The 144,179-nt window shown below is 37.3% G+C and overlaps 3 protein-coding genes across 4 annotated transcripts; 2 read left to right on the top strand and 1 right to left on the bottom strand.

Moving 5' to 3' along the window:
- The first annotated feature begins 38,293 nt into the window (after positions 1-38,293).
- Positions 38,294-70,759, top strand: FARSB (phenylalanyl-tRNA synthetase subunit beta). The gene is made up of 17 exons (XM_083364438.1): positions 38,294-38,389; positions 39,155-39,210; positions 39,531-39,685; positions 41,052-41,124; positions 41,453-41,568; positions 41,923-42,073; positions 43,787-43,895; positions 45,382-45,452; positions 45,959-46,020; positions 46,107-46,158; positions 47,177-47,238; positions 53,820-54,027; positions 54,429-54,509; positions 55,900-55,992; positions 57,131-57,248; positions 59,699-59,851; positions 70,249-70,759. The coding sequence occupies exons 1-17, from the start codon at positions 38,332-38,334 to the stop codon at positions 70,398-70,400; spliced, it is 1,770 nt and encodes a 589-aa protein (XP_083220564.1). The 5' UTR covers positions 38,294-38,331; the 3' UTR covers positions 70,401-70,759.
- A 315-nt stretch (positions 70,760-71,074) lies between these two features.
- Positions 71,075-114,945, bottom strand: SGPP2 (sphingosine-1-phosphate phosphatase 2). Of its 2 annotated transcripts, XM_083364439.1 has the most exons (5): positions 114,576-114,945; positions 96,419-96,577; positions 80,113-80,292; positions 78,706-78,795; positions 71,075-73,328 (listed from the first exon to the last, which is right to left on the bottom strand). In XM_083364439.1, exons 1-5 carry the CDS (start codon positions 114,792-114,794, stop codon positions 72,786-72,788), a joined length of 1,191 nt encoding a protein of 396 aa, XP_083220565.1. In that variant the 5' UTR covers positions 114,795-114,945; the 3' UTR covers positions 71,075-72,785. The 2 variants fall into 2 exon arrangements, with proteins under 2 accessions (XP_083220565.1, XP_083220566.1); XM_083364440.1 differs by lacking the exon at positions 96,419-96,577.
- Positions 114,946-137,817: 22,872 nt separating this feature from the next.
- On the top strand, positions 137,818-139,644 carry RNF228 (ring finger protein 228). The gene has a single exon (XM_083363253.1). The coding sequence runs from the start codon at positions 138,508-138,510 to the stop codon at positions 139,450-139,452; it is 945 nt and encodes a 314-aa protein (XP_083219379.1). The 5' UTR covers positions 137,818-138,507; the 3' UTR covers positions 139,453-139,644.
- Positions 139,645-144,179: the final 4,535 nt, after the last annotated feature.

The following is a 144,179-nucleotide window of genomic DNA, read 5'->3' on the forward strand; positions in this document are numbered from 1 at the left end:
AGCACAATTTATAGAATTATTGTTGCCACCGTTATTAGCCTCGCCGACGTTGCACTGTCTTGATCCGGGTCACCTGATAATCTAAAGGCGCCAGCAGCTATTTATTATGCAGATCCATATTGGCTACTGGCTTTAGTAATTTAAACTTACGAGGCTAAACAGAGATTAAAAATACAGATACTGGGCTTCCTGAGGACGAAATCATGAATGAAGTCGGGAGAACTCAGCGTCTGTGTTTGGCCGATTTGAAGGAAGGATATAAAATACACAGTAGTGTTAAAACGGGAAACATTTCTCTCCCGCCTTTGGCTGCTTGTTGCATTTGATGCTTTACTTTATAAAAAAAATTGATTTAAAATTTATACAGTATAGCAAATGAAAGATTTAAAATGGAACTTTCTAAGGCAGTTTGTATGACTGGAAGTTCACCTGTGCTCTTGATCTTGCCTCCTTTAGGGCATGAAGGAAGATGTGGTTAGTTGGATCTAGGAGGTTTTCAGTGCTTCTTTGTGACAAGGGTGATGCTTGCAATCTTGAAGCAGACTGTGTTGTGTCCAATCTAACCATATTTGATAACTATTGTACAGCTTTCCCTTTCTGAAGATTGTAGGCATTTAAGTACTTGGTGCTAAGGAAAACGAATTATTTGGAACCATTTCAGGTACTGGTGACTATTAGATTATGCCTGTGTTTCCATCCTCATGCTGCTTCCCCAAAGATTTCCAACTCAATTTAAAATGCTGCTGTTAATTTATAATGCCCCAAGTCCATCTTCTTGTAACTCATCTGGCCCAATAGCTTATTCTTGGGAGGAGAAGCTTTTAACCATATTACAGTTTTGTGAAGTAAGGGCAAGTGAGGCCAGGGGTACTATTTTTCAGCTGCTGAGAAATATTTTCCATTGGAATTAATATTTGCTACATTCCTTTTGAGGTTCCATAAGCTGCTTATACAGAACTTTTCCAAAGAATATCTGAAATAATTTCTTGCCACCTTTAATTTTTCTTTCAGTTACGGTACTTATATTGTTATTTTATTTGAGTTTGTTAAGTTTTATTTATGTTATGATTTTATTATTATGGTTGGTCACACAGATGTTTAGGTCATGGTTGTCCCAAAGGTGCTTTTTCAGGAGGCAACTTAACTTTCTTTCTTTGAAGATGCTTCGCTTCTCATCCAAGAAGCTTTTTCAGCTCTGACAGGATGATGGCAAATGGAAGGATTTGTAGGTGTTTGCTGGCATTAAAGTTATCATCACAGGATGTAAACATTTTCAAGTAAAGCTAACTTATACAATTGACTGATGGTGATTTTCTCAATTCACCTTCCTGAAGGCATGGAATCTCCATTTGTAAACTTCCCAGCTAGTAAAGTCAGTGGGGGTAGCCACATCTACTTAATGACCACATGATTCATTTAACAACTGCAGTAATTTGCTTAACAACTATGGAGAAAAAAAGTTTAAAATGGTGCAAAACTCACTTAACTGCCTTCCTTAAGAATGGAAATTTGGGGTCAATTGTAATTGTAAGTTGAGGACTACCTGTATGTGGAAATGCAACTGCTTTCTTTATCTATTTTGATAGAGTCTTTAGTAAGATTTTAAGAATCATCAGAACTGAAACACTTAAGGAAAAGCCTGAAACTCAGGGAAGTTGCAGTTGTAAGATTTTCTGTTGTACAAGTTAATGGATTACTTTCCTTTCTATTTCTATGATTGTTAAGAGCATTCTGTTCTAATTTTTATTGAATTATTTTTTCTCTTTATGGAGTGGGAGAAAGAAAATATTGCAGAAGCAGCAGTAGCCAAAGAAGTAGTAATGTGTGACAGCAATCAGAGTAAAATCAGCAGACAGGGTAAAGTCAACTGATAGGGAAAAAATGAATAGACAGGGTAAAGTCAACAGGTTAAGTAAGACTTAAGTGAGACCATTCTGACAATATTATTAATCATCATTACCAATAGTTTGTATGCATATAAAGCAGCTACTAGAGAATTCAGCAAAGGTTTCCCCAGTGACCTGCCCAGCAGAGATGCCATTGCAATCCTGGCATTAAGAGGAGAAAGTCAAAATATAGACCAAATTGGTAAGGAAAGAAAGTTTGCATGTTTTGAAGAGCAACTTCCATAACCCTGGATTACTAGCTATATCAGAGGGGTCTAATGGAGGTCATGGTTGCCTATCATTTGAAACAGGAGTCAGTAGCAAGTAGCCCAGCAAAACTGCAAATTCCATCAATTCTCATCATTGACCATGTAGGGCTGATGGGAATGCTGTTTTTAATAACAATGGTGGAATCACACATTGCATTTCCATAAGAGGTTGGACTAGGACAGGGGCTCAACCTGGATCAGGAATTCTGGGAGTTGAAGTCGATGAGTCATAAATGAGCCAAGGTTGCCTACCCCTGGACTAGGATTATGGAAACCTTCACTCAGCCAGATTTTTTTGATTCGTATTGTCTGATGTAGCACCTTGGTCCTGGGGAAATGTTGTTTTGTTTCACTGTGTACTGTACTGTATATTGTAAAGTCTACTACTACTACTACTACTACAGTTTTTAGAACTGAGGAACAACCATTATTTCTTTGTCTCAGAAGGTTCTGAGAATGATTCTTTAATAAACTGCAGGTAATCCTAGCATAATAACTACAAATGAGACTGGCAACTCAATTGCTAAGTGACATTCATTGAGACACGGCTTCACTTTTTGATTCTACTGCCAGCTTCTCCATTGACTGCATGTCAAACTGGCTGTGAGACATATAAATATTGATCACATGACTGCAGGATGCTGTGACAATTGTAAGTGTGAGGACCAGTTGTAAATGTGAGGAGCACATTTTTAGAACCATTGTAACTTCAAATAGTTGTTAAACAAGGGCTATGTGGGGAATTTTGGAAGCTGTAGATCCAATACAACTGCAACAAAAGGGAAACAGACTATGATAGGTTGATGGTCCAACCTAAAAAAAATATTGTAAAATCCAGTTTAGGAATGCAAGTCAAAATAAACAAGAAAATTGCAAAAGAACACGTATCCACTCTAGACACATTCATATCATCAGGACTAGATGGATTACACACCAAGGTTCTGAAGGAACTGGCAGATATGATCTCAGAGCCACTTAACTGTGTCTTTCAAAGATCTGGGAGCACCAGGGAACTACCAGTTGATTGGAAAAGGACTGATGTTCAAAAAAGGAGTGAAAAGGGAAAAATGGATCCGGGAAGCTATAGACCTATCAGCCTCACATCAATAACTGGGAAAAATCTGGAAAAGATAAGCAACAAATCTATGAACACCTAGAGTCAAGCAAGCCAGCATGGTTTGTCCAAAAATAGATCATGCCAGACAATTCTTACTGCATTCTTTGACAGAGTGACTAAATTAATGGACCAGTGAAATGCTGTGGATATAATTTCCTTGGACTTCAGTAAGGCATTTGATAAAGTAGACCACAACCTACTACTTGATAAAATAGAAAAATGTTGATTACACAGTACCACCACCACATGAATTCATAATTTTTAAAGAACAACTGTCATCTCTGTCCCACAGCGGCTTCTCCTCTGACCCGCTATTGATTCACCAACAGTCCCATCCACTTTAATGGGATGGCAGTGACATAACAAGGTGATGGACGTGGTGGGCAGCAGGTGAGTAGATGCCCGCTAACAGGTGCTGCCATGGTGGATTTGAAATGACAGGTGCTCTTTAAATGTAAGGACTCATTCTTGCTGGTAATTAGAATATTTAATATTATTTGCTAACAAAATGAAGGTTTCCTGTTTAGAATAATAAGCTGTCAGGTTAGTAAGACAGCGATATCAGAACCAATTTTAGGTTAATAGGTTAATCATGCATAGTTGGAGAACTACTCAAATTCTTTAATTAAAACACTTAGAGCCTGGTACAGATGCAGCTCTCTTCAGTCAAAAAGTTTATAGTGTACATAGATTTGCAAAACAATGGGATAAAAGAATATTCCTGAACTTTATGATTTATCTCATGGTTACTGTGAAATTGTGTGAATGCATCAATGTAGTGCATGTTATCTCAGCTGGATTCATTGAATGAGTTTACCAAAAATGTAAATATTGCAGAATATACAGTCTCATGCTACATAACTACACTCCATTTCATGCTGAATAAACTAAATTATTAATGTATCTTAAATAGAAAACTATCTTTAGATAGATTTTTACTCCAAAAGCATTTTATGAAAATAAATTTGATAAAAATAAAAAAAAATCCGATTTAAATTTTAAAAATCCATTTTTTTTAATTTTGAAAAAAATCATCGATTATAATCCACCCTGAGGGGAGGATTGCATCTCTCAAACCAGACAGCATGAAACAAAATACTATTTAAAAAGGTTCTGTTTTGAGTTATAATTAAGTTTATGATTTAAAACCATTTATTGGGTAATATTGCAGGTACAGATTCAAATGACAGAACAGATTGCTAAGGCATTCTGCCAAGGCACTTGTTTCAACAAAGTAAAGCTGCCAGATAAATTGCAAAAATATATAAATACATATTTATACAAGAGAAATGTTTGGCGGTACCATTTCTATTTCATCAAGGTCTTTATTTCTTTTTCTATTTTATGGGAGTTGCCCAAGTGTACATATGGGTGGTTGGCTTTGCATGGAGTCTGCACTGATCCTGTGTTCTTTTATTTTAGTCAAAGCTTTGAACCAAATGGTTAAGCTTAGATGAAGAAAGGAAATATTTAATGTGCTCTAAATTGGACATTGATCTCAAAGTTGCCATAACAAACAGACCTAGCAAGTTGGAACAAAGCAAGCACATTTGAACTTTACTAGAAACCTTACTCCCTTTTGTATCTCGGAGAGTTATTTAAACTGAAATACTATCTCCTGCACTTTAACATCTTAATTGTTGGGTCAAGGTCCACATCACTGATAGTTTTAAACATTTCCCTTCTTTAAAAAAAATACTTGGGGACAGTGAGCAGGAACAATTGGATTGGCAGTTTAATTTAAGAAGAGGAGCCATCCTCTCTTTCTCTGGACCCAATATTTCTGAGACTGGGTTAATTCTAATGTGGCTTACTTGTTTCTGGCAAGGGGAAATAGAGCTATTGGGGCTACAAGATAGATGGTGCCTCCCTTTTTATCACAAGTATTCAGTTAAAAGGCAAGTAGTTTCATTTGAGGGAGAAGACTTAACACCGGTGTGTCTAAGACTTGCATATATTAATCACTCTCAGGGACAAATGTTAGCAGTGGTAGCTCAGAGTCATCTCTTGGGGATGGCTTGGTACCAGCAGGTTATACCAATGCTACAAATACCAGGTTTAAATAGCAAAATCCTAATAACCATCAGATGGCAACAAAGAGTTAGGATTTTCTGTACTCTTTTTCTGCTTTCCAGTGTTCACCCGAGTCACTTACTGCTCCTGCCTGCCACTGCTCCTATCCATTATGTTGCCCTCGGCCAGGGGTCTTCAAACTTGGCCCTTTTATGACTTGTGGACTTCAACTCCCAGAATTCCTCTGTTGAGGAATTCTGGGAGTTGAAGTCCACAAGTCATAAAAGGGCCAAGTTTGAAGACCCCTGCCCTAGGCAAATGCCTAGGTTTCTTTAAGGTTGCATCTTGGTTATCCAGTTTGCTTTTGTAAAATGTAATGCCTTCCTTTGCAACATTCTTTATGCCTCAAGAAGTTAGATGAAAACAGCCATGATTGTTCATGGTTACTAAAAAATTATGCAAACCCGTTGTTTTTTTTAGGATCCTTGCCTGAACTTAGGCAAACCCCTATCTCTAAGGCTAATCTATATACTTAGAGCTATTCATTATTTTTTGCTTCCAATATATCTTTTCTCCTGGAAAATATCCCAGAGAGGATAAAAAAGTGTACCACAAAGGAAAATATGTCACCTTTGTGTAAACTTTCAAATCTAGATTGCAGCTTTCTTAAGGCTACCCAAATTCAGAAAAAACACTTTTAAAGGAAAATATGCCCCAGGAATTATATTCAGATAACATATTAAGCTAGTCTGTTGCTGCTCTTGAGTAATTAACCTGTTTTACAGACTTCAGCCAGCAAAACTTAAAAAGAAACCCAGTAGCATCAGAAGCACTGACACTAGAATTCAGAAGAGTTACTGTTATCTAATTGTAATCAAAGTCACCGTAAACTAGCTTTACAGTGTTAACTGAAGCCCAGAGTAGAGTCACGGTTCTGAGCAAATAAAATACATTTCCAGATAAGCTGTGAACTTCTTGAAATCAGCATACTCAGTAATGCACAACAAACCTTATAAAGCCTACTTCCTGCAGGCCTGCTTAGCAACCATAATTTATTCAACTTTTCCCATTTTTTTAGGTTCTTGTGATATGCTGAACAACCGTTAACTAGCCATGTTAGCTAGGTCTGCATACTGTATGTGCAATGAGGGTTCAAACTATCCAAACTCATTTTAACCTTTCATACCATGCACATCCAATTAGTAGGTTCTTGTGTTTATCAGGAGTATTCACAAGGAGAGGTTAAAAAGAGGCAAGAAGGCAGATGCAACCACAGGATGAAATCCCCTAATTATATGTCATACAAAAATGGGGCATGATCTTGATCACACTACTGCAACAATCATTTTGACTCTGTGAAGAGTCTTGTGAAGACCACTGTTGCTTATCTTTAGGGTGTGTGTCAGCCCTCTTATGAGGAAAGTAGAGAAGCTGCATCAGGATCTGTCCAATGGGTAAGAGGCTTAACTCATATTGATAAACAGCTAATGGCAGAACATAGGAAACGGTTTTTTGCCAATGGGTATCCACCAGATATGTTAGGATCAAGGCATTGGAAGAGCTCCGGTATCAACACTGTCTGGAAAATAATATTGCAAAAGCAGTCATAGAATGTAAGAGGGTTCAGCTGATAAGCCCTTCGGTGGGGTAGTACTGATGCATGAGAAAGCCTGATGTTCTGGTTATATTTATATGGCAAACATACCCCAAAATAGATCAGAATAATTCACAGCCTTTAGAACAATTTACATGCACTTTTTTGTTTTATTTTTGTTGATGAGATCTGAAAGGACATTGTGACTCCCCCTGGATTGTACATATTATTTCTTCAGAGCAGCTTTTTTGCTTCCTTTGTTTCCACAAAGTTCAGTGTTTTTAAGCTTGGCAACTTTGAGAGGTGTGGACTTCAACTTGCAGAATTCCTTAGCTAGCATGGGGAATGATGTCTGTCTGCACCCCATAAAGTTGCCAAATTTTTTTAAAAAAAGAAAACCACTGTTTTAATTCCTCACCCTGCCATTTTTCAACTCAAAAAATACAAAAATAATTTTTTAGTGAAATGGATAAAACACAAACCCCAGACAGAATTCCCTGGCTGGAGCAGAACCTGTTTTTGCAGGTGTGGTTTTAAATCCTGAATATAAAAAATAAGTCAGGAGTAAGCAAGGGGGAAAAATATGAAAGAAAAATTTTATGATATGATTTATAAACATAATTTCCTTCATTCTCTAGATTTTTAGAGGTAGATTGCAGATGTTGGATAACACTTAGACAAAAGTAATTTTCCACAGCTCGCATTTGTCACATAAATGGCTAATTTTAGGAAGTGATGGGGAAGGATTGTTTCAGAAAGAAAAATCTGTATGTTTATTGTTATTACTAACATCTCCTTCATATTTTCCCATGTCAATTTACAATAAAGTGTCAGAATAATAATTACAACTTCAAAATAATCAATGTGAAAATGAATTGGATATGTGCACCTGCATATCAAATGTAAAAGTCAAAACAAAATAGTTTACTTAAATAGACTAAAAAATAGTCTCATTCCTCAACTTCTAGTACCCTCGTTTACTGAAATATTTTATAATCAACTTGTGTAGTAGTTGCATCCCAAACCTGTTTGGACCTGCCATTATTGCTATATTAACTCAAAAAATGAGAATCAACAAATAGGCAAAATTATTTTTTAAAAAAATCTTCAATAAGTTGAGCCAAATTTGTTAAAGTTTATTAAGTATGATATTTTATGTATGTCTTATTGTGCTGTTTGGGACCAGAATAAATTTTTAACTAAGTATTTATGAATGGATTATTTGATTTATATTCCATTGCTCCTTTATTTGCTCAGAGCTTTTTCCCCACATCAATAGTGCTGTGAGGCAGGCTCGAAGAGAATGAGTACACACACAAAGTCAGTCCCTGAGCTTTTCTGGCAGAAAGTGAAGTTGAACCTGTCCTGCAAGGTGCTGATCCAATATCTTAATTGCTATACTTTACTGGCTCCCTCTGTCTTTCTCTTTTAAGATAATATATGCTATCTACTTTCATTTATATTATCAAAGAGCCCAAAGAAGTTCAAAGCAATAGCTTTCCAAGGCAGTAACTTCTGTAGATTCAGACTGTTCGTTAATAATAATAATAATAATAATAATAATAATAATAATAATAATATCGGCACACATCAAAATGAAATTTTGTTGCATACAGCACTCAGAGGGCCACCACCTCCAATATACACTCCTTGTTCGTGGCCAGCTGAAATTTCAGAATATCAACTTTAATCTCTAGGCCAGGGGTAGGCAACCTTGGCTCTTTTATGACTCGAGGACTTCAACTCCCAGGAATTGAAGTCCACGAGTCATAAAAGAGCCAAAGTTGCCTACCCCTGCTCTAGGGAGTGAACGATGACAAACAGGACAGATGGAATGTGGATTAGACCTCAAAATTTGCTTGTATTCCTGCACAACAACCTCACCTCCTTTTCTTTTTCCCATCCTGTCTCTTCCACCTTTTCCTTAAAGGGGCCTCACTCCTTTTTACTCCTGGAGCACGCTACTGCCACCTCCAATTCCTCCAAAAGCCTCTCTCCCTTCCTCTGGGCCTGCCGACAGCCTCATCCAGTTCCTTCACTCCATAAGCCCTAGGGCCTCTCGTCCTCTGCCTCCTTTGGAAACAGCCCTGATTTGCAATAGAATCCGTCGCTGTGTCAGCAGTCAGATCTTGCTGCCTGCAGAACAATTTCAAACCACTATCATATCATGCTAAACCTTAAAGTATAACGTAGTTGATTTCTGGTTTACAAAAAGGCATGAACCCTTGTATTATAAAACCGGATAATATGACTTACTGAACAGTTCACAAACAGTGTTGCTATTATGCGTGAGCTCTGCTTAATCGCACCAAGATCATTGTAGCAGAATATCTTAAGACTCAGCATAGAAGAAAACTGCAAAAGTAGTTCCATAAAAGGAATACAGAATTAAAACAACAGTGGTTTTACTCTTCTAGGTAGATGAAGTTAGATGATAGATAGATAGATAGATAGATAGATAGATAGATAGATAGATAGATAGAATAATTGATTCATAGTTTTATGACTACATCATATCAAAGCAAAGTAAAATGCAAGGTCTATTTCCAAGATAAAAGAGATGAGGAAAATATAATCCTAAAATGAAAATGTGCTAAATACAGTACAAACAGCCAACATTCAGATAAATACATGACCTTTAGACAATACCCTTCTCTGATCAACAGATACGTTATCAGTGCTGGTGGCTTTTTAAATCAACTCTTTCACTCTTTTCCTGGCTCAAATATATGTATTGATCCATTACTTTGGAGTAAAATATTCAGATTACTCAGAATACTACCAATGACTGTGTATTCTGTTTATTACTGAGAAAAGTCTCCACATAAGTGTGCATAGGGTTGAAAACTTCTCAAATTTATTTATAACCTAAGCATTATTACTCAAATGTAAATCAGTCTTAAGTACTATAGCCATTAAATGTAATGGAAGAGTGCTAGATAACTTTCTCTTGGATTTACACCAGCACAATGTAGGCTACAACTTATCCTTGGCACAAGATAATACAATTTTTAACTAGCAAAAATGAAGAAATATCACTCTGTGCTAACTTGGTAATTATTTTAATAGTTCACTTCACTGCATAAGCCAGCAAACTGATTGTAAAAAGTGAGTTTAGCTGTTCACTTTTGTTTAAAGGTTAGCTTGAGGTTTACTTTGCAGAGCCAACTCCCATGTAATGGAAGTCCTCATCTTTTTGCCAACAGTTTCCACCTGTTTGACAAACTAAGCTGCCATGTCTACCACTGTGTATTTACTGCTAGGTCTCCTAGCAAAGGGATTTTGTATATACCTTTCCTCCCTCAGGAATAAATGGTAACTATTCACTTATGGTGACACATGGTTTCCTCCACTATGCACCACTAAGGCAGAGGTGCATAGCAGGACCAAGTTGTGTTCTAGGGATCACATTCTAAAAAATAACATGTGGAGCATGTGGAGGCATAGTAAAAAAATTAAATTTTATTTCACATACATTTTTATTAACATTACATATACTTAATATTTACTCTCCATTCATATTTTTCCTACCTTTCCCTTCCATCATACTTAAAATTACAATTTTAATAGCTTGAGGATGCCCTATGGCAAGGGACAAAGTTTTAAGTTGGAAAATACATCTGCACAATAAAAATCTTGACATTGCAAACACAGAAAGACAGGCCTTTGAACACACAGCTGTGCCCATTGTCTTGGACTTTTGAGGAAAGGGTACATGTAAGATTGTACCTCTGTAATGAAGTATTATAGCTTTGGGTTATATAATGGCTTGATGCACTATACAAATATAACTTCTGTGATTTACAGTTTATGATTTTGACATGTTATAATGAATCAAACTATGGTTCATTCAAGAAGCCACTGCTTTAAAGGAATACCTGAATCATACAAGACAGATATTAACTTTATACTCAGCTTCTCAGCGTCTCATTTTGTGATAACTGAGTCTGTTATTCTCTACACGTTGCCAATTTTTAATTTGGAGGATTGTCTTCATCACGTAGAGTACTTTATTCAGTCAAAAGAAACGGTTGGTTACACATCACATAACAAATCAAAACCAGTACATTATACTCCAACACAGGAAGTTTTTAAGAGGGGACTGGACAACCACATATGTGAAATGATATAGGCTGGACCTAGAAGACATCCAAGTTCCCTTTCAACTTTATTATTCTGCATATTCTGTATGTGTGAGTGCTGTATGTGATCCAGTCTTTTTTTAAAAAAAGAATAATCTACACAAAAATATATATTATTATTTCAAAGCCTGTTTGCTGGTTTAGGATAAAATAAAAATTGATTGATGATTCCAAAGTCAACAATATGAAAAATATGAAACATTTAATCAGAATGCCTCAGGTTTTGGATAATGCCAGGGTTCTGTTGGGCTTTGTACACTGTAGATACATAACTGCTGATATATTTAAGTCTTAAAAGTCAGGAAGGAGAGAGGGAGGACGAAAGGAAAACATTCAAAACACAACAATAATAAAAATAGAAAAACCAATAATGTAATTAAGAAGCAGAATTATTTATTAAAAAGACTTATAATTTTTTCCTCATCTGCAGATAACAAATTTAAACTAATCAAAATTCACATACAGAAAAATGAAAAGATATCAATTAAAACAGTTGCACATTTCTCAAATTACTTTCTGATGGCCTACATTCCCCTAATAAACATTTGTTAGAGAAAAAAGAGAAAACTTTACAATTAACATTGAATTTGGGCTAGGTTCAATGGTTCTTTTAAATCAGAGTAACACTGTAAACAGATGATGAATACCAAGCAATTCAATTTACTGATATTATTTAAAAATATTATTATTGTGAGCTACTATATATATTTTCATTTGCAATCTGTAATTTTACATGCTTTTGAAATGAGAACCATTAATATTAATAGTCTGAATGTCAAATTCAGTGAAATTCAATACAGTGTAGTACAATTTGCACTTAATTAAAATATAAATGGAACTATTATTATTCATTATAAATAAAGTGAAACTTTAACCTCCATAAAAATCAAAATGTAACAATTACAATATTATTTCAGAAACTATAGCAATATTTTAAAAACAAAGTGAATTAGAATAAGAAAATAATGAGGCCAATTATCTCAGTTCTGTTTTTATCCTTAAAATGCATTGTTAGCACAAGTGCTGTGTAAAGAAAGATCACAGCTTTTGTGATTTTTTAATTTAGTGACAGGAAGAATCAGGGAGGAATTCAGTGTAAGTATAAAAATTGTGCATTATGCATCCTTATCTCGTAGTACTAGAACCCATGGTAATCTAATGAAGTGAGATAATGTGATTTAGAACAGCTAAAAATAAACTTATCTTTGCACCATATATATTTAAATTACAAAATGTAGTTATATAAGAAATTGTGAGGACAGATTTTGGCCAATGTGAGATAAGGCCATCAGTATATCCGATATGTATAATTTCCTAATGGCTATACACAGTGGTGGGATTCAAATACGTGAACAACCAGTTCTCTGTGTGGATGCTGCTTCCGGAAGTCCATTCTGGGCCTGGGCAACAAAAATTAGCTACCGGTGAAGTGTAGCCGGTTAACATACACAAGACGACGCCAGGCAGTGAATTCAGCTCTTTATTTGTAGAGAAGAACCAGCAACAGAATGGGCTGCCTGTGCCCTTTATATACTCTGGCTGCTGAGCTGACAGCCAATCAATTTAACCAGGCTTTCCCGCCGAAAGCTGAGCCATGCCTTGCGGCAGTTATGTACAGCCTCTTCTAGCTGCCATCTGTTAAGCTATTGCTTAATACAATACACACTCCAATACACAGCAACCGGTTCTGCCAAACTGGTGCAAACTGGCTGAATCCCACCACTGGCTATACATTTTTATCAAGTATTAGAGATAGTATACTTTCAATACCAGTTTCTGCAAAATGCAAACGTACAATGCCATTGCAATTACGCCCTAGTTGTGGAGTTTTATATAATCCAGATGACCAGTAAGAGAACAGGACAGTATCTTTTCACTTGGCTCCATACATCATATTAATATAACGTATAATGTGTTGAATTTAAGAAGTGTGTGTTGGAAAACTCTGGTGTTTATGATTTATAAATCATGCTTTATGGCTTAAATGCGTTATATGAACCCAGTCAATATGACTTATTCAATACAAGTTAAAACAATCCATGGTTCATCATAATATAAAAACAGCTTAAATGTTAACAATTACATTTGTTCCCTTTCTTTTTATTTATACACAATATTAGAAATTACTGATATGTTTATGCAGCTATTTTGTGTTAAATTGCCAATTTTGACCATATTGCTTTACACTCTTGAATATATTCATACTGGACAGGTTTCTGAGAAACAAATGGAAAATTTTTCTGAGTGAATCTGTGATGGACCAGCTGCATGATGGTTTTCTTCTTCTTTCTTCTTTAACTATGGTAAGGATCTTATTTTTAAACCTGTTAATGGATTTTCGGTGGATAAAAATATCAAGGATATAATCTGAGAGCCACTTTCTCTTCCAAAAAACCTTGGGTCAGTCACAGAATCTACTTCTGAAAACCCTTGCCAAGAAAACTGCAGGGACTAGTTCAGGCAGTCAGCAGCAGCCAGTACTAACACAAAGGCATGTGTGTGTGTGTGTGTGTGTGTGTGTGTGTGTGTGTTTGTGTGCGTGCGTGCGCACACACAATCTGAGAATTACTGTCTGCAAGTTAATTTATCAGTGAGATATTACTTACACACATGCACACCTTCTTTTCCTAAAATAAAACTCAGACTCTTTTCCAGAAGATTAGTAACAGCTGTTATGCTGTATATGCAAGCATCAGCTGTCTTGATTCTTTCCTCAAACTGTCACCCCAGTGAATCTTTTAATGTTATGGATTTATAACATTCAGGACATAATTTTCATTCTGTTCAGTCTTGTGAATCAATGTCAAAAATTCTGCCCTCTGAATAATGCATGGACAATTGCATCACAACATATCAGAGCACATTATGTATAGGAAATGATTGTTACTTGGGCAGAAATAGGTTGTGTTTCTTGCCATAAGTTTTAAATATTCTAATGGCATTTTAACCTTTATTATCAGTTTGTCCAGAATTAACACATCAGCAGTGTTCACTTATCTGTGGCTGCCTCCTATCATCTGCTATCAGTCACTCTTTTCAGACATAGAAAATTAAGACGTCATGGAGAAGCAAAAGCAAACAAATAAATAACATAGGTTCAGTACATGATATTGAGAACTTCTAATATGTACTAAGGACTGTGGCAATCTTCTGTTTAAAAGGTTATAAAAATCATTAGTCAAAGTCCACACAAATTGGGTAGCAGTAAAAAAAAAGTGTCCAGGTAAAATCTTAGCCTTTGTTCAGTGGGTGAAAGTTCACTTGATAACATGGTGCAAGACAGGCAAAGTGATTCTATTAGGTATGTATATATGTATGTTTAAATTAAGACCTCATGAGCTGTTTTTTTTTATTAAAGAGTTTTACAGAAACAAGATTTTACAATATATCCCCAAATCCCCCACAGCCCAAACCACCCCACTTCCCCACTTCCCAGAGCTAAATACAGGATTATAGTTACAATAATCATATTCTAAATAAAAATTATCTATAATATACAATTAACCAAATTCATAATGTGCTTTAACTCCCCTTTAACATAGATACATACAAAGTACTAACACTAAGATAACAATATCCCTCTAAAATCTACTCATAAGCTAAATGGAACTTTTTAGTCCCATATTTATTCTGAATATAATCTATCCATCTCCTCCAAACTGAAATATCTTTCCTGTGAATGATCTTTCAAATAAGCAGAAATCTTAAGACATTTCTGCAAGATTCGAAACTTTAAACACCCATTGTGTTCCCATTCTTCCGGGAACAGATGGATTAACAGCAATTTACTATAAAATGTTGCTGTTGAAATGATTGAACCCTTAAAGATTTTGTTTAATGAAATTCAGACTGGATGTGCAGTTCCTCCATCATGGAGGACAGCTTTTGTATCATTGATTCCAAAAGAGGATCAAGACCTTACTCAACCTAAAAATTATAGACCTATATCGCTTTTGAATACAGATTATAAGATTTTAGCTAAAGTATTGGCTAATAGATTAATGCAAGTTTTGAAACAAATGATTCATAGTGATCAATCAGGATTTATATCCGGGAGGTATATGAAATATAATGTAAGACAAATTGTAAACTTGCTTGAATATTTGGATAAGAACAACCAAGTCCCCGCAGCATTGATGTTTTTGGATGCAGAGAAAGCCTTTGACCAATTGAATTGGCAATTTTTATTGAGAGTTGTTAAGGAGATGAATTTTGGAGAAGGTTTTTTACATACTATTAAAGCTATATACCAACAACAAACTGCACAAATTATAATTAATGGGGGGCTAACAGAGACCTTTAAAATTGAAAAAGGTACAAGACAGGGATGCCCCCTATCACCATTATTGTTTGTTTTAACATTAGAGATTTTATTAATTAAAATTCGAGAGTCCTCTATGATAAAGGGAATTAAAATAAAACAGAATGATTATAGATTGAGAGCTTTTGCTGATGACTTGGTTGTGACAGTATCTCAACCGTTACAGTCGGTTATAGATTTGATGGAAATTATAACTCAGTATGGTAAGGTTTCTGGGTTCAAGGTGAATATGACTAAGATACTATCTAAGAATTTATCTATGAGTGAAAGGAACATGTTATCTAAATTAACAGGTTTTGAAATAGTAAAAAAGGTTAAATATTTAGGAGTGTATATTGCAGCTTCAAATGTAAACTTATATAAGAATAATTATGAAACACTGGTTGAAGGTACAAAGGGATTTAAATTATCCTTATTGGGAAGAATTGCAGTTGTTAAAATGAATGTTCTACCAAAGTTTCTCTTTTTGTTTCAAATGATACCTATATTGAAAAAGGATGCCAACCTTGATCAATGGCAGAAGGGTATTAATAAATTTATTTGGGCGGGGAAAAAACCAAGAGTTAAATTTAAGATTTTACAAGATGCTAGGGAAAGAGGGGGACTTAAGGCGCCGAATTTGAAATTGTATTATGATGCGGTTGCCTTGACGTGGGTTAGTGATTGGCTTAATTTAACTAATAAGAGAATACTTCATCTTGAGGGTTGGGATTTGGTATATGGATGGCATGCATATTTGCTTTATGACAAGAAGGTGGATAGGGCTTTTAAATCTCATACTGTATTCTTAGAAGTGCCTTGTTGCGTGTCTGGAAAAAGTATTATTATAAGTTAAATTATAAAATACCGATTTGGGGAATTCCTGGACACGCGATAGAGGGCGTATCTATGGGAGTGAGTTTGGATATGGTTTCCTATAAGGAATTACTTAGATTGGAAGGGAATGATTGGCAACTTAAATCATTAGAGGAGTTAAGACAAGAAAAAATAAGTTACCGGTACTCTTGGTTTCAATATACCCAATTGAAAGCTAGGTGGAAGTTAGATCAAAAGGTTGGCATCACAATTACAGATCAAAATTTAGTAAAACAAATTAGAGACTTAAATTGTGCACATATAAAGAGGATATATAATGTTTTAATTGAATTGGACTCGGAAACGGAATTAGTTAAAGATTGTATGATAAAGTGGGCACAAAATATTCAGGAACCAATTTTGCTGGATACTTTGGAGATAATTTGGGTCAGAAATGTTAAATTTACTCAGGTTCAAAACTTAAGAGAATTTTTTAATAAAATGTTTTATAGATGGCATTTGGATCCCAAGAAGTTGTCTAATATGTATCCTAACTTGCAGTCTAAATGTTGGAGATGTGGTAGTTTAGAAGCCACCTATTTTCATATGTGGTGGACTTGTAGAAATATAAAAGCTTTTTGGATTAAAATTTGGTGGAACATTCAAAAGATTTTTAAGAGGAAGATAAAGTTTTCTCCGCAATTGTTTTTATTGGGTATTGTTGTAGATTGTGATGTTAAAGAAACTAATTTGATGTTGAATATGATAACAGCAGCACAGTTACTGGTGGGACAATATTGGAAGAAGGATAGTTTGCCTACTCATGAGCTGTTTTTAAAGCAAGCACTCCTAAGTCAGAATATGATTTTAATTCTATATTAGAATACTGCTTGTACACTGAATTGTGAGGACCTTAGTATGTCCATCTAAGATATTCTTAGGAAAATCATGTTGGCAAGTAATTTCCCATCAGCATTTATCTCAGAGTTGAAGAACTTGTGATCGTTTAGATTTTGTTGGACTCCAGCTCTTATCAGGCCTACTCAGTATAGACAGCCATCAAGAATGATGGAGGCCCAGAGATGTTCTACACAATGTAGAAGATGCTGTTCATCTTTAAGATCTGTACCACATAAAGCAATGAGTTTGCCTGTAGCATGTTTTTTTTATTTGACATATTTTACATTAATTAATATGCTGAAACTTTGTGAAACAGCTTCCAATGCAAATAATAGAATACATTAAAGAATATTAGCAAAACTTAATAAAACCTTTATTATACAAGTGGGAGGGGAAAAAAACCCTAATATTCATACTGAGTAAGCAGGTACATTTTCAACATGCATGTAAAATATTAAATTGTGAACATTTTCCAAATTTCAGGAACATTCCATAGTGTGAGCACTTCAGTAAACAAGACCCATTTGTAAGCAGCTATAGCATATAGTATCTGAATAAAATAACTCTCTGCTTAGTTCTTTGTACATGAAGTGGGAATTTCCCAATTATTTGGTTGTAAGCTGCCTAGAGTCACCTCTAAGTCAGATGGGGATCATTTAAATTTAATAAATAAATAAATATTTTAATGACTAGCCAAGTCTTTATTGGTGAAGGAGGTCTTTGTTGTTGTTGATAGTTGCGAAGTGGTGTCTGACCCATTGTGACCCCATGGACAACGTTCCTCCAGGCCCTCCTGTCCTCTACCATCTTCTGGAGTCTATTTAAGCTCACACCTACTACTTCAATGACTCCATCCAGTCACCACATTCTGTGTCGTCCCCTTCTTCTATTGCCCTCAATCTTTCCCAGCATTAGGCTCTTCTCCAGTGAGTCCTTCTCCAGTGAGTCCTCCAGTGAGTCCTTAGGTGGCCAAAGTATTTGAGTTTCAACTTCAGGATCTGGCCTTCTAAAGAGCAGTCAGGGTTGATCTCCTCTCGGACTGACCAGTTTGAATGCCTTGCAGTCCAAGGGACTTGCAGGAGTCTTCTCCAGCACCATAGTTCAAAGGCCTCAATTCTTTGGCGTAAACCCTTTCTAAAGGTCCAACTTTCACAGCCATACACTGCAACTGGGAAAACCATAGCCTTGACTATACACACTTTTGTTGGCAGGGTTATGTCTCTGCTTTTTAGTATGCTGTCTAGATTTGACACAGCTTTCCTCCCCAGGAGCAAGCGTCTTTTAATTTCTTGGCTGCAGTCCCCATCTGCGGTGATCTTGGAGCCCAGGAAAATAAAATCTGTCACTACCTCCATTTCTTCCCCATCTATTTGCCAGGAATTGAGTGGGCCGGATCCCATGATCTTGGTTTTCTTAATGTTGAGTTTCAAACTCACTTTTGCACTCTCCTTCTTCACCTGCATCAAGAGTCTCTTTAATTCCTCTTCACTTTCTGCCATTAGAGAGGTATCATCTGCATACCTTAGGTTGTTGATATTTCTCCCGGCAATCTTAATTCCAACTTTTGATTCATCTAGCCCTGCCTTTCTCATGATGTGCTCTGCATATAAGTTAAATAGGCAGGGCAACAGTATACAGCCTTGACAGATTCCTTTCCCAATTTTGAACCAATCAGTGGTTCCATGTCTAGTTCTCACTGTTGCTTCTTGACCCGCATATAGGTTTCTTTAGAGACAAATAAGTTGGTCTGGTACTTCCATCTCTTTAAGAACTTGCCACAATTTGTTGTGATCCACACAATCAAAGGCTTTAGCATACTCAATGAAGCAGATGTTTTTCTGGAACTCCCTAGCTTTCTCCATGATCCAGCGTATTTTGGCAATTTGATCTCTAGTTCCTCTGCCTCTTCGAATCCTGCCTGTAGGCAAACTGTTCCATTTATTATTTGTTGTCACTGTCAGAAAGTTTCTCCTTAGTTGGATCTCTCTTTGACAAGCTTGCACCCATTGATTCTTATTCTACCCTCAGGAGCTTTGGAGAATATATCAACCTCCACATCTCTATGGCATCCCCTCATATATTGGAAGACAGCTGTCATGTCACCCCTAATTTTTCTCTTCATTAAGCTAGGCATACATAGTTTCCTTGACCATTCCCTTCATAATTTATGCATTCCCCTTATCATCTTAGTTGCTCTTCTTTGCATTCTTTTTAGGGTCATAGCATCTTTTTGCATTAAGTGTGGCCTCACTAGTGCAGTATAAAGTGGTACTATCACTTCCCGTGATCTTGATGCTATCCTCTGTTAATGCAGTCTAGGACTGCATTGGCTTTTTTGGCAGCTGCAGCACACTGCTGGCATATACTTAAGTGGTGGTCCATTAGGACACTTAGATTTTAAGACCAGGATCAGTTGACTAAAACTACAAAGAAGAATATTCCACATTACAGAATGATGTGCCATGGAATTCACAATGTGGCAAATTCTATTGTCAGAGATCTTCACAGGTTTGATAGTTTTTGTCAGAGATTCTCAGTGCAGGCATTGATGACCTCTTCTAATTTTATAATTCTGTGATTTTTCATTTCTATGAATCATGTCTTTGAATTGCATTCTGTAGTGAATACTGCCCTTTCCCCATCCCCCTAATATAGTAACTTTAAAAGACTTCATGAAATTCCTTTTCTTTTTTATTCTCCACCCATTTTATATTACTAGAAGCATTATTTTTTATTGAATCCAATTAAGGGCAAAGGCAATCAGATAATTAAATTTAAAACTTGGCCTTCAATCTGCAGTTGAAGGATAGCTATCCTATATCAAGAATCTTAGGACATTATTCTTTTCTTGAGCAGTGATCAAAAGCAAAGTGGAAAGATTTCTGAGTAAGCTTAGCTGTCTTTAGTAAACTTCTGGTGTTTGAGAGATAAGATAGAAATCAGAAATACATTTTTCCTAGGGAGTTCCTAACGATAAAAAATAAACCAACAGGAGAGATAAAGGATTTTTTGTCTTTTTTTCCCCAGAAGTGGTTGCAGTGTTGCAATGGGTTTGTGCAACTTCATTCTGTTTAAGATGGCTGGAATTTTATAATACTGCCACCCAGGAATAAGCTTTTTTAAACAAATTTCTTCTCAAACCTGAATTTTAGCATTGCAGTGTACAGTAGCAATTTATCCAAATATTCTATACAAAAAGTTTTTGAGTATATGTTTTTTATTGTTAGAAAAAAGGAGGCATAACTTGTGGCAAATACATTGTTTAATTTTATGTAAGATGGCTGTAATCCAATACAGACGTATGTCAGAAGAAGCCCTATCAAATCTAGGGTGACTCATGTCTATGGAGAGAAGCAAATTTTCAATTTCTAGGTAGATTTGCAGAGTGATAAGTACTGTACTATATGCAGTTCTTGACTTTGTGTTAATAAACTTTGTGTTTATACATCTACAGGTAATTCATTTTTGGCTCCAATAAATGGAATATGAAACTTTTCCTGGAATTGTGATGAAAAACATTCGCTATCCTTAGGGTAAAAAATGAAATAAATGAAAACCTGATCTACCCATTTCCATCCACACACTATTTAGACATCTTGCTTGATTGGACTATCATTTAGAGCTCCAGAAAGAGAAGAGTACCAGAGAAGCAGAGATGATAGGACTGAAAGTAATGCTGTGTGTTGGTGTTCTGCGAGACACATTGAAATAACCTTGTCCCTATTTCTGATTCTGAAATGTTGACAGGCATAGCATGCTGTGAGAAACTATTCATATTAATTTTTCCATGAACCATCACTGTTCAACAGCTACCTCTCATTTGTCAACTTTTTCCCTTCTTGCTTACGTTGAAGGTGTTTAACATTTCAGGCTTGTAAATATTTATCCAAAATAAGATTTATCTAGTACAATGAGTTTTACTCTTAGGGGAGCACAGGGTTACAATTTTAGGCTTGTTTCTCATATTCCAAAACTGGATACTTGTCTTTATTAATTTACCTTAGGTCAGGGGTGAGCAGTGGCTTCCAGGACACTTAGATCATGCCAACTAAATTTGGTTTTCAGTGGCTAATTTTCAGTGGCACTATTTGGAGAGCCTCCTAATAAACAAGTAGCATCAATTTCAGTCATTTTTCTCCATCCTCCTTCTGCCAATAGTCCAAAATCATGCCACTGAAATATGACTATCCTGCAGCTGAGTTCTGGTAGCATGAGTCAGGCCATTTTACAGAAAGGGGGAAGTCAGAAGCTTTAAAAGATAGAAATGGGAGTGTTTTTCCTTCCAGAGGCTTTCTGCTCCAATTCCCATTTTTAAAAAAATATCTAAAAACATCTTCTAAACAATTGGCCCAGTCCCTTCTTGTAACATTACAAACGTCTGATGATGCCACTTGCAGAGATCAAGAGAATTCTGGCAAACAAAAAGAAAATTTAATGGAAAGGTGACATCTAGTGGATTAAAACAAACAGCAGGTGTGCTTTTTATCCAATGTAATTATAGAACAATAATGTTTTCACCGGGACGCAGTGGCTCAGTGGGTTAGGACGCTGAGCTTGTCGATCAGATGGTCAGCAGTTTGGCGGGTGGAATCCCGAGTGCCGTGTAACAGAGTGAGCGCCTGTTACTTGTCCCAGCTTCTGCCAACCTAGCAGTTCGAAAGCACGTAAAAAATGCAAGTAGAAAAATAGGGACCACTACAGTGGGAAGGTAACAGCGTTCTGTGTGCCTCTGGCGTCTAGTCATTCCGGCCACATGACCACGGAGACGTCCTCGGACAAGCGCTGGCTCTTCGGCTTTGAACGGAGATGAGCACCGGCCCCTAGAGTCGGAAACGACTAGCACGCATGTGCGGGGGAACCTTTACCTTTACCTTTACTAATGTTTTCAACATTGTTAAACATAGCAAAGTTCACCTGGTCCATGGAATAAGGAAGCTGTAGCTCAGTTGTAGAGTACAGATGGTCCCTGATTCAATCTCTACTGCCTCCAGATATGACTGGGGAAAAAATGTTCCTGCTTGAAACTCTGCAGATCTTTGGACAACAACCAGAGTTACAATATTCATTTAGTCATAGTTTGCTCAGGAGTCATAGTGGCACAGTGGTTAGAATGCAGTATTGCAGGCTAATTCTGCCCTAAGCCTTGAGTTTGATTCTGACTGAGGACCCAAATTGTTGGGGGCAATATGCTGGCATTAAGCCATTCAGAGAGTGCTGTAAAGCACTACAGAGCAGTATGTAAATCTAAGTACTATTGCTATTGCTATTATTCAATAAAGAATTAGCTGAGTCCATACAAAATGTTATGCCATATGCCACAATTTAGAAATGAGAATGGTTTGGATCATATACCATGCTAAGCCACAAAGAAGGAAACCTATTTTAGGATATGTAAATCAATGTACTGGAATGTAGTAAGGAGGTAGATTCCCAGGAGTAAGGAGGTACATTCCAGAGGAGTGACAGATGAGTTCAGACATTATCTGTAAGAGAAAGAGGATAAAGACAGCTCCCCCCTCCCCAAATAGTTCACAGAGTATATTGTAGATAGAGATGGTACAGTCTGCCAAGATTTTGTCTACAGGTGTCAAAATCAGCTTGGAAGAATCACGACGTCATTCTTGGTTTTGGGCCTGATTGGCTCGTATTGACCATACTAAGTTATATCAAGTATAGGACAGCTTCTTATGTACCAGATAAAGAGACCTACATTTTCTTCAGCTAATCAAACATTGGTTATACCCCCTTCAATTGTTGATGCTCTATTTCCACATAAATATATTTATTATTAATATCTGCTGCAGCCAATGTTTATGGATTAAAAATAAGAAATGTCTTCTGAGTATATAGTTAAGTGAAATAAGCAAAATTTCATCCAAGACAACTTTGTAGTGATTCATGGACCTATCCATCTGGATTTGTCCATGGAATTGGTTTGCAATTACCTTCTTCTGTGACACTTTTTCAACTTGCTAGTTTAAGTCCCACTTTACCATGAAACCCGCTGGGTGACTTTGGGCTCTCTCTCAGCCTAATTCACCTCCCAGGGTGGTTATTATAGGGAAAGGAGGATGAGGAGATGATTTGGATATTTCACTGCCTTGAATTATTTGCAAAAAATAATAAAAGCAAGGTATAAATAAATAGTTGAATCAGAGCACTTTTAGCCCTGATTTTTATATATGTATATGATTTTAAAATATATATGCATTGATTTATTGGATTATTGTATGCTGTCCAGAGTCACCTTTGGTAAAATAGAAAGCTATATAAATTTAATAAATAAACAAACACACAAAACATGGGGCAGAAATTCTTCAAAGAACAGATGAAAATACAGTAAAGGTTAAAGGCAAATTGCAGATATTAAGCTACTTTATGCTATCCTACCTAGGTTTGACTAAATACGGAAATGATTTATTTTCAGCCATACTATCACTTTCTTTTCTAGTAAAAATAAAATTAGAAACATTTCTGTCTGAAATGATAGGTTTATACTTTAGTAAATTTATTAATTGGCATCTATGATGCGCAACTTCTCTGTCCCAATTGAATCTCATGGATACTTTAGAAGAAAGTTTGGCTACTGGGGATTTCATTATTTATTGACATTATTTAAGAGCCATGGTGGGACAGTAGTTAGAATGCAGTACTGCAGACTGCCCAAAGCCAGGAGTCTGATCCTGACCGGCTCAAGGTTGACTCAGCCTTCCATCCTTCCCAGTTGGTAAAATGAGGACCTAGATTGTTGGAGGCAATATGCTGATACTGTAAACCATTCAGAGACTGCTGTAAAGAACTATGGAGCAGTATAAAAGTCTAAGTGCTATTACTATTGTTATTTTTACTTCCTTGATTTATATCCCACTTTTTATTTAGAAAATCAAGATTTAACTACCCTGATTCAACTACCCTGACATCAACTATGAGATGAACTCTGCACCAAGTGGAATATCAGACAGGTTCCTGATGAATCTAGCAGACAACTGTCATCTGAAAGATAGGGGGGAGAACCAAAGGGTCAGCTATATTGGACATAGTTGTTACTAATAGGGGCAAGATAATAGAAAGGGTTGAAAATAGGCGAACTTTGGAAGAGAGTGACCATATCATACTGGAATTCAATATAATGAATTCCTGAGTAATTGAACAAAGTCAAACTAATGTCTTAGCGTTTAAAAGAGTCAACTTCAGCTAAGAGACATCTTAAGAAGGATTCCATGGTTGGAAATCTTAAAGGGGAAAACAAATCAAGATGCTTGGGAGACTCAGAAACACAATAACACAATACCACTAAGAATGAAAAACAAGAGACCCCAGATGAAACAAGCATGATTGCATAAAGAATTGTCTAATAAACTGAGAGATAAAAAGGACAAGTATAAAAAACAGAAAGAGGGGCACATTACTAAAACAGAATACCAGCAAATAGCTCAAATCCAGCAGGATGAAATCAGGAAAGCTAATGCTTAGAATGCTTAGTCTTGCAACAAAAGCCAAAATTAATTAAAATATGTTTTTTTCAATATGTGAAAAACAAGAAAAATATCAAAGAAATGATTGGTCCACTAATGGAAGAAGATAGCAAAGAGGAGACAGGTACAGGGAGAACTGCTTTATTAATTAATTAATTCTGGCTTTACGCAAAAGTCTAACCTATCAGAAATGGTACTGTAGAAGACAGAATAGGAATACAAATCAAAATAGGCAAGAAAATGATAAGAGAACACCTAACCACTCTAGACAAGTTCAGATCACTAGGACCAGATAGATTACTTCCCAGGATTTGAAGGAGCTGGCAGACATGATCTCAGAACTACTGAACAAAATCTTTCAAAGCTCCTGGAGCCCTGGGGATACCAGATGAATGGAAAAGAAGTGATGCGGCTCAAATCTTCAAGAAGGGAAAAATGGACCTAGGAAACTACAGATCAATCAGCTTGATATCAATACCTGTGGAAATCCTGCAAAAGATAATGTAGCAATGGATTTGCAAACACCTAGAAATTAGCAAAGCTATTAATAGAAATCAATATGGGTTTATTACAAACAGATCACACCAGACAAACCTTATAAACTTCTTTGATAAAATGATTACATTAGTGGATCAGGGAATTACTGTGTATATAATTGACTTAGATTTCAGGAAGGCATTTAAAAAACAGACAATAGCCTACTTCTTGGCAAGAAAAAACAATATGGGATAGACATCACCACCACAAGATGGATTTGCAAGTGGTTGACCAACTGTATCCAATGTATAAAGGTAAAGGTAAAGGTTCCCTAGGGGACTAGGGGGGCCTTCGCCCAGGTTCGCCTGGTCCGCCAGTTGCGGCCCTATCTAGACCGGGATGCCCTATGTACGGTCATTCATGCGCTTGTGACCTCTCGCCTGGACTACTGCAACGCTCTCTACATGGGGCTGCCCTTGAGAACCACTCGGAGGCTCCAACTGGTACAGAATGCAGCCGTGAGAGTTGTGTTGGGAGTCTCCCGATACTCCCATGTTACACCTCTGCTCCGTGAGCTGCATTGGTTACCAGTTGTCTTCCGGATGAGATTCAAGGTACTGGTAATGATGTTTAAGGCCCTACATGGCATGGGTCCGGAGTACCTTAGGGAGCACCTGCTGCCGGCATCAACTTCCCTCCGCCCTGTGCGCTCCCACAGAGAGGGCCTCCTCAGTGTGCCACCGATCAGAGAATGTCGATTGGTGGCCCCCAGGGGGAGGTCCTTCTCTGTGGGCGCCCCGGAGCTATGGAATCGGTTGCTGGTTGAGCTCCGGATGGCGCCCGACCTTCGCTCCTTCCGACGCGATCTGAAGACACATTTATTTGAACAAGCCGGCTTGGCCTGATGGGGGATGGGTTGGGTTTTTATTGTCATTTTTAATATATGTATTTACTGTTTTTAGCTTGGGCATATGTTTAATTCTTTTTAACTTTTGTATTTTTGTATTTTTATATGTCTGCCCTGTTCACCGCCCTGAGTCCTTCGGGAGAAGGGCGGTATATAAATAAAATTATTATTATTATTATTATTATTATTATTATTATTATTATTATTATTATTATTATTATTATTATTATTATTATTATTCCCCCGCACATGCATGCTAGTCGTTATGGATTCTAGGGGCCGGTGCTCATCTCCGTTTCAAAGCTGAAGAGCCAGCGCTTGTCCGAGGACGTCTCCGTGGTCATGTGGCCGGCATGACTAGATGCCAAAGGCGCATGGAATGTATAGTCCTCATCTAAATGGAGGAAAGTATTGTAGACGGGTACTTTTTAGGACCAGTACTCTTTATCAGCTTCATAAAAGATTTAGATGATGGGATAGAAGGGAAACTCATCAAATTTGCAAATGACACCAAGTTGGGGGGAATAGCCAACACTTTGAAAGATAAACTCAATATTCAGAAGGATTTTGACAGACTTCATTGGGCTCTCTCTAACAAGATGCAGTTCAGTGATGAGAAAAATAAGGTCCTGTACTTAAATATGAGCCAGCAGTATGCTGCAGATGCCAAAAAAAGCCAATGCAGTCCTAGGCTACATCAACAGAGGGATAGTATGAAGATCGCATCAAGTGTTAGTACCACTTTATAGTTCACTGGTAAAACCACACTTGGAATACTGTATACACAAAAAGCTGTTGAAAAGCTGTATACACAAAAGCTGTTGAAATTCTAGAAAGAGTGCAGAGAATAGCAACAAAGATGATAAGGGGTCTGAAGGCTAAACCATACAATGAATGGCTGTGGGAATTAGCTTTGTCTAATATAACAAAGAGAAGGAGTGGAGTGATATGATAGACATCTTCCAATACTTAAGGGGCTGTCTCAGAGAAGAGGGGGTGGACCTATTCTTCAAAGCACTGAGGGCAGGACAAGAAGTAATGGATGGGAGATCATTTAAGACAGATCCAACCTAGAACTGAAGTGAAATTTCCTGGCAGTGAGATCAATTAATAAGTAGAATGGCTTACCTCCAAAGGTTGTGGGTGCTCAATCACTGGAGGTTTTCATGAAGAGACTGGACAACATTTGTCCAGAATGGCATAGGGTTTCCTGCTTGAGCAGGGGGTTGGACTAGAAGAAGTGCCTTCCAACCCTGTTATTGTATGTTCTATGTGCATATTATTCCCTCTTATTTTTCCCACAACAAACACCTGTGAGTTAAATTGGGCTGAGTGTGTGTCACTGGAACAAAGTCATCTGTAAGTTTTTATAGTGGTGGGTAACTAGCACCTGTCTCCCCTTGCATTCAAGGTACCATATTTCTATAGTAGTTGGGCTCTCTCCCCTCTTTAGATCACTGGCTGAAATTGGTGGGAATTGGAATACAACAAAATGTCATTTTTGCTTTATTTTCTTAGAACTGGCATGAATAATGGTATAAATATTAAGAATTCTTTTCTTTTCTAATATTTAACCACATCTATAATATTAGATCCATTTCATTTTTGTTAACTATCTTAGTGAATTGGAGTGGTCAGTAGGCTTCAGATAACCTGCATTCGTCTCAAGAAAACAACCTGCTTTTAATATGACAATTTTATGTTCAGTATTTAAGATCCTTTGAAAAATACACAATGTCCATAACAATGTCCATCACCTCATTTTCCAAATGACAACTCACTCCCTCTGTTTCCATAGTAACAAAGTACAATGTTGACCTTTCTTTATTAAATTTGATAATGCCATATCATGAACAGCTGCTACTTACATTCATACTAAGTATAATGAGATAATACTTCATTGAGAGATTTAATCAAGCCTTATTCCTTTCTTGGTTTATATTATATTGCAGCATGCTGCTTTATTTTCATAGTGAAAACAAGACTACAATTACAAACATCCAACATCTTTTATCTGGGACTGAACTGAATACTGTGTCTTTTAATTAGTTCATGCACTGGCTGCTAGTATAAACATCATTTCACATGGAAATAATATAAATTTTTTTTTCCAACTTTCATTTAGCAAATTTTTCCATCAGAAGTAGTAAAAAACACACAAAAACTGTTCTAAGCACACACTTGTTTCAAAATAGTTTATTGCTTCTAGTCTTCCATTCACCAAATATATAAATTTTAATTATTATATTAACTAGTTGTAATATACTGTCTAGAACAAAGATAGAAATATTGCCACTAACAAATCATAGAAATTTTGAAATTTCATGTACTGTATGTTTAATAGTTACAATGATCCCTCATTGATTATACTGATCATTCCTATGAATACAGTTTTGGAAGCATTATTCTCACTGTGAACGAGTTGTGGGATCTCTCGATCCACACTGACACCAAGCAGCACAAGTTCTACTGGAACAGAACAAAAATCATTGGCCATGCCACCACACACCATGCAAGTGAATTCAACAAAGCCTGGCATTCAACCAACGGATCCATAAGGAGCTGTATCAATTGAGCAACCATCCAACAACGGCACCGACAACCTCTTCACTTGGTGACCTTCACACATAATGACCAGCCAGCCACATGACCAGTCATATGGTACGACCAGGCGGTCACATTACCTGCCGACCACATGATCACCTGAGATCAATAAAAGAGGTGAAGAACTGAAACAAGACTCTTCAACCAAAGTTCTGCTGAGAATATCACCTAGCCTAGCGAGGTCACATTCAGAAGCTAAATAGCAAGCTTGAAGAACAAACCTCCACCAACATGACCTTCATTTAAAACACAGACAATTGCCTTAAGTAGAGTCATGTCACTGGACTACAGGTAGTCCTCAAGTTACATTCATTCATTTAGCAGCTGCCCAAAGATATGACTGCATTGCTTGGCGATGAGAATCTTGATCTCAATTGCTATCATAACCAGAGGACTTTGAATATATATCTCTATTACTACCAAGGTAGCAGCAGTTCTTCAGGGATTCATACAGAATTCTTTCTGAGTTCGTCTAGAGATGACAGGGACTATATTTGTGATGTGATGTTTTGCAAAGTATGTGCTCTATCATTGACTTACATTCTTTCCCCTATTTGCCCTTAACAGTTATTGACTGTCTGCTGTAATAACATCACATTCAGTACATGCAGTCTATAATCCATACTTGGCTAGAAAAATTGATGTAGGAACAGGAGGAAGAAAAAAAATGACTGCCAAACCATCTACATGGAGAGGAAAACTGCCAAGAATTAAACTAGGGTAAAGTTGAAAGTGAAATTAAAGAATATTTAGTTCAGCCATAACGGAACTCAATGTCAATAGCAATTGCTCAAATCTGTAAACCACCAGGACGTCAATGAATGCATTATATATATATATATATATATATATATATATATATATATATATATATATATATATATATATATATATATATATATATATATATATATAAAATTCACATTTATTTTTCAATATGCAGTTTTTGCTTCTTAAAAATTACATGTGGCTGTATTCATTTTTATAAAGATATTAAAGGATAAAGGTAAAGCTAAATCATAATAAAATAGCAGCCATTTGGATACGACATTTTCACATCATTTATAATTCTGGTTTGTTTAAATGGATGAAATCATGACTTCTCCCTCAAGTCCTGATATTCTACCTCATCAGGAGAGTGTGCTGGAAAGAATGTTTGGACTGGATCCCAAGAGTATATAGTTCCAATGGGTCACCCAAAATGTGAAGGACATCCCAGCTGCCCATTTAAAATAAACAGGGACCAGTGATACAGAAAGATACAAGACACAGATATTCACTTTATAAAATATTTTCATTTTAAATGACATGCACTTATATCCATAATATCATGAACAGTTCTAATTCTCAATATTATATGTTCTTCAAACATAATGTTCTCCATCATCAGACAACAATCGTGCTATAAAATTTAATTGGATACCAAACTAAGTCAAAATATTGTTTGTTAATTATTTGTTGTATGTATCCATACTGTAACCTGTAAATGATGGTTTCTCATTTGAATGAATTCCATCAGATGTGATTATTCAGTAAATAATGTTTTAGAAAACCATTGCTATATGACAGTTGTTTGCTGTGAGATAGGCAGCAAATAAGTTAAGTAAATAAAAACATCTGTATTAACCTATTAGCCTGGGTTCATGATGGAAACTTCAGTTAATTTGTTTTACAAAATTATTCATTTAAAATATATTTATATATTCTAAAGCATTTAAAAGATGCAGATAGAGAAAGAGAAACCTATTGAGAAAATCAGGCAGAATTTTGCAGTAATCAGGAAACTGTAGTATGTTGTCCCTTTACCCACTTTTTTTAAAATAGAAAATTGCATTAGGCAATGCAATACATTTGGAAATCAAAAGCAATGCCCATGAGATGTGAGAAGTCTACAAAGCCATTATTGGCCAATAGAACATTTAGAAATAATAATCACAAACATTCTTCCCAAAATAGGAAGTTACTACATTTGTGACTTCTAAACTATGTACCAACAGCAAAGGGTGTATAAAGTCCAACATCTATGTAAGGTTGCAAACCAGAGCACTCTTACCCACGAATAAATCTGGCTATATTCAGTGGGACTGTATAAGCCCAGCCATAGTCATATATAAACTTGCTTCGCCTGATCCCAAAAGATGAAAAAATGACAACAAATTCTAGCTTAAACTTGTGTGCGTACCCTATAATGCAGAAGAGGACAAGACGTAGATCAGGATCCCAAGATAAATGTGGGGATGATCAGCAATATATATTTGTTTTCACAATATATAGTTAAAACATCTTATAGAATAGAGATAGATAGATAAAATAGAATTTCTACCTAATGGTAAGCAGTAGATGACAAGGCATTCTTTCACCCCTAGTTAGACTTTTCCTATGATGAGAAATGATAAGGGGAAACATAGTTACAATTCTCCTAAAGCTATGTATGAAAGTTATGGACCCTCGAGAAGCAAGGACAGTTTGCAAAGCTAGAATTGTATGGAGAAGAATAGCAAACGGTATTGGCATAAACACAGTTTAATTTACTTTGTTTTGCTTTCTGCTTGATCACAAGCTCTGTTAAATTAAAAAAAATCTAGCAACTATGTTTAAATTATCTTCCAAAAGGCAAGAAATACATCATATACTTGAATGAGATACAACCTGCCTTGATTGATGATTCAGTACAGTGGTTTGGCACAATGGCTTGGCTTGATAAAACTGCCTTCCTTTCACCTCTTGAAAAGGATGTCATGTTCCTTAACATGAAAATTATCTCGAAGTATGAAAGACATATTAAGTATGAGCTAACTATGACAATTGAGGCAATTCAGAAAATTCCTGTCATAACTGCAATTGTGAAGCTAATACGTTCAAAACTTTTAAGCCTCAAGCAAATCCATAATCATCTCTAATTTTCATGTGTTCTTTTTAATGAGCTATTACACAAAATTATTATGTAAATTCATGATTCAGAGTTCAACTGAAGACATTTCTTAAAAGGATTAATTAAACCTAAACTAATAACCAAACTGATAACAAGCTTGGGCACATCAGATGTTTTTTAGATTTTGTTTCAATCCTGCCTTTATTACTCTATAAATAACTCAAGGTGATGAACGTATCTAATTCTCCTTTCTCCTCCTATTTTCCCCACAACAACAACCCCATGAGGTGAAGTGAGCTGAGATAGGATGACTGGCCCAAAGTAATGTATCCAGTTTTTCATGCCTAAGGTGGGACTAGAACTCCCAGTCTTCTGGTTTCTAATCTACAGAGCCTTAACTACTAGACCAAACTGATTTCTGAGAAAGATGATTGGCAGTAGAGCTTCTCTGTGGGCTAGAGGAAGCAGAAAGAGGTCAAATGAATAAGTAATAAACTTTCTGTATCTGACATCCCAGAAGCCTTCTGAACCTTGTTATCTTCCACGTGGGTTGAATTAATGAGTATAGCAGAAAGAGTCCACTTCCCTGGCAACTGATAATAGGGACTATAGGCTACATCATCAGGAGGGCATCAAGCTGGCTTGTTCAGCTAAGCAGCAGCAATCAATTTTCTATTTTTTGGGCTCAAGTATTTTTCCCCACATCCTGCAAACTATTATAAAATAATTTCTAAAGTGATTCATATGCTAGAACTCATCCCAGCCTAAATAAAATCCAATATAGGACACCTGTATCTTTGTGGTTAGGTTTGCTTTTCTGTCTGTTGCACACCCTAATATCAAAAAGAGAGTCATAAGTCACTGAATAAATTAAGTTGTGGTGGGGGGGGAACCATATAATCTTTGGATGGAAGGAGTTCTTCAGGGTGCAATCAATTATGTCAGTTACATGAAATTATGTTTTGTAGATTGTAAATGTGGTCATGAATTTGGGGACTGCATGAGACAGAGAAGTTGCATATATCTAACCCTCATAGAGAACATGAAAAAACTAATCTATGCTGCAGCACACAGTTCAAAAAACTTTGAAAATAAAGCTGAAAGATCTCCATACGTATAGAGATTGCTTATTTAAATCCTGCCATTCTTTATGGAAATGGATGTTTCTTGGAAAATTTAAATTTGTAAAATGTTTAAAAATTATTAATGTTAATTCCAATCCACCCCCACCTCACACCCTGAGCTATGTAAAAAAATGCCTGCTTATTGGTTGCTACCAACTTTGGATGTGCTACTCTTATTTATACATAGGATAGCCTTTATACCAAAAAAACCAGGGGATGAATCATTTTTGCTCCAATATACAAGAAAGGTAGTAGAGATGATCCATCAAATGATAGGCTTCTTAACTTATTCCATACTATAAAAATAAAAGTATGCTACACACCTAGGCCTTAAGATACAGTATAAGGAAGAGATCATCCAAGAGTAAAGAATTATCCAGGAGGAAAGAGTTATTGAAGAGCAAAGAGCAACTTTTAGACACACAAGAATAATTTAATACTAGCTTTTCAAAATCTTCAAATGTTTTTCAAAGGAGAATTAATCCTCTCTCTTTATTCACTGCCTCAATCATTTGGCATTTATAAAGACATAAAGCATATTAACTGCTTTCAACTGTATATTTTCAGGGCAGATATACTCAAATTCCTGCAGTGTATTTCTTGTGCCACATGGCACAGAGGTTTTATCTGGATTTGAGGCACAAGCTAATTTTCTCTTCTTTCAGCTGGAATTCTGATTAGATTTACGATTTTGATGTAGCTTTTGGCTAATAAGGATTGCTATTTTATATACAATGTTGCCAAAGTTGTTACTCTAGCCTTCAGATATCAACAAATGATGATCTCTATAGCATAAAAGTGAGGATCATCATTAGTATTCTTGTTCTTAATTATATATAACTTAATTTTTAGATATATAGGTTTATGGATACTCTGATGTTTTGTTTTTAAAGAGTCATTCTAAGTGTATGGGATTTAGGCTGTAATAACTTTGAGTTTGATTAGATTTTCCCCCATCCCTTTTTAGAAAGACATATACTGTATTTTGGGATAGCTTCTGTAGTAAATTACTGACAAAATTTTATATTTTGCAGATTTTTAAAAAAATCCTTCCAAAAGAAATCAGATAAGTGCAGGTGTAATTGAGACTTTTATTGTTGTTTTTGTCCTCAAGTCAGTGTTTTACACCAGCAACTGCCTGGACAAATCCCTGAAGTTTACTTGGCAAGGTTTTTCAGAAGTCATTTGCTGTTACCTTTTCTCAGGTCTAAGAGAGAATGACTGGCCCAAAGTCACCCAGCTAATTTTGTGGCTAAGGTAGGACTAGAACTCATCATCTCCCAGTTTCTAGCCTGACCCCATAACCATTGTTTCACACTGGCTTCCAATAAAAACGATTGCAGTTGTCTACACACAGATTATGATTCTGTGCATGTACCAATCAGTTAACTGTTTTGTAATAATCAAACCCATGGTAAAATTACTAGTGCATCATATATGTTGGCCCAAAAAATTGGCCTTCAACATACTGTATGTAACAGCAGTTAAAATGAAATGGATATTCATCAGAATTCTTATGCATTAACTATCAACTGGTTGCAATTTCTGGAAGCCAGACTGCAGGCTGTGATCATTTGTCTAAGCAAACCTAATACCTAAATACTGTAGCTCAAATATTAAAACTATATTCTGACAGATAAGTTATCAATAAGTAGGCTATCCTCCACTCAAAATCATTTCATCAAAGCAAGTTAGCCCCTTCGGATACAATTTACATAAGTGTTTGTGTGTACTGGATTTTTCTTTTTTTACACCAACTAGATTATACTGGGCACATTTCTCAGTTGCTGTGGCTTTAGCTTCTTATATTTTACTGAATAGTGTAACACATTGTTCTCCAATCTGGTTGTTTTAGCTGGGAATTTTAAGAATCAAAGTCCAACAACACTGGAGAGCATTGGTTTGGGGAAACATGGTGCAAAATGTCCCAAAATCTCTCTTCACTAATTCTTCATAACACTTCATTCTTTATTTTGCTGTATTAGCTGCATTAAACTTAGAAATTCCATTCATTCATGCCATTTAGTAAACCCTTGCTTTATTAGATCTGAAGAACAATAACAGGAGACCTTATTCCATCACCTGTATTACTGGGCTTTGAGTTAAAGTTCCTTAAAGTTCCATTCTAATTTATGTGTGACACTATGCCCTTGATCTGTACAGATGATTAATATGGGAACAACTGCTTATGGTTGCCTGTTTGTTTTGAATGGTGACCTGTAGCACAAAAACAAAGCCAAATGAACTACAAGCCAGACATTCAAGCAACAGTGGTCTGGTGAATTCAGACATAAGGCTTTGAGCTGGTATTAATCCTGAAGAAACAAAGATATTGCTTAAGCATTATGCAAGATATTCTTATGATCCCTATTAATGCTCATAATAAAAAAGAGAAAAGAGATTCTTCCTGAATTTTCATTTATTTGAAGCCTTTGTTCATTTACACAATGTACTAAGACATAAAGCGATTTGTTTGCTTTTGTTTAAGAAAGATCCATCATTTGTGGCCCCTGAAATCAATTCCATTTGATAGAATTGATGGGGTCTATCTGAAGACCTACTATCTAGACCAGTGTTCCTTAAAGTGGTCCTGGAGGTCTCTAAAGATCCTCTCAGAGGTCCATGAAACCAAAATTATTTGCCAGATATTTAAGATTGATTTATTCATTTCTGTAAAACATTTGTATAACTTCTCTTCTTATAACAAACTCTGGGTGGCTCCCAATCAAAAATTAAATCAACATAAAAACCATATTAAAACTATAAAACTAAACATATTGGACACAAAAACCTGGTGCCAAATCAAGCTTCCTATATGCAGTCACTTCATCCTATCCTATCGCTTGCAGGGGGGGGGAGCTAATTCTTCAGTGTTTTACAGAGGGCCAGAAGGCTACAGACCTTGCAGAACCTCAAGGGGAAAAGTGTTCCATAAGTTAGGGGCTGCCATGGAAAAGGAACATTTCTTAGATCCCATAAGATGGCAATGTTTAAGAGAAGGGACTAGGAGTATGACCATCTTATTATAACCTAGTAGGATGGGTAGATATTCATAGAGAAAGGCAGTCCCCACAGGTAACCTGTGTCATTTAGAGCTTTAATGGTGATGACCAGCACCTTGAATTTGCACTTGGAAAGAAACTAGAAGCCAGTGAAGCTTGCATAATGGAAGTATTACATGGGCAAACCTAAGAGTAACCATCACTGTACACGCTGCCCTTTACTGGCACCCATCACTACACATATTTGTAGAAATTTAAAACAATGTCATTTTCTCAGTCTTATTTGTGTTAAAAATGTAGAGTTTTCCATGAAACATTTTAGTTATGTCAATATGTAATGAGCTTAATACTATATTGTTATTGTTACAGGATTCAATAAATATTATCCAAGCCCTACAAATCTTGTTTCCAAGGTATATTCAAGACTTCTTCAACCAGTCTAGAACCATATAGCTGTCCTGACAGAATCTGTTACTGGTCTCCAATTTTCATGGAGAAGACTCACACATACTGTTTCTCTGCTACTGTGCTGTCCAGTGGGCTATAAAAGTATGAATGAAATTTATTAGCATTTTTTAATATTCACAACCAAGTTATTTACAAACACTTGAAATGTATGATTTCAATATGATTTCTGCATATATTTATTTATTATTATCTTTGGGAATCATTTATGTGTTTTATTATGCATATTTTTAAATTTTAGAATTATTTTTTTAAATTTTACTCATGTGCTATTGATTATGTACCATTAAGTCAGTGTCAACTCTTAGCGAGCAGATAGATATATTTTCTCCAGGATAATATTAATATTATACTTTGAACATGTTAATGAACTGAATTATCTGAGATGTTTAATTGCCTCAGGTAATAAATCTAATAAATAAACTCCCAAGGCAGATTCTTTCATTGTTGAACAGCCACTGTTAAGAAATTTTTCCTATGCCCAACTAAATTTTACTTTGTAATTTTATCCAATTGTTACTTGTCCTGTTTTTCAAAAAAGTATCCATTTTGGTATGACAATTTTCACATCTATCCTGTCTTCCTTGTTGCATAAAGACCACAATTGTGTTTTGTAAATCAGAACTTAAAGTTTACAGTACACATGCTCTAACTAAATACTACCAGGGCTTTTTTTTGTCATAGAATGCTCAGAATGGGGTTCCGGCACCTTTTTTTGGATGGAACCTTGTAGGGTAGGCAAGGCAGGCTGTATGACATGTGTGAGTTCCGGCACCTTTTTCTTTTACTGAATACTACAATCACCATTAAATAGGGATGCGGTGGCTCAGTGGGTTAGGACGCTGAGCTTGTCAATCAGAAGGTCAGCAGTTTGGCGGGTCAAATCCCGAGTGCCGCGTAACAGAGTGAGCGCCTGTTACTCATCCCAGATTCTGCCAACCTAGCAGTTCGAAAGCACGTAAAAATGCAAGTAGAAAAATAGGGACCACTACGGTGGGAAGGTAACAGCGTTCCGTGCGCCTTTGGCGTCTAGTCATGCCGGCCACATGACCACGGAGACGTCCTCGGACAAGCGCTGGCTCTTCGGCTTTGAAACGGAGATGAGCACCGGCCCCTAGAATCCATAACGACTAGCACGCATGTGCGGGGGAACCTTTACCTTTACCTTTTACAATCACCATTAGAAAGCAAACAAATCCCCTAACCCCGCCCCCCAAATTCTGTAAATTTTGTCTCTGTTCATATTGAAGGGCGGGATATAAATGGAATAAAAATAAAATAAAAATAAAAATATTGCCTTTCGTTTAAACAATATCTTATGTTAAATCATAAACATTTAATACTATTTAGATATGTAGTTAGATTTACTGTGAAATTCCTGAATGACTGAAAAAGGAGTGCTAAAGATTTACAGCCAAGTCTTGTAAGTACTTTCAAGACTGTGGTGCCTGAATGTATCCAAATATGACTTATTCAACAAACCATGCCCAATAATATCATGTTTATGTAATGTGCAAATCCAAGCAGCTATTACATGTGAATCAATAAGTGTCCCTAGATGCAGCAATTTTTAAGAAACACATACACAAGGGCTAGGACCGTATATCATACCGAAAACCTGTGTTGTTTTTTTAAAAACTGAAAGCTTTAAGATGTATGAACTTCAATTCTCAAAATTCTGCTGATTCGGAATTCTATAGTTGAAGTCCACACATTTTCAAGTTGCCAGTTTGTATAAATTATCGGGAACGATTTTACTTTACGATGAAAGCAAACAGGAGTATAAATTAACATAATCTCATTCATAAATCCATTTGAAACTGCAAAAAACCCCTTCATTCTATTTAAATTGATTTACACATCGTACCTGCCTATCTCAAAGCGAGTATTCAATTTAATGCCAACATGATAAGAGTTAAATTGTACTAACTTACTGCAAGGAGTAACTTACACGTTGTTTCTTGTTACCAAGTTGACACACGATGCTAGGGCGAAACCCATTCTACACTATTTACTGTTCGTAAATCTATAGACCAAAATATGACCCTTTTTCCGTCTGATAAAGTGGAACGGTTAGCTGTCCACGACAAGCCTTATCAACGTAAAACAAACTTTATACAAGTTTCTCTCTGCCAGGTTTTCACCACTTTAAGAGCACAGTGTTTTGACGGACTTTATACTACCTTAATTCTTCTGGAGGAAGGAGATGAACGAAGAGGTAGCCGAAAAAAGCAGCCTTGGATCGGGCAGAAATGTAGACAGCAGTCCTTAATATGAGAGAGTTCAAGTCCTGGGGCCTTCCTTAGTGATAGTGACCTTAGCGCATGCGCCGCGAAGGAAAGTAATTGGCCGGAACTGCTAGTGAGCCATGCCGTCTGTCGGCGTGAAGCGAGATCTGCTTTTTCAAGCCTTGGGAAGAAGTTACGGTAAGGAAAAGATTGGGGGCTTGTAGTGAGCGTGTCTTTTGGTCAGAAGAAGTGGGGAAAGAGGCCGTTGCGATTGATATTTTGCACTAGATATGGGGCAGTTCGGTTATGGGTAAGAAAAGGACACCTTGGTAGATTTAGGCAGGGGTCTTCAAACTTGGCCCTTTTGTGACTTGTGGACTTCAACTCCCAGAATTCCTCAGCCAGCATGGCTGGCTGAGGAATTCTGGGAGTTGAAGTCCACAAGTCACAAAAGGGCCAAGTTTGAAGACCCCCTGATTTAGAGCATAAAGGAGACTTCATAAACTTCTCTGAGCTCAGGGGCGAAAAGGTACCTTATTCTGCCCTGATTTGGTACTTACCAAATATGTTGGACTGCAGCCTCCACTGCTTTCGACCAAGTCCATTGTGGTCTTAGCAGTTGTGTATCCTGCACATTCAGCCGGTACCAAGGTGGAGAGAGATTAAGTGACAAAGTGTAATGGGAGAAGGGGGTTGCTTTTATTTTCCAGCAGGAAGCCAAACATAAACAGCCTTACTTATTGATTAATACAGATTATTGACCCATGATAGCTATGAAAATGGAAGGATATTACATTGGTTGCTTATCAGAATTGCATCATTTCCTATTGCTTTGTGCCACCTCTGAAGTCCTTCTGAGTGACATTTAACCAAATATTAAGATGAAATCAGTTATCTTTTTCTAAAAGATGCATTAATTCCACTTTAATTGATAACCAATCTTAAAAACAATATTTTTTGCAGCTGATGAAGAATTTGATGAACTCTGTTTTGAATTTGGTTTGGAACTTGATGAAATTGTAAGTATTTTTACTGTTATATTTATTGCAGACTCACAGTAGATGTGATACGTGTAGTGTAATGCAAGTGTCACATAAAGCATTTCCCCCTAATTCTTCAGGATTCTGTTTTGTAAAAAAAACACCTTCACAATGAAAACAGAGTGGTTCTAATTATGGTAGTACTTCCTTTTTCAATAATATGTTGAGCATCTAGAAACAAACAAGATGATTACTGGAAGCCAGCATGGGTATGTTAAGACAAGACTCATGCTGCTTGACATTGATGTCTGCTCATAAGTTTTTGTTTGTATGCTTTAGATATGTATATTTTATTTTAGACCTCCGAGAAGGACATAATAAGCAAAGAAAAAGGTGATGGAAAAGCAGAGGGTGCATCAGAAACCATTCTGTATAAAATTGATGTTCCTGCTAATCGGTATGATCTCCTTTGTTTGGAAGGCCTAGTCAGAGGTCTTCAGATTTTTAAAGAAAGGTAATACTCGACAACATTTGAGACTATTATTAAATGCTGTATTAGGCTTATCAGTAAGTAGTCAGACAAAACTGTCAACTCCTGAATAATTTTTATGTGCTTGTGCTTTAGCAACAAATCCTACCTAATAATTCAAACGTTACCCTTTACAGGTAGTCTTCCCTTTGTCAACCACTTTGTTCAGCAACCGTTTGAAGTTGCAGTGGCACTGAACAAGTGGTACTTACAATTGATCCTTGATATTCCACTTGATGCCATGCCCCCTGATCACATGATCATGATTTGGTTGTTTGGAAACTGGCTTGCCCTTACTACAGTTGTAATTTTCCACAGTCACATGAAATCTCTGTGGCTTTCCTGTATTTGTGCAATGCAGTGCAATGCCATCAACCGCCCAGCCTTCCTGTGCTTTTGCCCACCACGCCATCCACTCCACTAGCCTTTCTACGGTCACAATTCAGTGTGCCGTCCACCTCCAGGCTTTCCTCCACTTGCACATGGCCTACAACAGACCTTCCTCCAACTCATATATAGACTGCACTGGTGATCCCAGGGCCTCTTTTTGTGTGTCACACCTTTCTTCTTACCTTGGACTGCTATTACTTCCTGATAAACAACCTGCCCATCTTAAGGTTATGATGGGAACCCACATTTGTGGGATTTTCATTACTAAGCGATGTGGTCGTGTGAAATTGTACTCTACAATCATATTGTTTAATGATGGTAATCTTGGCCCCAATTGCTGTTGTAACTCAAGGTCTATCTGTATCCTTCCAAGGTTGGTAAAATGAGGGCCCAAATTGTTGGGGGACATATGCGTACTCTGTAAACCTTAGGGCTGTAAAGCACTGTGAAGCGGCATACTGTATACAGTAAGTCTAAATGCGAGTAAAAGATAGGTTCAGAAATAACTAGAAATCTAGGTTGCTTGAACTGCTTTAGGTACATGTAATTTATATTTGCCTGTGGTTTAAACATTATGTGAAATTATAATTTAATATTTTTTAGATAGGTAGCTTAAGGAAAAGTAAGAAATTGAAAAAAATTCTGAAAAGATATAATGACAAATTATTTCCCTATTGTTGCTCAGAAAGCTATTTAATAATATTTAAAATATTTAACACACAACCAATCCTTTATGATTAGAAATCTGATAATGGCAAAAAAATTACTAGTGAAAGGCAAAGTATTTCAATTTTTAAATTTTTTTTAGCTCAAAACAGCTTTTCAAATCATGCTGGAAGTATTGGTATGTTTCTGTGTGCTAACTGTGGATGTCAGTTGGATGAGGGAGAAGCATTAAGGTGGAGCCTGCTTTTTTATGCCTCTAAAACTGATCTCTAATGTTAAAATCTCATTATTTTAGAATAAGGGCTCCACGATACAAAAAAATCACACCACCCAATGGTGAAATTCAAAGACTTACCATTAGTGAAGAGGTAAGTAAAGCTGAATCTTCATCTTGATGCATACATTGTAAATAAATGCTTTTCAAATTTAAGTCAATTTTTGTAGAGGTTAGCTAAGAGTCAATAAACATAAAAATGCTGTTATATTGATTAATTGTACTGCTGTTCCTTTTCTTTGAATACAGACATTTAAAAAATACAATTAATATTTATTTTTAAAATATCCAGTATTAGTTATTTTAAATGTTTTGGTTTAAGATGAAAGCTTAATTTTATGAAATAATGGATTGCTTTATGGAGCATATAATATTTTCACTCATATTGTCTTTTGCTAATAATTGTATCCATTTTATGGCAGACTGCCCAAGTCCGTCCTTATGCAGTGGCTGCAGTTCTTCGTAATATAACTTTTGTCAAAGACCGTTATGATAGTTTCATTGACCTACAGGAAAAATTGCATCATAATATATGCAGGTTAGTTGTATTCTGAAATTTATTTTTAGTGAAATATTAAAAATATTGGTAAAATGTTTTATGGCATCTTGAATTAGAATGTGTTTCGCCTGAAAATGCTGAAGAACTCTGTTTTTACGTGGTATTTTAAAAATCAGATATATGTAAAAAGGGAAGAAAACTACTGCATATAATATGCATTTATTCATTTTTCAGATGCAGGTTACAGTGCAATATTCAAAGTTTATTATTTATGAATAATATTTATTGCACAAGAATATAACAACTGTCACTTTATCCGTATTTTATCAGTACCCTGTGTAATGGGTATTTAGTAGGTAGAAGAGATGTTAATTCACTTTGTTTTCTTTTTAGGAAGAGATCGTTAGTTGCAATTGGTACCCATGATCTAGATACAATCTCTGGCCCATTTATATATACAGCTAAACCACCAGCTGAAATTAAATTCAAACCATTGAATCAAGATAAAGAATACAGTGCTCCTGAAATCATGGAAATGTACAGGGTAGGTTACTTTAATACAACAAGATATATTTCCATTTATTTATGATTTGGTACAATTTATTTGGTCACCTATCTCAACATAATGACCTTGGGTGAATACAATATATAAATACACACAAACAGCATCACATGAAAGTATAAACAAGAGCTGAAATGTCTGTAAACTGGAAAAAAATAAACACACATAAACAATACAATGTAACTGAGGTTCCTAATGAACTCATAGATTTGGGAAAATGGTAACCAGCCTTATATACTGTACTGAACTAACATCCAGCTTTTATAACTAGGAATGTTCCAAAACACTTGGCCCATAGTAGAAAACCTTAGATCATGCAGTAGTCCAGTAAACTTTTGAGCATTGCTAATATAGATTTTATCTTTTTGTAAATTCATTTCTGACCTCATAGCACTGCTGCTCCTTGAAGTAGAGTGCTTGTCCTAACTATGATTTGTTTATTTAGATGTCATAGCATAGAACTGTGCTTGCAGGCCCATTTTGTGGCTTAGAGACATTACAGAATTATTTTATCTGAAAGCCTTTGGTATGACAATCTTGCTAAAGCTAAGTAGCTTTTGCTTACATTGATGTTTGGATTGGAGACCATTGATTGGTCTTCTTCATAGAATCATAGAACTGGAGGGGATCTTGGAGATCTTCTAGTCCAACCTCCTGCCTAAGCTTCTTGGATATGTAAATATACTCTATTTACAAAGGAATCTGGCATCGTGCCCGGATGCTCCCTGTTGTGATCGGTGCCCGGATGCTCCCTGTTGTGATCGTTCTGGAACATCTGGGGATGGCTTTTGCTCCAGAAGGAAGAATTCTGCCCAGACAAGTAGATACATCGGCACCATTTGTTTTTGAATAGGGAAATTCTTGGAATCTACAGAATTATTCTCCAGGAATAAACTTTGAATGTCTCTATTTTTCTCTCCTTTGATAAATGTTATTAGACCTCAGTGATTTTTAAGTACATGGAGCTACTCCCAGTTAAACTGGAACAGCAAAGAAAAAAAAAGAAAGACATGGATGTTGAATCAAAATACATGAGTCTGATATGTGCATACCAAAGCTAGCAGTCATTGACCTGAGTAAACAAAGAAATAGAAAAACAGAAGATGGGAGCAAAAATAAGATTATAGGTTTAAAGCAAAAGTAGTACTCAAATAAATAATCCTTCATGTATTTCTCTATACTTTCCCTGCCAAATTTGCTTTAATGGTTCCCTTTTCCCAACAATTTGGGGCATTGGCCTGAAATCTTATGTTCAGTAAGACAAAACCTGCCTTTAATGTTTTTCTCAAAGAATGGATAACATTAGAAATTTATCTTCTGGTGAGATTGTAAAATTATTGCACTGTGTTCACATACTGTTATGAATTTGTCAACATTCATACTCCTTAATAGTTTCTTGTTTTATACAGATTAGCAATAAACTGAAAACTGGTTGAGTTTTTACAAATAGTTTTATTTTTAGTTTCATGTCTGCTCATAGACTTGAATAAGGAATGTGCCATAAGGAATATACTAAGAAATAAGTGAATTGCCGATCACCTTCCTAGTATATAGTGATATTTTCCTATGAAAAAATCATTCATATATAAATCGCTTCTAGGGATTAATGTATGTTATATAGATATTATCAGATGATATTGTGCAATGGTTTCTGACGAAAGATATAAGCATTAATTTAACATTTGTTTGTTTTAGACGGATAGCCATCTTAGACACTATCTACATATTATTGAAAATGAATCACTTTATCCAGTTATCTATGATAGCAATGGTGTTGTTCTCTCAATGCCACCAGTAATTAATGGTAAGATTTTTCTTAGCAGCATTTGTTTTAACCTCAGTATATGAGAGAAATAGGAAATGGCATACTGTTATAGTCTGAAATTTGTTCTGTTTATTTCAGGACATACTCCTCAATATAAAAATTTTTTTCCCTGTTTCTAAGAATTTCTTCATGCTTTTTGAATATATTCTCAAGGTCTGATTGTTTCAACTCTTTAACAGAAATGGAATATAAACTTTTTTAAAATTTTAAATTGGCTGAAGTTCTCATATGTACTAATAAAGGAGAATATTTGTAGTTCAGGATTGACATGAGGGATCCTGGGTGCTCTCTGAGCTTGCTTGTTTCTTGCAGACTTGATGATGTTACCTAGTTTGGATAATGAAACGTCTGCAAGAAGACAAGCAAAATGTACACTTAGGTATAATGTACACTTAGGTATAATCTATTCAGCAGACTAGATGCTACTAGCAGATTGGATCCCTCTTTTGTCTGCATCCTTCCCATGTACTGTATATCTGGAACACATTTGGGAATAGCTCCCAGGATAAGAAAACAGAAAATCTGGTATGGGTACAGATTGAGGCTCCTAGTGAACCCTCGTGGAAGTGCATTTGTACTTCATAGGAAACCAGAATTTCAGAATTCTTGCTTACATAGGAGAAAGCGAAACTGCTACACTGTTCAGATTGCAGTCATTCATTTCTGTTACGAAGCAATACAGTTAATGAATTCTGGACAGCAGTAAGTCGTGTTTTTTTTTCTTGTGACATAGGAACTGGGGATTCTGGTCTGCGAAAACATTTATAGAACTGCTGACACACAGTAATCTTTGTAATTTCAGCTCCTTAAGAAAATACAATGTAGTATAATTTAATCATATTTTGGGGATTACACTAAATATATATCTGCATGTTCTTTACATAAATACTGCAACGTTTCAAAGAAATATAATCTATCCATAGATGCACCAATGTTGTCTTTAGCTGCAGGCAGTATTGCTTCATTTTTCAAAGAATAACTTTTGCCATTTATTGCAGTTCAAATGACATCAGTTTCTTAGGAAAGCCATGATATTTATGCATGCTGTAACGACAGTTAACACCATAATCTTACTATAAAATTATAGCAAATACAGACCCTTCCACTGACTACATTCTACCCTAACAAATAATTTCAGCTGCAGGGCCTGGTCCACAAAATAATTTATGTAATGTCTACACATCTGGATTTCAGAGTCCCTTCTTGAGAAATTACCCCGTGGAAAAATTCTCAAATATCCTGGTACAAAACTATAAACAAGGAAAAACAATAATCTAAGCTCTTGTTCATTTAAAGAAAAATCACTTAGATCTCAGCATGCATATTTATTGTGCTGGTTGTTAGGTTTTCTAGTACTATAGCTCTAAGTCCAATATTCAGTAGAAAGATTTGTAAAACTCAGTCTTTTAAATTCAAGAACATGAAAAAATTGCATCTTCAATTCCAGTGTATTTCTGTTTTTTAGGAGACCATTCAAAAATAACCCTCAACACTAGAAATGTACTCATTGAGTGTACAGCCACAGATCTTACCAAGGTAAATACCCTTGACCAGCAAAGTATTGAGCAAAGTTAATCTTGATCTACAAAATAAAATAAGAATGATGTCCCTTTGAAAGTGACCTTAACTGCTGATCAGTATTTATTTTTAGAAATGTGACTTGCTTCAAAGTGAATATAAGGAGTAAGCTTGACACTTTATAAAAGGATTTCAAAATATTGGATCATAGCAGTCAATTGTTGTGGTTATTTTATGTCTCTAGAAATTAAAGTGGATATGAATGTATATAATGTAATGAACTGATCCGAGTTTGTATCTTTTGTCAGCTTCATAGATGTGCAAACATTTCATTTGTTAATTGGTTTAGTTAGTAATTTAGTTACCTGGTTTTTCATGACATTTTTGGAAAACTGGTAAAGTTTTTAAAGATTTCTTATGAACATATTGTAATTTTATATTTAAAAATCATTAATTTAATACAATTACTTATAGTATTTAATAATTAAATACTTTAAGAAATAGGTATGCTTTCTGTCTTTCAGGCAAAAATTGTACTCGATATCCTGGTTACAATGTTTAGTGAATATTGCAATAAGCCATTCACGTGAGTTAGTCTGACTTTTCCTTTTATAACAGTGTGCATGTGTGTTGTAGCCTGTGCTATAGTTGTGTGTTTTTACTCTCTTTAAGGGCTGAAGCAGTAGAAGTAACTTATCCTAATGGAAAAAGCTACATCTTTCCAGTGAGTATTATAAGATAAGAATTTTTATATAATTAAGAACTGGAACATTTTTAATGGGAGTTAAGACTTTTGGAAAGGAAAGTCAATGTATGTTTTTCCAGGTATTTTGTCTTCTGAAAGTAATTTTGAATATTTGTCTTTATTCTCTCCTTTGAGTTTATTTCAAATTCCAGATATTTTCAATTTGAAAATTTTTGTTGATACCTATTGTTTTGAGATTTTTTCCACCCACTAGAAGTAATTTAATGAAGAGCTAAGTTTCCTATTACATGCCATTTTATAAATGCATCTAGCATATGCTGGTAATATTTATATTTTCCCAGGTTTAAAAGATTTGCTTATGTCTAATCTATGTATGAATTCTGTAAGAGTTTTTTATCTATATGATGTTAAAATAACTAATTATAATCCAAAGCTTAGTTGAGATCTCAGATTTCTTATGTTCTAGTTATATATAAGGAAGCAAACATTTTTCCATCTCAGAGAACCTCTAACAGAGATATTCTTATCTTTTGGAGAAGAAGAATACCTTCCTGCAAAATACAGTGGAAAAACAGAACACTATGGATCTTGTCATATATTGAAAGAAAAATAACACAGTTCGTTGCCAATGCAAAATATATAACTTATACCAACAAAGTAGAGGCTGCACATATTTTCAGTAACAGCATATTTCAGAGCATGAGTAACTCGGGTACCACTCCAATCTCTGCCTGGCAGTGCATACTGGAGAAGCTTTTAAATCCTGGGGTAGTTCATATTCATGTATAACTATTTATTTTATGTGTATCTGATGTTGAGGTGTTAACTGTTTATATGATGGATGGTTATGAAAAGTATTGCTATCATATGTTTAGTCAGGACGATTGGTTACATTGTTTAATGATTCATAACTAATACTAATATTTTAAAATAGTAAAATTCTGATTATCAATACCTAGTTGAAAACTTCAGACTGTTTATTATGGAAGCAAGTATGTGATATTAGAGAAATGGCTTGTGTTAACATCTTTTGTAGGAGCTGTCCTACCGCCGTGAAAAAATAAAACCTGAAATAATTAATAAGAAGATAGGAATTAGGTATGTTCTTTTTCTTCAAAAAATGCAAATAGAATGCTATTTACAGCAACTGTGATAAGATTTTTGTGTGATTGGTTCTCACCAGTGGTAATTTTTATAAGAGCAGGCAAGACTGGTCATAATTCATTAGAAGTATATTATTTAACCAGACTTCTTGATTTGTTCTACAAACTGTAATACTATTAAATCACAACTTAGCATGTTAGCTTGCAAAGTAGTCTCTAGATTTGAGATCCTAGCTTGAATAGAATACTGTGAGCATGCCTAGAATAAAACTGGCTTTGGTTGTGCATGTGGCATACTGATCAAAATGAACTGTTTGTATTTTTCTTACCATGAGCAGAGAATGCTGCTTGTGGCATAGGTACAATTTAGGTTTGTGACCTAATCTATAACTTATCTATTAAAAAAATTTCTATGATGAAGCTGGCTTGCCAAAAGCATGATGGATTGCAGAGGCCCATCTATGAGGCCCATCTGGCAATGATCTCGGTGTATAGAAGATTGCAGCTAGAACTGTAAGGCAGATAAATGGTAAACAGCATGAATAAAATGAAAAAAAGATTGATACATTGTGTATCTGAGAATGTGAGGGGAAAAAAGTTGTAATACAGATTGTCTGATTTTATAGAATTCAGTTGACAGATACATTAATGCAATCAAAAGTATACGTTTAAGCATGAGTAGAATGGTAGTATATCCCAGAAAGCATTAATTGGCATCTAGGAGTATTATGGGTAGTGTATAAACTTGGGAACTGATTGGTTAATGATAGTTGTATTTTTATTCCACTAAATGGTGACAAGGAAAGAACCAGGCTTTTGAGAAAAATTGCACAATATTCTGAAAGGATGTGATCCTAGGAACAAAGTGATTAAATTAGGTGACACGAATGAATATGTGTGACTGAAACAAGAGATCTAAATGAATGTTATTTATTTATTTAGTATTTATTTAGAAAAAATCCATTTTGAATTTAAACATCATTTTACTCATTTGTACACATAGCAAAGGAAAGAATCTAAATTTAAATGCATGATTGGTTTGATTATTTATAATACAATATAGAATTAGTGAGAGATAAAAGGTGTATATAAAATCTAACGTAGGAAAAACTATTTTCTTTTAATGCCAAGAGAAGATCCTGAAGGGGAAAAAATGGTTGAAAAAGAAGAAAAAGTGAAACTTGTGAAAGTAAAAATAGAACAATTACTGAAGAGAAAATATGAAAGAGAAAGTATGAGTTCTCTGTCAAAATAAATTAGAAGATAGGTTAACAAGAAAAGGAATTTGGTAGAATATATAAACGTATAAATGTAAACATAAACGTAAATATAAGAATTGTAGCAGACCACAAGGTGTCACAAATCTTCTGCTAGTAAAAGTTAATAGGCTATTAAGGGTTCTTTAGGATATTTGAGAGTTTAGTTCAAATTGACAAGAATGTCAGGGACCTTAAATTGTGCAGAGATATAAAAATGATAGCACACAAACCAAAATTAAATCTGGTGCCATTCCAATTAGATCATTGTCTAGTTTTTTGCCAAATGAGTCTTTAATCAGATTTTCCTTCTGATTTCAATTTTCCTAGATGTGGTTTTTTGTTTTTCTGGAAGTTCCAAAGTTCAATTTGTAGTTAAAAAAGAATGATCTCAGCTTTCTCCTTCTCTCCTTCCTGGCACACAGCTTCTTGATCTTCTCCCATCCTCTGGAGATCTGCTTGCTGTCTTGTAAAAACACAAAGTCTCTTCCTTTTAACGAGGGAGAGATGTGAGATTTCACTTTTTATGTGATAAAGACCATGCCTCATTCTTAGTCTGTTGGAACCAGTTGCTGCTAGTGAGTGTGGGCAAGACTTTCCAGCCTGTCCATTCATTCGAATGGGATAAAATGAATAGGCCCGAATTATGGAATAGTTTTAAATTTATATAAAGGTTAGTTGTTGGATAGGCTGAATATGATAAAATATGCTGGAAATAAAGCATACATGAAAGTAGTGCTCTAATAGTGATTTCTTGTTGAAATTCTTTGGCAATGTTTTGTTCTGTCTATTTTTTAATCAACTGCTTTCGTTGTATTACGACATGGCTTTTTTGACCTTTTGTTTGCTTTGTTATTTTGGGATATATACCGGTATGTTTGCCTCATTTTTGACAGTAACACAGATTTAAGTACAGAGTTTTTCAGGCACTCTGTTTATCAGATCTAATCCAGTAAACCTATTCTTTATCTTTATCATATATTTATTTGCTGATCTATTGAATATATAGTCAGAGATCAAAAGAACACATAAACAAAAGATAAACAATAAATCATTGCAGCTTAAACATTCAAACCCACCATTTTCTGGCAGCAGTCATAACAGATTGATCTGTTGCTAGAAAGTGTTTAACCTATATTTCAGGTCAATTAAATGAAGCAGAGGGAAATATTAACTCAGTGCCAAATGTGAGACAATTGAAAACTCAGCAAGATTGCAAAACTGTCTCAATGGCTTAATCTAACCGTGGACAGAAAGACTGGGGTACGGGATGTTACTGAGTTCCAAAACCTCTGAGAATTAGATATTAAATTCATTAATGTAAATCCTCCTGTATGTAAAATGGAAAGAAAGTATACTATCAGTGGCTCCTTAACAGTAGTTAAAGCTTCATTCTGTAGTCCAAGTCTAACTTCTCTATGAAGATAAACTGGACCAAGCATTCATCCCCCAAAGTAGTTGTAGTAGTATTTCAAGCAACTAATTCTCATGTGAACCTTATAGAAACATACCTTCATTAATAAAATTCACATTGCATAGATTGAGTAATGGCAAAACATAGTTCTTATAAATTTCAACCAAATTGCTTATAAAAACCAGTATTTCTTTGTAGATGAAAAGTTGTGCACTATATAGCAAAAGCTTTAGCATCTTGAATTGAAATAATTTAATGGCTAATAAATTTCAGTATAGATTGGAGGCCTTTCAGAAAAGCATTTTAATTTCTCATACCTCCTCTCCTTAATGTGCATTCAAAGAGTTATTAAAAGATAGTTCTTCAAGAAAACATTTGGAGAAAATTTAACTGAATGTTATTCTATTCCATACACAGCACTTAGGTTGTTGCAAGGATTGGTGATAGTTTTCCTTTTTTCCTGGCTTTAATCTTACGTACCTTGGTTTATTCTAAGATGTTTGGACCCTTTGGGAATTGAGTAGAATAGAAATAAATAAAGCATTATAAATATTTAATAAATCATAAATCACAGTCAGCCAAAGTGATCTATACATGTAGATGTCAGTTTCTTCCACAAACTCTCTTTAGGGATGGAATGAATAATTGCCTAGAGAATTCTTCTTTGGCAGTTGGAGCATTTTCCTGCCAGAAGATTTAAAATGATACATTGCTCAAAAGTTGATTGATCTGTTTTAAAACTGTCTTGCTCCTTAGCAAGCATCTTCACTTGGATCATTTAGTCAACACATTTATTATAAAGGAATTTGGCAGAGACAATTTATAGTTAATATTTAATAAGCTAATTGGTTGTAAATAACCAGATTGGTCTTTCTTCTTTTTTGTAAATATTAAAATAATTATAAATTGACTTTGTTCATTGAGAATCTTTGCAAGAATTTTTGTCAAATTTTGAATTAAGTCAACTAAATTCCTAAAGGGGTATATCATATGATTAAAAGAATAAACTTTATCAGGAAGGTTTTAAGGACTAAGACAATCAGTTGTTCCACTTGATGTGCTTTTAAAAGAACCCTTTTTGCAGTAATTTTTTTATTTTATTCACTGTTAAAATATAAACTCAAAAAAAAATAATACAAGAACAACGCAAAACTAAACAAGACGTTAAAAAAAAAGAATGAAGGAAAAAATAGGGGGGGACACATACACATAGATTGTCCTGCCTAGTTGAATACCAATAAATCTCAAAACCTTTCTTTTTGAACAAGCTGGCCTGGTCTGATGGGTTGGGGCTGGGTTTTATAATCGGTTTTAACTTTTAATATGTATTAATTTATTACGGGCATTGTAGTTTAATTACTTTTTAATTTTTGTATCCTGTTTTTTTATTATGTGTTGCCCTGTTCACCGCCCTGAGTCCTTCGGGAGAAGGGCGGTATACAAATTAAATTATTAAATTAAATTAAAATTAAATTAAATATATTTCAAGAATAATAGTTTCCTCACTTGCAACCCAATCAATTTGACCTGACATCTGTCTAATATATATATATAAACTTCAAAGCCCTCTGTTAGCAATATATTATTGTATATCACATAAAATCAGTGGCTTCTAATCTACCATAAACCACTACAATTGTTGTCTATGGAGATTCTCAGTATCTAGGTCATAGATAGAGGCAACTGGACTTTCTTGTTTTTCTTTGAAGATGTTTCACTTCTTATCCAAGAAGCTTCTTCAGCTATGATTGGATGGTAGGGAATGGAAAGATTTATACTCCTGCAGACAGTGGTACATTTGTATTCTTTTAGCAAGTCGTTAAAGCTACCTGGAGGTTTATCTGTGTCTTCAGGGTCTCCTGAGTAGTGGAAATGGATGTGGAGCCTTCTTGGAACTGTTGAAAAGATTGTGTTGTGGACTGCAGATAGATGATGTCGGATCCCTCCCCCTCTGTTGAGAAAGAGCTGTTCAATTTTGACATAGACATCCTCTGACCCATCTTTCAAACCAGCTCTTCTCTCTGTCCAAAATGTGGACTTTGCTATCTTCGAAAGAGTGGCCTTTGTCCTTTCCATCTGCATTTAAACATCTTCAAAGAAAAACATGGAAGTCCAACTGGCTCATGAAAAAACATCTTTAGGACACCACAATTGTTATTTCTGGTCCATCTAGGATCAAATATCCTCATTTGATTCTTAATAATAAAGCTTTTCCTTAAAAAAATAATTTTAACCGGGATCTTTCCCAACAATTGGATCTCATTCCTCAAAATCATAAGTCTCTGTTGTAGATATCTCCTCAGCATTTTTTGTTCAAAAAAACCTTTTCCAGTTGGATATAATAAGTTCATTCCATTCCCAAATCTCTCTCTGTCTTCCTAAGAAAGTCCACTTCATCACTCATCAGTTCTGTCAAATCTAAGTCTTTAAAATCTATGGCCCTTTCAACCTTTTCCAACAAGCCTGCAGTTTTCAAGGCAAACGTCTTGTCCTTCAAATCCACCAGCAACACATTAAATTCCAATCTGTCCTTTTGTGAATCTGGTTTAGATGTTATTGCTTGTCTTTGAGTATCATCTTTGGGTTAATTTAGAACCGTTGCTATTTTATCAAACTATCTAAATTTTCAATTTGAACTTGTAAATTGAAAAGAATTCTTTTCTCGACGGCTTCCCAAAGGGAAGATGTGAAAGAGAATACCTTGGAAGATCTACAGGATGAAGAGCTAAAACAAACCTCATATGATGCAGAAATAATAGAATGTAAAGAAATTGGTAAAATTCTGGAAAAAAATTTTAAAATGTGGATTTTAAGATGCAGATAACAGTTAAAGTAGAAATAACCCAAGAGTGTGATCTGGATAACGACTCCTTACAGTCATGCAATCTGTCATTTACAAAAGAGATTGCTAAAGCCTCAAAGAACTCATTCAGATCCATAAAGAATAAGTGAAGAAATATAAATCCTATGAAACATCTGAATAAATGAAAAATCAAGATTGTTAGAAACAAAAGGAAGGAGTACAAAGCACGTTTATTTGACCAAAGTTAAAATAAGACCTGCTTCTATAAAACTCTTGGAATCCTTTATGTACTTTTTGTTAGCAGTAGGACTAAAATATTAATGATTTATTGATTTGTATATGGATAAGGATGGGTTGTTAAAGGAAGAGATACTGAAATGTAACCTTATAGACATGGGGTGTCAAACTGCCAGGACGCATCATCCGGAAGCTACGCCTACTCCATTGCCGGAAATGGTGAAAATGCTCCAATTTGTTGTGCGATATCATGTGACGTCGCGAGTTTGACATGTCTGTTATAGAGAGTGAAAAATCACTAAGTTTGTATTTGTTGGGATGAATAGTGATGATTTCTTTAAATATTTCTTTTCTCTTATTCCCCCCCCCCCGGCCGCCTTTTTTTGTGTGTGTGTCTTGCACTTTCTATTCTCTTTTTTTCTGGGTTGAATTTGTATTATTTTCTGTCTTCTTTTTAAAAAAACAATTATTTTTAAAAACTCAACTTTTAGGACATATTAACATAGTTTGGATTAATAGAAAAACCAAATCATTTATGCATCTGTTGGTGATTTTCTATTAGCTCTATATTTAAGGTATAAATGGTAACTTGATTGGGAAGTGGAGACCACTTTGTATACACTGAAAATGCCAAGATTTGAAGGCAATAGAACAGTATATTTTTAATTAAAACATCTAACAAACATATTCCTTGCTCAGCTTCATCAGGATTTGTATTATACCTCTGATAACATTTATTTCATGTCCAGGCTTGATTTATGAGGGTATCTAGCTATGTTGAATTACAATGGCTTGAAAGTTACTAATGAAAGTACGTAATTTTTTCAAAGCATTCTTTAAAAATCACTTTTTGTGTTTTGTTTTAGTGAGACACCATCAAGCCTTGCAAAGCTGCTTACTAGAATGTGTTTGAAGTCACACGTCATAGGGAATGGGAACAATATAGAGGTTGAAATCCCACCTACACGAGCTGATATTATCCATGCATGTGATATCATAGAAGATGCAGCAATAGCGTATGGCTATAATAACATTCAGATGACTATTCCAAAAACATACACCATAGCTAATCAAGTAAGATTGCACCCTTAAAGTAAACAGTCTGTATTGTCAATTAAAAGGCTAGAGGTATGCCAGAAGAGTTTGTAGAAGAAAACTGTGTCTTAAGAATTAAAACTGTTTCTGTCCTGTCTTGAAGCAAGGGGAGTTTACCATAGAAAGGATACAAAACAGATGCCTAACTGATCTGAGAAATTCAAAAGACCTGCAATGGATGGGCTTCCAGAAAGGCAGGATTTAAACCTGGGGGCCATATATTCAATCTCTAATTGGGAACTGCATTTCCTCTGCAGAAACCAGATGTAACTGTTTGGTGTTATTCTGTTCTTTTCTTTTTGAAAAAGGGTAAACTAACAGTGATTTCCATAAATTTGTGATATTCATTGAGCCAAAAGAATTTTTATTTTCTCTTCCAGTTTCCACTCAATAAACTCACAGAACTTCTGAGGCAAGATTTGGCAGCAGCAGGATTTACTGAAGCTCTCACTTTTGCTCTGGTATGTGTGTAATAGATTCTGTTTCTAGAAAGTAAGATTCCAGTAGAGCGTACTGCATCTTAAAAGAAGATAGACTGCAGGAGCACTCCACAATTGTGAAGCTTTGATTTCTTATTATCTCTAGTATATAGTTCATATATGATGCTACACTAATAGTAAAATGTGATTGTTGTGCTGATTTATTTTGTCTACTCTAATTAGAGGCACAAGAAGGAAATATAATAATGTTCCTATTTTATGAAGAATGTTGTTGATAAAGGAGCAAGCTAGCTTCAGCATGTCCAAAGAATGGGAGTTAAGTTTTCTTGCACTATTTTCAACATCTGAAAATTTCAACTATGGTCACTGTTGAATTGTCACCTTTATAGAAAAAAGAATAGTTTTCAAACCAACTTCAGTATCTTTATTTGTAATGCAAATACTAATATGTATGTCAGCAGGAATCAGTAGATTAAAGCACAGGTCTCCAACCTTTTGGGCACCAAGGACTGGTTCCGTGGAGAGAGGTTTTTCCACAGACCAGAGAGCGCATGGTTTTGTGTGCTGCCTGCATCTGGTGGATGGGGCTTTGCTTGTTTGTGCGGACCAGTTGTTGGCATGCTGTGGACCATGGGCCATGGACAGGGGGTTGGGGACTCCTGGATTAAAGGATTCACAAGCTGAGTATTCAGAATGATGAAAGCCACTTTGCAGCCTCATCTGTTCTGAACAAAGCATGTGACTTTTTTGAAGAAACTTCAAGAAGACTATAGTAATAAACTGCTTGGTTTCAATTAAGTTTCAGCACTGAAACAGCCACAGTTGCCCTGATAGACTTCTCAGTGTTTATTAACATTAACATACTTCCAGATCATTCATCTGCGATAAGAAATGGAAGATAAAGTTTTACAACAACTTTCAGCATGTGGTGTGTATACAACGCATCTCTCTTCAACTTATTAAAGCCTATCATTTTACATGATGGCTGAGTTATTTTATAAGTCTGCATGCATGCATGCACATGCACAACCCTAATGGAGGTTTGAGGTTCCAAATTTTAGTGGCTTTGCTTCTACCTGAACGATGCTGAAAGAGTTTTGTAATTGCCCAGCGGCACTGATAATGTGGGCCCCAATCTTTTCAGCAAGGTTTCAGATTAAGTTTTTTTTAAAAAAATATCTAATGTGCTAAAAAACCCTGTTATTCTTTAAACGATGATAATTAAAATCCTTAAGGGCATAATTTTAGCAATAAAATATTACTAAATTAGGTTTTACCGTAACATGAAAATTAACTCATTGTTCAGGATTGGGCCTTCTTTCTTTTTTTTTTAGTCTCTTCATTCTTCTTCTTGCAGTTAAGTTGTAATTTAACATGATTAAATACATTGATTTCCTCTACCCATATACAGTGTTCCCAAGAAGACATCGCTAGTAAGTTGGGGATTGATATTTCTGCAACAAAAGCTGTACACATAGCCAATCCCAAAACAGCTGAATTTCAGGTGAGGGCTACAAGCGTTTCGGTATTGTTGCAATCCTATCCATAAAATAGCTTGCTGGATTTAAACTCCCAAGGAATCACACCTGTCTGGAAGGGTACATCTGTTACATCTTCCACTGCAGTTTTTTTTTCTTTTGTGAAGTTCCAAAGTTAGAAAATTATCATCAGCAATGTTTATGTCAGCAATTGTAGAATCTCAAAATGGAACTATTTTGAGGAAGGTTCCAGCTTTGGAACCAAAATTCCTCTAAATTTTAGGAACATTCAGCTTTATCAGGCTGGGTATTTCCTGAAGCTGGCATAGCAAAAGCCATCTTGAGGGGGAAAAAACAAAAAAAACCCATTCAAATTATATTAGAGTGTAATACCCATATATAATGTGCCTGGCCAGCAGGCAAGGTTATGACTAAGACGATGCATTCACCTTCACATTCTTCCCAACCTTATTTATTGATTTTCTGAAGTAGAAACTATTAACATGCCTAATTTTGTTCTCAGTACTTTTATAGTTCTGACTTGTCGAGGCAAAAATCTTTCATTAATTTAATTTTATCCATTTTCCAGTTTATTTAATATGTATTAATATGCAAATTAATATTTTTCCATGAGCCAATATTGTCAATACTGAGCTTTGTTGACAGATAATAAAGAATGAGAATTGCTGCTGAATCGGGGAGAAATATGGATTAAGCATTTATGGCCAATTATTATTATTTTTTTATTATTTTAATCCCATTTATATCCCGCCCTTCTCCGAAGACTCAGGGCGGCTTACAATTTAAGCACAAACCAATGTGCTTAGCAATAGCCTTCATTCTATGTATATGCCTGCTTATTTAGGGCTTTCGCCCCCCCCCCAAGCGGCATTATTACAAAGTCAGATTATTGCCCCCAACAATCTGGGTCCTCATTTTACCTACCTCGGAAGGATGGAAGGCTGTATGTAGATATTTGTATGTAGATATTTGTTTATTAGATTTTTTTAGCCTGCTTTTAAGTTAACCAAAATAGGTAAAGCAGCTTACTTACTTAATTTTCTTCCTATTTCCCCAACAACAACCATTTGAAATCCCATTCTATGCTAACAGCTCTTCTTTTCAGGGAAGTATAATTTATCAAGCACCTTATGTGTCCTATAGGTAGCACGGACTACACTACTGCCTGGACTCTTGAAAACTATTACAGCTAATAAAAAGATGCCTTTACCTCTGAAACTCTTTGAAATTTCTGATATTGTAGTGAAAGATTCCACCATGGGTAAGAAAATGTTCATTCATTTAGTGCAAATATCAGGGATATAGGTTAGCTCACCATAACTGTAGCATCCATGGTAGAAGATTATGGTATCCTTACCAGACCAGTTTTTTCTCTTTCAGTGTTCAATATGATTATGTTCAGCATAGGCAGTCTCCCAGCAAGAGGAATGCCTAATTTTGGCATATTTGCCGTGGTCTCATTCTGAACTACTTGTCATCTCTGGAACAACTTCTTATCTTTAACATGTATTTTCCTAAACTGACACATATGCTTAGCATTCAAAGGAATGAGGCTTTTTTCAAAACAATTGAGATAAGCAAAGTGGATAGCCCTGGTGGGTCTTCAACATCCTTGCCAGTTTTGGATATAGAAACTGTATATCTCTAGTTTTTGTTAAAATATATTTCTTTAAACTTTTTATCTTTTTTCCCATTTCAAGAAACTTAGATGATGTAGAACTTTTAGCCTGGATTGTGTTATGCTAAATCATACTTTACTGAATAAATCTCAGCTGTCTGGATTAACACAAACTAACCACATGCCACATAGATTTCTGGGTTAACAAAAGATTAATTTGTGGAAACATGTTAACTGATTGCTTTGAGATCCTTGTTACAATACTGTAGTATGAAAAAACTATTCTTTTTTAATTTATATTCTAAAATCCTCCAAAGCATTGCTTCTGCTTTTGAAAATGATAAAGCTAAGGCATTTGTTAGCCATCACAGTTTTATTAATTAGCATACTTAATAGAATCTGGACCATATTTCCAAATGTTTTCACCAATGTTTACTTTTGGCTAAACTGATTTATTGGCAGTTTTATTTTTATTGTTTAACACTGTAAACATCTGTCAGTTGGATTTAAATATTTTTCATTAATAGATAGTCTAAACAAACTACAATAATATGTGTAATTCAGATCAGTGGCCTTTGCATAGTAACAATGGAATAGAATGTTCAACTTGAATTACAGTACAATATATGAATATATGATAGTGAACCATCTCCTGATGACATCACCATTGAAATGGATATTTTGGAGAACGAGCACCAGGCAACAGAAATACTGAACAGGGAAATGTTTTTGCATGTATTTGTTTCATGAGTTATCCGTGTATAGGGATTGCTGCTAAAGTATTGATAATAATGTATGAAAGATAAATTTTCTAAGATACATTTTATTTTATTTTTTGCTGCCAGGGGGCAGCATATACTAATATTTCTTATTACATTTTCTTGGCTTGTTCCAAAGAGCCCCTACTGATTATCTTCGTTGTAAATTGTATGGAATGGATTTTTCAGACAGCACTTTGAACTCTCTACAATAGATCTGTAATTTTTCCTAACATCTTGGCTTCTGCACTTTAAAGTAGGAAAATCATTTTATGGAATGATGCAATAGGTTTCTTTCTATTTGGCTAAAAACACCTAAGTTTATTCAAGAAAATTTTGCCTTGGTTTGGCAACTATTTTTTATATGCCTGTGGTAAATGAATTTCATACAGCTATTTTATTTCTAATTTCATTTTATTGGCCATATTTTCCACTGCTGCTGCCGCCCAGATCTAAAGCTGGGGAGACTTCCACAGCCCTCTGGATGACCGATCCGGGTGCCGGAAGCCTTTTCCAGGCCGCTGCTGCCTGGATCTGAGGATGGGGACATGCTTCCGCAACCCTCCAAAGGCCCGATTTGGGCATTGGAGGCTTTTTCCAGGTGGCTGCCGCCCAGATCTGGCCTCTGGAGAGCCATGGAAGTGTCCCCTGGCCTCAGATCTGGACGGCAGCAGCTTGGAAAAGGCCTCCAATACCCCAGTCCAGCCTCTGGAATGCCATGGAAGTGTCCCCCAGCCTTAGATCCAGGCAGCAGCGGCCTGGAAAAAGCCTTCAGTGCCTGATCGGGCCTCCAGAGGCACGTGGAAGTGTCCCCCAGCCTTACTTCCTGGTAGCAGCAGCCTGGAAAAGGCCTCCAACGCCCAGATCCAGCCTCTGTAGGCAGGCAAAAGCATCCCCTAGCCTCAGATCTGGGCAGCAGCAGGAACCGCAGCAGAGAGGAGACGTATCTTTTCAAAGTGAGTCTGGTGCGGCATGAAGGGACAGGGAAGCATGAAGTATCTTAGCGGGTCGGGGAGGCCTTGGGGGCCTGTTCCATCACTAGGCCCACCATAGCCTTCCCCACCCTGTGATATCTCATGTTCACTTAAGTCCTGCATGTATTAACGAGCAGGGAGTGATCTTGTTTGAGGTACGAGATTCACTCCGAGTTTTCGAGTTAGAAATGGAATGTGCAGGCTCCATTACACTTGTAATTCGCAGACTACCTGTAAGTCATCCATCAAAGCTATGAATTGCTACCAATGGTTTTGTTAAACACTGATACCTGATAGGATCAGAACAAAAAGTACAATTTGTACAGAGTTGTTAATTTTTTGTTTCTTTTTCCTTCTTTAGATGTAGGTGCAAAAAACCATAGGCATCTTTGTGCTATCTATTATAACAAAAACCCTGGCTTTGAGATCATTCATGGGTTGCTGGATAGAATCATGCAGCTCCTGGAAGTCCCTCCAAGTAAAGAGAATGGATATTATATTAAAGCAGCTGAAGGTAAGCCAACATTTGAAAATACATTTGGATGTCCTTGTACATCTGTGTTAAATAAAATGTCCATATCTTAATGACTTAAAATTCAAATCCATTGTTCTGTGGCTTAAGGTTGTTAATTGTCTTCATAAATACTGTAACTGGTCTCTTTACTCTAAGTATAATTAGAGCATTATTATTATATAATTGTTATAGTGTTATTGTTCACTATAATCCTTTGTTAACAATAGTTTTTTAAATTCTGTTCTGCAAACATGGAACGTAGCATCTAACTTCAACAGCAGTTATTTGGAAATAAAGCACAACAAGCAGGAAGCTTGTATAAGTATTTCCTACATTATTTAGCTCCCTTCATTCTCATAAAACCTTCAGCTTTAGTGGTGTTCTGTAGAAAGAGGGGACATTTAACAAGGTCTTTTGTGCTTTTGCAGTTTTACTGTTTCGATTGAATGACCTTGCTAAAAATATAGCTTTCTTGTATCTTGTTTTAAAAGTGTTGATCCCCTGCTTTTCTTATTTAGATATTTCTAGAAGATAGCTCTCTTCTGCTCTGAACATACGAAGAATGAATGTGAAATGGATCTTAACATTCAGATAGCTATTGGTTTAAAAAAAAGATGCAGTTTTGCTTAAATTAAAGATACGCTGTATCTGTGACCATTCTTTTAAACAAAAGTTATACAAGTTTGGCAGAATGCATGGTTATGCTGTAAATGTGCATAATAATGTATCTGTGAACAATTCTGTAATTCAGGCACTTTTTCTATTGCATCAGATTACAGGCTTTAGTTTAAGAAGCCATGAAACATTGTCCATCTTGAATGGAATTATCTTCTTAAGACCTATACAATTTACTTCATGTAATTAGATAGAGAAACAAAATGACTTATTGTATATGTTCATTCAGACTCCATATATTTTGATTATGGTTTGCCTTTGTTCTCTAATACTTAAATATTAATCATGTTAATCTGAGGTTCATACACTGTTTTGTCTTTAAAGTATAGTAGTTTCTTCAGAACAATAGCAGATGCTTAAAAACATAGGTGAAATGTTGATTTCCTTAAAATTAAATTAAAATTAAAATTTTATAGCCCTGATATCAGGCATAATTCAAGGCAGAACACCGCTTGTTCCAAACATCCAGGGCAGTGAGATAAATTCATTTCTCCAATAAAGCTTTCCTTATAGAAATTCAAGTGCCAATGAGCAATAATATTTTAGTCCTTTGAAATCAATCATTACTAAAGCATGACTTTCTAAACTTGGACCTAATTCTAAGCAGTTAAATATTTGTAAATTCTTTTTTTACCCTGAAGAATCCTTATTCCTTTTCTGCGTTGCGCATAATGTAAATAGGTATATAGAATTTGTTGAAAAATTAGGAAATTGCAAAGATTTGAGGATATTTTTGGCCTTCATTAAGTTTAAAATAGTTTTCTAGTTTGCAGTATAGCTATAAAGAATTTTAAAAGTATATGTGCCATCACCCAAAGTCTGTAGTGCAATAGTTGTGTGTCCAATAGTCTATATGATTCTATTCTTTGACAATTCCATTTATTTTTTCTATGCAAAGACTTGTGATTTTAATACATTTCTTTCATTTACCGCTGTATTTCTGCTTTCAAGATAATAAAATAATTCAACAAAATTTATTTTTATGGGAACAGGAAAGCATTTAACTACTGGTTTATAACGTTTTCTGTGAAATATAGAGCTTTTTCATGCTTCAGTGCCAAAAATATCAGTGTTGTCTGCCCCACAGTTTTCTATAAAATGTTTATTTTAAAAGATATATTTAAATATAGAGATGTTTTGATAATGATCATGAATAGTTTACAGGTGGTAAAAACAATAGAAACTGTCATCATAATGTGCCTTATGCATATTATTTACATACTTTTCTGCCTTCTGCTATTACATGTGATAGCAGTGTTATTTTACCAGTGAATTAACTTTTCAGTTCATAGAGGAATGATCAGAACCTGAGTTCAAAAATAGAGTTACAAATCATGAATCATATGCTCCACATTTCCTTGTTTATTAATCCTACATTTGAAAAATTAAATATTCCAAGCTGATCTGAACTAAATGAGAATTGATTTCAACAGCAAACTGATCACAAGAAGTGAAACAAAAAGGAAAAAAAAAATGTTTCTCCTCCTGCTTAAAGTTGTAAGTTGTATTTGTTATATTATCCTGGGGTTTTTAAAGGAAAAATGTATGATTAAATCGATTTAACAAAAAATAATATTCTTGAATTCCTTTTGGTATATCCAGGAAAGAATTATTATATTTTCTGATTAACTTTGCAGTAAATGCTACAAGTGTTGCCCCATGTAAGTAGTCGTTTTGCCGGTTTCTTTATCTGCAAATAATATTCTTGTAAATTAGTTGAGATGAAAGCACCTGTTTCAAAGTCTTAAGTTTGCTTTCTTTGGGGAGAAATGGCTTAAAAGGCTGTTGCTGCTTCTTTGCTCTTTCTGGCCTCTATTAATCTAAAGTCTGGTGTGTGTATTATCATGAATGAAAAACAGCTCTCAGGGCTGCAAGATACATTTTGCTGTAATGTAATGAGATTTTCAGTGTCATTTGGGACAGCCTGGTCAGAGTGACTGATGGGTTAATGAGTTCTTGATAAAGATATTGAAAACTATACCCAGCAGCAGCCATTCTTGGTGCTACCCGAGTGATTTCTCAGTCTTAAAATAAATCATCAGTTTGATCCACTGATTTAAAATAATGAAGATCCACACCAGGTTTGGTTTTTTTGAATTATTGTATCTTTACACCAGCCCTCCCAAGCTGCTTTTGTGAGATCTGTTAGGACTTATATATACATTAGGGTGTCAATAGTCCTTTAGTTATGACTACATATGATATATTTCCAGGCAATGGTAGATTTTAAATTGGCAGGTCCGTGCTTAATTTTAGATTGCAAATCCTGGGATTGTTGGCATGACCAGTTGCTAAACAATAGCTGCATTCTGCCGTTTTCCTTTTGAAATATTTGGAAAGGAAAAATTATTAAGGTGTGTCAAATGTGGAGCTGTATATATTTTTTTTAAAAAAATAAATCATGCTGCAGTTATAAAAACTCAGGGAAGAAAGAAACCAAAATTTGAAACATTTGTATTTGATTTGTCACACTCTAATCTACAGTAAGTAACGGTTTTTGTGTAACAGATGTGCTGCAGACTGCTTTGGTCAGGCTTTGTACACCCTAAATAAGTTCATATTTTTAAAAAATCAGTTGCAGAATAAAATCTAATATTTTCTAAACCTTAAGGAATAGATTTTTGAACTTTCATTCTTACTTCAGACAAAGTTAACTTGAGTAACAGGAATAATTGCAAGCTGTAATCCAGAATTGAGCTGAAATAAGTTAAGAGTTTAAATGTAATATTGGGAGAGTTACCTTCCCATGGACTCCTATTTTCTCTCCTAATATAACTAGAAATCTGCTTAGAATATGATAGATCCGTTGGATATGCATGCTTTTAATGCTTTAAGTCTGATTACTATAAACATTTCTATGTTAGTCTGATCAGTACCAAAATAGTAAACCACCTAAAATCTTAAATGTGCCATTATAGAGTTATATCTTGGAAGAAAGTTGGGGTAGAAATATATTATTAATTTGTGTAAAGGACAAAATTATTATTATTATTATTATTATTTATTGAACTTATATACCGCCCTTCTCCCATAGGACCCAGGGCGGTTCACAAGGCAATTAAAACAACATTACAATACAAAAAGTTAATAACAATTAAAATAGATTAAATTATCCTTGATTAAAATATAAAACCCCTATAACTCTGATTAAAAAACCCAATTACAATAAGTTAAAAATTAAAAATTCTCAGTCCTGGCCAGAAACCTCAAAGAGCCAGGTCTTGAGGTATAAAGATTTGTTACAAAAGATTAGTGTACTAAGCTTTGTATCAAAAGGCAAAGTATGTTTTTGTATGAAAAGGTTCAAATATGAAAAGGTTCAAGTATGTTTTTTCCTGGATTTATTTAATACCCACTGTTTTATTTAATTCTCTCATTAAAAATAATTCAAAATGTTTAATAAAAAATAGAAACATACTAAACATTCCATTGCACCAAAAATTTTACTGTGGTGTTTTTAGATGTTAACTTGTGTAATTGTGCCACTATAATACCTCCCATTTGAAGGTAAAAGTACAAGTAAAAGTGAGAAAATTAACGATAACTTTAAAAATTGTCCTCCTTTTGTTATTATCAAAACTACAGACAAGCAATCACTGGAAACCTGAAACGGTATCTGTAACTCTTGGCCTTTGTGTCACTGGAAAGCTTAGTATAGCTATTGTTTCATCGTTACTTCATAGAGACCTTTACAGTAGCATAATGTTGAATCTTTTGGCAAAATTCCACAGTTGTCTCAGACCTTTTCCTTATACAGGTTAGATTGAGATGTATTTGATTGTGAGAGCATATTTGCTTGTTCCATCTGTATTTCCAACATTAAATAGCAACAACATTAAATTATCATTATTATGCTTCCAGCTCCTAGAACTCAGATAAAAGACCCTAATGATGGGTTATAATTTACTCAATAGTTAATGGTCCAAATAAAGCTACAGGTTGGTAGTCAGTATTTTTGGTTATTTCAAAACTTTAGTACATTCTGTTGGTGGTTAATTCCATTAACTTTCTTTCAGACAATAAGGGACCTATTTCCATAGCTAATGCTTCTCATTCTATGTGATCTTTAGCCCAAATAAAAATACCAGCCATATTTTTTGATGAACATGTTTTTTAAAGAGATCTTATCATGTCACTTCCTAATTGACCAGATTATAGTTAAATAGCATGAAAACTGCCAACCATGAATAAATTGTCTAGCAGGTGTTTCTGCATTCATAGAACTCAATACAACAGTTAGCCTTAGATTAAGACTACTGGGAGAATTGGCAGACTATAGTACTAAAATACCTTCCTGAAAAAAATACCTTGCTGAAAAATGGAACACAAAATCTGATCTCCAGAAACTCTGACTACAAGAGAGAATTATTTACAGAATTAAGAGATACTTTCTGTTCTTTACCTCCTCCATATGTGGATTGCATAAAGTTTTGATTTACAGAGTGAAATGGACTATTCATCATATAAACTCTCATAAATGAATAAAGTAAATGTGACATATACTATGTTTTTAAAAAGCAACCCTGAATTGGATCCAACTCCCACTTTTTAGAAACAAACACATTATATTATGGTATATAGATAACATAGAGTTGTCTATCGTAAAGGTATTTTATTGTAAAAGATACCGTTTACTAAGTCTTCTGCCATTCATAACCTACGTTGAATAGTTCACATCTTAGGGAGGTGTAGTGCTTCAGATTCAAGGCGGAAGAGGTGCTGCTTCAGAAGGTTTGTAGGTATGCATGCTCTACTTCTTGCCACTTTCATTACAATTTTGCATTTTCCTAGGTCCGTAAGGTGGCAGTATGATCCCTAGGGAGGGGAATATTTGAGTAAAGAAATGCTAACCTGGTGTAGTAAAAAGCTTTGGGGTGGGGTTATTGATTATCTCAAATATTTTTCTGGAATTGGTTGTCTATTACATGAGCTCCTTTGCTCTCTCAAATCACCTTTTTGCTTTAAATCCAAACAATTGCATGCACAGTCTAAGATCAGTAACTGATTCCCTCCCATCCCATTTGTGTTGATGACACTGTTTAAGGCACTTCCGGGGTGAAAGGATTAGCTGGTGACATAACTGTTGCCCAGTGCTTCTTTTGTGTTCCCTTCAGGAACCTGGAACGAATCACGGGAGCTCACCCCGCTAGGCAGCAGCACTCGGGTCTCAAGTTGTGGGCTTGCTGACCGCCAATCCAGTGTCCTAACCACGTGAGCCACTGCACTCTGTAACTGATTTCATAGTAGTAGTTAGAAACTTTGTCCTATAAATCTGTATATTGCCATTTCAAAATTTAGATTTCTGTCTATATATTCTTTTGCGTAAGGCAAGGATACAGCATTGTTTACAATTAGCCATGCTAGCAAGAACTGCTGGGACTCAAGAAGCAGCAGCAGATGGAATCTGAGTTAGTTCTTGCCCTGATTGTCTGACCTAGAATGAAAAAGGCACCATGGGCAGGTTATAGGGTGCCTCATTGGAAGATCAGTCTTTGAGGGAGATGGGTGGTTTAGAAATATGAAATGTAAATACAAATAAACATAAATAGTCTGGAAAACCAGAGTCTGAGTTTAGCTTCTGGTATGCTTCTCTTATATTTTACAGTGTTTGTAACTGTTTGATCCGTTTTACATTTTGCATGAAATTACCACTGGAAAATTCTATCCTGCTGTAATTAGCCAGTTGATGTAAACACTAATGTGTATTAAGCTTTATTTTATTAATAACATACTTCTTTACAAAATACATGAAAGTGAAATGTTTCCTCTTAATGGGAATTCAGACCCCTGATTATGAAGTGGACTAGCTAGGTAATTATACCTTTTCATCTGCATACCTATCCAGAATCCACACCTGTTCCCACTGATTTCAAATATACAGTAAGAAAGTTTTCTTTTTGATCTTCAAAAAAGGGATGAGAGGCCCTTGTTGAATTAGAGGATTAGTTTACATGTATTAAGAACTTTAGTGGCTATTAACTGTTTCTCTTCCAATAGTGTCCTTACACAGATCACTTTACTTGTTTTCATTTGTTTTGTAAATAGTAAACTTCTTCTTTTTTCTTATCCTTTCATATGGGATGAATGTTACAGAAGTTAGGGAATAGTAGAGAATAGATTATATTATTTGAAATGGGAAATCCCATTTTTTTCATGGGAAAGCTGCAGTGGAGAATAGCTTGGAAAGACATTGCAAAGTGGAGAAATACCTGTATTTTGTTATATTTTACTTGCACAATTTTGCTTAATTGCAAAATTTAATAAGCCCTGGGCCTTCGTTATAAATATATAATGAGGATTCAAAAAGATACCTTTTGTGTGGTTGTCCCTACTTCTCCAGTATATGACAGACCCCAACTCTACTACCTTTAGGAAATCTGATGGCTTTGCCTCCAGGCATTAGGACCCAATTGAGTGAGAGTGCCCTTTAGCTTGCTTTCCTATATTGCTTGGTCACATTTTATATTTGTATATTTTATATATTCAATGTATATCGGTTTTTTATGTTTCATTTTAGTTTATTGTTCATTTTTATGCTAAATGCCACCCAGAATGGGCAGCCTTATAAATTTCAACAATAAATAAATAGTATATCTGGCATTTTGAAGTTGTCTTTTCATATATTTGCAAATGTTTGGTATTTATTCCTTGGTTCCATGCTCCAATTTCTACATATTTATAGCTTGAGCAGTTAGATTACATTAACTTTCCATAAGCTCGGAAAAGGATTTGTTTATACTGCGCAGAAAATATATTTAATTTTTTTTGGCCTGATGAAATCAGTTCTGATGTGATTTACGAACGCACCATGTTTCTGATCAATGAGTACTGTAGTAATTTTTTTTCCATTTCATGTTAAGATAATAAACATTAACTCTTGGAATATCCTCTAATAATCATACAGAATAGCACATTCCTTCCTCTTTAATTATTGAAGCCTGACATCTAATTTTTGTTTACTTATTATTTTCAAGCTATGATTTGAATCAGTATAATCTTTAAAGCTGATGCTAACTCTGATCCTATGTCATTTTCTTAATCTTTTCTCTCCAAATATGGAAAGGAGTTTGATAGAGAAAAGAAGCTATGTATAGGGTATTTGACAGTAAAGCACACTGAGAATTCAACAAGCTCTTTGAAGGTCAATTAACCAGAAAATAGGCTAAAGACCAGGTTTTCCATTGGATTAGTCACCAAAAGAGAGATCCCCTGAATAATCAAAGCAGTCTTGGAGTTAGAACACAAAGACAATTATCAGGTCTTAGGGACATAAGTTTAATAACAGAATTCTTTGAACCTCAAAGCATTGCAGAAATCTTTTTCTTACTATGGAACATTGATTCTAGTTTCTTATTTGGATGTTGTAGGGTTTAACAAGTTTTAGGGCTGCCATTTTCAGAAGGCACGTATGTTTATCTAAAGTCTTTGGAGATAGTTTATGCTTTATGTTTCTTAATTATTTTTATAGCACTCATATACTTTCAAATTTAGTCTCCTCTTGGATTCCTTGAGACATTTTAAGTTTAAAAGCTGTAATAAGATCTTAATTTTATGGGCTTTAAAGTAGAGGTTTAATATGTTTTTAATGATTCTGTCATCTTTTACTGCATCATATAATACAATTTTGATCTATTAGATATGCTTGCCAATACATGTAGTTTAGTGATTCCCAGCCATAGGCCCCCAGATTTGACTATTAGGACAGAACCCCCGTGAACCAACAAAATACAGTAGTTACCAGGAAAAGACTTGATATAGTTTGCGAATTTTTTTTTACCATGGAAAATAATGTTTTATATGCACCAATTCACAGCAAGCCTTTTTGCATTATTTTTTTTTTACTATGGAAGGTAACAATTTATGTGCACTAGTTCATGGGGAACTTACTTATAACAGGAACTGACATGTTTGCTGATCCTAATCACAAAATTGGACTTTTATCTAATGTGCATTCACAGAGGATTAAATTCCAATTAATATATTGAAAACATGTATGGCCAGATGTCTGCTACCGCCTAGTTAAGAGGCAGATGCCATTGGGCTGAAGATTTTTTTTTCCACATAAGGCATTTTTATGTTTGCATTTGAAAATAAAATCTTTCAAGATTAATAAAATCTGGTTTCATTAAGGAACATTCCGTGGGAATTTTAGTTCATGTAATTTTAACAGAAATTGTGTGCACATTATTGTTCCTTAAAACAATTCAAGCATATTGACAGCTTTGCTATCATACTGAAATGTGGCAATTATGTTATGCCAATGCATTCTGAGTGGCATGCATTTTTTACTTCTTGTAAATCTCCCAAAAAAGATAAACTGATAATCAAGTAAAATAAGAAAATTGTTACCTGTGAGAAAAAACATTCTGCGTACATATTTGCATATTAATTTTTAGGTCAGTCTGTGTTAGCATGTGTTTTCTGTTGTGAACAGAGGAACACTTTTGCTGAGAAATTAGCCTTCCATGATAGTTTTGTAATTTGTAAATTTTAATTGTTTTTTGTAAAATAGTAGAGACCTAAAAGGATACTGCAATGTAACTTTTTAAATAATCATAGCTAGGGTATAAAAAGAGATTCCTCCAGCCTGCATTGCATAGTACTATATAAGTACTTTTAAAGTAATATTTTTCCAACTCTGTCCATGGGCATGTTTGCAAGCAAACAAGTGATTTAGTCGTGACCATTATATTATATATTGACATTATTTCAGTTTTGTAGTGTTTTTTTCTTGTGGCAGAACCCATAAATCTAAATAAAGTGGTGTTGCTATAATTCAGCTTCTCACATCTTGTTGTTTTCACAGGTACACATTTGCGAGACAACTAAAGACACTATGAGATTATTTCTGATCCACTAAGCCTGAGATAATTTATGGAAATGTTTTCTAATACAGTAGCTGATTCTTTTTTAAAAAAACAATGCTTCTTTGAACTCTTGCATAAATCAGCTATATTTAATATTAATCATTTTACAAATACTCCTTCTAGTGAACTTTTAAGGATTATTTTCTAGTCGTCTCCCCTTTGCCTTGTGCATGACTTTACAATGTAATACAATTGAAAAATCTCAGAATGTGGCAATATAAGCCTAGTAATAATAAGTTTCTTTACAAATCCAATGTGAGATAGAGAGATATAAGCCGACATGTTTTAGAATGAAACATCCCAGGCAGTCCAGTTGTGAGACCCACATATTTTATACTGTAATTCACAGCCCTAGATTATTAATCTGATGAAAAAGTTTTCAGATTAATTTCACAAAATATTTCATTGAAGTGGAATTCTGTGGACATTTTCTCAGTACAGTATTTACATTATTTAGAATTTTATATCAGCATTAAATTGTGAAATTCTATTGAGATAACAGTGAAAAAAATGCAAGCGGGGTTATAATACAGCTATTTCAGTTGTAATTATTTGAATCTGTAGCCTAATTTTACCTAGTAATTAAAAGTTTTAATGTTTTAATTAACTACTTGGACACCTTGTCTTGAAAATGTGGATTTGAATTTTAAACAGGTTTTGTTTCCTGACTTCTAAAAAAAGGCTTGACTTTTCAAATGCTTCTTTTTTTTCTCAATTCTGTTAACACTCTAAAGTGGGAAGCCATTTTTTGTTGATTTGCCACCATTCCAGCTGAAATGATCTTAGGTGCTCTTGAGTGTTTATCTATGATTTCTGTTCTGATACTAACTTCATCATCCCTTTATTTGGTTTCAGACTCTGCTTTCTTTCCTGGTCGTTGTGCTGAGATTTTTGCCAGAGGACAGAGCATTGGAAACTTGGGGGTTCTTCATCCTGATGTTGTCACGAAATTTGAACTCGCCATGCCCTGTTCTGCTTTAGAAATCACAGTTGAGCCTTTCCAGTAAGAAGAAAATCCTCTTTTGGTCCAACTTCATGCTCCATTTTATTTTGTCTTGCTACTGCCTGGTAGTTCTCTGTACTTCAAAGTACATTAATGTACATCAATATACATTAGGCTTTATTAGGATTTAAAAATGTTTCTTTCTGTAATGAAAGGTTTTATTAACCAGTTAAAGGCTCTTTTTAACACTTAAGGACATCACTCTTTTTTAAAAATAAGGTAAATTCAGTCAAGTATCGTATATATGTATTAGCTAAATATTTTTTGTTTCCTCTAGTAGTTTTAGTGATTGAAATGTAGACTGTTAACTTATTGAGCTGCTCCAAATAGAGTGATAATTTATAAAAACAAATGTGAACTAAATTGAGAGGTTAGTTTTTTCCTGATTAAAAGCATACATATTTCTTCTAACCTTTTATGTAAGCTTTCCCCCCATGGTAGCTATACCATAAATTTTTAGTCTATTAAAAAGTGGGTCAAAATAAATATATTTGCCTACTCATTTACCCTTAGTTGTAGTACAGACAATTGCAAGCAGCTATATGTTACAGAGTAAATTATCCACTGACTCTGCTTTTTCTTATACTATCAATGAAGAAAATAGAATAAGGAAGCTGTGTCATTTGTATGTAGTTGCATATGCCTAAAAGATATTTTTGTCATGTAGACAAGTTGGTGTTTTCTTGCATTTTCATATTGAGTATATAAGTCTTTTGATGAAAAAAATGCCCAACTATTGATCCCAGGTGAACCCCCATTTTGGATTAATAGTGGTGATAGTGAGATTACAGGGAATTGAAGCAAAATTTTGGACACTACTGATTTATGTTGAGAATTTCGCTTGTTAAATAAACTCCCAATAGCTTTAATGCATAGACTAGTTGGATGGAGTGATCAAATTAATGAAGGCAAGGCTCTAGGATTTGTATGCCTGCTTTAAATGTTAATCACGAGCCCAGTATCTAGTTCTATATGTTTGCAAGCAAGCTTGTTTAACATTTTAATTCAGATTCTACATGAACTAAAAATGTAACCAGAAAATACTGCATTTGTTAGCGCTTCCTTGCTAAGAACATTTGGCATTTATACTTTGAAATAACCTCTTGCTATATAGTATACCACAGATACAGATATATGACATATGTTTGAATTTTAAAAAATCTAGAAACACAATCTAAATGTAGCAATTGACGATATTTTTTCACATTATATATTTAGCATATTACAGTAAAATGATACAAAAATAGAAATTGTATAATTTATAAATCAGAACATATACATGCAGTCTTGTTGAACAGCATAGACTAGGGTGCTATTCATAAAAACAGTTATGTAAGCAAACTCAAAGCTGTTGGGAAGACAACATATAGTTCAGAAATCTATTTTAAATAGAATTTCCCTACTTAATTAAATAATGCATTGGTTATTACAATAAAACCATGATTTAGCATATCCTTCAAATGTCTGTTAAATTCCAGTTTATATAGTTTACTCATTTATGTAATTATATTACATTAGTGATGTAAGTGAATAGAAGTGAAGTCCAAACAAAAACATTTTTTTATCTAAAATCTGTTAAAATCTATGAAATGGAGCATTTGCTGTATTCTGCTCCAGATATAATGTGAATACAAAAGAATAATTGACCAGTAGCACTACTGAACTATTCCAGTCTCCATATGTTCTTTCTTATAATCAATCACCTTATCCGTCCATGTTCATCTGTAATGTTTAAAAGGTGAATAAGCAGGAAAAAACTTAGAAGCAACTAAGCACCTTTCTCTTGTATTAAATGCAAAATGCTGCTTCCTTTATGCTGTCAATTCTACATTCCAGAGAAACGTCTACAGTATTTTGATATAAGAATATTATGTCTTCATACAATCAATATCTTTCAGACCTCTTCTTATTCAAAATACAAATCAGAGAAAAATGAAAATTCAGACCTGTATTCTTATGATATGTAAGATAAAAGGTTAAGTTGGGGACTGGGAGGGCCATTTAAACCCTAGAGTAATAGTGCAGCATCTCCAAGGAAGATCATAGGCTATATTTATTCCCAATCACATATTTTTACAAACTGTTGAAGACTGATACTAGTTTCCCTCAATGCAAACTTGCAAAACTGGTAACTCTCAGCAATAATATATCAGTATACATAGAATTAATCACCATTTCTGATTATTTTTCCTTTTTGGTCTGTGGCCATCTCTCTCACACTGAATACTAGAATAACTAAATCCTATCTTTAGTCTCCAGTATTAGTAATCCTAAAGAGTTTATGCAAAAGGCATATTCCTTCCTCCCATCACCCCAACCCCCATCTACTGCAAATATTTTTAATCTGCAGTCCATAATCTGGACAATTAAAAAAACAAATGCATAACATTCAATTTAAACCAATATATATATATACTAATGGCACAAACATTGTAGCACTTAAGCCAATAGAAAAATAGGTTATAAATTTATAGGGTACTTCAATTTTTATTTGCTGCATAGCTACAGCATCGCTGTTAGAAACCTTGTGCCAAGAACATAATGATTTACGGACGACAGTTTTGGCAATCTGCCGTGTGATCATTAAAACACCAATCCCCACTATACATTTTGCAAGCACTAGCAGGATGATTTCAGTAGTGATAGAAGAAACACTGTGTGGGACATCTTTGGATGCGGCATTTGAAATGTAGCGATTATTTGCCCAAAATCCAGTAATTGCTCCTGCAGAAGCTCCCAGAATAGTGGTGGTATCTGCTCTAGTTGGACTGTAATAATCTAGTTTGGGATAATTGTAGCACAAAAAGAGGGGCACAATGATGCAGAATGCTGGACAGAAAGGGCTGGTGAGGATCAAGTGATCCACGATATCCCAGGTAGGACAGGCAATAGCAGTCAAAAATAAAGAAATTAGACTGCCGACAATGACGTCCTGGAAAAAAACATAAAGATATTAGAGACACAAATCACCATTTGACTCTGAATGCAATCCCTAGCTTGAATTGAAAAACAGATTTGGAACGTTACAGGTCTAGTACACATAAGAAGAGATACCTTGAGAATAAATGCCAAAGAGAAAAATAACGAAAATGCAAAAGCTTGGTATAATGTATGTCCTTCAACTCCTACTACTTCATTGAAGCAAAATTTAACTGAGGAATCTTCATCACTTTCACAATCTTTTGGGGGGGAGGTCAGGAGAGGATTTCTGCAAGAGCAGCAAATATGTTGCATTTGCAGAATTATGTATGTATTCATATATCACTGCAAACCCACAATTTAGATTTGAACCTTTTTGCTAAAAGGCAATGAAATAATGCTTCTTAAAATAAGATTTCTGATGACTGGAAAGGAAAAGTCAGTTTTCTGTTAGCACCAGCCTTTCCCTTCCATAATCTCTTACTTTAATAATTCAAAGGTGCTTTTTCCAAAGGCAACTAGACTTTCTTGGTTTTTTCATTTGAAGATGTCTCACTTCTCATACAAGAATCTTCTTTAGTTCTGAACTACTTTGGTATAACCATTTCCTGGATGACAGAATCTCCATAGACACTTAGTTTAATAACTTCCTAATTTCTGTGCAAGAATTAATGTTCCTTCCTTAATTTATTTTTATGGGTACCTTTAGGCCAAACAATTGATGTGAGCCCACTCCCTGGTGTCTGATATTTTATTTAATGAAATCTGAATTACTTGTGACTATAGTAAATCAATTATCTTATTTTTATCTATTTTTCATATTTCTGAACTCTCTATTTTCCTCAAAGAGGGTCTCTGGAGGTTGTCCAGAGAGGGACTCTGGATGATCAAAGTCATCTTGGGTGACTACATTTATTAAGAAAAATAAAAGACCAGTTGTTGAATGCTTTACTACTAATATAATCTACACTAAAGAACAGGGGTCTTCAAACTTGGCTCTTTTATGACTTGTGGACTTCAACTCCCAGAATTCCTCAGTCAGGCATGCTGGATGAAGAATACTGGGAGTTGGAGTCCACAAGTCATAAAAGGGCCAAGTTTGAAGATCCGTGCTGAAGAAGTTTAAAACATCAGTATTGCTAGTACATATCTCAAATTAATTCCATTCCACACAAGAGAAACAAAGAATACCATCATAGTTTTTTAAACAAAGGTTTCTCTATCTCTCTCACACACATACACGCATATGCATGGACATTACACAAATTATATTGTACACATACCTTCCCTATTCTATTACCTTTCAGAGATATTGAATTATAGTTCCTATTGCTAGCAGGGATGGTGTAGTCCAAATCTTTGGAAAACATCATTCTGGGGAGGTTAGTACAATATTCTCCACAGAAATTTTATGATTCTATATATTTCTTTATTATTGATTTTAGATACTAAATCCTTAATTTGGAGCTGGGTAGTCCTATATCCTGGAAGAAACTAAAGTGATTCATCATAATATTCCTGCATTAAATGCCAAGGGTTATTTTAAATATTATGGCTCTCCTTATGGTCTTATGAAAGCCTATAGTTCTAGAGGCACTGGTTATTTTGTTTTCATCTTCCACTACTATAATAGGATATACAGTAAGTATACTGCATCCAAATGGTTGTAATTATATACACCAGAATATAGCTAGGTTAAACCTCTCTCTCTCTCTCTCTCTCTCTCTCTCTCTCTCTCTCTCTCTCTCTCTCCGTGTGTGTGTGTGTGTGTGTGTGTATGTATATGTTATTAGTATTGGATTTAATAGATTTCTTCAGAGAATTGCTTTTGGAACTATTCCCATAAGGGATTATGTCAGAAATGGAATCAACATGGGATTTACAAGAAGAGGTTAAAGACAAGAGCTAGCAAGAATCTAATAATCTGATCTTTCTTGGAAAGTGCCATATAACTTAGGTTTAATAAACAAAGGAGGTGTGAAGCATTAGCCTTCAAGCCAAAGGATATAATATTTCTGGGGATTAAAGTTTCATTGGCACCGATATTTATGAATAAAAGTATGCAATATTTATAAGCCATGTGCATAAAGATGGTGTTCAAAAAGAAACAGCCAATGTCAAGCATCAATACATTTTTTCCTGCTATACATCCAGTAGCATCGTCTTATATTACCCTTTTAGATGTTTAGCTTTGGGGAGGACAATGTATTAGATGAAGTCTAAGCATAACAATACTTCCTTATACAGACATATCAATCTTGCAAATAATCTCTTCTATCACTTTCTCCAGGTTTGCCCCAGGTATGTGATTGAAAAAATGGCCTAAAATCTTCAGTATAATATTTTAGGCATTCTACGCCTTCCTCCCTATTTCATTCTGAATTGCTATATGTGTGCGTGCGTGTGTGATGAGATTGTCTTTGAAGGTGTGTTGCCAAAGGATTATCACCCACGCTTACCTTAATTGATCTTAAAAAACTAAGCAAAATTGACCTGGGTTACTAATTGAATAGCTGACCAGGAGGAAATTCCAGATTACAGCTAGACTAGGAAATTGAAAACTATCCTAGAAAAAAGTGATAGAAAGTCTTTTCTGATGCTAGGAAAACCTCACGAACGTGTTTGTTTAAAAATCAGGAGTCAAGCTTGATTTGGGAGAATTTACTCTTACTTATGTTCATAAACTGGTTAAATTTAAATTTAAACCACTTTGGAAATAAATTGGAACAGAGAAAATGAATATAACAATGAAGAAAGGCTGGATTTAGGCATTTATGTAAACACGGATGGCTTCAAAAACAAGGTAGAAAATAGGCCACCCACACAACTCTTTCGTCTTAGTCTTCCTTTCTGAAAACATTTTGAGTCTGAATTTGAATGCATTTTATATCCTGGGATTCTGCTTTGATAGCATATTGCATCTCATAAAAACACGAATACAGTTTCCTCATAACTCTGGCTGACTACATGGAATTCAGGAACAGAAAAAGGTACACCAACACTCATATCCCATTCTCTCACTTTGAAGCTCTCCATTCAACTGAATGCCTGAAGAAAACTATACATGACACGCAGATCAAGAACTATGCTGTCCCTGGCACCAGAGTGTGTTCTTTACCTCCAACTGCTCCCATGTTTCTCATTCTCCCATGTAATGAAATTTCATGAGATTAGTAATTTGAAGCAAGAACTCATAAGATGTTTAGGTGGTGAGAGGGGAATGGGCTATCACATTATTTAATGGCAACCAGGAGTGCAAAAGATTGTTTTTCCTTTGTCAGAAAAAGCCTGGGTCATATTCAGGTGGGAGAAAAGAAACTACTGAACTAATAAGAAAATTCTAGTTGAGACTTTTGGAGATAAAAGTTGTATTTTATTTTAGAAGCATGACCACATTAATAGAGATCTCCATGTTACTATATATATAGGTAATGTAAAGGTTCCCCCGCACATACGTGCTAGTCGTTTCCGACTCTAGGGGCCGGTGCTCATCTCCGTTTCAAAGCTGAAGAGCCAGCGCTTGTCCAAGGACGTCTCCGTGGTCATGTGGCCAGCATGAATAGACGCCAAAGGCGCACGGAACGCTGTTACCTTCCCATCATAGTGGTCCCTATTTTTCTACTTACATTTTTACGTGCTTTCGAACTGCTAGGTTGGCAGAAGCTGGGACGAGTAACAGGCACTCACTCTGTTATGCGGCACTCGGGATTTGACCTGCTAAACTGCCGATCTGATCGACAAGCTCAGCGTCCTAACCCACTGAGCCACCGCGTCCCTTACTATATACTGTATATAGGTAGCTTCAAACTGCAAAATATTTATTCATTTATCTTTAATTTCATTTCTTGAAGTAAGAAAAACTATTCACAGAATTGTACGTTACTGAGACAATTTGCATATAATTTCATTAAGGTCATGATGCTCTTTAAGACAACCAACAAAGATTTCTTTTTTAATCACTATCTTCATGTTTTAAACAAGTATTTTTTTTCCAATCATCACATGCTGAAAAAAATATGCAGAGAATTTTAACTGATTGATTGACTAACTGGGGTAACTAAGTTCTATAATGGGGAAGAGAGAATTCTCTGTTCTAAACTAGATGTCTTGATCTAATAAGGTCAAGATGTTTCCATCAGAATTCACAGTGATGAATAAACAAATGTAGCCATTAGCTGCTACAATTATTTAAGATGCTTATATGAGTAAGCTGAAATTGTCATTAAAATGTCTTAAGTTCTTTTTCCTATCCCGTAAATAACATTAAGTCTAACTCTCAGTAAATGCACTCAATCAGAGCCGCACTATGTAGCAAACAAGATGTTTTAAAATAATGGAGTTTTACTTCATAATTTCTTCCAGTTTGATTAGATCACACTTCAAGAAAAGTAAAGGTTCAAATGGCAGCGTTAGACACTACCTAAAGGTATAAAGATATTATCTCCTCAGCGAGCAAAGCAGAACAAAAAAAATGACATTTCTTGAAACACAAATTGTAACGATGTTATTCTACCTGTGAAATAATCAAAATCAACATTTTCTACCATATAAGTTTTAGAAGAGATAAATTTATTACTTTTCAGAATAAATATTCATTAAAGCAACAGCCACTTTCATTATATATCAGGTCTCCAGAGAAATGTCCATGCAGTGGTTTGCTTCAATTTTGTTCTAGGTGGTATGACTAATAAACAATCCTTGCAAGATTGCTTAGAGGAGCTTTCCCCAGATGTCAAACTGATGGTGGAAGGTGTAGAGCAGGCATGTCAAACTGCCAGTCCACAGGCCGGATGCATCACACCGAAACCGCGCCCACCCCATTGCCGGCAATGAGGGAAAAGTTCCGATACATTGTGCGATGTCACGTGACATCGCGGGTTTGACATGCCTGCTATAGAATAACAAGCTGGGGATTTTGGCTTATTGTTCCTTTGAGACACAGAATAGCAAATTATTTATTCTTGATTTTCAAATCCTAGTTTATGAAGACATCAAGCCAGAATTCCTTGGGCTTGTTTAAGTGGAAAGCCTAGGAGAGGCATGAGAGAAAAATAAATTGCTTCTGGAAATTTAACTACATATATTTTTCAAGAGGGAAAATCTACTATATTTTAGAAATTATTATTTTTATTAATCATTTATTTGCAGGGAAGGAAAAATCAACAACCAACGTAGGCATATCATAAGCAGTAATATAGACAGTAATATTTGCTGCAAACCATAATGACTCCTAAATGATGACATATACATGGCGATGTCATCACAATAACTGCAAAATTATGGACTTGCATCAAAATTCCGTAATTTAAATAATTATGGCATCATAAGCATTTCATGATTTGTCTTCCTTGCCTCTAATCTCCCAACAGTTACCCAAGGTAAAAACTTACCAGCACTGTGTGCATTCCTGTGTAAATTCTGCTGAGGCTTACCAGAGATGAAAATAAGAAGGCTCCCAACAGTCCGAGTTCAAGTGGATACTAAAAATATAAGGGAAAAGAATGTTAATAAAATCTTTATTAATCACTGAACAGAAAACAGTACATCCACAATTTAGTTTGTTGTTGTTGTTAGTTGTGAAGTCGTGTCCAACCCATCGTGACCCCATGGACAACGTTCCTCCAGGCCTTCCTGTACTCTACCATCTTCTGGAGTCCATTTAAGTTCACGCCTACTGCTTCAGTGACTCCATCCAGCCACCTCATTCTCTGTCGTCCCCTTCTTCTCTTGCCTTCAACCTTTCCCAGCATTAGGCTCTTCTCCAGTGAGTCCTTCCTTCTCATCAGGTGGCCAAAGTATTTGGGTTTCAACTTCAGGATCTGGCCTAAAGAGCAGTCAGGATTGATCTCCTTTAGGACTGACAGGTTTGATTGCCATGCAGTCCAAAGGACTTGCAGGAGTCTTCTCCAGCACCATAGTTCAAAGGCCTCAATTCTTTGGCGCTCAGCCTTTCTTATCGTCCAAATTTCACAGCCATACATTGCAACTGGGAAGACCATAGCCTTGACTATACGCACTTTTGTTGGCAGGGTGATGTCTCTGCTTTTTAGTGTGCTGTCTAGATTTACCATGGCTTTCCTCCCCAGGAGCAAGTGTCTTAATTTCTTGGCTGCAGTCCCCATCTGTGATGATCTTGGAGCCCAGGAAAATAAAATCTGTTACTACCTCCATTTCTTCCCCATCTATTTGCCAGGAATTGAGAGGGCCGGATGCCATGATCTTGGTTTTCTTAATGTTAAGTGTGAAATTTAGTTTGAGGATACCATAAATCTAAAGAATTAAGAATCTTCCTTTCCTAAACCTAGGATGAAACAATTCAGACAATGAGAAGGGAACTTATGACTTCCCAAGGGCCTTATTTGGATGAGTTACCTGAAGATAATAGATGGTGAATTTTTTTGTAGATAACATCAAGTGATTCCATTCCAAAAAGCCTCCAACGCATCCCAGGCTAAATGAAGAATTCTAAAGATATATCTCCACAATTGAAAGACTAACCAAGTAGTGCCCATCCCCTGTGATAAAGGGACAAAAGATCCTAATTTTACAGAAATGTGATTGAGGCTGTAAAATAGTCCATATTCCTAGGAATGACTTTTCTCAGCCACAGTGAAAAGTTTGTTATGACTGTCTGATGAAGAACAATACACAAGAAGGAAGAGGCTGAAACAGAAATGGACTGTAATGCCACTGAAATACTTGAGGCTTAATATGGAAGGACTGATATTTGACCAAATAAGGCAATGAAATTTGTTTATGCAACTTGACTAAATTAAATCAGAATTGCTGCTTCCTACCTTATACTGGTTTGCAGTCACAGATACAAAAGTGAAAGAGATGACAGTTGCTGCCATTGCATGTGTGGATGGCATTCCATATTCTGCATTAGTCTTCTTTTCTAGCTTGACAACAGGTGGTGAATGAGGACGAGGCCACTTCAGAAGATCTTTCATGACTTGACCAATATACATAACTACCTGGAGATAGCAAAGAGATTTTCTTGTTTATTTATGTAGTAAACAAATTTACATGGCTGCCCTACTCATACACAGGTGACTTTGAGCGGCTTACAACATTAGAAACCACAACATGAAAAACCAACAATACCACCAGATCAGCCACTTAATCGGTTCTCTCTCCATTTGGGATCTCCAGGCCTGCTGAACAGCTATGTCTTTGGCATTTCTCAAAAAAGCAACGGGGGTGGGAGCAATTGTACCTTCATGGAAATTATGCCCCATAGAGAAGGAGCCACCATTCACAAGACACTTTTCATGGTCCCACCAGATGTAGATCCCTAATACTCTACATTCCTGTCCTGGTGGGTCAGGTAGGTATAATGAAAGAAAAATGGTCCTTCAGACAGCCTGGCTCCAAAACATTTAAAGTTTAAAATGAGAGATAGAGATTTGCCCAAGAGTTCAAGATAAGTAGTTGAGGGAACCTACCCCCACCTGATCAACTCCAGAGGCCATAATTCCTAGACATATAGAGAAAGGTGTGCTTGGAATTATATGAATTAAAAGTCTAATTCATCTGTAATGAATGAATTTATCTCTTGCTGATAAAGACTGACTTATCAAATCTCAGACTAATAAATATTTTTACAGGCCCAGATAAAAAGCCTGCGGTCAGATAGGAAGTCTAGAACTCCCCCCCCTTCCCCCCCCCTGTGGCCCTAAAACAGAAGAACCAAGCTGTTCTATGCACCATCAAAGACCCTTCCAGGAGCAATAATATTGTAATCTAGAAACACCAAATATCAATAATGGCAGGAACATTAAGCAGTGACATTACACATTTAACAATGACAAAACAAGTCAATGTAATGCTAAAGCAATGCATCATAAATGCAGTAAGTCAAATGTTTGAAAGTCACAACAGAGAACATAATAACTTCAAACATTACAAGTTACACCTAAAGAGAAAATGTGTTCCCACTTTTGGGGAATGTAGTTTTCTTAGTGCATCCTTGAGCAAAGGTAACACAAACTATGTTGAGCTAAAATACTAAAAATAGAGTAATGTTTGTTCATTTATCAATTTTGTATATTGACCTAATTATATAACAAACTGCTGATGGATGACAGTATAGAAATAGAAATATAATAAACATATCAATCAAAGCAGAAAACATTTAAAGCCTAATCCACAAGCTAAGACTTCCCATTCCTTCATTCCCTAAGAACTCTCTAGGGGAGTTTTATGCCAACTTGACCTCTGGAGGGAGGCCAGTCCATGGGCGTGGGCCATCACAAAAAAAATGCTTCTAAGCTTTCCCCCACCCCCTTGCCTGGCTCCCCCAAAAGAAAGATTAAAAACGTCTACGGAGAGTACATTGGACAAATTAGTGACACATCCTGTTGCAAGGTGATGCTTTGTATTCTAGAAAATGTCTTGGTTATAATTTTCATCATTTCTCTACCAAATATTGTCCCACATACATCTCTCTCACTCTCCTTTTTTTTTTACTTTCTTAAATTTTTTTATAAAACTCTTCCAGTAGTAATTTACTTAGTGATTTTTAAATGGTGGGAAAAAAATGAATGAAGTAGAATACTCTTATGAAAAAAAAAGTAGATTGTGGTTTGGACGCTAGATATGTCCACTCTTAGTTGATATAAGCAAGTTTCCCCTTCCCTCCCTCTCCCGCCAGCTTTTAGTAAATAAGACGTGCCACCTGAATTAAATTTTATCCTTTTTCCAGCTTTAATATCAAGATCTTTTCTGCTCTTTTGGTCCACCTTCCTTCATGAAATGAAGTTCACAAGTTATATACCATTCCTTTTTAAGTTCAAAGAAGAACTAAAGTACGTGAGTGACCTGGAGACATCAAGAACACTATGGCATCAAGTCTGATAGTCAGCAATAACTTCAAATTTCTACTCCTAATCTCACAGGGAAAACAATATAAAACTATTTCAGAAGACTTGGAAATTGAAGATTGGAGATTTATGGATTGTAATGTTCATCTTCAATATCTGCATAAATCACTTGTTTCAGATGTGCTACAATTCTTTTCATGACCACGGAACACATACAATGACAGACAACAGAGTTACCATTTGGGTCTCAAGGTCAAGATCATAGAAAAAATACCCCTGGGTCTTTTTTATCAACAGTATACATCTGGAGATTTGGGGGGAAATAGCTTTTAAAAAAATGCTTACCACTTTTATATGTTTACAAATTACTTTCATGGAACAGAAATGACTATTTTTGTTCAGAATAGGTATTTGAAAATAAGCCATTGAAAATCAAAATGAAACTGTAAATGGCTAAGAAGCAGAGAAACAGCTAATGCTATATGTGTAATATAACAATGACTTCAAAATCCATTTTTATTCTTTATTTGGGATCAATTGCAGCCTTCAACAGTTAAGCTTTCATCAGACTGAAATTAGCATACAATGAAATAGTTTAAATTTTTAAAAACAAAGTCTGCTAGATCCTAGCCATCTCATAAAATAAAATATTTAACCATTAAAAGGGAGCCAAGCTATTCTCCAAAGGACCCGAAGGCAAGACAAGAAGCAACGGATGGAAACTAACCAAAGAGAGAAGCAAAATAGAACTAAGGAGAAATTTCCTGACAATTAGAACAATTAATTAGTTGAACAACCTGCCTCCAGAAGTTGTGAATGCTCCAACACTGGAAGTTTTTAAGAAGAGATTGGACAACCATTTGTCTGAAATGGTATAGGGTTTCCTGCCTGAGCATGGGGTTGGACTAGAAGTCCTCCAAGGACCTTTTCAACTCTGTTATTCTAATTCTATTTATTATTATTGTTGTTGTTGTTGTTGCTATTGTCATTATTTTAAAAAAACTTCCATCACTACATCAAGTTCCCTGATGTTGCCTGCTACCGTTATCCTGCTTTAATGAATGAGAAGTTTTTGCTGATTTGATGTTGGAGTAGAAGATTCAAATGTCCATCTTGTATATATCAAACAGATATGGCAATTTCAGAAAACTATGTGGGCCCTGCTGCCAATATATTTGCATGTTCAATAGATGGGTGAAATATTCCTCCAGCAAAGTTGAAATGATCCTGGAAAAATCAGCCTCTTCAATATTAGATGCTCTGCAGATTATAGCATACTGCTGAATGTGCAGGGCAGGAGGTCTTCAATCTTTCATACCAGAAGCCTGTCCTTACCTTCTGCTTTGGTGAAGTAGCTTACTTCTAACTTAGTAGTTCTTTTCCAGGCACCTCCTGGCATCTACGCAAGCATGGCAAATGAGAAGCTGGATCTCACAATTTGTGCTGCTTTCTGGCAATCAAAAGGTAAAATGTAACTGAAACCTGCCATGCAGTCAAAATTTTAAGTGGGTTTGGTAGCAAAGAACTTCATGATCCTGAAAAATTGGAATTTTCAAAAATAAAAATCTGATAAATGAACTAGGTCATGGAAGTCTCCTTAAATCAATATAGCATCACTGATTTTTCCAGTCATACATGGCAAATACTGTAACTCAATATATAATGAGGACCACATCCATACAAGCTCCTCAGGTGACACTAGTAGCAGTACCATATGTTTTTTTATCCCCCAGGTGAAGAAACAGTCCCCTCTCCAAAGCTTTTAGATACTGACATTTTTCAAAATGCCTGCAAAAATGCTTGTGATGATTAATGGCTAGCCTAAGCTACTATAAGGAATGGAGACAGTCTGAAAGGAAGAAATTTGGTAGATTAAATCCTGAAATTTTCAGTAGGATGGCAATAAACTGACTTGGGACAACTAACATCCAGCATATGGCTTCTACTCCCTTGTCCCTTGTCTCTCTTGCCCCTGTCACATTAATGTGGCAATGAATGGACAGAAATGTCTTTCTCTCCAGCCTCCAACAAACTTCTGTTTTTGTTTGCTGGTTGCAGAGAAAGAGAAGACTCTCCTGTCAAGCTAATAATATCAAGAAATTATTAGTTCAAATCACAAGGAAATCATCCTACTTGTGGCAATTTCTAGGTTACATATTAATCAGTTGACTACAGGACCTGAGAAAAGATTTATCGCTTCTCCATGGCCACGCTGTCAGATACTCTACTTACTCTGCATTGCAAGAAAGGTGGAAGAAAAGAATAGAAGAGGATAACCAGCAGCACAGTGTACATATTCAGTTAACAGCAGCAAAGGGTGCACAACTGAAGGAGCAGGTTAGGGAAAAGATCATCATGGAGAAAATCTTTCTGTGTGGTTGCTAACAGTGACAAAGACTTGACAGCCCATCAAACATTCAAAAATCAAGATTTACTTTCACAAGACACCACTGCTGTGACAGGTAGAATCATGAACTCTGTTTATCAGTTTATTTGGAAGCAGCACAGATCTAAGTTGAATACGACTACTGCACATACTCACTAGCCTAGTCGTTTGCTTTCGTTATTTCCAAACTAACGAAATGTTAGAATAATAATTATATAAAGAGGCTTGAACAAATCTACTTGAATCAATGAAGTAAGTTAAGAAATACTTATGCCAAAATAAATTGGCCTTAAGATGCTATAAAACATTGGTACTTGTTGCTTAATACAGTGCACACTGCATATATGCTCCAACCTTATAAATATCCATATCCAGCTCAAAAAAAGAGAAAAGGAATAGCAAATGCTCAAACACCAAACCAATCAACCTGGGAACACACATTTCCTTAAATATTAGTTGATAAGATTTTCAGCAACTGGAGGCTACAAGAATTAGGATACTGATGTAGCAATGTCATGAAATTTGGCTAGAGGTTATCATTAAGATATTGCACCTAACTGAAGATTATCTTATTGTGTTTCCTGCCTCGCTTCAAATGTGCTGCTTATAATTTATAATTTCCTGTGGCGTAATTATGAATGTAAAGTAAGGGTTTCAGGTTTTTTATAGGCTATAGTCATCCCATCTCTGCTTTGATGCAAGGCAGAGAGTAAAATAATTGTGCAGTGGTGTTACTTCAATTAGGTAAAGTCTGGTTCTGTTAGTTATTAATACTGCCAACAATCTTCTTGCCACCCCTCCTCCTCAATTTTATCTATTACAACAATTGAAAAGTAGGGTAGATTGATAAAATATGAGGTATATCTTCGAATAAATGTAAATGGTACTTGCAAAGTAAACCGAACTGGCTAGAATCTTAAACATGAGAATCTGACTGAAGCTCAGCATTATTTATATTGTCAAAAGCTGATGAAGCAGCAAGGTTTAGATTATTAAAGAATAGCTAATGAGCATTAACGGGAAAGTTTGAGGGGAGCATAAAAACAATCTCTCAGTTTTATTCCCTCAAAAATAAACCCATTGGGAACATGCCATTGATACCCTCCTGTCTATTGTATAATTATAATAACCTATGCAAGAACTTTGTCTCATATTTCAGACTGAAACAATCAAACAATCACATTTACCCTCCCAATACTCTATTATCGGGGCTATTAGTTTAAGTCTAAATGCAATCTCCAATATAAAGGCTTTTCAATTTGGAAGCAGGCCTAATTTTAGAGGGAGGCATTGACTGTAAGAGAAGTCAGTTGCATCAAGCTACTTAATTAGGCAATTTAGAGAACACAGAGTGCTCCAGAATCACCAGGACTCATTTAAAGTCATTTGAATTGTTTTTAATAATACCACAACAAACAACACTCTAGTCATGCCTATTATTCAGGTTTTAAGCAGGCAGAAAGATTGATTGGTTGGACTGATCTGTTTTTACTCCTGCTACTTGCAATTGGGCTACCTTTCTTCTCTGATGGTATAGTTACACACAGGCATACATACATATTGTGCTGCCACCACGTGGCTGTGTGGAGAACTCACAATGTGGGCAGTCAGACCCTCCTACCCTATGATGTATTTCCTCTTCCCTCCCCTTTCTGGGATGGACTTCCTCTTCCTTTGTCCCTTGAGAGTCCATTCTCTTTAGCCAGAAGACATGGGGTAACTTGCAGACTCAATATGCAGACCCCGGGAGTATTACCATTTTCTAACCTTAGAGATGCCTTGGAAATATCTTGGAAATGCTGTACAAAGGTCATCTGAATGCATCCACCTATTGTATTCAATTCTACATGCAATAAAGGTATTTCTATATGATAAAAGGTGTTTCTACGAGTTCAAAACTATCTGGAGAGATCTGTTAATGTTAATGACATCTGCTTATATAGACCATAGAAGTCTTAAGAAGAGATTAATTAAAGTACAACAGCTTCGATCCAGAATAGTTAGAAAATGTGTTTTAATTCCTAAAATCTGCAGTCTAAAGTCTGTAATGTTTTCTACAATCAAACTCAGTCAGGAAATGTAATTTGAATTCTTTCTGTCTGCTTCTAAAGTGTGCATGATTCTCTGCAACTAAAGCTCAGTCAAAAAGTGCTTCTATAAACTTGCATGCCTACAGTAAAAAGGAAAATGAGTAATTCGTTGTTCTCCAGCTGATTCTGCAAAGAGGCAGAGCTGTGTTTTCAGGATTAAGTTTCTGTGAATCGAAGTTTCTTCCTGTTTTCCTGAGAAGACCAGCCAATAAGCTTGTTAAACTTTACTGCCTCCTTGCTTGAAAGACAAGTGGTTTCTGCTGAGATCTGAGAGTCTGTAGTCTGTAAGCTTGAGTTTGTGGAATCAAGATGCAAAATTAGAATTTTTCTGTCTGTCTTCTACAAATTTTTTTTACCTCTCACCCAAATTGTCTAAGAAAAACAGAGATTTACCTTTGAAAACCAGTTTGTTTCAAGCTGAATTTCTCTCAAAGGGTAGTAAGGTTGTTAGTTTGCAAAACTCTCTCTGGCTCAGCCATTAAGTGGGCAATAAAAGAGCAATAAAACAATAAATTGTCATGGAAACCAGGCATGTGCTGGAAAGAAGCCACTGCTAGTCCCTACCCCTCCCTTCAGAATTAATGAATGGAATGCAAAGGCACAGATAGCCCTAATTCCAGGCAGCCTCTGGTGGCCAAAACTGAAACGCTTATACTGTCTGCAAATGTAAATTGCATGTAAGGCTTGTAAGGACAGAAAGAGAGGCATTGATTACAATAATGACTAACCATTGTCTTTAGAGTTGGAATTTTGCTCAATTTTTTTTTTTGCCAGTTACAAATGAAATCTATGACAAGCCACGCAAGCCATGCTGCCCTGTAAACCGCCCTGAGTCCTTCGGGAATAGGGCGGTATAAAAATTTAAATAAATAAATAAATAAATACATCTTTATATGAAAAGCAAGTAATTTAGTTACCAATCCTAAAACATATGTTTTGAATCTCCAAAGGGAGATTTCTCAGCAAAGCAATCCTAGCTCAGGCTCTCTAGCTATAAACAAGGAACAAGGAGCAATTTAACCTTCATCAGTGACACAGTTTACAGCTTATGGTTTGGCACTCTTAATACGGATAGAGAGCTCCTCAAGGGTTCCAGACTGGCTCACAACTTGTGGTCATAAGAAGAAACAATTGGCTCAATAAGTGTCCAATTTCAAGCTAGAGATAATACCAGGCTTGCTTCCTAACAGCAACCCCTAGTGGTCAAAAGGCAAATTTCCCTGAAGTCCCTAACCACACAGCAGGTGCCCCTAGTGGTCAAAGGGCAAACTTCCCTGAAGTCTCTGACCCCACAGAATGCGCCCCCTGGTGGTCAAAGAGTGAAGTTCATCAAATTAGTCAAAAATACCTAGGAAATTTTCTGCATCTATCCTAGCCATGGCAGAGTGTCCCATTGATCCAGAAGAGCTGGTTCAACCAGACAACCCTGATTTGCACCAAGAAGTTGTAAGACCCAAGCGTACAATAAAACCAACCCAGAACCTCATAGAAAACTATGAGGCAACTAAGGATGAACTCTCCAATGAATTGTCAGAGAAATGGGACAGAACGGAATAATGCATCTCAATTTTGCTGAGCCTTAATGGCAATCCTGCTGAATTGAGAGACTATAGATCGCCTATCTGCAGCTTATGAACGTTACCAACGGCAGTATGCAAAATACATAGGTTTTTTTGAGCGACTCTAATGTAGATGATTCCTCAGGAGAATTAAACAAAGTTGAGGATCTGAACTGGCAAAGGGATCTCCTAGTGCAAGATGCAATGAATAAGGCAAAAATCCATATTGCTGACCTGCAAGAGACCAGATCTCATAGGTCTACATCAAGTAGGTGCACAGTACGCTCCGCTAGATCCTCTCGCTCCAGGACTTCAACAAAAAGTAACAAGTTGGCAGAGGCATGTGCACACCTAGAAGCAAAGAAAGTATATGCTTCCTTTGCCAAACAGGAAGCAGAGATGGAAGCACAGGAGAAAGCCCGTCAAGCAGAGTTAGCAGCCAGAATAAAGATTCTGCGAATTGAAGGGGAACAAGCCGTTGCCTTAGCAAAGCTGAAGGTCTATGAACGGGCAGCGAAGGAAGGCACCGATGTAGATTGTTCCATCCCAATTATATATATATCACAAACACATACCCAAACACATATCAGTCTTTACACTACTGCCTTCCAAGAGAGATAACATTAAGCAAAGCACAGAAAATGAATAAAAAATAATAAATAAAATAAAGGCATGAGATAAGAAAAGGAAATGCAGCTAAATATACTTTATACCAGGGGTGTCAAACTCAATTTCATTGAGGGCCGCATCAGCATTGCGGTTGCCCTCAGGGAGCCGGGTGGGCGTGGCCTACTAGGTGGGCATGGCTAAAGTGCGTATGGCCTACTGGGTGGGTGTGGCCAGCTCTACATCATTCACATCAAGGGTGCCCAGTGCTTTTTTGTAAAAGAAAAAGGTGCCGGAACTCACACATGTCATACAACCTGCCTTGCCTACCCTACAAGGTTCCATCCAAAAAAGGTGCCGGAACTCTGTTCTCAGCGTTCTATGAGAAAAAAAGCCCTGAGGGTGCCTATGGGGGCCTGGGCAGGAGTGGGGCAGATCTGAGGGTCTCTGGCAGGAGGAGGGTCTCTGGGCAAGGGCCAAGGCAGTGGGGGCTGTTCCCTCACTGTTTCCAGGATGGCTTTGTGGGCCACATGAAACCACTTCATGGGCCGGATCTGGCCCCCGGGGCCTTGTGTTTGACATGTCTGCTTTATACCAATGCTATTACTATAGTTTTCTATATATTTCTCTTTCAAAACCATCCCTGCCTTCTGCTATATCCATAATTTATGTCATACATTCTTTTTTTTTCCAATTAATCTTCTAATCTCTCTTTTTGGAGGATCTCCATACAACCATGATTGTGTCATTACTCCCCTCCCTCTCATTGATTCACTTTTCCAGTAAGTTAACATATTTATTTATCATATTTATTTATTTTTTTATCTGGCTCTCACTCATTCATCATATATGACCAACCCATCTTAATATAGCTCTTTCATACTAAGAGTCAGGTGACGTAAAATTTTAATAAAATGTTATATTATTGGTCATTCACTTTTGTATTCATTCATCACCCACTCATTCTTGATCTGATTTATTTTGTTTTATTACACACTTTTTAAAGGATTCCATTCTTACTGCATTCAACTTAATTTATACTTGACAACTCAGTTCTACAAAACAAAGTGGCAAAAACATGCTCATATAAACTACCGTTGTTTGTTTGTTTTTACAATCATATAATTTTTGATAGCCATGACATAAAATCCCTTTGCCAATGGTTGTGGCCACTTGTCTGAATCAATAGCTTAGGTTTTGGAGCAGAACGCATTTGATAATCTGAGGTTGGAGAAATCCCTCGTGTACATGCAATTATTACAATTATCGTGACATGAGCTTTCCTAGCAACCATCAGGATCTCAAGCAATGAAATATACAAAAGACAAGAAACATACAAACCATTAGACTGTAGTTCTATTCTCAAGCCTGGTGAATGTCCCTTCTCTGCCATCCCTCCAGCGTTGTGGTTCCTTGCTTGCAGGAATTCTTAAAGCTCTTTACTCATGAAAGTAGGGGGCTTCATGTTTGACAATCTTCTTCATCTTTACACCCTCCAGAGATATCAGTCACAGGATTGGGGGTTGAGGAAGGCTGACTTAAAACTTGGCATTTCATATGAAAATAAAATCTGCAAACAGTAGCCATCTTCGCCTTCACTAACTTCTATAACCTTTTAAGTGTTTATTTTTGCAGAAGTCATATTATCCTAGGATGTATGTGGACATTTTGAGATCCTGTACCATTATTAACGTGGTGGCTCAGTGGGTTAGGACGCTGAGCTTGTTGATCAGAAGGTCGGCAGTTTGGCGGGTCAAATCCCGAGTGCCGCGTAACAGAGTGAGTGCCTGTTACTTGTCCCAGCTTCTGCCAACCTAGCAGTTCGAAAGCACGTAAAAAATGCAAGTAGAAAAATAGGGACCACTACAGTGAGAAAGGTAACAGCGTTCCGTGCGCCTTTGGCGTCTAGTCATGCCGGCCACATGACCACGGAGACATCCTCGGACAAGTGCTGGCTCTTCGGCTTTGAAATGGAGATGAGCACCGGCCCCTAGAGTCGGAAACGACTAGCACGCATGTGCGGGGGAACCTTTACCTTTACCTTACCATTTTTAACAACAATGATGCACACTATTTTAGTTTCTTTTATTTTTTAAAAAATAAAGCTATTTCAGTTTAATATCTGACTTTGTAGTACTTTGTACACTTTGTAGTACGTGTTTTCTCTGCTGTTCTAGTTCTTATAAGCAGCCTCATGTCAAGACAGATATCAAGACATTAATATATTAAGCCAAAAGCAATAAAGCTCAGACTTTAAAAGTTAAATACAAATAGCCACTAATTTGGATTATGAAATCCTGAGGAATCAACAGATGCCATTACTATAATGAAAAGCTTGGAAATATGTTGCTAGAGATGTGTTCTAGCACATACAGAACATCGTGTCCCAGACAATGTATTTCTGAAAATGCCAAATCATTTCCAGAACACTCACATCAACTTCATTATAGGAGAAAAAAGAGACGTTTTGAAGTCAGTCCAGTCCAATTTGCACTCTCTCCTATTGGTGAGACTCCAGACATTGCTGAATTGAAATTCCCAGCATCCCCCCAGGATTGTCCTGGTTACAGTAGACATACTGGTCCAATAGTACACAGAGAACTACAGGCTCTCTATCAAAATGAGATTTATTATGAAAATGCTGGGATAATTCTTATATAAGCACTGACAATATTGGCTATCATTATTGCAATCACTGTTCAAATCATTAGTTTGCAGATGTCCAACATGAGGAATCTCTCTTTTCTGAAACTTATTAGCTTGCATTAAACACTCTCCAGGAGATGTATTGTCAATTCAGGCTCAGCTCATGGGTGTTATTCATGCCTGAATATATTTGTAAGGCAATATTTTTTAAATGTTTTACTAAAGAATACTGCAAGTGTAAGAAAGTAAACAAGAGAAAAAACAATAATGAAAAAAATACTACTAGGTTTAAATTAAAAAGAAAAAAGTAAAGTGCATCTCCTCTTCCTTTCCCTTCTATTTCCTCATACACCCATTGTTAAATATTTGAACTTTGTATTTAACACTGGTTCATGAGGAAAATCTAGGTGATCCTTAGGAGTCAAAAATAACTTGATGGCACATAATCAATAAATTATTGTTACAATTAATTGAAGTGTGTGTGTAATAATCGTTACTAGTAGTAGTGTGTAATAATCGTTACTAGTAGTTCTTACTTGAGCCCTAAAACCTGTATTCTACATATATAAAATGGGGCACGTGGCTGAGAAATGCCCTTAGTGTTATAATTGGTGCAGAAGGGTTGTTGACTGAATACAAGGACTGATACAAAATACAATCTCATGAAGATTTTTCTGCACTGTTGGCCAGCTCCCTGCTGTATACAGTAAGGGACTTTATTGACTTTTAAGGCCCTGGCAACCTGAAGGATCTTCTCTCCTGTTGTGCACCTGTCCAGCCTGTAAAGTCTGCAGAAACCCTTTCAAAGAAGCTCCCATTGCCAGAATGTTCCTTATCAGGTCCCTGGTAGAAGGTTGATGGAAAGGTATGGAACTCATTCCTTCAGAAGTTATGTTTAGCCCCTCACTCTCTTAGCAGTGAAAAAGGTCTGCAAAGAACCTTCTCTTTTGCTGAGGTTTTAATTGGTTATTGATTTTAGCATCCATTTCCATTTTTTTAAAAAAAATCTTTCAAGTTTTTAACTTACACTAGCTTTCTTAAGTGCTCATTTGAGTAGAATGATAGGGTATAAATAAATAAAACAAATAAATAAGAAAGAGAAAGCACTTAGATTGTAACAATTTAGATACACAGAAATGTTTTAAAGCAATAAAAGAAGCCTGAAAGCCTGTCTATTTCCACAGCAATCTAACTAAGTTCAGTTTTCTGAAAAAGGGCTTGGTTTCATCCAGCCAAATCAATGCATTTAGAGAACTACAGTATGAAATGCCAAGACAATAGCAGGAAAATGGCAGCATTATTGTTCCTTGAACATTTTAGCTTAGGCCTTTTTATAAAGAAAACTGACTATATTCACTCACATGCTACAAATGTAGCCACACCAGAACACCGTGTAGAACAGTGGTGGCGAACCTATGGCACACGTGCCAGAGGCAGCACTCAGAGCCCTCTCTGTGGGCACGTGGGCCATGCCCCAGAGATGGCAACTGTCCCTCTTCAACCAGTGCCTGCTAACTCGCTGAGGTCCCACGTGCCCAGATGCATCCCGACACGTCTGGTTTCCCTCCGTCCTGTCCCTCCTAGCCTCGCATGCTCTCCTTTTCCCGGGCATGACCCACTGCATCACTTCCTCAGCTGTCAGCCATCCATCCAGCTCAGAGGTGGCTTCTTTAAATTGCTGGTGGTGGGCTGTGGAGACCCAGAGAGCACAGGTCGAGGGGCCAGCAGGCTGTGGCTGCTGATGGACACCATCGGCCCCCATGAGCTCGCTGGCCTCTGTGTGCAGGGTCTGATGGTGTCAGGCAGCAGCCGCCCTGGCCCTTGCCTTGCCCCATGGCACCCCCCCCCCTGCCTCGCCTCACCCCACAGGACAAGCCTCCTGCCTACCGCTCCACCTGCCAGAGACCCCCTGGATCTCCCCCAACCCTGCCCACCTCCCACAGGCGTCCCTCCCCTCGAGCAACATTGAGGTGACCATGCCCACCTTGGCCACACCCATCCAATCTGCCATGACCACCACAGCCACGCCTGCCCAGTGGGCCACGCCCGCCTGGCACCCAGTGATAAATAAGTGGGTTTGGGGTAGCAGTTTAGGCACTTGGTCTCTAAAAGGTTCGCCATCACTGGTGTAGAACATAAGGCCTATGATACTTTCAAACCATACTTGAAACAGAGAGCAGAGTTTTGTCCTGGATAGGGAGTGGGTCTACTGGAAGATGTGTTGTATGGTCTGGTCTCTTTAAATGATACTTACCCTTTTAATTCTGGATGGTCAGGAAATACACCCACTGGTGGACATTGTGAAATCACTTTATAAGTTCCAGAGTTGTTGGATTATTAAAAGCATCATGTCACACACAGTAAAATTATGTTCTCCTGTGCCAAGTGTCTCTATTTTTCTACATAAACCATACACTTAAACAACAACCTTGATACATGATTTTGTGTGAGAGTACTGGTAAGGTTTGCACTCCACAGTTTACAGCACACCTATATGAATGCATCCTGACATTCATTCATTCATTCATTCATTTTGACAAGCCATGAAAATCCTGAAATCAGAGTTGCAATGGCTTCTTTCATCTTACTCTCATGTCAGACTTAGAGACCTTCTCAGCAAATCAAGGTGTCAAATACTTTGTTGTCTAAAAAAATGTTCCACCATCATTGCTACCATCTGCCAAGAAGGGGAACAGCTTACACAGTCAAGGAGTTTGTGTATGTAGGAAGAGACATTCTTATCCACTCTCTCATCTCTGGTACCATCGATTTTACAGGTGAAACTTAAAAAATTAGAATATCGTGCAAAAGTTCATTTATTTCAGTAATGCAACTTAAAAGGGGAAACTAATATATGAGATAGACTCATTACATGCAAAGCAAGATAGTTCAAGCCATGATTTGTCATAATTGTGATGATTATGGCGTACAGCTCATGAAAACCCCAAAGCCACAATCTCAGAAAATTAGAATATTACATGCAATCAATAAAATAAGGAGTCTACATAGAACAATATCGGACCTCTGAAAAGTATAAGCATGCATGTACTCAGTACTTGGTTTGGGCCCCTTTTGCAGCAATTACTGCCTCAATGCGGCATGGCATGGAAGCTATCAGCCTGTGGCATTGCTGAGGTGTTATAGAAAACCAGGATGCTTCAATAGCGGCCTTCAACTCTTCTGCATTGTTCAGTCTCATGTCTCTCATCTTTCTCTTGGCAATGCCCCATAGATTCTCTATGGGGTTCAGGTCAGGTGAGTTTGCTGGCCAATCAAGCACAGTAATCCCACGGTCATTGAACAAGGTTTTGGTGCTTTTGGCAGTCTGGGCAGGTGCCAAGTCCTGCTGGAAAATAAAGTCAGCATCCCCATAAAGCTCGTTTGCGGAAGGAAGCATAAAGTGTTCCAAAATCTCCTGGTAGACGGTTGTGTTGACCCTGGACTTAATGAAGCACAGTGGACCAACACCAGCAGATGACATGGCTCCCCAAATCAACACAGACTGTGGAAACTTCACACTGGACTTCAAGCATGTTGCAGTGTGTGTCTCTCCATTCTTCCTCCAGACTCTCGGTTCTTGGTTTCCAAATGAGATGCAAAAGTTGCTCTCATCAGAAAAGAGGACTTTGGACCACTGAGCAACAAACCAGGTCTGTTTTTCTTTAGCCCAGGTAAGATGGTTCTGACGTTGTTTGTTGTTCAGGAACAGCTTGACAAGAGGAATACGATATTTGAAGCCCATGTCCAGGATCCGTCTATGTGTGGTGGCTCTTGATGCACTGACTCCAGCTTCAGTCCACTCCTTGTGAAAGTCCCCAACACTTTTGAATGGCCTTTTCCTGACAATCCTCTCCAGGCTGTGGTCATCCCTGCTGTTTGTGCACCTTTTTCTTCCACACTTTTCCCTTCCACATAACTTTCTATTAATGTGCTTTGATACAGCACTTTGGGAACATACAACTTCTTTTGCAATTACCTTTTGAGGCTTTCTTTCCTTATGGAGGGTGTCAATTATGGTTTTCTGCACAGCTGTCAGGTCAGCAGTCTTCCCCATGATTGTGATTCCTACTGAACCAGACTGAGAGACCATTTAAAGGCTCAGGAACCCTTTGCAGGTGTTATGGCTTAATTAGCTGATTAGAGTGGGACACTTTGAGCCTAGAATATTGCACCTTTTCACAATATTCTAATTTTCTGAGATTGTGAATTTGGGGTTTTCATGAGCTGTAAGCCATAATCATCAAATTATGACAAATCACGGCTTGAACTATCTTGCTTTGCATGTAATGAGTCTATCTCATATATTAGTTTCCCCTTTTAAGTTGCATTACTGAAATAAATGAACTTTTGCACAATATTCTAATTTTTCGAGTTTCACCTGTATATATGGTTTCATTGCAGAACATGGAATGCCTTTGTCTTGCAAGTAAGCTCTCTTAAGTTGATGGAATACAAAATGCTTAACAGGAGAACAGCAGAGGGCGCTACTACATTCAGAGATGTAAAAATGAAAATCCGATACTGTGAATAGAGGAGTACAAAGCGGCAAAGACTACCGCTGTTCTTGATCAGCTATTCTAATCCTCTTAAGAATTACTACAATGAAAAGGAACAGTTGAACTAATATTCTCTCCAGATGTAAAGGCTGCATTGATTCTATTCCAGCAGGCTTATATATATGAAAACCAGTTTCAACTGTATGACACCTTCTTATGTGGCTGTTCATCCCAACATTCCTCCCATGGTGTCCATTTGTAAGCATGTGGAAGAGACCATTTCAGGAGATACACAGTTTGCATCAGGCATGAACTCTTCTGAAAATCAACAGTTTATAACATTGTGAGTTTTACGCCAAGGATCTTATTGTTTCAGTCCAAATGGAGAGAAAGTAGCATAAAAGCAGTTAGTGGGGCTTTTACATACTTTAATTTACAACCAGTTGGAGAAAATTAGCAACATCATATTAAATTGTGAATAATGTGAACACTTACCGACCACATAATTATCAGTCTCCTTGCAACATAGGCATTAATGATCCAGTAAGTGAACGGAAGAAATGTGATGTAGAAAACTTCCTGGCCCATTGCAGCAGAAATTCTGAACAGGTAGTAGTAGAAATGATTTTTTACAACATAATCTTGTGAACATTCCTACAAGAAAATTTAGTGTGTTAGTACATTTATAAGGGGAATCTCAGATAATATTCACTTTCAGCAATCTTGGTTTTCCAAAAATGTGAAAAATACAAACAAAAATTCCAGTTCTAGCTCTGTTTTAACTAGAAGGAGATTATCAGAGTTTTTCTGATTTTATTACAGCAGCAGGAATTTACTGAATTAATAAGAAGTCATGGAAGTAAGGTAGCATATTTCAATTTCCCTTATGCTATGATGGTATAGGAAAAACAGCAAAATACTTTCTACATTCACTGATATTATTAAGGATACTTCTTGAAAAAAGGAATAAGGAAAATAAGGGGGGGGGAGTTTGTAGGAAATGAAAGAAAGTGTTAAAGAAAGGAAAAGGTTTCTGACAGTAGGTAATGTTTCTTTCCTAAATGACACTTACTTCACCAAAGAAAAGTGGAATAATTTTTCCTCTGTGGAATGTTCTATATTCAGATATTTGCCCAACAAAGTATGTTGAGGTTCTGGAACATTTTAAGAGGTCTTGGAATGAAGGTACCAATGAAAACATTTGAGAATAAGTCCATCATTAAATGGTGGGGGATCTCTCAAAGCCCACTGGATTTGAAGGCAAAGAAATGCAAACAACTGAACAGATTTTGTCATGGGAGCCAGAATGAGACAGATCATGTGCAGGATCATAATCACCACATGCAACAATGAGAATTCCAATGGAAGAATATTAAATTTATTCCAAATATCAGAGAAAACTATTACAAGATGTCTTATTCTTGGAACACCACTCCAATCCTGACTGCTAAAAATGGACAATTCTTTCTCTAAACTTAGCTGGAAATGTAATCAAGAGAGCAGATCTCTTTTTCCATAATTGGTTGCAGTGTTGCAAAGCTCAATTCTGGAAAACGATTTATACTAAAATTTAAAAAAAAAAAATCTTAAAAGCTGAATTCCCATTTCAGCCTCAGTTTTCTTATTAAACCATGTATCCCTTCAAAGTGTACTGAATTAGCATTGCATATGCTAGTTGCTGTAAGATTTTATGCCTTTCACTAAAAAGGTACTTTGTACATGGAAGAATGGCTAACCAAATTTGAGAGTACGCTTCAATGTTTAGAATACATTTCTACCTTAAAAGTACATTTGACATAGAATTCAACTCAAACCATCCACAGATTTCAATTTAATTACATGGATTTGTATCATAGCCATAATTTGGATTTCTCCAGGGGTGGGACCTATACTCCAATTGCACAGGACATTTAATCAGAACAGTTTCTTAATAATGCGGATTGAATGCCTTTTAGTTTATAATTCTACATGGTGTTTTATACTGTGTTGACTGTGATTCTTGAGATAGACTCTTGCTGTAGCTTAGAGCTTAATTGTGATTTTTGGTTTGTAAAAACGGTATAACTCTGCTAACTCTGCTCACTGTCAGGAGTTTGATTTTGACCAAGATTGACTCAGCCTTCCATCCTTCCAGGGTTGGTAAAATGAGGAGCCAGATTGCTGGGGGCAATATTCTGACTCTGTAAACTACTGTACTCTAGTATTGTAAAATATATGAAGTCTAAGAGTGCTACTGCTATTGTATTGCTATAGTACATTCAGTTATTTATATCTAATTAACGAAAATCACAAACTTTATGATACTTTAAAATGTTGTTTATTCACCTATAGTTTAGTTTATATTTGTTAGTTTTTATCCCTTGTTCTCATCTTTTTAACAGTAATCTACATATTTTAATTAAAATTTTAAAAATGAAACTATTTTACAAACAGATGGCGGCGTGGTGGCACAGTGGTTAGAATGCCGCATTACAGACTAACTCTGCCCACAGCCAGGAGTTTGATGCTGACCAGCTCAAGCTTGACTCGGCCTTCCAATCTTCAAAGGTCAGTAAAATGAGGATCCAGACTATTGGGGGCAATATGCTGACTATGTAAGCCACTTAGAGAGGGCTGTAAAGCACTATATAGTGGTATATAGGTCTAAGTGCTAGTGCTAAATGGAACAGTCATAAACAAATCCAAAGGATATGAATTCCTTCAAGGAATCCTAGAAGTAACTCACAAAGTGCTAGGAAGAGGTATTGATTTAGTGGAACTGTCATTAAGGTTGAATACTTCAACATGATAGTCACAATGAAATCTGCATAATGAATTATGATTTGTTTTCTTGAATTATTCAGTGACTTCAAAAATATGACAATGCTAGCAGCATGTCTCTTTGCAGCCAACCTCATAATACAGATGCTGAATGTCTTATTAGAACAAAATCCATAAATAGAAAGGCATCTCAGTTTATCTATAAGACTAACACGTGGATAGTTATCAAAATATACCACTCTTTTCTAAATGGGATTTCTAGGGCATCATTATCTTATGGATAACTAAATAAGGTTCCAGATACCAACATACAACAAAAACAATAACAGATATAGTTAAAACCAATTTTCTCAAGGTTTGCAGGCACCAGTGTTTCTCCCACCCTGTTTTGGATGTTGATGAGCCAACCATCAACAAAAGAAATTTGACTTGTTCAGCGTACAGTCAGGCATGACATATGGTATATAACTGAGATTTGTTTTATTTGACACATGGTGCTATAGTGAAGATTTGTTTACTGTTATATAATTTGTTATATATCTATATACAATTCAAACCGTTAAATGCTTTTGTTTAATCAACTAGTTGATCCTAGAAATATAAAATTACAAAGAAACAATCTTAAATTTCTATTTTTTCATTTGCTTTTATATACCGTAGTTATTTTAAATTCCTTATTGTCTATAGCACAGAAGAGTTCTCACGGCACACTTTTTTCTACTTGTAAAAAAATTCACCCAGTTATATATTAAGCTCTGTTGTTCAAAGGGCGTCAGCAATGACATCCATATAACATAAAGCTAAACAACCAGTAGCAGCAGATTTTCCTCTTATTGTCCACAAGGTTCCCTGATCCACTTAATTTTATTTCTATTATTTCCAACCCAACAGAATGATGACAAATAATAATAATAAGGGATTCAGGACTCTCTGCCTATCCATCAGAAGGGTAAGTCTTTAAAACACAATGAGACCAAATCCTGGTATTGGAGAAGAAACCCAGGGGGAAAAGGTCCAAAAGCAGGTTCCGATCTCCCACTGGGAGGAGTATAAAAAATCCCCATGGAATTGGTGAGCAACTCCAAACTTTCCTGACTTCTCCACTGTAAATCCCTGCTTTCTGACAATGAGACCCAGAATAGATAGTACAAGGCCCCACTGTATGTTTCTTATGTGCGTATACTCAGAAACATACAGAAATGCCATACAACAGGAGATCAAAAACACAAATATATCTGCTCTTTTTTCACATGGAAGAAAATATAGACCGTGCTGTTAAAGAGATGGGAAGCAATCCCAGAAGCCTTGTCCCTCATTGTTATGAGAAGAGAGCCCACTTGACCAGCAAAAAGATATAGCTCAGACATGTCAAACACAAGGCCCGGGGGCCGGATCCGGCCCGCGAAGTGGTTTCATGTGGCCCGCGAAGCCATCCTGGAAACAGTGAGGGAATGGCCCCCACTGCCTTGGCCCTGGCCCCGGTCCCATCTCCTTCTGCCAGAGACCCACAGATCCATCCCACTCCAGCCCAGGCCCCCATAGGCACCCTTGATGCAAACAATGTAGAGCTGACTACGCCCACCCAGTAGGCCATACGCACTCTAGCCACGCCCACCCAGTAGGCCACGCCCACCCTGGCCATACCCACCCGGCCCCTTGAGGGCAACCGCAATGCTGATGCAGCCCTCAATGAAATTGAGTTTGACACCCCTGATATAGCTAGACCAGGTGGAGTGAGAAATAAGGCCAGGGAACTATCTCTCAAGTTGTCCATCTTCTGGTAAATACGAGTTTTGTGATTTCCCCCCATTCCCAGATGGAAGCCAGTTTCTGAAAAGAAATGTGTCAGGCTCTCAATATTCCAGGAAGATTCGTAGATCCTTGGGAACCTCTAGGTAACCTATCATAAGGATCAAATGCAAAGAGCTTCTGCAAATGTCATGAATGGTGAAAAAAATATTTTTATTTCTCCTTTTCTCCTTGTGTTAAAATAAAAGTGCCTTTTATAAACATAAGTACACATTTTCTCAAACAGCAGTCAAAGGGCTATCAAGGCACATGTGCAGCTTTGTAGGAAGCTCACACCGATGCAAAGCAGATTCATATGTTGTCCTTCCAATGACTGAGCTAAGAATCAAACTCCCACTGGCATCATTACTTTGTTAGGACAGTTGACAAGGAATTCTGTAGGTTACCTGCAGTGCATCTGAGATTAGCCAGGCATCTGGCAAGCAATTTCTGAGAATAGGAAGCTAGTTTAGAAGTAGAGCAAATCAATTCTTATGCTCTCAGGACCAAATTAGAGACAAACGTAAGTGTATAAATGCAGCCAGTGTGAATGATAAGCTTCTACTGTGCTTTACTTAAAATTAATCACATGAAAAGCAGGAAAACCTCAGAATTTGGGGCAGGAAAGAAGCTTGCCTTTTCTTGTTAGGACTTTGCCAAAAATGGTCTTTCTTGGAGCTGCTGTTTGCATTGCAGCAGACATTTCCATCAGATTCACAGAGGCTTCATTTGGAATGCAAACAAAAGCTCAATTTTGTCAGGATCATAGTAGGAAAAAAGAGGGAAAATTATTTCCCCTACAATGCTTATACTTATAATCTATTTTTTTCAAGATTGCAATTTACACAAATAAAAAACCACTAATTGCAATTGGCATGCTGCAAAATGTCCACTTTAAGTCCATAGAAATTGCATTTCCAAAGCTGATATCTTAAAACGTTCTATAGCAAATAATTGCCATCAGTTGCATGGTCACAGTGCCATCATGCTGCAAACCACTACATCAGATGATGCCACTAATACTTTGCAATAGATCATTTAAAATGTTATCTTTGGAGAAAAGGAAAGAGACTCGCTCCAAGGGGTTGTGTAAATCAAATGCTGGATATAACAACTGCAAACACTTTCCAAAGAAATCCTCCTCACAGATGTATGAATGGAGATATATGAATGGAGAATGTTGTATGCAGGACATAAAGTACAAATCATGGAAATGATTTCTCCATTCTGCTCTGGCCTGGTCAGTTCTTATATGGATTACAGTGCCAGGTTTTGAGCACCATAGTACAAAATGGATATGACAAATTAGATCAAATTCACTGCAAGGATAGTGAGTGGCTTGGAAACTAAGGCCTATGGGAAATGCTATAAGCCTATGGGCATATTTAGATTACATGAAAATTAAAGAAAAATACGATGACGTTTTCAATTATCTTAGGAAAAAAAAGGAATGGACTTTTTCCTCTGTTGTCCCAGAAGGAAGAGTTGGTATCAGTTGGTTAAAATTATAAGGACTAGTTTGAGGACTGGATGTCAAGAGGAACTTCCTGACTATCCAAGCTGTGAGCCAGTGGAACAGGCTACCACAGGACACAGTGAGTCTGTCTTCATTAGAGGGCTTGTAACAAAGACTGAATGGTCATCTGCCAGAGGACCTTTCACTCAGGATGAGATTAAACCAGATGACTTCTGTGGTCACTTCCAACTTTATTATTCTATGATTTGATTGAAGATAATGATATATTTTTCCCATCCTTCTAGATAGTGATTCACTTTGAATTACTCCAGGTTTTTTTTTAGGGGGGGTTTGTTGTTCTACTTATCATTAGAGTTGTTCAGCCATACTGAACCTTTATTTCTACGAATTTATTTCTGTGCTTTTCTGTGGATATTACTTGGATAGTTTGGCATAACAATCGATGTTGTTTCAAGAAAAACAGTTCACTCTGATGTATGGACGGCTATCTGAAAGAAGAAGAATAGTTGAAGAAAGAGAGCCAGATACTTTACACATTTCCCCATTGATAAAAAAAACAACATGACTAAGTGTATATTAAAAATAAAGACTTAATTTTGTATTTAAAGAGTAATTTGAGCTAATCTCTTCTGTCTTCAAGTTAAGAATAGCTATTCTCTACTATTTCTTTAAACTGTATTATTCTGCTAAATGAATACCATACCTCTATCCCTGATTCAACAGTTCAAATATATGCATATAAATTCAAGTATATGTGAACAGAGAATGCATAATTACATTGTTATTTCCTAGCAATTGTATTCTTTCATAATAATGTTCATTTCAACAATTCATTACAATGTTCAATTCCTCAACATTTCATCACACTTAATTCAACAATTCCTCACCGCTCCTATCATAGTCTTCTTGGTTTCTCTTGAAATTTGTAAACCAACTTGCATACTGTTGGTGCTGCAAAAGCATAAGGAAACCCTTGCTAGAAACAAACAATGGATCATCTATGTTGTTCCAGTGGTTAACTAATGAAAAGTCTAAGTAATATATAGGTTCAAGGGCTTCTTTCCAATGTACTTCCCAATGATGTTCTCTGTTATCTCTATTTAGCAATGCAGAGTCTTGCTTTGATGTAAAGCTTCCTGAAGCTGTTGAGTGAGCCGTCTAAAAGTAAAGCAAAGTGACCATACTGTTTCACCTTGTCTGCCTCTATCAACAGTTCCAGTAGCCAAAAGAAAGTTCTGTACATTGCCAGCACATGCTCAGAAGTTTGTTCTGCCACTACCTTTCAATCTTTAGAATCAACAAGATGTGTGTGTGTGTGTGTGTAGACTATGTCCATGTGTGTGATTTTTCTGGCTGTCTGAACTGCCTTTCAAGGCTTCCAGCTGCATCAAGTAGAATTGTATTGCCTCCTCACCTTGACAAAGATTATTGCATTCCTACCCAGAATGCATTTTATTGACAGACCTAATATACTGTCCCATCACCCAGTTCCATTAAGGTGATGCAATGTGCACCTGGAAAATCAGTGGAGAGGAGCTTTCCTAGGGAATAGGCAGTAAATCTCAACAGAGAGAAGCCCATTTGAAGATATTGTGCAGACATAAACTGGAGAGAGGAGGGGGGGAGGAGGAGGTTCAGGGTAACCACACACAAGAATCTCTCAGGATATATTTAGATTAGAAGATTATAGATTTAGTTTAGCAAGATTCTGTTCATTAGGTGTAAGCAAACAAAGATCTAGGCTCAACTGGATTTTGCAGTGTTGTCTTTGGTCTATGGCACGTGTGGCACACGTGGCATGCAGAACCCTCTCTGTGGGCATGCATGCTGTCGCCCCAGTCCTAAGCCTTCAGTCCTGTCCATGAGCAACCTGCATCAACACCCACACAGGGTAAGGTTGCTGCACCCACCCTCCCTCCCCAAGCGTTTTTTTACTAACCTGCCTTTCAGCTGCATTCCGGCCCTCCCCATGAGCAACATCGAGTTGGCCACGCCCACCCCAGCCACGCCCACCCAGTCTGCCATGATCACCACAGCCACGCCCACCCAACGAGTCATGCCCACCCAATGGGCCATGCCCACCCAATGGGCCACACCCACCCAATGGGCCACACCCACCCAATGGGCCACACCCACCCAGCACCCGATGATACATCATAAGTGGGTTTGGGGTGGCAGTTTGGGCAGTCGGTCTCTAAAAGGTTCTCCATCACTGGTCCAGAGCCTGACAGTCAATAAATTTATCATTCAAAATTTTGTCTAGTTATCCTTTTAAACCAAAGGAATTTATTGCCAACATTTAATGCCAATTCTATACCAATGATTATTGTAAATGCAGTATGTTTTTTTAGGACTCATAGTTATTGTTTCTGCTGCCACTTTCTGCTGTTCAGTTGTTCCTCTTCCTGTTTCAACGTATTACATTTTACGTCCTAGTATGTGGAAGCAAGGATGCCTGGTTAGGTAAGAATGCTATTTAGAAAGGTGTTATGCCACCAGACATTTTCTTTTTTCTTTCCTCATGCTTTCTATTTCCTTTATTCTTTGAATAAATTCCTTATCCCGAAAGACTATAACATGGTGTATGTCTGTGTTTCCACAGGTCACAGTGAAGTCATTGGCTACACAGTAGTTGAATCTACAGATTTAGTCATTCATAATTCTTTTTTATATATAAAATCTGGTTAGGCTTCACTTTTTTGTAGCATCAACTAAAAATTGCATAGGAGGAGGCCTGACCACAACGGAGCCCAATTTTTTTTGGTTGCAGTTTTTCCCCATTTTACAACTTTTCTTGCCACAGTTGTTAAGTGAATCACTGCAATTGTTAAGTTAGTAATACGGTTGTTATGTGAATCTGGCTTTCCTGTTGGCTTTGCTTTTCGGAAGGTGACAAAAGGCCATCACATGACACACACACACACACACACCCGGGTGACATTACAACCATCATAAATATGAGTCAGTTGCCAGGCATTTGAATTTTCATCACATGATCATGGGAATGCATGTCAAAAATAGTCAAAAGTCACTTTTTTTATTGCCGCTGTAATTTTGAACGGTCACTAAATGAACTGTTGTAAGTCGAGGACTACTTGTGAAGGATATTTTTGTTCTAAAGAAGAAAATTAACAATTCAGAAGAAACAATGCTTCAGGACTATTATAGAATAATTCGAGAACCATGCTTAGAGGAAAAAGTCCTTACTGTTCCTACTTATTTGAAATAATGAAAAATAAACCCCTGCTCATATGACTAGGCTCACTGTGAGAAAATGGATGCTATGAATCACACAGTGCAACAGTAAGCTGTACCTTATCATACCTTACTGAGGCTTATGAAATAGCCAAATTTGATCCACAAAATTTCATGAAAGGTTGGTTTGTCATTGCCATGAATTGTGTTATAGTTTAACCATATGGGAGGGGGGAAATATACGCTTACCGATTTTTAACACATACATATCCTTCTTGGGAACACACTAGGGGAGAAAAGAGCTGTGTCAATTGTTAGAAGCATCTCATGTCAAACAGCTGGTTAACATTTATGAACACAAGAAGAAGGATCCAGCATATTTTATGCCTGTTGGCTTCCAATTCGCTCTCCAAACAGCTTTGCTGTTTTTGAATATAGGCTGCTTCAAAACTGGCCACAGCCCATGGTGCCTGCCTGTCTGCATAGCATATGGTACTGGGCACTGACTGGGAAAATTGCCTGAAACACAAAGGCAGAAACATGGGTTCTATGCCTCTTAAGACTTGTATATATAAAAAAAAGAAAATTAGTAAAGTTTAGCAAGAAGGTTATAAAGCAATCAGCATAGGAACAGAAAGGATTCAGTTTAAAATCATGACCTGTCCAAGCTCCTTCAAGAAAGGTTATTAGTGCAATAAACATTTAAAAGTAATTTTGAAATGGACCGGAATTACAATTACAAACCAAGCTGAAAGAAAGATGTTTACAAATACTAGAACTCTTAAAAAAAAACAAAAAAGGACAGGTAAGGAAGATCAAGAAGAACGAACCGAACCAAAGAGAATGAATCAGGAATTAGGAAGCAGCTATATGACTATTTGAAGCTAATATAGATCGTCCTCAACTTACAACAGTTATTTAGTGACCATTCAAAATTACAACGGTATAGAAAAAAGTGACCTATGACCATTTTTCACACGACCATTGCAGCATCACCATGGTCACATGATCAAAATTCACATGATCAAAATATGATGGTTGCAATGTCCTAGAGTCACGTGATCACTTTTTGTGACCTTCTGACAAGCAAAGTTAATGGGGGAACCGGACTCACTTAACAACTGAAGTGATTCACTTAACAACTGTGGCAAGAAAGGTCAAAAAAGAAGGCAGAACTCACTTAACAACTGTCTCACTTAGCAATGGAAATTTTGGGCTCAATTGTGGTTGTAAGTTGAGGACTAGCTGTGACAGAAAATCTTACTGACAAGATTATTTCTCCCATAGATCTTCCAATAAAAAGAAGGTATTATGCTAGCTAGACTGTCAGTCAAGTATCTCCTAACAACCCACATTCCCCTACTTGACAAGTTTCTAGTCTATTGAAGATTCCATCATTCAATTCAGCTGTAAGAAAAAAAGAAGAGAAAATATTTTGGGTTCTCCTGTGAGAGCCAACAATGCAGACCAAATGCTGTCTCAATCTGAAACAAAAGCAATTCAATTGTCCGTGCAGGGAAATACAATGAGAAACACTTTGTTAAGCTACCTAAATGTATAAAAAGTTTATTGGCAAAAGTAGAATAAAGAGAATAAAATGAAGATAGTCATCACAACCGCTAAATTCCAACTAAAATCAATACAGCTTAAATTGGTTAATTATTATCTACTGAAGAAACGCTTGTGTTTCAGCACATGTTAATGGTTCAACATCAAGAGTACAGATGGAAAAAGATATTTTGGGTGTGTTATATGGTTGCCCTTAGGCAGGGCCTCCTTGCTGCTGCTATTACTTCTTCATTTTCCCAACTACTATTTTCTTCCAAGCACTATATAAACCAACTGTTGCTTTGCCAAACCAAACAACATGTTCACAAATATGCTGGATACAGTCAGCAAATCAGAAAATTATGTAGTTGTTGAACCCATCCTAAATAAAGACTTTGACTAGTCTTTAGCAACTATCACACTGTAGTACAATATTATACAGAAGGGTTTTTTTTTAAAAAAAAACAGAAGATAAATTCCATCTGTTTGGGCCTCTCAACATAGGATCAACTTGCTAGATACTTATGGAGAATTGCTGTGTTATATTAAAGCTAAGGTATTTCATAAAGTATGATCACGTCTAGGCTTTCCTCTGGGAGAAAAAGAACAAATTATGGAAATTTTGATGCCAGAAACACCAGGATTAGATGGTATGAGTAATGAAATCACACATTCAGGATATACAGTATGTCACAGGAGAAATGATGGCAAACATTACAGAAAGGGCATAGAGGGACAGTTTCCACTTCATTGTCTTTATCTTCTGTGATCTTTCAGACCAAGTCACTGCAGTAACAGCCCTTCTGCAACTGACCCTGTAGATCTGCTGAGGTCTAATCTAAAAGGCGTTAGATTCCTGGAACTGGGATGCTGTGTACATAGATTAATTCTATAGATCTGGAACATCGAGGGTTCAAATCTGCTTTGTTAAGGAAGTTCAGGGAATGACCTGACATCAATTGTTTCTCTACTAAGTAGTCCTTGATTTATAACCACAACTGAGCCCCAAATTTCAGTTGCTAAGTGAGACAGTTAAATGAATTTTGCCTCATTTTATGACCTTTCTTGCCACAGTCATTAAGTGAATCCCTGCAATTATTAAGTAAGTAACAAAGTTGTTAAGTGAATCTGGCTTCCCCACTGACTTCACTTGTCAGGAGGTCACAAAATGTGATCACATGATCCCAGGACACTGCAGCCATCATCATCATGAACCAGCTGCCAAACATCCAAATTTTGATCATGTGACATGGGGATGCCGCAACAATTGTAAGCGTGAAAAATGGTCATAAGTCACTTGTTTCCAGTGATGTTGTAACTTCAGTCACTAAATGAAATGTTTTAGGTTGAGGATTACCTGCAATTTCAAGGATAATATCTCAGGTGCCCATTGGACCATTCCATACCGAACACACATATTTTTGTTGGTGGAAGAGCATGGTCCACAGACTATAAATAAAAAAAAATAAACTAAGTGCAGATTTGGAAGGACACTAGGTACTAGGTAGGAGTCGGACCCTTCAGGAAAAACAGATGGCGGGGAGAAGAGAAAGGGCGTAACTGAAAGTAAAGAGACTATCTGCTGTTAAAATAATGACTGAGTAAGGAGGATATGCTGGAAGCCAAGGCAAAGGGATTTTAATATATTTTTGAAGATATATTTTAAAATAGCCTTCAGATCTGGGCATTAGGAAAGCTGAGTACTGATACAAGCTTTCTATATTTCCAAACTAGCAAGGTGAAATTATGTAGTATATGTCTATTATCATGAGATGTTACATTGACCTGGAAGAAATTACAACTTAATTACTTAAGGGCAAAGAGATATATGGAGTCCTCGGTACTCTCTGAGCTTGGTTGTTTGCTTAGTTTGTTTGGTTTGTACTCATTACTCACTTGGGTAATGACACCTGCAAGCAAACTAAGCTCAGAGCACCCAGTGCAACCTTTACTGAAAGACATATATTATTTCAAAGGTTACACCTAGCTACTTTTAAATGCAACTAGCCATACAAATTCTAGAATTCACACTCTCCATTGTCATTGCAATCAACCAATCACTACTCTTAAGATAATAGAAACACAAATGAGGTTTTCTCTGTTTATTTCATAACTGGTTACTTTGAAAGCTAATGCAACAAAACTTGAGCCATTCTTAATATAATCTCATTCCAGTGTGGAATGCAAAAGGTGTTTGTTTGAAATACTAGAGAAATAAAAAATAAACTTTAACTGTCTTCATTTTAAAGCATACATGGACAGGTGAATTTAAGAGATGTTCGTATTTCTCAAATGGTTGTAAAGTGATTGACGTCATCAACTAAAAACGCAGTTTCAATACTTGCAAAATTTCCCATCAACGTAACGATGGTATAATTATTTAAATTATAATTTATTACCAAAAGTAGTTAAAAGCCATATCATGCTGCATGTAGTATCAGGAGAAAAAAAACTACCGTATTAACAACTTCTTCATGTATAAATGCATTTATAAATGTAAATATAATAGAAATGAATTATTGTTTTAAATTTTTTATGGTTGTTTTTAATATTGCTTTTTTGTTTTTTAATTGTAAACCACACAGAGTCACAGCAATGAGATGGGAGGTTATATATACAGCTAGTCCTCATCTTGTGACAATTGAGCCAAAATTTCTGTTAAGTGTTTTCCCCCATTTTATGACATTTCTTGCCACAGTTGTCAGGTAAGTTGTCAGAGAAGTAAGCAGTGGGGTACCACAAGGTTACATCTTAGGCCCAGCACTCTTCAATATTTTCATAAATGACTTAGATGAGGAAATTGAAAGGGAACTCATCAAATTTGCAGATGACACCAAATTGACAGAATAGCCGACGCCCCAGAAGACAAACTCAGGATCCAAAAATATCTTGACAAACTTGAACAATGGGTCCTGTTCAACAAAATGAGTTTCAGTGTGGAGAAAAGCAGTTTTACATTTAGGCAGGAAAAATCAAAGGTACAAGTACAGATTGGGTGAGACCTGGCTTAAAAACAGTAACTGTGAGAGGGAGCTTGGAGTCCTAGTGGACGATCACTTGACGATGAGGCAGCAGTGTGCAGCAGCAACCAAAAAAGCTAATACAATCCTGGGTTTTATAAAGAGGCATAGAATCAAGATCACGTGAAGTATTATTACCGCTTTATAAAACCCTAGTAAGACCACACCTGGAATACTGCAGCCAATTTTGGTCACCATATCACAAAAAAGATGTTGAGAGTTTGGAAGAAAAATCCAGAGAAGAGCAACTAAGATGATCAAAGGCCTGGAGACTAAAACATACGCAGAACAGCTGCAGGACTTGGGTTTGGCTAGTCTAAAGAAAAGAAGAAATAGGAGAGACGTGATAGCAGTATTCCAGTATATGAGGGGCTGCCTCAAGGAAGAGGGGGTCACTTTGTTCACTAGAATAGAATAGAATAATAATAATAATAATAATAATAATAATAATAATAATAATAATAATAATAATTTTATTTGTATACCGCCCTTCTCCCAAAGGACTCAGGGCGGTGAACAGGGCAAACATATAAAAGTACAAAAATACCAAAATTAAGAAAGAATTAAACAAGATGCCCAAGTTACAACAATAGGTTAAAATACATTTAAAACGACAATAAAATCCAACCCCATCCCCCATCAGGCCAGGCCGGCTTGTTCAAACAAATAAGTCTTCAGATCACGTCGGAAGGAGCGAAGGTTGGGCGCCATCCGGAGCCCAACCGGCAAACGATTCCATAAAACCGGGGCGCCCACAGAGAAGGACCTGCCCCTAGGGGCCACCAGACGACATTCTCTGACCGGTGTCACCCTGAGGAGGCCCTCTCTGTGGGAACACACAGGGCGGAGAGAGGTTGACGCCGGCAGCAGGTGATCCCTAAGGTACTCCGGACCCATGCCATGTAGGGCCTTGAAAACCATTACCAGAACCTTGAATCTCACCCGGAAGACAACTGGGAGCCAATGCAGCTCACGGAGCAGAGGTGTGACATGGAAGTATCGGGAGACTCCCAACACAACTCTCGCGGCTGCATTCTGTACCAGTTGGAGCCTCCGAGTGGTCCTCAAGGGCAGCCCCATGTAGAGAGCATTGCAGTAGTCTAAATGAGAGGTCACGAGCACATGAGTGACCGTACGCAGGGCATCCCGGTCTAGATAGGGCCGCAACTGGCACACCAGGCGAACCTGGGCGAAGGTCCCTCTAGTCACAGTTATTATGTGGTCTTCCAAAGAAAGCTGTCAATCTAGAGGACTCCCAAGTTGCGAGCCCTATCTATGGGGGGTAATAGCTCACCCCCCATAGAAAGAGATGGAATGTTCTGAATATCCCGAGATGCCGGTACGCATAGCCACTCAGTCTTGTCAGGGTTGAGTTGAAGCCTGTTCCTCCCCATCCAGACCCGAACCGCTTCCAGGCAACGGGACATCACATCGAGGACATCACTGGGGTGGTTTGGGGTTGAAATGAAATGCTGGGTACCACCAGCATACTGATGATACCCAACTCCAAAACCACGAATGATCTCACCCAGCGGTTTCATGTAGATGTTGAACAGGAGAGGCGAGAGGACCGACCCCTGAGGAACTCCACAAGCGAGAGGCCTCGAGGTCGACCTCTGCCCCCCTGCCAACACCGACTGCGAACGTCCCAGGAGATAGGAGGAGAACCACTGAAAGACCGTGCCTCCCACTCCCAGTCCCCTGAGACGCCGCAGCAGTATACCATGATCGATGGTATTGAAAGCCGCTGAGAGGTCTAATAGGACTAGGACAGAGGAATATCCCCTGCCCCGGGCCCTCCAGAGATCATTCACCAGAGCGACCAATGCCGTCTCCATGCTGTACCCGGGTCTGAAACCCGATTGGTACGGGTCTAGATAATCCGCTTCATCCAGAACCAGAGGGAGCTGATGTGCCACCACACTCTCAACAACCTTCGCAAGAAAATGAAGGTTGGAGACCGGACGAAAGTTATTTAACACAGCTGGGTCCAAGGCAGGCTTCTTGAGGAGGGGACTCACCACCGTAGAATAGAATAGAATAGAATAGAATAGAATAGAATAGAATAGAATAGAATAGAATAGAATAGAATAGAATAGAATAGAATAGAATAGAATAGAATAGAATAGAATAGAATAGAATAGAAATAGAGCTGGAAGGGACCTAGGAGGTCTTCTAGTCCAGCCTCCTGCTCAAGCAGGACCTATACCATCTCAGACAAGTGACTGTTCTTTAAAATCTCCAGTGATGGAGCGCCCATGATTTCTGGAGGCCAGCTGTTCCACTGGTTAATTGTCCTCACTGTCCTGAGAAAGATTTTACAGGTACTTATTAAAGTAGATGAAATTCAGGTTGTTTTCAAAACAATAAAGAGATTAGCATGTTTGAACTATGTGGGAGAAAAGATCTAGAAGAAAAATGACTTGCATGGCTGATTTAAATGACACAAAACAACAACAGAAAAATAAAAAAGGCCAATATGAAGGATTGGAGAAGAAAAGTTCAATAGAGAAATAAATGAACTAATTCAGAAATCCAAGAAAAAATAATAGGAATACGATGGGTCAGACTTAGAAGAAAAGAACAACCTGGAGATATTGTGCCCTCTTTTTTTGTTTGTGTGTATGAATGTGCATATATGTATATGCAGGGCTTTTTTTGTCATAGAACACCCAGAATGGAGTTTCCGGCACCTTTTTTGGATGGAATCTTGTAGGGTAGGCAAGGAGGGTTGCATAACATGTGTGAGTTCCAGCACCTTTTTCTTTTACGAAAAAAGCACTGTGCATATGTATATTTGCTTTTGTCCATAAGGCAGAGATTTGGGGATGGGACACAAGTAGCCCATTTATCAAGTCAGCCAGAATAAAATATTCATAAAAAATAAATACATTAGAACACAAGTGTCAAACTCAATCGCGTCACGTGATGTATTGTGGTGGTTTTTGCCTTTGCGGAGCTGGGGTGGGCATGGCCTGTGCATGATTTATCCGGCCCGCAGGCTGCCAGTTTGGCACCCCTGTGTTACAACATATTTTACTCCTAGTGATGCTAAATAGATGGTACACTGAACACTTGCATAACAGATTTCAGGTTTTATGAAAAATAAAATATTACTACAAATATTGCAAACAAATATTGTTACAATACTCAGCAACAATATTTTCTGACTTAACATTAAGAGGAGGACCTATCACCCACAAACAGTTGCAGAACAACAAAACAAAGCTGCTCTCTTTATAGTAACATTATAAAGAATCTAAGGTAAAATAAGTTAGTGAAAGACTACAGACAGAAAGATGCTGGTTTTATTCCTTTGTTAACTGTAAAGCTGTTGTCTTCTAGAAATCCTCCAGACCTGTTGACTTCATCTCTCAGAAATCTCAGGAAAAACCTGTCTGGGGAATCCTGGGAATTTCTTGGAAAAACTTGGAAGGTGTGAAGATTGGGGAAGTATGTGTGGTAGAGTCCATTCTGAACTGTATAGTATGGAGTGCTTTCCCTTTAATTTGTTGAGATCCAAGCCTCTGACAAGCTTGAAATATTATGCCTAAACCATAGTGAATACAATACAACTGTCTTGGTTCATCCATGATGCTAAGCCATATATCATGGTTTTCAAATCACAAAGGCTGGTTGCACACAACAAGCTGAGCATGATGCAGAGTTCAGGATGTGTTTATGCTAGTTTACGAAACATAAAGGCATACTAAAAACTTTTGCCAATAACCTGGAAATCTTTAATGTCAGAGGTAATTTGGAACTGAATTTTCTTCAAGCTACTGCAATATATTTGAATGAACTGCTGTCTCCTATTGATTTTACACTGCAAATACCATCATCATCGCTACCACTGTTGAATTCACCCAGCTCATTATTCTGCCACCACCATTTTTGTTAAGGTCAAATTATTATAAGAAGCAATGTTGAAAGTAAACATTTACTGTAAATCACCTAGATGCACAATAAAAAGCTTCAACGTTTGGGCAAAAGTCAAAACACCTCTGAAAGTTATTACGGGTATCATTTGGGGGGGGGAGCGAGTATATTTCAAAAGCTTGTATTGTCTATGTTGGTATGTCTAGGCAAGCTTTTCAGTTCTCCAGAAGTCTTTACCCAAGAGTGAACAGTTTCAAAGAGGGAGGTGGGGGAGAACCATGGCTGTAGAGTAGTAGTAAAGTCGTGAAGAGTGCAGTACTTACAGCTTTTCAGATTTGCGTCCCTAAAGCAGCGGGTCTGCAATTTTGTTCCTCTCTGCCCGAAGCCCTTTCAGTAACAGGAAGTCAGCCTGCTTCCAGGAGGGAAGTACAAGGCATGGCTGGACAAGAGACTTTTTTTAAGGGCTGCCAAGTGCCCTTAAAGTGCCCTTAAAGTCCCGAGTGCCGCGTAGCAGAGTGAGCGCCTGTTACTCGTCCCAGCTTCTGCCAACCTAGCAGTTCGAAAGCACATAAAAATGCAAGTAGAAAAATAGGGACCACTACGGTGGGAAGGTAACAGTGTTCCGTGCGCCTTTGGCGTCTAGTCATGCTGGCCACATGACCACGGAGAGGTCCTCGGACAAGCGCTGGCTCTTCGGCTTTGAAACGGAGATGAGCACCCTAGAGTCGGAAACGACTAGCATGCATGTGCGGGGGAATCTTTACCTTTACCTTTACCTTTACCTTTAAGGCTTCCTGCTCGCTCGCCTTCCGATAATTGACCTGGTTAAGAAAGCGGGCATTTCCCCAAGCCCCGCCGGGCGACGGCGTTACAACAGTATACGGTACATCTAGGACAGCCGGAGGAGGCGGTCTGGGTTAGGTATATAGGGGCTGCCAACCGAGCTCCGGCTCCTCTCGCATCTCGCCCCCGTTGCGCGCGTTACCTTCCAGCCGTCCCCGGGGCTGCCGTGGCAGGTGGCGCCGTCGGCCGGCAGACTCACGGCCGGGCGCTGCCCGTTGCGGACGTCCCGCCGAGTCAGGGGGCGGTTGCCGTTCCCCACCGCCTCAGCTCGGGGCTCCTCGGCCCGTGGGAAGAGCCCGCAGCGGCGCTGGAAGCCAGCTACGGGCTGAGAGCCCAAGAGGCTGCCGAGCAGGCCGGCCATGCTCGCTCCGGCTGGGAACCCGAGAGGCAGGCGGGACGCTCGGCGGGCAGAGGAGCCACCAGCCGGCCGCCGCTCCGCGGAGGCACCGGAAGGAAAGGGCGGGCTTGGGACGGCCCGCGGACAGGTGCGGCCGCACCCCACCCTCGACTCGGGCGGCCGCCTTCCCCGCGGGGCCGGCGCTGCTCCTCTGGACGTCACCGCTTTGTAATCAAGCCGGCTCTTCTCGCCTCCCCCACCCCCGGGAAAGGAAGGAGCCCGCCCTGGGATAATAAGGGTCGGGCCGTCAGTCGTTGGGAGAGATGGGGTCCCTTTTCTAAACTAGCCTGGGCATTCCGGCATTTTTTTTTCCCCTCAGGAGGAGTTCTACCAACTCGCCTGGATATAGCTGGCGTTTACGGGACCTGCATTCAGCCCAGCCCCGGTCCGCAGCCCGGAAGTTCATTGCGGAATCGTAGCCATTAGTTCTCCGCCAACCTCACAAGAGTTGCCGCGTGGAGTATGTTGAACCCCTTAAGGCAGGGGTCTTCAAACTTGGCCCTTTTATGACTTGTGGACTTCAACTCCCAGAATTCCTCAGCCAGCTTTGCTGGCTGAGGAATTCTGGGAGTTGAAGTCCACAAGTCATAAAAGGGCCAAGTTTGAAGACCCCTGCCTTAAGTGATCAAGACCAAAAGATATCGTGTCTTCACCCAACGTTTGGCCCTTAACACGATCTTACACCACAAACCATTTTACCCTCCTCCTGATATAACCAGAGCCGTTTTCTCGGGAACGATTTAAAAGCTCTGTTCACCCGTCCTTACGTCAGGAAAAATATTTGGTATCGTTAATCTGGTTGTCCACACCATCGCTTGCATCTTTATTCTGTAGCACCAATGCCAGATTGTGCCTCTTCCCTTCTCCCCTTGGCGTTGGCATCTTTTTCTTCTTTAACGTAGCCTCTTGGCAGAAAACCTGGACAAATCCGAATACTGCAAGGAGAATGTTATTTCTGATCTGTCCCAGTTCAGTTTTGATTAAATCTGCAATTCTCCTCCCTGATTGGTGGTATTTTCTCTGATGCTGAAAAATTATTTCTTATTGAAGAAGATGGGAAGGCAATATAACTCTCAGGTTCTTTGAACACATAAAGGTCAGAGAGAAATAGAAGGAAAATAAATGGCTTTGGTTAATTAAAAGTTGTTAAATATTTGTAAAGTAGTTCTATGTTTAAGTACATTAAGAAATATATCTTAGACTGTTTTTTTTTAAAAAAAACACCTCCATGAGAACTGAAGAGAAACTGGGAAGTTAATACAGAAGTTATATTAAATCTGCTGTTTGCCTCAGTCATTAAATGGTTTCTTTATTTTTATGGCCCTTTCAAAATAAGAATAGCATTACCTTTGATTTTTATTGGCTAATTAAGTAATATCTTTGGCTGAGTAAGCAGCAGTGGCAGCAGCAGTACTTTGATTTTATTGCTGATATCCAGGAAATGCTATTTCTATTAGAAATATATGTAGTGTTTTACTTTTATATCAGGCTGCAATGCAGGGGCATTGGTGTGCAAAATGGAGTAATCAGCCCAGCCTTCTTCTTTAATTTAGGCAAGGTTTTCAAATGGCTTTACAGTATACCTTTCATGTGACCCAGAATCCTGTCCTTCTTAGCATGTAGGATCATCAGCCTACAAGATACTTAAGGTCATCTTCTCACAAGTTCACTACATGTCTGTCCTGGAACAATCTAAATTACATGTCCTTTGCTGTTGATTAAGCCATATGAGTCAATTGAAGTGTATTAACAATCAAATGAGAACCACACCAAGCAGATATTTCCAATTAATTGAGAATGGGGGAGAATAATAAATACAGAAATTGCTATGAAATTAGTTCTACTGTCAAAATGTAGAGATTTAACTTAAATACCATAGTTTGTTGAAGAAGTAAAGCAGTCTGATTTACTTCTAATACTATGGTATAAACCATGGGTACTACCTGAGGTGAAAAGTAGGTATAAATTGGTTGGATATGGCTTTAGTTCCTTGGGGTATTTAAGGCCAGTCTTGGGTTCACATGTCAGAGTAAATCAAAACATGGTTTAGTTTTGGCTTGGCATTATGTAAATCCAACCCCTTGGTTTGAAAACAATGGTAAAACAACTTGTTTTGTGTAGTAGATGACTTAATTATGAACTCTTAGTCTCAACTATCATGCCTTGGAGATACAGTAAGAGAGAGATCCCCGTGTGCTTTATCTTGAGCTTTCAGAGAAAAGGGAGATTATAAATGTAAATAAACAAATAACTAATATCAATGTTTTAGCCTTTTATCCTGGATTTGGTCATGATTCCTCACCAGTCTTTTGTTATGTGAAATGATGATGCCACAATACATTTAGTTGCATAATATGTGTAATAGACCATTTGCAATAAATCTTAAATTATTTCAAACAATAAATATACCTTTTTGCATTTTTAACTTGTTTGCACTCAGTCACAAGCACGAGTAAACTATTCCAAAGCTCTTCTCAAGAATTAACTGGCATCAATACCAAAACAGTATCTTTAAAATAAAGCATATCATTTGTACCATTTACAGACAGGTGAAACAAGTCATTTGAGGTTGGGCATTCCATTACAAAATTGCCAAATCTATATCCATAAATAAAAAGAATACACACACACACACACAAAAATAAATCTAGGGTGGAATTAAATGTTGTGAAGAACATTTTTTGACTCTACCCGTGGCTGTCATCTGTAGTAAAACACAATAAATTATTTGGCATGATTACATTGTGGCTTTCCTCCCTGTTGCCAGATGGTAGGCCTGAAATATGCAACAAACTAATTTTATGTCATGTTTCTACTTGACAGAAATGGAGAGAAAAAGATAGACAGTAGTGTCAACAGTTTGATATGTCCTATAATATTCACTTTTGTCTTTTCCTTACATTAGCCACCAATGCAAACACATTTCAGTTACTAAATGGATGCAATTGGTATATTAAGAGTTACGAATTACAGCTTCCGTAAGATGTACTACAGGTATCCTTAGTTTCAGGGATCCACTCTCATTTTTGAATTAGTTGCTAAATCAAACCTAAGTCGTGACCTCTCGTTTGGACTACTGCAACGCTCTCAACATGGGGCTGCCCTTGAGGACCACTCGGAGGCTCCAACTGGTACAGAGTGCAGCCGCGAGAGTTGTGTTGGGAGTCTCCCGATACTCCCATGTTACACCCCTGCTCCGCGAGCTGCATTGGCTCCCAGTTGTCTTCCGGGTGAGATTCAAGGTGCTGGTAATGACCTACAAAGCCCTTCATGGCATGGGTCCGGAATACCTCAGGGAGCACCAACCTCCCTCCGCCCAGTGCGCTCCCACAGAGAGGGCCTCCTCAGGGTGCCACCGGTCAAAGAATGTCAACTGGTGGCCCCCAAGGGGAGGGCGTTCTCTATGGGCATGCCGGATTTATGGAACCATCTTCCAGTTGAGCTCCAGATGGCGCCCGACCTTCGCTCCTTCCGGCGCGATCTAAAGACTTACCTGTTCGAACAAGCCGGCCTGGCCTGATGGGTGATGGGTTTGGGTTTTATTGTTTTTTATGTATTTTAACTTAACTTATTGTTATAGTTTTTGGGCATCTTGTTTAATATTTTTTAACTTTTGTATTCTTGTTTTTTAACATGTATTGCCCTGTTCACCGCCCTGAGTCCTTCGGGAGAAGGGCGGTATACAAATATAAAATAAATAAATAAATAAATAAATATGCAGAATCCTGGTTTGAGGTAGAAGGTGAACTGAATCCTAATTTTAAAAGCCTGAGTCCATCTGTGATGTGGATAATTTCCTTGAACCATAGACATTGAAGGTGACCCATTTAAATTATAATTTAGTGCTCAAAATAATCACATGGATCAATATTTTTCTTTCAAGGCAACACAATTATTTAGCTAAAATATAATGGCAATGCTTTTTCAGCTTATTCCATATTCAATTACAATGGGGAAAATTAGATTGAAGTAAGATGCAGTGAGATGGAAGAAGAATTTAAATGAATCTTCTCTCCCTCCTCAGAGTCTTAAGAATGTCCAGATTGTACTTTTGAACCAAGCATTTTGAATTACATGTATGATACAAATTAACCTATACCTGAGGAACTCTTAACTCACCAGTACTTTCTCAAAGGTAACCAGTTAACATCCATATGTTATAGAAGATGATGAATTCTGAGGATGAAAGATATAACAAGTGCAAAACAACAATTTATCTTTAATTTTATTACTTTTGACTACTCAGATATACTAGGAATCTAGTATAAAGTAGCCTAAGAACAGCCCTGCTGGAGCAGGCAAATGGCTTGTGTAGTACAGCATTCCTAAAGAACCAGATGCATTCAGGATCTCAGTTTCATGGACAGAGTGTGTAGGTGTGTATGTAGGCGAGAGAGGGAAAGAGAGGGACTGTTGCTTTCCACTGTTGCTCCCTAGCAACTGGAATTCAGCGTATGAAATCTATCAAAGAGTTCTCAAGACTAGCATCCTTTGACAGCTACATTGACCATGAATTGGTTCCCTTTTAAAATAATCTAAATGGGTGGCAATCACTACATTTGATGACAGTAAATATTGGCCCTTCTCACCCTGATCTGCAGGGTGACTCAATATCCAAAGGAGTGAGTGTTGCATTGTAATTAATTTAAATGTCATCTACCCTTGGCTGTCATCCGTTGACAGATTGCAAAATTTTTGTATGCTTTATGTGTGATATAGTGGTTAAGGTAGTGAACTAGGACTGCAGAAATCCAGATTTCAGATAAATCTCATTTATAGAAACATCCCAGGTGACTTCTTATTTCAGCTGCTTTATTTCCTAAGTTTTATTGTTATGGGGTTAAAATGAAAACTATATAAGCTGCCTTGAATTCCTTGATAAAAGACATGATGTGAGTCTAACAAAAAATATGATTATTTGAAATATAAACCCCAAATATAGTTAATTATTTTTACAGGTGAGGGCTATCTGACACTCTATACCACAATTTTTCAAATACACAATCCAAGGATATATTTTATAAACTGTTTCCAGGTGGTTTAGGCAACTCCCAAAGAAGAGTTTGTATATATGTGACATTATTTGATCTGTGTCTTCCATGTGATGTTCACATTTGTAAACTTTTTCCCCCCTTTCATCATATAACTGAGATGTGAATTTGGATAAGAGAGGGAAGGATAGCTAGTCTCCATTGTATGTACAGTAATGAAAGTTTGGGTGGCTACAGAAGCCTGGTACATTTCTTATTCAAAGTATAAACAATACTGAGGAGACCGTATGTGTAATCTGGAATGTGGAAGAAAAAGGTGGAAACCTCATTGGATTCTTAATACAGAACAATGTAAACTTCCAAATGTATGTTTCATAATACTGGATCCTATTTAGACCTTGTTATATAGATATTATCCTATTTGAGGTTATTAACTATATACTCTCGTGTTAACCACTGTAGTTCAAATCTTGATGCTTAAAATTGTCATCAGTTTGAACATTTCCTTCCAATGGAAAAGTTTTGAAAATGGCCTTTAATTTAAACTGTGTTAATGTTACTTTATTTCTTGGATTTGAGTACATTTGTGCATTTCTACGCACATTTTAGGTACCTTGTATCAAAACCTTTAACATTTTTATATCCTTTTAACAGTTGTTCAACTGTTCATTTCATGTTATTCCATTTTGAACCAAGGATTTTATTCCCATGTTCTTTATTTAGATATTTTTCAAACTAGCTTGTTCATTAACTTTTGACATTTATCCTTAATCAGTTGTGAACATGGTTCTTTCTTCCTGTATCTTCTCTTTACTCCAATCCTCTGTATGCATTCATTGCTTTGAATAGGACAGAGGTAATCACACTTGTAAAATTTATCCTTATGATGATATCAAGTGGTATTTTTCTTTCCACAGTAGAAAGCTTGGCTCTCAAGGGCTATTGCTAATGCCACCAACTGTAGAATTAATCATCAATTATGGTTAGCAATCTACAGCTTATATATTATCTCCGACAAAACCTTCTTCCCAATAGTTTAGATGCATTTTTATTTGCGTTTACATTTCAATTTTTATTACTGTAACCAACTTGCTAATCAACCTTTCCTGCACATTTGTAACATAAAAATCAGTATCAGTCTGAGTTGAACTATGCTGAAAAATTATCACCTAGCAAAAAATTAAACAGTAACTTATTCCTTGATTTGGCAAAGGAGTACAAACTCTTCATAAGTTTAGGGAACTAGAATGATTTTATCTAGTGTGTTAGACTGATTCTTATTTTTGCCAGCACACCAGCCAGCAGGCAATCTCCACCTGTTCCAAGCTGTATGACTGAGGGAAAAATTCATTTATGGCTCAGGCTGCCCTTTCACCTTTTTTCCTGCAGAAGGTAAAGATTTTTTTTTAAGAGAGCTACCTTGTGCCTAGTTACCAGCATGTGGAGCAAGTCCTTGTTTAATCCTGCATGCAACCAGTAAAACTACATTCTCTTGTACCATAACTGAGATTTTTTTGTCAGGCAATTTAGTAATTGAAAGATAAGGAATACTTTTGAGTAATCAAAATAAATAACCACAGTAGCTTATAGTAAAACTTGATATGACCAAGCTCTCACGTACATTTACACATTAAAAAAATTCCATTATGAATAGGGGAAAATGCTAGTTACCAATATATGACAAGATCATTTTCCAGTACCAACAGCTAACAGTACTCATCATTGTGTAGGAGCATCCTCTACCCCAATAATTCAAAAGCTACGTAGCAAATTCAGAAAATGCGTAAACCTTTTGTGAATCAGCCTTCTTCATTCCAGGATCCACTGATCAGATGAATTGGTCTTCATGATTTCCATTTAGTTTGACTTTCTGCTGGCTGGGAATTATGGGACTTGATATCCCATGCACCTGGATGGCACCAGTTTCAGGAAAATGATATAAATGATATAGAGGTAAGAAACTTGTATAGTGCTGTATTTATTCTATTTTTCAGTGCTACTCAGTCTCTTGTGGACTAGTGATTTTCAGCTGGCGGTACATCTAACAGTTATGAGATTCAAAAGAATTCAAAATTAAGTTATGAATGGGTGATTTGATGAAGCTTTGCTGGAAACATCCTTTTAAAGCAGATTTGTGAATTGAGGCAGGGGCTTGCTTCAAAGTAATGATTGAGTATTTAAGAGATCTGATAGCTGTTCTAATTATTACTTTAGGCATTCTTATATTTAATTCTTATATGCAATATAGCAGATTACTAATTCAGAATATTGCCAGCAAACTACAATATTGGGGTGTTTATATTACACAGAGATTTGCAGTTGTGACATTTTCCTGGTCATTCCCCAAGGAGCTTTACTTATAAATTTTAAGAAGGCATGCTTAATATAATCACAAAAGTAGCAAGTCTGGGTGGCTACTTTATAATTATCTATAAAATCTTCATTTTGGAAACCATGGAAATTTCATTTTCCCAAGAGGCCATACAAACCTGTGTACAAACCATTAATCTTAAGGGCCCAACTCAGCATTTACAACATTACTGATCTAGGGCAGATTTGAATCTCAAATCAGTAAGAACTAAAAGAACAGGCACACAAGCCTAACATTATAGCCTTTTCTCAAATGAGCATGGGGCTAGACGCTACAGGCTAGCTCCAAATGAGGGGATGGTCAATCGTTCATTGATTTTTTTAACTAGTTGTTTTATTGCTTAGGCACCAATGTCTCTATTGGTTCCCAATCTGATTGTTGATACAAGGTTGCAGGTGAAGTGGCAACCTAACATTGTTTTATATACTGACTTTCTCCATTCTTAGCTTCTTCAATGTGACCAGCCATAAACATTCAACCTCTTTGTCTCTTGTGCTAGGAACAAGGTACTCTTCAGCAATTCAAGACTTAATTCAAATTAAGTTTGAATGCAACTAAATCTGGAATCAAAAACTTAAATCCAATCACCCTCAGTTCAAATTAAAAGAGGATTGATTCATATAAACCTACCCAAAATGTGATATAAGTTATTAAAACTTTGTGGACTTAATTTACTGTCAATAATAAATATGAGAAAAAGTTTGTAAACATATAAATACCATTCTTGGAAAAAGTGGGCTTTTTATTACTTATATATTGTGATCCACTTGCTTTGACAACAAGATTTAAAATAGACAGGACTGAATGCCAGTGTAATAAAATCTTAATGTTTAAGTGGTATAAAACCTGTTTTTATTGTGATTGATTTTAACATGTGTTGCCTAGAATAAGATAGTTCTATTTTAATTTAAACATTAAAATGTTATTTAATAGTTAACTGGGATTTTTCATTTCTGATCCTTAACATGCTCAGCTTGCCCTTAGTAAAAATGTTGATAGGTTACATAAAAATAAATGAAGCAAAAGCTTAGTGTAAGTACAATGGAATGTGTGGATGAGCTTGGGGAAAGGATGCTACCTAAGAAACAATCAGACAAGAGAGGCAGGAGTCCCCAGTGACTTAATGGTCAAAAGAAGAATTGAATTGGTCAAAGTGATGATGAAAAGTCTATGCAGACTTGTAAGATTAATGTCAGCCTTACCGGGTCAACCAGACAAGAAGCATACCTAGATGAACTAATTCTACTTTATTAACAGAATGTTGCAAGTCTGAAGGTACAAACTTCCCACTGCTACTTTTAGCTGCCTGGTCTATTAGGCAGCCTTTCCTGAGTTTCTTTGTCTGACTGTTAAGTCACTGGGGCGCCTGCCTGCCTTGTCTGACCTCACCTCCTTATTCCCCAAGCTCATCCACATATTTCATTATATCATGGTAAGCAAATTGAAGAAACGTCTAAAAGGGTTGGATTCCAAAACAAGATACAGATCAACACTAAATCAGCACACAGTTGCTCATATGCTCAAAGTACAACAAAGCTTCGATTTGCCAGACCTTGATACTACAAGTTTTGCATACAACAGACCAAATCTCAGCAATAAGTCATGTCACTTGCTTAATGAAGTGATTACAATAAAATGATGCCATTGTCATCTTAATAAAAACAGAAATTCCACTATCTTGCTTTCCTCCCTGTTTGCAGTTTATGTATTCACACAGATAAAATGGGAGTTCCACATTTATGCAGGCATTATTTCTTATTTAAATTCATGAAAAAGTTTTATTCTTAGATCATCACCCTGAAATATCATCTTTCAAATGACATCTTCTTTGCTGCATTGAGTTGCTAAACCAGTATATCCAAGTAGTTCTGCAACATGTGGAACCAACTCTTTTCAATTTGAAAAAGATAAATTGTGGGAGCTATCAGCCCAAATGATAAATTATTCCTTTGCATGCTTCCCTAGCAAAGACTGGATGATATGCCCAGTCAAATAGCAATAAATAATTGCTTATATGGATAAGAACATTTTATAAGTACAGTAAGTTATGATTTATTTTAAAATGTGATCAAGTTACAAATAATTTATATTTTTAGCAATAACAAACTTGAATTTCCCCCATTGTTAAAAATAAAATCAGTAGCATGTAACTTCCTAGTACTGTCCAGATGTATTAGACTTTAGTTCTCATCATTTTCTGGCACGGATTGATGGAAATGTAGCCCAGGTTGACTAAAGGATAACAGGCAGAGGAAAGGTTGACCTAAAAGATAAATGTGCAGATAAATTCTATGCTATGGCGTCCTTTATGCATATACATATTTGATAAATATATATCAATATGATGAATCTTCAGAAACAGTTAATTCTACAATACAATGGAAACTAACTGAAAAGAAAAAACAAGTACAATTGATGGAAATTAGGGAGAGATAACCTAAAATGAGGAAGTAAGATAAACAGGTAGGCAAAAATTACCTGAGTCTTAAGAGTGGGAAAAGGAAGAAGACAAACTATAAAAAAACAGCAGTAAGAAGAAATGGCTAGCCAGGGAAGGCATGCTGAATTGAAAAATAGGAAAACTAGCTGAATAAGATAAGAGGAAAGGTATCATGAATTGAAACAGGAAAGAACCTATTGTTTTTAAAGGGGGACATAAATATCTACAGAGTTCAAAATACCCATTTAAATGTCTAATTTTTGTTATTATTGTATATGAATATGATTTGATATGTTAGCAGGAAATGTGTAAGAAGCGGAAAGAGTGTAACCTCATAGTACCTCAGCCAATGGGGAAAGAGGAGGGATGTGCGGCCGGGGCAAGGGTTCTACAAAAAACCCCATATTTTGGGTCAGAAGTTTGAAGAGAACCAAGCTTTGAAAGCTTCTCTTCCTCTTATTGCAATAAACAAAACAAAAAGGCCTTCACTGTGTCTTGGCTGGTTATTGGTCAGGTGAGATTACCTCTGGTCACAAAGGAAAGTAGCCAGGAACACATAACAATTTGATATCACCAGATGATATACGTGATGTGAAAGACTCCTGGGAAACTAAAGAAATTTAATCTTTTTTCCCAGTTAGGAAGTTTTTCCTTGTCAGGGAAATAAATTAATACTTCCCTATCAGAGGGCAATGAACCGTGGTTGTTATGCAGATTCCGGTTGGGCGAGTGATAGGAAATCACGTAAAAGTACTTCAGGTTATATGATGTTTTTAAATGTTTACTGTCATGTGCGTAAACAGAATTTCTTGTTCTTCTACTGAAGCTGAATATGCTTGTGTTTCAGATGCATGTAATTCTCTAACATGGTTTGATGCTTTAGTCACAGATATCTGGACACACCCGATTTGACCGATCACTGTGATGGAAGACAACGAATCTGTGGTTTATATATCTGAGAATCGATTTACAGGTTCTAGGTCTAGACACATTGACATCCGTTATCAAAATATAAGACAAGTAGTTAAACAAGGTTTTGTTAAATTGCAGTATGTACCTACACATGATCAGATTGCTGATATTTATTTATTTATTAATTATTGGGACTTATATGCCGCCCTATCTCCCGAAGGACTCAGGGCGGCTAACAACAATAACATACAATAAATGCAGAAGTTAAGATAAAATTAAAATTAAAGGCCCCTGTACAATAAATTAAAATTAAAATAAATTGACTTCCGGTGGCTCCGCGGCGCCGGAGACAGCCTTCCCGGGCTGCCCGCGGCTCAGCTGTGTGATTTTTCGCCCGAAACAGCGCCGATCAGCTGTTCGGGCAAATTTGAAGCCCCCTCCTCGGGAGAAGAGGAGGGGGTGAGCCCCCAGGTAGGGGTCGAGTTCTCCGGGGCCGCCTGAGCTTGGAGCTTGGGCGGCTGAAGGATTGAACTCCCCCGTAGCCTGGGCTGCTCCCAGCTGGCTAGCGTCTCTGCTCCGGACTTTATGGAGCAGAGCCAGGCGTCTGCGACCATCCCTGCTTGAAGGAGAGACTATGAAAGGAAAAGAGCAGGCAGAGCAGTACAAGAGGGAAAGATGAAGAGATGAAGAGGATTATTTTATTTTACTCTCAAGCTTGATGGACTTTGCTTAAAACTTAAAGTGAAAGTGCGTCACAATTGTAAGTAAAAGATGGCGGCTAAACCTCCCCCTAGAACTTTTCGGAGTGCTGGAAATTCTCCGGTGCAACAACAATCATTACTGCAGGCGTTGCATTCTCCTGATGTATTGACATCGAAGGATCTTGAAAAACATACCCAGTTAATTTTGGAGTCAATGGGTGTTAAATTTGCACAGATGGAGGAGAAATTGGAGAAATTGGAGCAGAGAATGGAAGAAAGGATGGAGCAGAAACTTAGAGAGATGAAGGTAGACATTTTGTCCTCAGTGCATAAAGTAGCTAAATGTGTGGAGGTGCTGGATGATCAAGTGGAAGACTTGACTCAAAGGAATGCTATATTAGAAGCAAAAGTATTGGAAATTGAAGATTTAAAAGACAAAATGGATAGCGAACAGAGTTTGGCTCAATTTTACCAGATGCAGTTTGCTGTTAGAATTAGAGGCCTAAAAGAGAATATTAAGGAAGATTTAAAGCAGCTGGTTTCTGAGGCTTTTGAGGGGGTATTGAACCATCCAGCATCTGAAATAAAACAAGGCATGGACAAAGTGTTTCGTGTGAATTCGTGGATTGCTAAGCAGAGAAAGTTGCCTAGAGATGTGGTGGTTTATTTTGTAAAAAGGGAAATTAGAGATGAAGTTATACAAGCTGCCTATGATACTAAAGTTGTGATTGCTGGTCAAGAAGTTTTGGTTCTAAAAGAAATTCCTCCAAAGATTTTAAAGAGAAGGAAGGACTTTATATTTCTTGTGCAAGAGCTCAAGCAAAGAGATATAAGGTTCAGATGGGAGATCCCAGCTGGGTTGAGCTTCATGTATGATGGCAAAAGGTACTGTTTGGGTACTGTGAAGCAAGCGCATGATTTTTACAACAATGTTTTAAAAGCAACCCCATCAACACTTCTGGAAGCTGCAGAGGGATCTGGAGGAGAACATCAAGAGGATGAAGATGGACAGATAGACGAGAAGGGTACAGGAGGAGATCAAGCTGCAACTCTTTTGGATGATCCTAGAGAACAGAGGGTGACGCGTGCTGCCTTAAAACGCTCAAAAAAGAAATAAGACCAGTAGAAATCTATGGAACTTCCACAATATACTTATAGTCAAGTGGTAGTTGTGTTTTTAAGAGTTTTGGGATGATATGTCTGGTAACAGAATGTTCAATTTGGAATTAATGGACAATTTACTACAGAGGAAGAAAGTTTTGTGGGTTAATGCGGGTTAATTTGTGTAAGAACTATCTATTATTGCCTATTTTGGCTAGAGAGGTTAATAGGGATAGGTGCTTGTGATGTGTAAGTGAGAATATGTCTAGGTAATAGTGAATTGTGGAAGAACATAGATGGGAATGATGCTAGTTTTCTTTTATTTTAGTTTTTTATACATATTTAGTATTGTTAAGGATTGGTTTACTCTATATAAGCTAGAGAGTGATGGATTTTAGAGTTTATAATTGTTAGTATATGATTGTTTATGATTGCTTTTTAGATATATACCTTGTATTTTGCTCTGGGAAGTCGGGGGGGGAGGGGGGGAGGAGGGGAAGTAGAGGGGGGGAGGCAGGGGAGGGAGGAGGGAGAGGGGGGGAGATAGGGGGGAGGTAGGGAGGGGAGGAGGGAGGGGGAAGGGGGGTTTTTCAAAGGAAAATTGTATTTTAAAACTTTTCAATAAAAAAAAATTAAAATAAATTAAAAATTAGAGTTAAAAAAAATTTAAAACATAATTAAATCCCTGTCAGTCCAGGTCAGCCAGGTGGAAAAGGAGTGTTTTGAGGCCGCGGCAAAAGGACTGGAGATCCGGGGCCATCCGAAGCTCAGGGGAGAGCTGGTTCCACAGGGCTGGCGCTCCCACAGAGAAGGCTCTCCCCCTGGGGGTCGCCAGCCAACATTGTCTAGCCGACGGTACCCTGAGGAGGCCTTCTCTGTGTGAGCGTACTGGGTGATGGGAATTCGTTCCCGGTAGCAGATGGTCCTGCAAGTATCCCGGGCCTAAGCCATGTAGGGCTTTAAAGGTAAGTACCAGCACCTTAAATCTCACCCGGAGGGCAACCGGTAACCAATGCAGCTCACGCAGGAGGGGTGTAATATGGGAGTATCGGGGTGCTCCCATCACTACCCGTGCAGCCGCACTCTGCACCAGCTGAAGCCTCCGGGTGGTCTTCAAGGGCTGAACAAACCACTTCCTACAGCTCAGCATGAGTATCTGCGCAACAAGATGTGCCTTATCTGAGATCTGCATTACTGACAGAGAAGGGGATGTCACTGCATTTTTTAAGTGTTTGTCAGCTCCACACGTCTCACTTTGTTTCTCTGCCAGCTGCATAGTAATCTTATCAATGTAACCAAGGCGATTGTCACATGTCCAGCCATGTTATGGTTTCATGCCTAGAACTGCTATTAACTGTGCATGTCTACAAAAGTTTTCTCACTTTACTTTTTTTTCCTTCTCTTTGTATTCTGTCTGGTGAGAGGATGTAGTCAGTTAGGTTTTTCTTTGCTTTCCAATTAAAGTTTTATACACAGTAGAATATGCCTTGGGTTTCTTTATTTTTACCTGATGTTTACCATGCATCAAATAAACCACGGTTCATCGCCCTCTGATAGGAAAGTATTAATTTATTTCCCTGACGTTCCTAACAGTCAATCAGAAACTGTCATCTCATAATTTGAATCCATTATCCATGTTCTGCATTTTGGAACCAAAGAAAGGTCTTGATCATCTTTTTATATCCTTCCATAAATATCCCTCCTCAGTCTTTTTTTCTTAAGGCTGGACTATCAATATCACTTTGTAGGATATCCTCCAATACTCTCATTATCTTTCCTACACTTTTCCTCACCTGTTTTATTTGAAGTTGGTGTCCAGAACTTGAATCCAGAAGTTGAGCCTTTGTGGAGCAGTGGGCTAATGCCTCCTTAAGTAACACCAGCTGCCTGCAATTAGTGCAGGTTCGCGTCCCACCAGGCTCAAGGTTGACTCAGCCTTACACCCTTCCGAGGTAGGTAAAATGAGGATCCAGATTGTTGGGGGCAATAAGCTGACTTTGTAATAATGCCGCTTGGGGGGGTGAAAGCCCTAATAAGCAGGCATATACATAGAATGAAGGCTATTGCTAAGCACATTGATTTGTGCTTTAAATTGTAAGCCGCCCTGAGTCTTTGGAGAAGGGCGGGATATAAATGGGATTAAAATTAAATTAAAAATTAAAATTAATTAAATCAGGAAACAAATAACAAACTGTTCTCAGCTCTTTGACTTTAATTTCTAGAGTGTAGCTACAAACTTTTAGATTATGAATCATTCAGTTATAAATGCAGTAAAAAATAACAAGATATGCAAACCATCACAGTATAAGCAGATTTATGCTCTTCACTTTCCTAAATTGTAAAAAGTTCAGAAGCTGTGGGTGCACCATCACTGGAAGCTTGTAAGAAGAGACTGGACAGCCACTTGTCTGGAATGGTATAAACTCTCCTGATTGTGCAGGGGGGTTGGACTATAAGACCTCCAAGGTCTCTTCCAACTCCCTTTAAGATAGTCTTGACTCATGGCAACTACATGGATAAATTCATGCAATTTCCAGGCAACATTTTGGATTGTCCCAATGTCATTCAGGAAAACTCGGGTACCTTAGTTCCTCGGCCAAAAGATGACGTTCTCTGATTTTGCGATACTGGATTACTGAAATACAAGTTTTGGTTGAATGGTCAGAAAAGAAATGCTGGATTCTTGGTTGTCTAGACATTTATTAGGATGTTTGGTTTGGCTTTCTGCACTAAATTGGAAGGTGGATTTAAAATGGGCCATCCTACTTCCTGATTTTATGAATTTCATTCAGAAAATTTAACTGAGATCTAGATAATGTCATTTCCCATTTTTAGTTTTCTCACCATTATGACAAGTTTTGCCATCCCTCCCCCAACACATACTGCTATAGGATTTTAAACACTTTAATTAGATTACTATGTCTGGAAGCACTACTTCCATACAGGAAATGAGGCATGGCGACTGTAAAATCAAAACCTTGCCCCGGTGTTCAAACAAATGCCTTGTCCTTAAGGCTCCCCCTTCCTCCTCCTTGCCGAAGGAAGGACTGGCACATAAGAACAATTTGGCGGGAGCCACATGAAATAATCACCCAGCTGCTGGCTACGACTTAGCGCCAAGTGTGGCTACCGCGATGAGATCCATCGACCCTCCACAGGACGACGGGCCGGAAAACGCGCTGGAGAGCCATCGGCGTCTGGTAAAAATGCTTGAGCACCAAATCCGTGTTCAAGGAGGTTAAGGGAAGGCAGTCCCTGATCACGCTATCCTCGGCTTTTTGCAAACGTATTCCCTTATTAGGCGAGCTAGACCCGCAGCGAGGCGAACCGTGATCATGAAACGTTGGGCGGGCGGGGGCGGGCGAGCCGAGAAGAGCCGCGGAGATGACAGCAACGGCTGCAGCTCTAACAGAAAAGCAAAGCAGGGAGAGGTACCTGACTAGCCCAAATGCGAGTGCGGCCTCCGGAGCTGCATCTACTCGGCCGGAAGGCCCTCTGCTGCTCCAAAGAGGAATGAGCATCAGACCTGCTGCCGTTGCAGTCCGGAACTGCTCTCGCCGAGGCGGCTCGGCCGCTTTCCCGCGTTTTCTCCAGGTTCCTTTATCCCGATGCACGAGGCTCAGGGCGCTTTCGAGGATGGCAGCGCCGACCCTTCTGTCTCCATTTTGCAAGCAGCGTGGTGCCCTGCCCGGCGGTGATAATCTGCAACTTGGCCCAATTCAGCCAAGCCTCGCCACCCAAAAACCACCGGCAGCTGCCCTGCTTTGCTCCCGGCAGACGAAGCGGCTGCACAGCGACCTCTATTGGAGCAGCACGGAAAGCGAACAACTCATTTAAGGGCGAAGGCCGAAGCGAGGGCTACAAAATCGGAGTTTGCGCCGCGTTGCGAGAAGCTCAGTCAACTCGAGTGCTGGGAAAAGCTTGTGCAGAAAGTCTTTGCCTGGGAATGGCTGGTTTTCGGGCCCCATTGGTGGTGATTTCCATCGCCTCTACCTTGTGGATCTTCAGCTCATGGTCGTTCTCCTGTTTCCTGACTGGGCTGCATCCTATCCCGTTGTCTCATTACTGGCTATAGTGACATTAAGAATTATGGAAAGATCAGACCTTTCATGCATTTTAGATCTACTGTTCCTGCGTTATGCATCTGATTCCTGGCCAGGCTTCTTCGCGTTCTCTGAATGTTTTAGGGCAAAACGTGTGGCACGGCCATTTGAGAAGTAGAGAATGGCAGGCTAGGGAAGTCTTTTCTGCTTCATAAGGCTTGTTCCAGGACAAATATGGCACTGTACTACATTACATAGAGGTAACATGGGATATTTCCTCGTCCCTTATGATGTCTCCCTAACATCACCTGACAACTGGCTTTCGTTCTACCAATACAACAATAATGACTATAGACATTATAGTACCTCAGCAATAGCTAGGTGATTTGATAAGAATCTGTAAATGACCAGTAGGGAATGTTCTGAGAAATAAATTCCACTGAGATACACAAAAAAAAAAATGGATTCCCACATAAATGGGAATAGAATTGCCTCATTTAAGATGTGTTTCTATTGCTGACAGGACTTCATCTGGACCTGGAATTTAAATAACAATGGAACTAATTATGATTTGTATAAGGAGGAAGAAAATTATGTCAAATCACTTCTTTATCATTTTCAAAAAAACTAAAGTCACTGGAAGATAAGATGTTCCAGGACCATTTTTTTTATATTTGTACTTACAAAAAAATGGTAAATGTGTTTCTCACTCCATTTCTATATCAAACTAGGAATTCAGAACTTGATACAGAACTCCCAAAACAATTTTAATATTTCTGGTTTGGTATGACTATCCCCAAACAGAAGAGGATTTCCTGCTGCTTCTAATACAGCTCTTATTTCCTATGAATGAGATAATTATCTAGAAATGTATTAACAGTTTTTAGGTATGCTCTTTTGTGAACTTGGCATAAATAAAAAAGTATACATGCACTCACAAATACTGTTTCTTACATAAGATTCTAAGTTTCAGGATCTTGAAACCATTGCTTTTATTAAGAGAATGCAAAACAACAATACCAGAAAAACAGAGTCCATATGTTTTATATTCACTATATTTTCCTCTCATGATCTCATGGTTTATTCAATGCTCTAATATTGGAACTTTAAATTCTGATTGTGAAAGCATTTTCCATTTTGTGGTAATACTGGTAATTTCCTTACTTGGGTGATTGATGAAGTTATAACAACAACCTTGCCTGGCCCTTAATATACTATTGGCTCATGGAAACTTGGTTAGGATTCTTAGACTGGCTTATGGCTGTGGTTGTTGTACTAACTTCTCATTGCTTACTTTAATATGACCCTCCAGCAGAATTCCACCATGCAACAATCTGTTATACGGTTGCTTCTGGCCAGGCTGTCTACAGCCCTGAGAAGGATAGTCTTGACAAAAGGCTTCTAGGTGAAATTTTTACTGGATTGCTTCATTCAGGGAACTTAAGAGGCGTGAGTTTTGTCTTCCACTGTAATTCTCTGGGTTTTCTCATTACTTATTTTTGTTTCTTTTTTCAAGGAAATCCACTAAGGGGAAAAAAGTATCTTATTTGGTAGTGAAATAGCTAAATGGTATGACAATGTATAGGCCCTTTTGCACATTGCATGAAGAGGAAGAAAAGAGAGACAGAATGTATGATGGATAGAAAATGACTTTTTGCCTTCCCAAACCCACATTTCTTTTACCATATATCATGTCCATAAATGACACTAAGCACAGATAAAACTGCCTACTGCAGCATTCCAGGGCTTTAGATAAGACTCAACTAGGGTTCTATTAAGTACCTTTTCTCAAAGTTGTAATTAAATTCTAATGTTGATAACATGTCCAATGTGGGATAATCGATTACATCATAATCAAAATGTTATTGTTTTGCAGAATGGGGGCCTACAGGGATACATGCACACCATGACATGAATCAGTGTTGTGATTATCCTTGAAAGAAGATGAATCATAGCTTTCAGAAGTATGGTTGTTGAAAAAAATTGCTGACTGCCATTAGTTTTGTGGAAGTTCCTCTCCTTAAATCTAATGGGAAATTTCTGCAGAGCCACCACAAGGATATAGTTTGGGTTTTATGTCAAACAATTCAGATAAATATCCTTACAAAGGTGAAAGGAAATGGTCACAATTTATGTCACCCCTAGTTATTTGCACAAGGCAGCATGGGATTGACAGATAGGGATGCTGCAACTTGATACCCATCCTGACAGTCTAATCCAGGGGTGTCAAACTCAATTTCATTGAGGGCCGCATCAGCATTGCAGTTGCCCTCAAGGGGCCGGGTGGGTGTGGCCTGGGTGGGCGTGGCCTACTGGGTGGGCGTGGCCTACTGGGTGGGCGTGGCTAGAGTGCGTATGGCCTACTGGGTGGGCATGGCTAGCTCTACATCATTGGCATCAAGGGTGCCTATGGTGGCCTGGGCAGGAGTGGGACACATCTGAGGGTCTCTGGCAGAAGGAGGGTCTCTGGGCCAGGGCCAAGGCAGTGGGGGCCGTTCCCTCACTGTTTCCAGGATGGCTTCGCGGGCCACATGAAACCACTTCGCGGGCCGGATCCGGCCCCCGGGCCTTGTGTTTGACATGTCTGGTCTAATCCATAGATCCCAATTTTGGGGATCCTATTAACTTTTTTGAAAATACTAATATTAAATACATCAATACAAAATAGCAACCTGTGGGAGTGGCCTGTGTACCTTGATTAGAACCTTGGGACAATTTGTATTAGCTCTACCTGGATTAAGGCGATGCAGTGGCTCAGTGGTTAAGACGCTGAGCTTGTTGGCTGGAAAGCCAGCAGCCCAGGTTCCGTCCTCACCTCAGCTCATGCTAACCTAACAGTTTGAAAGCATGCAAACGCGAGCAGATAAATAGATACCACTTAAGTGAGAAGGTAACAGTGCCCCATGATATCAGGCTAGCCACATGACGATGGAAATGTCTTTGAGCTCAACAACCTTGAAACAGGGATGAGCACTGCCCTCCCCAGCAACGTTCAGCAAAGTAAAATCCAGAGGGATTCTTTTACCTTTTTTTAACCTATTTGAGTTAAATTGTTTTAGCAAAAATATGTCATATAAATATATAAAAACCTGATATTATTTTGTTGATCTAACATTAATCTAAAACGTTTTGTTGAAGAAAATATGATTTTAACAAAGAGCAGCCCAAGTCATTAATCTTTTAGAATTCTTTGACATTGCGGACAAATATATGAGTAAGGCAAATGCAGTATATTCTGTCTAGCTAACATAGTAGATCATGTTTTATAAATCATAATACCTGGATTACCACATCTTAGAAGCCAAATCAATCAAACTACTGTTATAGTTCAGCATAATGGATGAACTGAATTAATATATAGTTATTGTAATTTGAAAATAACAGCATTAGACATAGTTTGTGTTCCTGTCCCAATGGAAAATAATTTTTCAGAGTCAAACTGATGTCACCAGCATTCATACTTGCTACATTATTATTTCAGCTATTTAGATCTTTAGGTGTCTGCAAAACTCAGTCAGTTTTAGATTTCAATAGATTAAAAGCAAAATACGCATAATATTATTTTCATTTCATACCAGCATTGACTATTAGTTCTACAGAGATATTAACATATTGGATAAGCTAACAAGACTTCTGGGAGGTTCTTTAAATTTTATGTTTCAGTTTAATGGCCTTTTTAAAGATGCTGTGCTACGGCCGTTTTCTGACCACTACTCAGAACTCTGAATAATTTACAATGGGACTTTTTATAGACTGTACTGACTGACTTCTATTTTTAATCATTTATGCATAGTAACAGCATCACGTTACATGTGGAATGGCTTCCTCAATGGGGATCCACATATATTTATTAATAGTACTTTTACTACTTGCCAATTCTGTTTTTGGCAGTTTTATGAACTTAGAAATAATCCATTGAAAGTAATGTAACTGCCTCAGATACTTGCAACCTAAGCATCTACATATTTTTATTGTATTGATACAATCAGCTAAGGACAAACAACATGTATATAATATTTAGATGGAGGATTTAATAATATTTTTCTTCCACAGATGAGATCCCCATTCTTCTAGCCTTGCAAAAAGAGGCTAAACATGGCTCTTGCATGGGGAATACAAAGGAGTGTGCAGTTGTAGAGTTAGTGCCATGAAAACCCTCCCTTTGCCCCAAAGATGCTTTTTCAAAAGGCAACTGGACTTTGTTTTTCCTTGAAGATATTTCACTTCTCCTCCAAGAAGCTTCTTCAGTTCTGAATTTCAGAACTGAAGAAACTTCTTAGATTAGAAGCAAAATGTCTTCAAGGAAAAACAAAGTCCAACTCTTTTGAAAAACCACCTTTGGGACAACCATGACCTGGATGACTGAGAATCTGTAGAGAAACCCCCCCTCCGCTTTGCCTTAGTCAACAATTTTTTAGCAGGGTTCATTATTCTTGTCTTCTTTAAAAAAAATTAAAAAATAAGATACATTGGATTCACACTTCACAACAAAATGAGAAAGGTTTGGGGACAATTTGTCATAATACAAGTTACCGGTATGTATAAATCTTATTAGTTTCCAGCAGAAAACTTGTCATTATACTCAACATTATTGGCTGAGAGGTTAAAAATAATTTTGTGATAATTTATTCATGGGGATCAATGTGGAGTTTTATTTAAAAGTCAGTTTAAAAGGATGGCATAAGAAATGTGTTGGACATTTTGTAATAGTTGAAGCTACATAATGAAAATCAAGCAACAGTGACTTTCTTAGATAAAGAGAAGGCTTTTGACAATATGAACTGGGTCTTTTCTGTTTAAACTTTTGGAAGATATGAATTTTGGAGAGAATTTTATTAAATAGGTAAAACCAACTTATATTTCATAAACAATAAGCCTGTGAATTGCAAAAAAAGGGACAAGACAGGGATGCCTGTGGTCTCCTCTCTTTTAGTTTTGAAATATTGAATAGATATATTAGAAAATGAGAGAATTGTGGAAGTAATTTTTAAACTGAAACTTATAAGTTAATAACATTTGCTGATGATTTGAGTGTTGATTTTGGAGGATCAAAAGGGAATCAATACATTAATGGAAAATTAAATTGGGTGCATTAATAGTTTCAAAATTAATATTCAGAAGAAACATTGTGACAAAAAATATTAAAATAGAGGAACATACAGAAATGATAAAGAAAATGGTTTTTAAGATTGAGAAAAAAGTAAAGTATCTGGGTATCATTGTGAAAGTATGAACTCTATTATATTCAAAAAAATATATTAAGATTTGGAATGAAGTTAAGATGGAACAAACTACTTTTGGGGAGAACTGATCTAAATGAATGTTTTGCCTAGAATGATGCTTTTGTTTCAAACAATACTAGTTCTGAAAACAGATGCAGCATTTAAACAGTGGCAAAGAAAAATATCAGTTTATACAGCAAAAGAAAAAAATGACTAATTAATAATATAAGATGTTACAAGATGCATAGGAAAGATAAAAGTTGGATTTTTCTGATTTTGAATTTTGTATTTTGCAGCTTGCTGTTTGTTTGGATGAATAGGTAGGTGAGAAATAGGAAATGTTTAGAATTAGAAGAACATGACTTAGGATTTGTTTGACTATAGAGAAAAGATCATTCTTGACATCTATACCTGTCTGGAAACCCCTTATGGACTTTTTGCACAAAAAAATTAAAAAATGAACTTAAAATCTATAGTTTTGACAATTAGACCAGGACAGATTATCAAAGGAATAGAGTCATGATGGAGCTTTAGAAAAAAGATATAAACTATTATAAAGAACTCTTCATTCTATCTTTCTTTTGTGTTTTTCTTCTACCATTCCTTTTCTTTCTTTCTTCACTCTAGCTTTCTCTTTCATTCTTTCCTTTTGTTTTTTTTTGTCTTGCTTTTTTTAGTATGTATTTATTTTTACCCTTGCTTTTAAAACTTTAATAAAACTATACACACCTCCACAGCCTCTAGGCTTTGGGACAAGAATCCAGAGCATCACTTAATTTGCCAGGGACAGAAATGTATAATTGAGTACACTGATGATACCTCACCCCATGGCAATGGATGAACTCGTCTAGTCACTTCATGTAAATTTTGAATAGAAGAGAGTACTAAACCCTAAGGCAACCCACAGCGTGGGAGGCACTCCACAGAGTAGGGGCTGAGGACACAATCTCTCCTCCCTAATCACCATTGACTGGTACTAATGTAGAACCAGCACAAAACAATGAAGTTTACCCTCTACACACAGTGACAGTATGGAAGGATACCATGGTATTTAGGACTTTTAAAGATCAAAAGCAAAATTTGTGCCATCCAGATGCATTTGAGTGCCAAATTCCAGAAATCCCAGCAACAAAGCCTGGCCAATTGTCATGCCGTCTAGGATTGGAGTATTGGTTGCAACAGTTAAGATGCTTTTGTTGAGCTCAGAAGCGTTTTGCAACTGTAGAATACAGCAGAAGTGGGGAGATGAGCCAATAGAAGACAGGGTGAACTTGTTCACTGGTACTAATGGTATCAGATTTTCCACCCTGTATCGGAAAGTCTGTTTCACACTTATATATTTTTGGCTTTTTAGCAGCACCCAGAGCATTTCTATGACAAATTGCAGCCATTACTTTTTTAAAAAAGCACCAGAGTGCACTTTGATGCGTGTGTTTCTCCCAATTGTTGCCTTCTTTGTTTTTAGACAGCTTCCGGCTTTCCTCTCTGAGGAAATGAGATCACAAGGATGCTCTCGGATTTTAAGGGAGTGGTACTGGCGGTGCCCCTGGGTCGCTGTCTGGCTGCTCTGGGAATCCGCACGTCATAGGGCAGTTCCTGGCTGGAAAACAGCATTCAGGTGGCGCCAGTAGCGAGAAAAAAAGGGAGCCACCATCGAATCAAAGACCTCCAGAAGGGCTGCGCCGTCGCCAGCAGCAGCGGGAGAAGCGAAGCACGCACTGCTGCGGCCGGCTGCTCCTTCCAAGAAGCCACCGAGCTAACCCTGAGCTGAGGAAAGCCAGCAAGCAAACAAAAGGACTAAGAACCGTTGCCCGCCGCCGCCGCCGCCTCCCCCACGCCCATCCCGCAGAGTAAAAGGTGTGGAGAAAAGGTCTCTTGAAATAAAGCGATGGTATTATGGCCAAGGAAGAGCAGCAAAGCGGCGACCAGACTAACCCTCTAAAGGGAGGGACCCGGCGGGTTCCGGATGGCGAGAAGGAAGGAGTCGGGGAAGACCCGGCGAAGGGGAAGACTCCCGCGAGCAAGTCGGAGGCTCCTCTCACCTCCGAGGAATACGAGTGCCGGATCTGTTACAACCTCTTCGACCTGGAGCGCCACGCACCCAAACTGCTCGAGTGCCTGCACACCTTCTGCCGGGAATGCCTCAGCGAGCTGCACCAGCGCGGCGACCACTCGCCCCATTGCCGGAGCGAGGCCGGCAGCAACCTTAGCGGCTACGGCGCTCCCGAACTAACCGATGGCGGTCGCTCCTCCGGCCCTTGCATCACGTGCCCGGTGTGCCGACACTGCACAGCCCTGCCCGAGGGCCAAGTGCAGAGCCTGCCCGTCAACACCAAGCTGGTCGAAGCGATCCTGCTGCAGCTGCGCGGCTGGGCGCCCCTGCTGTCCGAGTTGCGCCCGCAACATTTGTTCTTGCCGGTGCCCAGGCCGTCCCACCAGCAGTCGTCGTCCGAGCGGAGGAGCGTCGGCGCAGAGACGCCCTCGGGCGCTGTCTCCATACGGAACGTGGAGATGGAGACGTACGTCGAAGAGCTCAGCGGCGGCAACTGCGGGGCGAACTGCCGGAAGAAGGCCAGCTGCCTGTGCTTCGTGTTCGCCGTGCTCGGCATGGCCTTGCTGGGCTTCGCTTGGATGGAGTGGCTGAACGGGTCCATCTTCCTCGGGGTCGCTCTTCTCCTCCTCTTCGCCTCCACCATGCCTTTTATGTACAACTTCAGAATCCGCAGCGAGCCGAGAACAATCTTTTTCACTCGAGCAGGAGGAAGCGGGCCAAGGGAAGGAGCCTCTTGCCACAGCACTCCCGGAAGCCGCTCTGCGCTTGACGGGAGCAATCGCTGCTAGGCCGGCGCTGTCCAGGAAAGGCGCTCCCCGACTTTTCAGCTTCTTTTTCTGGAGGGCGTGAGAGATTGCCTGGCATGGATCAAAACAGCAGCTGAAACATTCACATTTATGCCGGAAGGAAGGAAGGAAGGAAGGAAGGAAGGAAGGAAGGAAGGAAGGAAGGAAGGAAGGAAGGAAGAGAAAAAAAAGGAATTCCGTCCTTCCATTTCCTGAATGCCAGGTTGCTGCACCTGGCCAAGGGAAAACAAAACAATCTGGCACGTGGGGTCAGTGCAAGCATGCTCAAAATATTTTGCTGCATAATATAGCATCTTTTCCTGATTCATGATTCAGAAGCCAACCTGACTTAACAATTACTCTTTTTTACACTCCCCCAAAGCGTTCTGTACCCCACTTGGGGACAGCCATATAGCTTAAAGAATTCAGGACAACGCTCACAATTTGGTTCTCCAAACATCTTGCTGAAGTGGCTATCTTACTTTGCTTAATGAAGGGGTAACTCTAAAATGAGTGTGTGGTAAGAAAAGCAGTTAATGCTCTAGGGGGAGAAAAGTCTCTCCTTGGAAAGATTGCTGCATTTCCCCCTGCGCCTTTATAGTTTGTATGGCAGGGTGGGGATGATTTGGTGCAGCTGTTCTAGAGCACCTGCTATCCAGTGCAGGCTACAAGGTTCTCTTTTTTGGGGGGGGCATCTTTAACTTAAAAAAAAAAGAAAATGGGGCATTAAGATTGTGAAATATTATGAAACGCTCTTGAAATTATACCGGTGATTAGCCAATACTGGTCCAAAATCTATAGAAATGAAATATTGCCATTTGTAATGCAGCTGTTACAACATAAGGAATAGCTGCAGAGGAACTGAAATCTGCAATCTGGCTCTTGTTAAAAGAATAAACAGGTTGCAAAGCTTTTAGGTAAGTGACCTCTGCTGTTGACTTGGTTCTGAATATGGATTTAGTTCTGATATCTACTTGTGCCAAAGTTCTGCCTGGGAATATACAGTGTGCCTCTTAAGTTTATACTGAGTGCCTTTTCTCCCTGCTTTTAAGAACAATTTCCATAGGATTGCAAAATGCCAGGGATTACTCAGTGCCCAAGTGAGTGATGTGTTGATTTCAGATTAAAAGGGGAATCTGGTAATTTTAGATTCAGGTTTACTAATCAAAAATCCTTTATTATTTTTTTTATTAGCACAGTGCTTGAATCACAAAAAGATAAATTTAATTGGAAACTTGGAATCGATTTCCACCTTTAGAGATAAAAATTGATTTATATATCTTTAATGCATGCTGGAACTAATGCAAATGCGAGTATACATATGATTTGTTTCTCATGCTCTGTTAAACTATATTTTGCTTAATCATAATGGTCAGTTCACACAATATACTAAACAACAAATTAACAAACCATTTATGGTTTAGAGTAATATATGAACCACCTAAATTGGGTCTTACTCAACAAGCTGTATAACAGTCAAAACATTGTGTTGGGTGCTATCCAGTTCTATTAAACCTACTGAGAAAGTTTATTAATAGTTTTATCAAGATACAGATGGAACATTTTATGTAAAGAGAAATCATTATAGAAATGTAAAATCCCTGTATAGTTTTAATATGAGAAAATATAAAAACAGTAGGTTTGCACCAAAATTATTTTTATTTGGTTTAGATATTCATGTAGAGATTCTTTATTTTAATAATTATTTAAATGTTAGCTGATATCAGATGAATGCACAATTCCTTATTGGAAAGTATAGTTTTTGTTGATATGGAATGAAACTTAGATTGCATGTGGAAATCCTCCATGATTCTATTATGAAAGGGCTAATTCCTTGCCAATTAAAAGTCACCTAGGCCTCATTCCTATGCCCGTACTAATGACTGCAACACCTTGGACCATCCACAGGTGAAAGAATTATAACAGACCAGGAGCATAATTTTTTATATTTTTGCTTCAAATAGTGTCAGATTACATATTTGAAAATAATTGACGTTCCAAGTCATGCTTGAATCTGAGTGACAGCTATGTCTGTATGTAAATTGGCCTTGTATATACATGTGATTGAGAACCATTTTACATATTGCTTCAGCAAGTTAAAACTGTTTTTGGGCTGTACTGCTTGGGACACAAAGCTGATGTACAATTGGAAGATTTTTCATTGGGTTTATAAAAAATACAATGTAGCTGGCTCAGAGAGTTGTGCAATTTTAACCAATGTACATAGTTAATTTATGCTTTATGGTATAGTGTGAACCAAGGAAATTGGGTTTATTGGTAAATCATAATTCATTTAACTGGCTTATTGTTGCACAAATACATCTTTCTTATAAAGACATACAGGTATGCCGTATATGATGAAGTTGGGAACGAGAGAAAGAGCTCAAGTAACCCAAGAAAAGTTCTGGTATCAGTTCAGTTTTTTTACTTGCTGAGTTGGAAGGAATGGTACTGCATAGCAAGTGATCTCAGACAAGCAATTGGTATTGCATAGAACAGGCCTAAAATGGCCATGGCGATATTAATATAGGTCAGGGGTGTCAAACTCAATTTCATTGAGGGCCGCATCAGCATTGCGGTTGCCCTCAGCGGGCCGGGTGGGTATGGCCTGGGTGGGCATGGCCTACTGGGTAGGCGTGGCTAGAGTGCGTATGGCCTACTGGGTGGGCATGACCAGTTCTACATTGTTTGCATCAAGGGTGCCTATGGGGGCCTGGGCAGGAGTGGGACAGATCTGAGGGTCTCTGGCAGAAGGAGGGTCTCTGGGCCAGGGCCAAGGCAGTGGGGGCCGTTCCCTCAGTTTCCAGGATGGCTTCGCGGGCCGCATGAAACCACTTCGTGGGCCGGATCTGGCCCCCGGGCCTTGTGTTTGACATGTCTGATATAGGTCAAGCTTGCTTTAATGTTTATTTAAATTTACTATGGACTCGGGGAGACGATGGAGACAATTGTATTATTTAAAAAACATTTTGTAAAGGTCCAATGTATGTATGTATGTATGTATGTATGTATGTATGTATGTATGTATGTATGAATGAATGCACGACACACACAGACAGGCCCACAGGCACACACACAAACATATATAAACACACACAGAGACAAACTAACTCTTCAGCATTTTGGGATGTATAGAAAACCCTTATTTTTATTGCTACTATATGAAAAAATTAAACTTCAGCAGTATTAATAGAATAATAAAATAATGCACGATTTTCTTTCATTATCCTGTAGTAGTTAATGGATGTTTAAATAGCACTGGATGATAAAGGTTTTGCTTCCTCAGCACTTTTGGATGTGTCTTATAGATTTCTGGCTGCTAATCATGAGAATAACCTGTAATTTAATCTGCAGTGTTCCATATTGTAGAAATCTTCTGTTTTTACACAGTGGCAACATAAACCCTTCAGTACCTGTTGGCTATGCAACACATATGACAGAAACATATGAAAACCTGGAACTGTTGTTTAAGCACATCCAGTACAAGACATATAACTGGAATATCTGTGAAGAGCTAAAAGTAGTGACTCTATTGTTTAGAAGGCAGTTTGGACATAGCAAGTACTATTACTACATAAGCAAATGGGACAGCCATGCAAAATAGTCACATTACATTAAAAAGAAATGGCTGCTTTGAAAGAATTTGGTTCCAGCTCAAAAACCACGGTACATGACACACTTGATTCAACAAATATATTTTTGCCTCCTTTCACTTAAAACGTGGACTGATAAAAATTTTTATGAAAGTGATGAACTAGGAAAGTGAAGGTTTTTGTTATTTGAGACAGATATTTCCAAGAATAGCTGATGCCAAGAAAGGCATTTTTGTAAGGCCACAAAGCAAATACATTATCAATGACAAGCAGTTCAAAGATCTGTTATAGGGCCAGAGAAAATCACCTAGCAAGCATTCAAGGATGTCCTTGAGAATTTTCTTGGCAAGTACAGAGCACCAAAATACATTCAGATGGTTGACTGAGTTCTTACAACATACAAGACCATGAAGTGCAACGTGTCACTGAAGATTCATTTTCTGCATTCATACTTTTGACTCCTTTTTAAAAAATCTTGGTGCAGTCAAGTGATGAACATGGTGAAAGTCTTCACCAGGACATTGCCACAAAAGAAAATGGTATCAAAGCAATTGGAATCCATCAGTGGTAGGTGACTATTGTTAGACATTGCAGCAAGAGTACAAATGAAAATTAGAAGCAAAATACTTTTGGCCCTGTTGAATTCATGCAGTGGGAGAAAAACATTATACGATTAAATATACTGCTCAAAAAAATAAAAGGAACACTTAAACAACACAATGTACTGTATTTAATAGTAGGATGTCTTATTTTCTGTTCCCGTTATTTTTTTGAGCCGTATATATTATAGTCACTGAAGTTTCATATTTCTCAAGATTTCTACATGATACAGTCATTCAAAATTATATTTGTGTTCAGTTTGAAGAGGTCTGTTATAATACCAAAAGTTTTTCAAGAAGCAAAACTTTTGAAAAAAATTGTTCTCCAGTGTAATCATTTAATAACAACAAACGCTTTCTTCATCAGAATATTTATTTATATTGAATCAGTTATAGTATAATGTTTTGGTAAAGGCTAACCTGCTGGCTATTGATGAAATGTGTTATCCTCCAAGGAATTATGTATCTCTGTTTTGTATAAACTTACCCATTTGAGTCTCACAGGCATAAATCCAACTTTCTTCTTGACAGATACATG

Source organism: Vipera ursinii (genome assembly GCF_947247035.1).
Source record: "Vipera ursinii genome assembly, chromosome: 5".
Taxonomy (NCBI): domain Eukaryota; kingdom Metazoa; phylum Chordata; class Lepidosauria; order Squamata; family Viperidae; genus Vipera; species Vipera ursinii.

Excerpts from the sequence above, each read along its gene's own strand:
- RNF228 (XM_083363253.1), top strand. The coding sequence starts at position 138,508 with ATGGCCAAGGAAGAGCAGCAAAGCGGCGACCAGACTAACCCTCTAAAG.
- FARSB (XM_083364438.1), top strand. The coding sequence starts at position 38,332 with ATGCCGTCTGTCGGCGTGAAGCGAGATCTGCTTTTTCAAGCCTTGGGA. Across the intron at positions 47,239-53,819 it reads AATAAGAAGATAGGAATTAG|TGAGACACCATCAAGCCTTG; the intron begins GTATGTTCTTTT and ends GTTTTGTTTTAG. Across the intron at positions 55,993-57,130 it reads CCAAAACAGCTGAATTTCAG|GTAGCACGGACTACACTACT; the intron begins GTGAGGGCTACA and ends TGTGTCCTATAG.
- SGPP2 (XM_083364439.1), bottom strand. The coding sequence starts at position 114,794 with ATGGCCGGCCTGCTCGGCAGCCTCTTGGGCTCTCAGCCCGTAGCTGGC. Across the intron at positions 96,578-114,575 it reads GCCCCGGGGACGGCTGGAAG|GAATGTTCACAAGATTATGT; the intron begins GTAACGCGCGCA and ends ATTTTCTTGTAG. Across the intron at positions 80,293-96,418 it reads GACTGATAATTATGTGGTCG|GTAGTTATGTATATTGGTCA; the intron begins GTAAGTGTTCAC and ends TGCTATCTCCAG.